Below are 117,954 nucleotides of genomic sequence, written 5' to 3' on the forward strand. Positions count from 1 at the left end.
TATAATAATTTGTTTTTTTCTGAAAAAACTGGAAAAACAGTTTTTTTTCTGATTTCTAAAAATAATGTACCTCTAGTAAAAGAGTATTTAGACTACAGACGGGCAAAGTGTGGTCCTCCAAATATTGCTGAATGACATTCCTCAATAGTAGCTATGCAAGCTAGGACTAATGCATGTTACAGTCCAGTGATTTTTAATGGGCTGCAGTTATTCCTATCTATTTATTTGATTATATCCTGCTTTTCTTCTGAGTGGGACTCAAAGTGGCTTACAATATCTGAACTATTCGTAAAGATTTGGTGATCCTCCAGATTTTTCCACCACTGACCTATGTGTTAACTTTCTCCTAGTATAGTCTACCTTATGAAAAAATCCTCAAAATTGTTCTGTAAATACATTCTAAAATATTCAAAATTGTATTGAGTTCTTTTTTTAGCATGTTGTTATGTATTGGACTTATTCAGAAATTAGTAGGCTTGGTCCATATATCAAGGAGTGTGTACCCTTTGCAATCTTAGGAATATGGAGAAGGACATATTTTCATATTGCCAATTCTTCTTATTCTATGCTGAATGCACCAGTTCTTCTTGAATTCTGGAAGCTAAGCAGAATCAGGTCTATTTAATACAGGTTGGGTCTCCCTAGAAATCTGAAACACTCCAAAACCCTTTTTGTGACCAGCCACGCACTCACTTTGACCTTTGGGGAAAGGGAGCTAGTCACACATTCAGTACTTGCAGAATTTTCTGTTAAGGAGACTAACTTTTTCACTGTCAGACATGAGATGGGGAAAAGAGAAGAGGATTCTGTTTACCCATGGTCTTTGTAAAAACCAGATGTCCTAGATGATCTTATGCTCATTTTTCTCCTGGCCAAAGGCAAAGTGTAGTAGGATGGGCACCTTGGAAATGGGGGGCCAACATGGAACAACCCTATGTATGCTTTCCTCTCCCTTCATAACTACTTTGCTAAAAGGGCAGAAAGTGTGCTGACATCTGGGAGAAAAACTTCTCTTTGTGAGAAAACCCAGTAACTGCTGGACTTTTGACTATCCCCCTTTCTCCCACCATTCACTCACTATATGCAAATACAGATCCAAAATTTGGGGGGGGGGAGAAATGGCAAAACACGTGATCCCAAGGATTTCAGAGAGGGCAGACTCGACCTGTACTTAGATGATAGACCATGAGAAATACCAGGGAATTCCAGACAGAGTAAGGAAAGGACTCTACCTGAAACTCTGGTGAGCAGCTGCCAGTTAAAGTTGACAGCACGGGACCAGATGGGCCAAGGGTTGGATACAATATACACAGCTTACTATGTTCTTAAATACTGTAGTTTGTGTAGTATTAGTTCAATAAGCACAGCAAATCGATGTTAATTGGCCATAATGGGCTCTTTATTTCTTTCTTAACTCAACTTCACAACTAGTGTGTTGTGTAACTGCTCTAAGCAGGTTTTGTCAGTGTCATACGTGAGAACTCCTTCCATTTTCACCATTTGTAGAGCTTAACTTCTCTTTTTTACAGTGGGAAAACTCTCCGGGAGAACCAAGCTTGGTACAGACAGAGCCTTAGGGAAAGATTCACCGTAGTAATTATAAGCTTTGCTGATGTTCAGGGTCTAAGTATGAGCAGTCTTCTGTTAACAACCATCTTGGGAAACTCTCTGAAGGGTTTTCGCATTTAGAAAATGGAAAAGTGTTTTTTGGGGTGTGTTTTATTTTAAAAGATATAATCTCACAGAATGTTCCTCATAGAAGGGTGGAATCATGCATGGGTTTTGCTGCCAGTGCTGTCCTCAAAGTTTAGATAAGCTGTTGTCTCTTTGTAGTTTAATTGAATGTCATTTTTAATAGCATTTTTAATGGGGTCATTGCTTATCACGCAAGGCCTGTATTGAATGATTGTAATGTTCAGAGAGCAGACAGGTAGAAATGAAAGAAATCTGGAATCATTAGAAAGTTTGGCCTGGGGATATTTTCTGCTGAGATCAACATTCATATTCTCCTTACATTCCATTACAGTACATATGTTTGCAGAAGACCGTCTCTCAAAACAGTCATGTGAATGAGGAGTAAGAAAAAAGTTTCACTACTTGTGGGGGGAAAATCTATATTCTTGCTAATCATTATGAAAAGTCATGTTGATAGTTTCACTTAAGTCATGGAAATTAATATTTCATCAACATGGCTGAAATTGAATTTCCCCTTTTGCACGTACACTCAAATACAACTATATTGGACTATGTTGGGTTGGCTCCAAGTCAAAGGAGAGGTTGCACACTACATACACACATATGCAGTTTTTGTACTCAGATTGCTACACCAGTGTACAATTATAGAACTGGTGTGTACAATTCATTTCAATTGTTCAACATGGTTTCTAGCCAATGAGAGCCACTGAAATCTCTATTTCAGTGAGATTTAATTGAATCCAGCTTATTTTAAGTGTTTGTGTGTGTGTGTGTGTGTGTGTGTGTGTGTGAGAGAGAGAGAGAGAGAGAGAGAGAGAGAGGGTGAGGGTGAGGGTGTGATGGGGTTCTTGCTTCTTCACCCATTATTTTACTTCTCAAATAATACAGTTTGTCTCATTAATGAGGACAAACCCAGGTTTGACACTCACTGTGGCTTCATGCCAAGGCATTGGTGGAAATATTTCTATTTTGTCAGGGCCCTCAGCCGCAGATACAGTATTCCCAACAATGTGTGTAAGAGGAATACAAATGTGTTCAGTGATTTGGTTACAATAACATTAGGACATCTAAAGTTGGGAAACACTGATGAGGAAATTGTATACAAACTCAGTGAATGACTTGCATTACAATGTGCATCTATTAAAGGTAAAGGCTTTCTCTGACTTTAAGTCTAGTCGTGTACGATTCTAGGGGTGGTGCTCATCTCCATTTCTAAGCCAAATAGCCAACATTGTCTGTAGACATCTCCAAGGTCATGTGGCCGGCGTGACTATATGGAGCGCAGGTACCTTCCCGCCAGAGTGGTATCTATCGATCTATTTGCATGTTTTTGAACAGCTAGGTTGGCAGAAACTGGGGCTAACAGCAGGAGCTCACCCTGCTCCCCAAATTTGAACTACCAGTCTTTCAGTCAACAAGTTCAGCAGTTTAACCCACAGTGCCATCTATAGAGAAAAGGGAACTCAAGGTGGCCACAACAGGATATATTATAGACTTTAACCATTAAGGATGCCTAGAATCATGATCCTGCATATACCCTGATTTATTAGAATCACTCAAGCTTCGGACTGAAAGTTATTGCATTCTTTTTTTAAAAAGAGCACTGTTAATCAATCCAATCTACTTCAGCCCTTTCATTTCATGTATGTATCTGCTATCAGGAATGTCTAGGGTCTGGCCTTCTGTGGTACCATTTTTATGACCTAATGAAGAGGCCCTTATTAAGACACCCCTTGACTTACAGAGTTCTGCATGTTGAAAATATATTTTCTTATGTCTTGTGATGGGACCATATTCTGGAACCATCTATGATGTTGTGATTGGTCTCTATTCTCTCTGCAATCGGAAAGAAGATGATGATGCATCTTCTGAACTTGGCTTCTACAATTGTTTGGAGAACATTTTGTGTTTTGTTGGCAATTGTAATAAATAATATAGTAATTATTTTTGTGGTTTTCAGAATGCAGGTATAGAAATAGTTTAAAAGAATGATATAAATGTCACTTTTTCAATAATGTGGAAAATAGTTTCTGACCCTAAAATCTGCAGCTATTTTTTTCTATTTCCTTGAATGAACCTACTGATCAAGACTCTCATGGAAATAATCTTAACTAGAATTAGCTGTGCAGAGCCACAACTATGAGAAAACAAACCCACTTCTGAGTAACGGCAGTGTTTCTTAGATGTATTATAGGCGCAGTTTGAACTCATGAAGAGTAACATACCATCACTCAGAACGTTAATGAAGGCAAATGAAGATTATTCTGAGAGAAGGTACTGCTTCTTAAATTGGCAAACACTTCTCATCTGTATCAAAGAAATTGCCAGAATACTGCCAACATAAGACTTTCTGAATTGAGATAAAATGTTTGTGAACTTCTTTCTGACTCAGATCTACTCTTAATTGGGAAAATGTATTTTTAAAATAGAAAATGCTGAAATAAGAGTATGGCATAATATCAGTCTTAGAAGTCCTAGGTAAACAATAACAGGCTCTGTGCTATTAGACTGATGGAAACAATATTTCCTTTAAAACATACTTTGCTATTTATTTCTCGAACCCATTATGAATTCAGAAAAATATTAGTAATCTCCAAATTCCAAGCTATAAATATGATCAACGTTAAATAAAGATCAACGTTATCTTGGGCAGGGTGGACAACAAGCAATCCCACCGCTGCCACCAGTGTAATAAAGATCAACGTTATCTTGGGCAGGGTGGACAACAAGCAATCCCACCGCTGCCACCAATATAAAGGAGATCAACGATATCTTGGGCAGGGGGGACACACAAATCCCACCACTGCCCACCAGTGTGAAGATGTTAACATTCAGCTGGACACTACTTTAATGACGATAAACAACTATGACAAGGGGGAAAGACTCTCTTATCCCACCTCAGTAATATTATTCAGTGACCAACTACGTTAACGATGTTAATTGCCGATGTAATTGATAGATTCGCCGCCACCACCTCAATTAATGTCTGAGGAAAACATAAGTGTGAATGTGAAATAGGTAAAGTATATTCAAGCCCTTAGTTCTTCTTTGATAACTGCTTCTTTCGCTGACTGGACTGGAACTAAGTTGTCTTTAGGCTAGCTGAGATCTAATTAGTGTGACAGACCGAGGCAGACACCAGTTTAAAGATGAAATAAGCAACAGGTTTATTGAAACTTGGTGAACAAATCAACTCTTAACAAGAGTGGTACAAAAGCGTATTGCTGTTACTTGAGGCTTAGCTGGTTAGACAGGCAGTCTTCTCTTAAGACTTTAACTTTTGTTCCCTGTGAGTTCCTTGTTTCACACTGTTCACTAACTCTGACACAGTGTGTCTCTGAGAACAGCCCACTGACTGCCTCACAGAGCAAACCAGGCTTTGCTTCACTGACGCTACTCTGTACAGTGTTTCAGGAACCTCTGCCTATCCTATGCTCTAATCCTAAGGCTCACTTCAAAAGTTTTCCCTGTATAAATTCCTCTCAGCTCCCTCTTCCTAAAGTACTACTACACTCTTCGATGTTTAAAGCTCAACTTTCCAGCCTGTCAAAAAGACACAGCCTTTTCCCCTCTAAAACCTAACTCCTCCTCTGACTGCTCTAGCCAATCAGGAGTCGGCTGGCTCCTCCCTCTTGCCTCTTAGCTCTCCTGCCTATCTCTCAACATGTCAGCTACTGGCTTCGGCCTTCCTGGCAAAATGTTAGATTCATGACACAAGCCTAGTGCTCTGGACATTCATTCACTTTTAATATAGAAGCTTCCAGGTTAAGGAAGGCTAAGCTGGAATACTTGGTACCATATTTTGTACACATCTTTAGTGATGAAACATAGAAGAAAACCTATTGCTTTGGTACCTAGCAGCTGAGGCTGAATCACTTGTAGAAATACCTTCTGCAAGAGATTTTAAAAATTGCTTCATCACAAGTTGCCTGAATGAATCCAACATCTAGCTGCTCTAAACTTTTTTTCTCAGTAAATCCCCACCTCTACTTCCTATAAACATTGTTTTTGTGGTAAAAGATGGTTGTTTTTTGCCCCATTGTTTAGCATTGCAAAAAATATAGAAGATGGATAATATAGCACTTTCTTCATTTCTCCATCTTTAATTAATAGATTTCCCATCTGTTCTCTTTTTGTTGTTGTTCATTCGTTCAGTCATCTCCGACTCTTTGTGACCTCATGGACCAGCCCGCGCCAGAGCTCCCTGTCGTCCGTCACCACCCCCAGCTCCTTCAAGGTCAGTCCAGTCACTTCAAGGATGCCATCCATCCATCTTGCCCTTGGTTGGCCCCTCATCCTTTTGCCTTCCACTTTCCCCAGCATAATTGTCTTCTCTAGGCTTTCCTGTCTCCTCATTCTGTTCTCTTTAATATATATATATATATTAATTGCACTGGTTGGCAATATGTTTATGGTTTGAATTCAGTGTATTGGTAGGGTAAAGGTTTCCCCTTGATATTAAGTCTAGTTGCGGCCAACTCTGGGGGGTGGTGCTCATCTCCATTTTTAAGCCAAAGAGCTGGCATTGTCCATCAAGGCCTCCTAGGTAATGTGGCCAGCATGAGTGCTTGGAGCACCATTATCTTCCCACCAAAGCAGTACTTATTGCTCTACTTACATGTACATGTTTTTGAACCACTAGGTTGGCAGAAGCTGGCTGGGCCTAACCACGGGAGTTCATCCTACCCACAAATTTGAACAGCTGACCTTTCGGTCAGCAAGTTCTGCAGCTCAGCGGTTTAAACTTCTGCACCACTGTGGCCCCCTCATGTCTTGGTAATGCCATTTAAATCCTTAGATGACTTGCGATCTCGATACTTGAAGGAGTTCCTCTCCCTAAATACATTGAGATTTGAAGTCCGCTGGAGGAGCCTTCCTTTGTGTCCCATCTGCTAGGTCAATATAGGAGAGGACCTTTTCTGTTGTGGCATCCCAGTTAGGGAATGCCCTCTTTTTTCAAGAACTGATTGGTACATACATTGCTTGCTTTTTTATGCTTGATGTTGTTTTAAATATATAATTTTTAAAAATGTTGCTATGAGATTTTTGGGTAGAAATGTTTTAATAAATTTTCTTGACTATGAGCTTTGCAGCCTGCTGTGCCTTTGCAGTCATGAAGGGGTGATGACAGTGGGGCCCATAGATCCCTGTAATTTGTTTTTGTGGGCACTCGATCTTCCCCAAATATCCACACACCCTAATTTGTTTTTCTGCTAGAGTGGGTTCAACCTTTAAACTAACTCAGACACTCAAAACTGGCAAGTAATAAAATATTTTAACACCACCACAGTGGTTTTCCTCCCATTGCTCTCAACTTTGACCATTTCAACCAGACTCCCCCCTCCCCCTGCCAGAAATGAAACCAGAAGTAACAACATGTCACTTCCTGTTTCAATTTGGTTTAGCGATTCAGCTCACTGGGCAGTTGAGATAAGTGAAAAATGTGTCCTGTTGCCAGATGTCTACCCATAGAAAATGTATGCTTGCCTCCTTGCTTTGCATAGGCAGAATCTAATAGTTTGAAAAATAGACTGGTTTCATTGTTTCATTTAATGTATTATTGTAACATAGCACCAAATTTCATTTCATGGTTTATATGTGTTTGTAGGAAATTTTTATCAAACACTTGGTTCAAAAGCAGGGGTTTGTCTGGTTCTATGAAGAAAAAAACCAAAATTAAAAAGCCTACTGCTTAGTAGGCATGTGCAAAATAAAAATAAAAATTGAAGAGTCAGAATTCGCAAGAAAATTGGAAGTTTGTAAGTTGAAAGCCATATCCAAAGCATTTGCATGGCCCACACCAAATATTTTAAAATTGAAACTGACCTCATACTTTTTCATTTTAGTTTTGTAAATCTTGGAAGCCTCCCAAAGTCAGTTTCATATTCAGTGCAAGGAAGCAAAGCCATTAAGCCAAAAAGGCTGGCTGCCTGGCCTGCCTTGTCATTCGTTTCTCTGGAATTAATAGCATCTCGGCATTATGAGCAGTGAAAAGAAGGAGCAGTGTATTTTGGGAACAGCACAGAACTCTGGGAAATGTAGTTTGGGAAGTGGAGGGAGCCTTTTCATCCTATAGCACATTTTGCTTTGTTGAGGCTTTACCAATTTAGTGAAGTTTCTGCCACAAAAGCAACGTTTCTGCAGTAGAACCTTCAAAGTAAGGACTACACAATTAAAGAGGAAATAACACTTTGAAACTAGTAACAATTTTCTATATTATTAAAAAAACATTGTTTATTAAAACTTTGAAAATTCACCAAAAATCTGTAGATAAGTTCTGAATTTTGGTGGGCTAACAGTGGTAAATGTGTTGTACCATTGTAGTAAGTTTCACCTCAGTAGCTTTGAAAATGCAGATAATAGGAGCCCCTGAAATCTCCTCAATTATAATAATTATGTGCATGCACAATAACTAACTAAATAGTAACAGAATTATGTTGGTCTTGTTATAGTAACATTTTTTTTACTAACTCTACTTTAGAAACACTTTAGAAATGAAGGACCAGTGCCCCCTAGTTTTGTAATGACTTTTGAAACATTTTAATGGATTGCACATCCCTACTGCTTAGCACTACATTAGAATCTCAATTTAGCCATGCTGGATAGCACATTCTGTGCATTGTAGTCCTAAAGACGGTTTCCCCCAGCTCTGGTTAAGACATATTTATCTGAAGATACCCCTCCTCAAAAAAGCAACTGTTCTAAATGTTAAAAACACAAACAAACATTAACTCCTGACATTTATCCAGAACAACTTTGCTGTAAACTCTTTTTGCCTCTCTCCCCACCTCTCTAAATCTCTCTTCTAGTAATTGCCATCCTGTGTAAAATAACCTTTCTCTTCTTTCTTTTTTCTAGGCCAAGCAACCTTCAATAAAGTATCGTGTTCACACTACAGAAGTCTGACAAGGATTCCCTTTATTCAGAGCTGGAGTGGAGGCAAGATGTTGGCATAGCTGATGAGTTAAGAACCTGCTATGCCAACATATTGCCCTCTTTCCTGTCTGCTGGCTGCAAAAACTCCCATGTCTCTCGGTCCTTTCCAATAACCTTCTTCTTAAACGCAATAACTTGGAAAACATCAAATGATGAATTTAGTAAGGAAACAGAGATTTGTTTTATTCTTGTTCTATCTTCAATCCAAGCATCTGGGTTTTTCAAATAAATGCACGTGACAAGATGATATTCTGCAGATGTATGTGTCCACAACAGTGAACCTTGTGTATGAACTTTGAAATATTTTCCTAATACTTTGGAGTTACCTGATCAGCTTGTGACCCCAAAATTTGCTCACTGAACTTTTGGGATGATAAAAAATGGAAGTGAAGTTGATAGTAGGTGAGGCCAGGGTCAAAGCAGGCTAGAGTTATCCTATTCGTCTATCTCCCATCTTGTGATGTGAAATCTAGGTGGAGCTCAAGGAATCATGGGAAAGGGAGGTGGAGCTCAAGGAATCATGGGAAAGGGAGGACTATGATGGGTGGTATATGATCTTATCCATTTAAGGGGTGGATGAGGTTATCAGAAAAAGAGAGGGCTAGCTAGAAATGGAATGAGGGCCAATGATGGAATGATAACATGGTTTGGGGATCTGAAAAGTGTTCTGAAACAAAGGTATTCTCTCCACTTTGTCTATAACCAGCATAAGGCTACATGTTTGTTTCAGTGTACATGTAATAAATATATTGTGTTTCCATTTTCTTTCTCTCTGCCTGGGTGTTTCAATTTAATAAACAAACAAATAAATAGGAGGATAACTCATACTTTACCACACTGAATCCATTGATCAATATAGTCTTTTGGCCATTGATACCTTGTGAATGAAATTTCACATCCAAGGAAGGAGCTTATGGGTAAAATGGCAGTGTGTGAGTCATAGGAACCCAAGGATTACAACTGTGGAATCATCCTGTATAAGGGGTCCCATCACATGCTCCTATTCTTGTTTCTTTGTTGACATTTTTCTTTACCTTTGCCACCTAGTAGGCTTTCAAGGAAAGACCAGATCACCTGAGCTAATCACTTGCAAATGCTATTTGAAATTAAGCCAAGATGGCAGTTACTTTTAACTATAGATGGTCTGCATTTTAAAATTGCATTATTTTATTTTATGTGTTGATACCAATTGTTTTATAACTTTATGTGATCTTGTTTTACACTCATGTGCCATTTATGCTATAGTGCACTTGGAGTGCCTTGTAAGCCACCTTGAGTCCCTTTTGGAGATGGTGGCGGGATAGATGATGATGATGGTGATTATTATTATTATTATTATTATTATTATTATTATTATTATTATTATTACAGTATTAATATTTCCCAGCCCTGGTTTAAAATAACAGAATTCTGAAATCTTGACCTTGAGCCTTCTTGACTGCTGCTTTTAAAGTGTATAACTCCCTAATATGAGGGGCTAGAAACTACATCAGTCTGTTTCACATCAATTGAAATATTTAAGCAAATGGAAATGATTGCTTTAGCACCTTTTCTCCAATACCCCTAAGCGGCCATTTTGCTTATGTGCATTTCTTCAATCATTCTTTCTTACTGTCTCACTTGATCCTACTTTCCTATGTCTGCCTACATAGTGTATCCATGCTGATGGTTTTTTCCTTCTTTTTATGCCACAGTTGCACAGTTTCAATGCATTCTGCAAATGGTTAGAGCTACCATAATAATTTTTAATAAAAATAATAACTCTTTATTTGTCTTCCACCCTATCTCCCTGAGGGGACTCAGGGTGGATTCCAGCATATACAAATATATACAGACACAAGGCAAACATTCAATGCCTCGAAACAAATAAACACAGATACACAGATAAAGGTAAAGGCATCCAATTTCATCTCTGGCTCTGGAAATGGTGCTCATATCTGACTCAGGGTGGTGCTCATTACCATTTCAAAGTCAAAGAGCCTGTGTTGTCCATACACACCTCCTAGGTCATGTGGCCAGCATGACTGCATGGAGCACCGTTTACCTGCCTGCCGAGGCGGTACCTATTAATTTACTCACATTTGCATGTTTTCAAACTGCTAGGTTAGCAGGAGCTGGGCCTAACAGCAGGAGCTTACCCCGTCCGAGAATTCAAATAACCAATCTTCTGGTCAGCAAGTTCAGCAGCTCAACTGTTTATCCCATTGCACCACAATAGCCCCTGTTACATAATTGCAATATGCTGGTGGTTCCCCATGGTGCAATTATGCCAAAACGATTTTGTAAAAATAAAAAAAAAACCTGGGGAAGAGAGTAAAAGCAATGTGACTTCACTATTTTTGGGAATAGGAGAACCATGCATATGACTGCTGGAATATTGGAACTGTAGCTGAATGGAATCTCAGCAGAAACAAGAATTGAACAGCAGCACTATTGGAGCCACCTGTGGGTTTCTCCCATCAGTGAAAAAAAGCCATTTAAATGGGAATGTAGTACAACAATGGGAGAGTCACAATATGTGATAAGGAAAGATCAAACAGTGGGATTGTGGAACAAAAGTTTCATGTAACAAAATCCTTTTACATGTACAATTCTGTCTCAAAAATAAATTAAACGTCATTTTATTAATTGGTTGAAAGCTAGAATATTATGTTTCATCATCTGAGAATTGTGTAATAACGGATACTTTAGATTGTTCACTTTATGTAAAAAAAATAGTTTGAACTGCTAAAAAAACATACTTGCATGAAAGTTTGGTAATTACATGTTGGATTTATAGCATTTAATGTATGGACGGATTAGACCACAAACTGTAGGTGTTTATCTCAGTCTGAATATTTTCTATGATTAGGTTTTATAGTTGGAGGTGGAAGGTAGGAAGAGAATTTTACAATTCTACCCTGAGCATTTCAAAAAATCTTGCAAGTTCATTCCAAATTGCTGCAGAATTTTCCAAAGAAAGTCTTGGTAATTCAAATTGGATTCCAATTTGTTTGAGTTCATTTGAAACAGTACCAATCCTTCTTAGCAGAATGAAGGCACCACCACTAAAATAATTCTGAAGCAATGAAAATTGCTGTCCTTTCTTGTTATCACTCTAGCAGACTTTAGTCAAAGCCAGTGGCTTTTTGTCATATTGCCACTAAGCCCATTATTTTCTGGCTTCAGCTGGACTCCTAGCAGTGCTATTTGTGCATTGTTAGATAATCAGCTAATATTAATTATGTTCGCTTGTGAATTTCTGCCAGGAGAGATTATTTTAAAAACAAAATAATCAGCACTCTTGCTGATTTAGTATGTAATAGTTCAGACTGCCACAAATAAATTAAGGGTGGTTATGAAAAGTTCCAAGAATGACTATCATTTCACTGCCTTCTTATCTGAGCAGTTGCATGCATCTGCCTAAAATGGTGATTATGATTTAACAATGCTGCCAATTCTATTTCCATGGTATTTCCAGATAGTTCACCTGTTTCAGAGTGCTTGTGACAATTATTCTCACTTTCACAAACTACCATAAATTGACTGAATTTATGAACAATTATGTTTTTATTTTTAAGTATTTAGACTCTGCTTTTCAGCCAGAAAACACTCTTGAGTACTTTACAAATGATTGCAAATTCAAAAACATTGCTTGTTAACATACATATGTGCAGTTAGATTCTATTGAAAAATCTAGGAATTCAAGAGGTATTCTTAGATTGGGCTGCAGGTTTTTCGGGCTGTATGGTCATGTTCTAGAAGCATTCCCTCCTGACATTTTACCTGCATCTATGGCAGGCATCCTCAGGTCTCACAACCTCTGAGGATGCTTGCCATAGATGCAGGTGAAACACCAGGAGAGAATGCTTCTAGAACATGGCCATATAGCCCAAAAAACCTGCAACAACTCAGTTATATAGTTGTGCTGGAGGACCTAGAAAATTCCAAGAAAGGACTTTTTTTTCATATGCAGGTATATGAAACATGGACATCGGATCTGCAAGAAGGATGGCCATACTGTTATATGATTTCAGCTATGCAAGAACCATGAGTTCAGGGTTTCAGCGTGCCTAGCCCCCAAAGGATCAAATCAGATATGAATGGGTGGAAGGCAAGGATCAGAGGCTTTATTCACTCTGGTTGAAAGGAGGATGTCAGAGAGAATGCACTCCCAAATCAGACATTAGGCTATGGATACATACTAGAGATGTATCCATAGCCCTGTTTGTATTTCATTTTTCATTTATAATTCATTAGATTCGTATAGATGAAGCAATATTTGGAAACACAATGCAAAAAACTAAAGATTCAAATCACTGACCTATGACTTTCAGATGAGTTATGTAAGTCTCGTAAATAATAATAATAATAATAATCATCATCATCATATCATATTTATTTATTTACTGCTCTGTCTCCCCTGGGGGACTCAGGGTGGTTTCCATGTAGGCAAAATACACAAAAAATATACAGAGTAAGTAAAACATAAGCATAGCATTATCGAGACAACACATACATTAAAAAAAAAACCAATCCCCACTATTCTTTCATGCAAAATAAACTGTTAGGGCCAGAGTTTCGGAATGGACCTAGGCAATTATGAGGGCTGGGCTGAGGCTAGTGCAAGGCAAGACATGGGGGGCCAGGGTAATGGGTAAAGTGCAATAACTGGTCTCAACAATAATAATAGTGGGGCCTGGGGCTGCTCTAGGGCACTTCTTCTCCCCCAAAAGGGCTGGGTTTGATTCCCTCAAAGAGCCCTGAGGAGGATGGTGACGCCAGAGTGGAGGGAGAAGCCTCCCTCTTTTCCTCAAATGGGGCAGTGAAGGTGGAGGGGGGGGGGGGAGGGAGGAATGCCTGGCTGGATTGCCAGGCAAGGAAGAAGCCCCACCACACATGGCTGGCCCAGAAAGAGAGGCAGAGACCACATACACATTGAGGCTTTAACATGGGAAGCAAGCAGAATTCTGGGAAATGTAGTTTAGGGCAGGGCCTCTTGAATTCTCTGACACTGCTGATCTGGAGGCAATGCAAAACCTCTATTTTAAAAGTAACTTCTCCAACTTGGAAAGGGAAAATCCAATGCAGGAAGTGAGCAGAAATCTGGGAAATATAGTTTAGGATAGGGCCTTTTGAGTTCTCTGCAACAGGAGGCATTGCCTTCCCAGGCTTCATTCTCCAGAATTCAGCTTACTACCTTGTGCCTCCTCCTCCTCCGTGGTCATTCTTTAAAGGGATTTTGATATAAAAGAAGGGGATTTTGGGGAGTTGAATCAACCCCATGAGGCAGGGAAAGCTGAGAGGCAGTAACCCCAAAGTTTATCTAGTAGGCCTCCTGTTGGTGTTCTTGTTGTTGTTGTTGTTATTTCAAAGGCTAGATGGGCATCTGTTGGGGGTGCTTTGATTGCTTTTCCTGCCTGGCAGAATAAAGGGGGTTGGACTCCCCCACCTTGCACAATTACTTAATGAAAAGTAATGAATAATTTATTACTTCATTATAGTTATGATACAAACCCCTAACGATATTTTAGAAACACTTTAGAAATGTGTGCCCCTTATTTAGTAATGAGTATTTAAACATTATTTTTTTATTGATCATGCAGGCCTAATACATTCAGAGGCATTTATAGAGACTTGCCAGCTATTTAAAGAATTGATTTTTGCTGCTCCAGACACTGATTGGTGCAATTTACTGGTTTGCATGCTGATTGTTGGAGGTGTGCCATTCACTGCTGCAACAAATTGGTTTCCTTGTTTGGTGAGAAATTTAATAAGCTATTATTGCTCAGTTTGAAACTTGTCGTAGTTTCTGCATCCACCCTCTTTGGATGCATGAGGGGCAGGATGTGTTTCCAGGTTGATTGTTTTCAATGGGTTTGATCCTCTCAGCTTGGATTTCACAATGGTTGAGGAGACAATGGGTACCAAAACACCTTGATGGGTTCCCAAAGAGAAACAATGTCAGGGAGTTGGGTGACTTAGTGACCTTTTAAGCTGACCGGGAATTAATTTATAGTTGGGCCAAAGGGGTTTATTGTTGCAGGTTTCATCTACCTGCTGATTAAAAAGAATGATCACTAGGTGATTATGCCAACTGCCCAGAGGAAGAATGAGAGTAGTCCTGTGTTCACACCAAGGAGAGCTATTGCAACTGTGCAACTGTGTTTCTGAAGGGAAGTTGTTTCTGGATGTCAGCCATTGTGTTTCTGTGGGAAGGGTCATCCTTTGGTGTCAGTCAGTGGGGACCCTTAGTAGCACCATTCCTAACCACAGGCTTAATAGCACCATTCCTGACCGCAGGCTTCCTGGGTTTCAATAACAATACTCTGTGTATGCATATACCTGTGTAGATTTATAACTCAATATTCATCCTTGACACTCTTGAATTTATAGCAAACTTTGCTTAAGCCATGACCCTTTATAGTGTACTTTGGTAAATGGTTATAAAATTCACAGAAAAGGTAAACACAGACAGGGATAAAATTAGATAAGATCTAACAAGATTAAAAAGATTAAAGAACTCTTAAAGAAAGTCAGTATCAAATGGCTCTGCAAACATTCTTAAGTCAGAGGAAATGTATGGAGCTCTCTGATCAATAAAAAATGAGACATTAACAGAGGATAACAAAGGAAGTCAATTTTTGACCTGCCTGCTATAGCTGAGTTTCCTCAAAGGAGTTAAATAGTGTCCTAGCGATTAGCAGAATAAACATGCACCAGGAGAGAAATGCAACACTCATCCTAGGAGAAAGACTACTTCTATTCTGAAGCTACCACAGCCAACCGAATCAAAACACAATTGCACAACTTCCATCATCCCTCAGAAGGGACTGCGCGGTCTGAGCTGAAATGAATTATTTTCCAACCCTTCTGTGGAATGGTGACTCTACTCTGCTTTATTCTGGGCATTTGGGGGGAAAGGTTTCAACCTTTTCAGTGGCTCGTGTAAATTTCAGACAAAAACCCAAGGCATGGGATCTCAGATGATTTGTCAGTGGTCAGAAAGAGCATCAAGTTAATGGTTTTGACTGGGAGCAGTGGTGATTCAGTTCTCAAAAAGGGCCAACTGGCATTGGAAATGAGCATTAGCACCCCCTAGTCCTGCTACACATGTGCCAATTTAATCAAATATCTAATAACGAAATCTAATTGGAAGGCTCAGTGAAACAGATCACAGAGGGAAATTGTGATCAGCAGAAGTTGGTTGTGAATATGAGCTGGTTATGATCCAATATAATGGGCCCAGTATCTGCTTGGATTTGGTTCTAGGACACACTGTAGATTCCCAAATCCCATTATATAAAGTGGCAATATCAAGTTAAACAAAATTCAAGCTGTGGATAGTTAAATCTGTGGATAAAGAATCTTTGGATACAGAAGGCTGACTGTATACAGGCTGTTTCTGTGTTCATTTTCTATTAACATGTTCCTGTTGTTTCATCACATTCCTTCCTCTTATTTTAAGTCTTTTGAAAAATAACCACAGCTGTCTGTTCTGCAGCTCTGAGGGTAGTCAGTTTCTGTTTTGATCTATCACTTTCCAACAAAAAAGATGTAATGTGAAAACTACTGAAGAAAGAGCAAAACAGAAAAAGAAATTGATGAAAGTGAAATGAAGAAAAGTATGTTTTTAAAATCATGTTGATAGAAATAAAATTCAATAGTCCTAACACTCTTTCAATATATGTGTTCAATTGCTTACCTAAATAATTCTAATGTCATTTATTTGCAAGCATCCTGCATCAACTAAAAAGTACCTATATATTTGAGTATAAGCTGACCTGAATATAAGCTGAGGTACCTAATTTTACCACAAAGAAATGGTAATGACTCGAGTATAAGCGAGTATAAGCCAAGGGTGGGAAATGCAGCAGCTACTGGTAAATTTCAAAATAAAAATAGATACCAATAAAATTACATTAATGGAGGCATCAGTAGGTTAAATGTTTTTGAATATTTACATTAAACTGTATTTTAAGATAAGACTGTCCTACTCTGATTAAACCATTATTCTAACCTTCTTCAATGTAAATGTGCTTACGTATCCTTCCAATAATAATAAAGAGAGTAAAATAATGGAAATGTAGTAATAACAATAATAGAGTAAAATAATAAACGTATTATTAATAATAGAGTAAAACAATACATGTAATAATAACAATAATAAATAGAGTAAAATAATAAATATAATAGTAGTAGTAATAATAATATCAGAGTAAAATGATAAATAACTTTGATTCAAGTATAAGTTGAGGGGGGATTTTTCAGCCTAAAAAGGGGGCTGAAAAACTTGGCTTATACTTGAGTATATATGGTAAAACATATTTCCCTCAATCATGTAAAATAATTAGAGGCTCTTGAAGCCTAAAGCCAAATATCTCGAGCTTTTTTAAATGTTGAGAACTCCACATACTAAAATATAGAATTAACTAAGCCTAAACCATGCAGTCAAATTTTGAATGGCTGCAGTTTGATACTGAGCAAAGTAAGTACCTGTGAAAGAATAAGAAAATATTAGCAGCAGGAATACTCTTTTATGTTATGTCTATTGTAAACTGTTATTTACTGAGAGATGGTGCCTCATTTCAGTTTTTGCCCCAAAATCTATTACTTCTATTATAAGATTTTGAGGCAACAAGAGTTGGCCAATTCTGTAGGCAAATCCAGCCCTGAAAATATTGTGTAGTCTCCCCTCCCCATATCAGTTTCAAAACCAAGGATAACTTTAGGGGCGGAAAGATACAAGTCCCTCTACTTTCTCTCAAGTGAGAGAAAATTGGCAGAATAATCACTACAACATTAGGGTAATATCGTAACAGTTAGGGAAAGGTTTCCTTCTACTGACCAAAGAAGAAACTGCAACTTTAAGGAAAGAAGTGGAAAATGAAAATGGCCAAGTACATATTTTCATCACAAAATTTAGTGGGCATCCTGTGTTCTTGCAAGCATTATGGGACTGCAAACAACTCTCCATCATTGGATAGGGGATGGCTGGATAGGGGTGATGGGAATGGTTGATTGATTGATTGATTAAATATCCCACTTTCCTCTTGAAATGGGATCCAAGCTGGTTTAGAAGATTAAGCTAAAACACTGGTTTACAAAAGTTAACAGATAATTAAATTACCGTACTATTTAAAAACATTAAAGGTCAAAAACAGAACTGAATTCTGCCCAGAAACACAGAGGTAGCTGCTGAAGCTCTTTCAACAGAGAAGACATGGGATCCCTGTAACCAGCCCAGTTAACATCTGAACACTAGGCTTAGGCCCAAATCAGTTTGAATGAAAATGTCCATCGTTTCATATAAACTCTGAAAACAAAACGGGGAGGAGGGAGCCAAAAAGCCCGGCAAAACTGATTAAGAGAGCCAGATTTTATCAGCTATGGAGATATCAGTCTGCAATATACCTGAGGCAGGAGCTGCTGCGGGACTCCAGGAGAAAATGGGATTATTGCAGCGTCTTTTTCTCTTTCCCCTCAGCAGCAGCATTTGTGCATTACTTTTTGGAAAGTTTCCTAGGCTCCTCCTCCAGAGAGGGTCCTGCTCAGAACTCACTTTCCCAGCAGCACTTGCATGGGGCAGGCATTGAAAAGTCTCTGAGTTAATCTTGGAGCATGATGGGAGTTGAAGTTTTTCTATCTCTGTGTTTCTCAGCCAAAAAAAGGCCTGGCTGTGTCCATGCACTGATTGGCTGAGAATGGACACAACCAGCGACTGTAATTTCCAGAACCCTTTCTTGTGATTTGCCTTATTTTATAAAAAATGTTATGATAAAAACTTAAAACAACTCTAAAAAATCAGTAAATTGGTGAATTATTTTGAAACTTGGATGGCATGTAGTTGTAAATGGGGTCTAAAACTGATGTAGGTTTCATGCAGATAGGCCATAAAATGACTGATTATTGAGCCTTTAAAGTTTCCCATTGTAGCCAATGGGCTGAATCTTTGTCGAATGAAAATGGCTCCCAATTCAACTAACTTCCTGGTAAACAGAATGAGAGGTCAGCCAACAATGAACCCTGAAACAGCTTGCCTTTTGGCTGAATTGCACACCTCTACTGAACACATCATTTTGGACATGTTGAAGTTTTTGATCATTTTTCCAAAGGCAGATCCACACAGAGCATATTGCAGAAGCCCAAATGGGATGTAATCAAGATATGTGTCTCCTTAGTTGGATCTGACATCAAAAGGAACACTAGTGAGCAGCTAGCATACTAGTTTTAAGTGAGTAAAAAACTAACTCATAGATATAGCCAAACCTGAGGACCTAGGCTCAGGTCAGAGTCCTGGAGTATTCCCAAGCTATGAACCTATTTCAAGGGAGTGCAACCTCACCCAGCACAGGCCAAATCCCTATTCCCTGGTCTGCCTTCTGCCTGATCCAGGAGCATCTCTGTTTTCAGGTAGAACAGGGAAGGAAACTATATCTAGAGGCATAATTTCAGGGACTGAGTTCAGTCAAGAGTATTCTTTTCCAGTTATTATTTCATTCATTTGTTTATGTTGTATTATTTCTTGTTGTATTTCCACTTAGAATTAACAATCCTCCATTAAATAATTTGCCTTAACAAATGCAGACACATGTATGAAACCATTTCTACCACAATGTCTAAAACGACTGTCATATTTCACTGAGAATTATGGAAGAAATAAATAGAAAATCCTTTTCTCTGCATCTTTCATTTGAGGGGCTGATCAATTAAGAGAAAATATTACCTGAAATACAGCAGAAAATCTCCCCAAAAGCCATATTCTACAATTTCTCTCTCAGGGATAACTGATCATTTAGAAGTATCTTCTCAATACTAAATCAGAGTAGTTGGGGAGTACAGACACCTGTGAGGTGTGAAAATGTCATCCTCCATATATATATATATATCCTCCATATATGATGTCCAGCCAATTGCCATGTTTATTTATTTATTTATTTATTTATTTATTTATTTATTTGCTGCATTTGTTGACCGCCGCTCTCAGCCCTAGGGCGACTCGTGGCGGTGTACAACATATAAAAGACAATTTACAATAAAGCAATAACAATAATCAACATATTACTAATACACAATAATATAATTACACTAATAATAATCCGCTCTGTCTTATTATAGACTCGTAACCAATTTCATAATCCATTATTCCGTTCCAGTTGTCATTGCCAGTTAATGTAGCACTCAGTTAAATGCCTTCTCAAATAGCCATGTCTTCAGGCTCTTACGGAAGGACATGAGGGAGGGCGCCTGTCTGATGTCAATGTTGTAAAATTGCTCCCCCTGTTTATTACGGACAAGCAATAATGTGATGTCATTGCATCTTCTATAAATGTCAGGAGCATGGGTCATTTCTTTTTGTTCCTCAGAAAGTCCAATTGTCTTAGTTCTTTTTCTGGTGGCTTGGTTCAAATTTGCTTACAACACTAAAATGGGATTTCAGTGAAGAAATGCACCATTAGACAAATATGGGGTGGAACCTATTGTGGTCAAGCTCATCTTTCCTGATACACAAATCTGGAAGGGTGACTGTCATTGGAAACACTAATTTACTCTGTGAAGTATACCTTTGTCATCTTCAGTTTGAAGTATGACTAAGAATTCCCACCACTCTCCCCCCCTCCCTCTATTTAGAACTTTGGAAAGAGCTTCCAATTATTTAAATATGCAAAAAAATGAAATCTACCCATTGATTTTGTAGTTTCAATAGTTTTTTAATGAAAATATATAATAAATACATTTTATTTATTAAATACACATTGTAAATAAATAACATTAGATGTAAGAAATAAATAACCGTTAAAAAATCTACTTGAATAGCAATGTGAATACACATTTCAGTGCCCAAAATAAGAACAACATATTTAAGGTAGAGCATCATTATTACAAATGGAGAGAAAGGATACAATGTATTTGTATAATCCTCTTAATTTTGAAATAATCGGTCCTGATACAAAACATATTGTCCTCAAAGTTTAGCAAACATTTTGTTATTCTTTTCTTTAAGACTTCCACTTTTTGACCATTTTTCTTTGCAGCATTAAATCCAGACTTGGGAAAAGCATTTAGGAACAGATGAACATGGCGGAACAGCTCCCCTTTTTCTGGAATGATCTTGTTGGAAGAATCTGATGAAACCTGAATCCTTTGGACACATGCTTGAAGTTGACATTTCACTCATCTGTTTCTGTTCCATCAATGATCATAAGTTAAGCTATAAAGACAAAGAAAAGTGATTAGATTCCTGTATACATTTTAAAAACAGCTTCCTTTTAATGTTCAAAACAGTAAACCTTTTGTACCACAAAGATTGGGATTTTAAAAATAACTGCCAAGTTTGTTTCAGAACTATAAGGTATATAATGAATTGTATATGTATGGGAATCTGCCCCTCCATACCTTCAGTTCTTCATTACGATGAGTTTTTCAATCCAGAGAAAACATTGCTTCACTTGGATTTGGATGATCTCCCAGGCACACCGGCTGTACTCTTTCTGCTTCAGAAAGTCATTCAGGCTTTGGAAGTATCTTTTCACCCTCAGCCTGGTGAGCTGGATCCTCTGACTCCTTGGAGATGCACTCAGACAGCTCTTCAGGTTCTCGCTTTGCTGATCCAGTCCAGCATGGAAAGCTCTCAAGGAATCCTCATCCCACAGCATTTCAGTACAGTTCTGTCTGAAGATGTGACTTGTCTGTTGGAGGACTTCTTGGATGGCCACCTTGGCATTCTCCTCCTCAGAGACATCAAGGTTTGTGGGGAGTTTGTTCTTAAGGGAGAAGCTGACAACATCATTAATGCATTGTTCGGGAATTGTAGAATTCATCTTGCTGTTGAGAAGTTCCAGCTGGGCCTGGTTGGCTTGCTTTAGCCTGGTCAGGATCTGGCCGCAGTCTTGAGAGGAGACTCCAACAATCAGGACCATGGCCAGGGCACTATGCAAAAGCCAGCCTTTAGTGACCATGGTGAAGATGAAAGATGGTGGTCTCTTCTGGAGTGCAGAATCTGGAAGATGGGGTCTCCTGGAAGATGTTCCAGAGTGTGCTCTGTCTTCCAGCCATGACATTGTATTTAAACACTCAGGGAATTATGGTTTCTTTTGTCCCTTTCCATTTAGATTATTTTCAGATCAAAGGGGAAACCACACAAAATAGTTTCCCTTTCTCTTACATATCAGAACAAAAGTGCCATATGTAGGGTAGTGATGGTGGTTTTAAAAAACTGGTTTTGCTGAGATATAATGATGGTGGTGGTGGTGGTGATGATGATGATGATGATGATGATCATGATAAAAACACCTCCTTATCAAATGGAATCAAATTGAATTTTCACTGCTAATGCAAATCACAATTCCTTGCCAGTACAATTCTGGTCTTTTCAGTTCACCAAATGTATTTTTTTTACAAAACACTCTTGAAATGTTTTTCACTATTGGGAACTAACCAAAACAGCCATCTTTAGCTGCCCCCCCCCCCCCCGCCAATGTGGAACTAGTAAAAGAGACCACAATGAAGGAGAAATGGTTGGTTCACAGTGACACGAATTGCAGATACTCACTTGACTCTTGCTCATAGGCAGTTTAATGTATGGACTAGTTATATCAATTTTCGACATGTGGCATGTAAATTGATACTTGAATGACAGTTCATGTGCACGAAGAGTAGTTTGCCCCTTCAATAGCCTTGATTTGCTCAAGTAGGGCTAGAGTTGGTGAACCCTAGAATAGCAGGAACACTTTGCTTACAGAGAACAACTCCAGTTTTTTTCCTGTTGGAATCCTCTTTTTATTTCTAAACATCAATACCTTCCTTAGGCTGGGTGGAATCAGTCATCCCACTTTTCTTATGCAATGGATGAGCATTTTCCCATATGGTAAACCCTGGAAGTAATCTTTCAAGCAGCTGTTCCCCACTTCCAACCCATGAATTTGGATAGTTACAAAATAAAGGATTGTATCACTCTCTCCTGATACAAAAACAATTGGGTGAAAGAGTTTTGCAGCCCCTTCAAAGCCACTGTATTTATTTTAGCAGGAGCTTTCATGAATTCTAACCCACCCAGGTTATATCTGTGGCTGGAATGAGAGTGAGATACAGAGACCATCAAAGTGTATGTGGAGCGACTTCAGAAACTGCAATTCGTTTCTGGTGTGAGAGAATTGGCTGTCTGCAAGGACATTGCCCAGGGGATGCCTGGATGCTTTACCATCTTGTAGGAGGCTTCTCTCATGTTCCCTCATGGGAAGCTGGAGCTGACAAACAGGCGCTCACCCCACTGGATTCAAACCTCAGACCTTTTGGTCAGTAGTCCTGCCGGCACAAGGTTTTAACCCATTGCACCACCGGGGGCTCCTATCAAAGTACTGATTTGAAAATATATACCAGGACATTCATATTAAATCAAAGCACTGATTTAATATGAATGTCCTGGTATATATACTCAAATAGACAAGTCCACAAGTCCTTTACATTTCAAGAATTGGTGCCCAAGCTTGCCAGAAACAAAATTGTAAGAGCTAATTTATATAGGAAGAATTGGGACAACTTCTCTTCTTGTTGCCAGAGCATGCTCTGAGCTAAGAGATATCAACATGATTTTGGAGCTTAGTAGAATACCTTCCTATCTTCAGTTTGCTGGCAATTCTACTGCATGGCATACATAATAACAATGGAATAAGTCTTTTCTAATCATCCTGACACAATTTTTCTTTTTCTTCCTCAGCACAAGAATGCATACCCTATTCCTTCTTATCCATGCACCTAACACTTGATTGATCAGTGTCACACAGAGATCATATCTCCATACCTAGAGGCTGGAGAGAATAGTGATGCCACCCCTTGGGAAGAGGGTCTCTATATCTCATATGCATAGTAAGTAACCCATGAGTGTAGTCAAGCCATGTGTTGTGTATTTGACATTGGGGAAGTAAACAGGTAGAACAAGGGTTGACAAAGTGCAGCCCTTCTGATATTGCTGGATTGCGGTTCCCATGAGCCCCTGCTGACACAGCCAATGGAGAGGAATCTTGGGAATTCCAGGCCTTCTGGACTGAGACACTTTGCCCATTTTTCTCAGAAAACATTTGCCTGTTTTTGAGTTGGGCACATTTAGGTCTCACAATTTCCCCTGCTGATTCTAATTAATTAATAGACTTATGCTTGCAAAATGTATCTTAAGAAGCTAAGAACCCACAATCTTCATGTGCAACAAAGTTGGATGGCATATTTCAATATCATCTTTATGTGTAAATGATTTAGGAGCACGTGAAGAGGAACAGGAAACACCAGCTGTTTTGCTTTCTAGTAATAAAGCTGCAAAGACAATCAAGCGAAAGCTGAATAAGTGGGTGGTTCACTCTAATTCACCCGTTTCGCTCAGCTGTTTTCCTTGCATCACCAAGAGTAAGTTAAGGAAGGCAAGAAAGAAAGAAGCAAAGCAAGGGAAAGTCCCAAGGCATTGTGATTTTTTTTTTCCTTTTGAAGTCATGAGCTCACTATCTGAAGATGAAATAATGATCTCATATATTATTATTTCTTGCAGCAGGTAATGTTCCATTTTTAATAAGCTGTCCCTTTGTGTCAAAGCTACTACAGTAGAGTCTTGCTTATCCAACCTTTGCTCATCCAACGTTCGGTATTATCCAACGCAGTCTGGATCCACAGCTGTTTCAATACATTGCGACATTTTGGTGCTACATTTGTAAATACAGTAATTACTGTATTTGCAGCCCCTTCAAAGCCACTGTATTTATTTTAGCAGGAGCTTTCATGAATGAGATTGTGCAATCTCTGCAACAATAACCTCAGAGTGGACTGTATTGAATTGCTTTTTCTTTCATAAAGCATGATGTTTTTTGCTTAATTTGTAAAATCATAACGTAATTTGATGTTTTATAGGCTTTTCCTTAATCCCTCATTATTCAACATTTTCGCTTATCCAACATTCTGCTGGCCCGTTTATGTTGGATAAGCGAGAGTCTACTATACGATATAACTCTCAAATACCAAATGGCGCAATGAAGACAGAGAACCACTGTAGTGTAGTAGTTCTATTGTTGGAGAATTATTTGGGAGTTCAAGATTAGAATACTCACCTGGTTTTGGAAAGCCACTAGGTGACCTTGGACAAGATACATTTTCTTAGCATTAGAGGAAAGTAAATGCAACCACCTCCCTGCAAACAAATTTGCTAAGAAGACCTTGTGATATAGGTTTTTGCTTAGTGTTACCAAAAATTTAGCCCCCAGTGGTGCGCGGGCTTAAAGCTGCTGAACTTGCTGACTGAAAGGTTGGTAGTTTTAACCTGGGGAGCAGGGTGAGTTCCTGCTGTTAGCCCCAGCTTCTGCCAACCTAGCAGTTTGAAAACATGCAAATGTGAGTAGATCAATAGGTACTGCTTCGGTAGGAAGGTAATGGTGCTCCATGCATTCATGCCAGCCACATGACATTGGAGGCGTCTAAGGACAACACCAGCTCTTTGGCTTAGAAATGGAGATAAGCACCACCCCCCAGAGTCAGACACAACTAGTCTCAATGTCAAGTGGAAACCTTTACCTTTACCATAAATTGAAAATGACTTGAAGTCACACAGTAGCAATCACTGAATTTTTTCAAGCTGTCACTAAATACAATTTTTAAAATATAACTTTCTAAGACAACTTATAGAAATAAAAAGCATGCCAAATGAAACACACATAGTAGCTTTAGATATTTTAATGTATTTCTCATTGCTACACTGTGAAGATTTAATTAATCAAAAATATTTGCATTACTATCCATTTGAATACAAAGAGAGAGCATCGGGGAGGGATGAACGGGGGAAGATTGGAGGGAGAAAGAATTGGTAAATATATTTTCTACTTGATGCCAATGAGAGAAAAGCTTCTTTTGAAAATGGTTATCCCAAGTCATGTGAATACTTTGTTCAAAGCAATTTATATGGGAGTGTAGAAGGGGCCCATGGCTGAGTGGGGAATTAAACTTGGTTTCCACATTGTAGTCCAGTGCTCAGACCAATCTATGATACTGATGCTTAGATTATGTACCCATCACAAAAACTGTGTTATGTACCCAAGTCAAAAACAGGAAAATATTATACAAAACAATCAGCACAAATGGACTGAAATTCCCAACTATGCTTTTTTTTTTAGTTCAATACCTGTTAGGATTACTTAAAATATGAGATTGTGCAATCTCTGCAACAATAACCTCAGAGTGGACTTAAAAATAGAGAACATTAAAGATCCAGCAATACACAGTCTCCTTCCCCAATTCACACAGACTAGCAGTAAAAACACCAAACAAAAAGTTAAAATAAAATATTTTAAAATATATTGTGCATAACAATACACAGGTCAACTCCTTGAGGTAAAGTGAAAGAAAGTAAAGTTATACATATATCCTGAAAAAATAGGAGCTACTTCATGGTCTTAAAACCTCGTGGGTGAGAATTCCAGAAAAAGAAAGAACAAAGGCCATCACTGGGAGTGAAACTTTCAGCATTCAACCCTCTATATGTATCATAGTGAGTGCATATGTGACCAGAGGAGAGCTATAGAAAATAACTAAGGCCATAAATGATGCCTTTTACAACTAACTCAATTGAGCATGCACACTTGTTATCCCAACACTACAACCCACTAAGATATGAAGGACTGTACTTTGTCTACTCTTGTTCTACGTGCTTACTTCCACAACAACAGAATATACAACACATCACTTGACTATGCTTCTTGGGTTAGTTGCCATTCTTATGGGATATTTACCCACTTTCTGGAGGTGGCATCATTTTTCACTATACTGTGTTGACTTATCTTTGCTTGATGGGTTAAAACTAATGTCAGTTCCTGCTAAAATAAACAAAGTGGTTTTGGAGGGGCTGGAAGACCCCCTTTCCCACTGTTCCCTGTCTGACTTAATGCCTAAGGCTATAGGGAACGTTGTTTCTGGTAGGGATGCAGTATTGAGAGAGTTCTCGGATGAAACAACTGACAAGGCATACATATAATTTTACAGGAAAAACTAATAGAACTAGTCCCCAAATGAAGCTGCCCATAAGCAGAGGTCAAGTGATAAAGTGCTATTCAAAGTGCCAGTATGAACCAGCCATTTCTCCCTCCTCTGATTGTTCCATATGGAAGCAGCTACAGACTGTTGATATTGACCAATCCCAGCAACAGAAGATATTTCAACAGCAATGAAAGAGTAAAGGAATTCTGATTTGCTTTACCAATTACAATCACATTCCTATTATTATTATTATTATTATTATTATTATTATTATTATTATTATTAAACTCTCTATAACAAAGGGGGAAAAAACCAGTTTTCAATCACCATCACTCCTCAGTATTTAGCACTTTTGTTCTGATATGTAAGAGAAAGAGGAAACCACTTTGTGTAGTTTCCCACATGATCTGAAAATAGTCTAAATGGAAAGGGACAAAACAGAGCACCAGACCCTCAGTGTTTAAATACAAAGTCATGGTTGGAGGATGCAACTCACAGAAGAGCATCTTCCAAGAGACCCCAACTTCTAGATTCTGCTCTCCAGAAGAGACCACCGTCCTGTGCCTTCACCATGGTCACTAAAGGCTGGCTTTTGCCTATTGCTCTGTCCATGGTCCTCATCTTTGAAGTCTCATCTCAGAATTGTGGCCAACTTCTCACCACGCTACGGGAAGCCAACCAGGCCAACCTGGAACTTCTCTGTAGAAAGATGGGACCCTCAATTTCCCAACAATGCATCAATGATGTAGTCAGCTTCTCTCAAAGAGAATTTCTGGGAAACATTAATGTCTCCGAGGAGGGGAGTGCCAAGGCGGCCATACAAGAAGTCCTTCAGCAAACAGGTCACATCTTCAAGCACAACGATACCGAAATGCCATGGGATGCGGATTCCCTGAGAGCTTTCCATGCTGGACTGGATCAGCAAAGTGAGAATCTGAAGAGCTGCCTGAGCGCGTCTCCAAGGATCCAGCTCACCAGGCTGAGAGTGAAAAGATATTTCCGAAGCCTGAATGACTTTCTGAAAGAGAAAGAGTCCAGCCGGTGTGCCTGGGAGATCGTCCAGATCCAAGTCAAGAAAGCTTTTCTCTGGATTGAGAAACTCATTCAAGAGATCCAAAGCAAAGGTATGGAGGGACAGATTCCCATGCATACACAATATTTCATATAACTCAGAAACAAGCATATTGGTTTTTAATTTTTTATTGAATACAAACTAGAAACAAACATATTATTTCATTCACTTTTTTAAAAAAGGGCAAAATATTAGATCAGTTTCTAGTCATTCAATGTGTTCATCTTTTACAAATTTGAAAGTAAGCTGTTTATAACTGAATAGGAAGTTTGACTTGTTTTTCTTCATCTTTGCAGCTTAACCAAGAATCACTGATGGTGAGATCATGATAGAAAAAATACTCTTCATTTGCACCTAATTTGAATCTAATACAGCACTGAATGCTTACTGAGAAGAAAACAACAGTGGCAAATTACCAAGAAAGCACCAACATTATTTTCTGATCATTGATATATTTGTATTCGGACAGAATATGTCAAAACGAATAGCAAACATACGTGTATTAGCTTTATGCCACTTTTCATAATTCTCCCCTGATGGCACTCTGAAGATTTTATTTATATTTTGAGGACTCTAATATTTGTTTGTATTGCTGTCCATTTTGAAACCATGTTGTTATTTATTCTCTTTATTTATTCCTATTTATTTATATATTTGTTAAATTATTAAAATGTATTTCTTTAAATAAAATTGCATCTCCAAAATCCATGGATACGTGGGATTATTTTTCATAATGTAATCATTGGAAATACTGTGATATCCTAGAAGAGAAACCTGTGTGTGTGTGTGTGTGTGTGTGTCCCCTAAAAACCACCCCGTTAAAGAATTAAGAGGGAATTCTTTGTTTCACTTCAAACGAAAAAAGTACTAAAGAAAACCTCATTCAGAAAGACATGTTTCAAAAGGCAAAAGTGTTGCAGGGCATCTTCCACAGGAATCAGTCTTCTTGATTTTACATTCAAGAAAGGATGGTTGCTCCTTCAATTCCTCCCTGCCTGCAAATGATTAAATACCGTATTTATCTACATTGAATCCCCTCCTCAATGTTGTAGCAAATTACCAAAAAGATCCAAACAGAGCAACCTGGTATCTCAAAGCAGCAAAGAGGAGTCAAACATTCTCTTGAGTATACAGAATACGTACTAGACTTTGCATCGAGTGAAGAAATCTTCACAAATGATGATGGGCAAAATCACACTTAGATGATGCAGAATGACAGTTCTGTCATTTTCTATAACAAGCAAATTAACAACGTAGAAATGTCCTGGAGCTCAAATACGGAGGATGACATCCCTAACCATCCTAGAAGTCAAAAATCCAACATTCTAGGCAAAGGGTTTCCTTTTGTAGCAAGCACTCGGACCCAAGTCGGGATGCTTTTTCCACCCATCAGGGGAGGTCTTTTGAATGGCTGTCAAAATAAATACAGCACTGTACTGTATGCGGTATATGTGATCTCTTTGAGCACATACTCTGTATCAGACATCCTTTCAGGCCTGAAGGGAATAAACCTCTGTTCCTGTTGCCTTTAAACCCGGGTTGTGTATTTTAATCTGGCTGGCAAAGTAGCAAAGCATGCTGGGCACTGGGCTTCAGTCTGCTCCTTGGTGTGTAGTGAAATCTTGGACTCAGCATGACTCACTGAAACATATCTCTTAACATAACTCACTATTTAAAAGATACTCACTAATATTCTACCTTAGCTATATATGTGTAACTATGTAATGTCTCCTGACCCAACTCCCAGCTCACCTTAAGAGCCAGCAGTGAGATTCAGAGAAGAAAGTCCATTTAGATCCCAATCAGAGCATCAGGGAAATTATGTTTTCACCTCTTCTGCTGTGGGAGGGAAGCTGTGGCAAGGATTTGTGAGAATGGGTTGGCTTCTAATTGTCACAGCCTCACTTGCTACCAGGCATGGAAACATCCTCCTCCTTGCTCAGGGTTTTCTTGGCAATTTTTATTCAGAGGGAATTTGACTTTGCCTTCCTCTGAGGCTAAAAGAATGTAACTTGCCAAGATCATCCAAAGGGTTTCCATAGCTGAACATAGTTGCAGTTGAACACTCACACCAACTACACCACTTTGGCTTTCCATAGTCCAGATAGTAAGCATTAGTGGTCTGCTGAATATGAGTAAAAGAGTGAAGTAGCAGCTTTAAAAGCCAATGTCATCCCAGGCTGTATCAGTAGGAGTATAGTGTCCAGGAAGTAATAGTACTATTCTATTCTGTTTTGGACAAACTTTACCTGGAATCATTTGGCCTAGCTGTTGGCACCACAATTCAAGAAGAAGATCAACAAGCTGGAGTTTGTCCAGAGGATAACAACTGAAATGGTATGTTTAGCCTGAAGAAGAGAATGTTAAGAGAGAACATGATGGACATGTTTAAATACAGGGTTAGTCAAAATGAATAGGCCAATGATGCTACTACTCCATGCCATATTGGCCTATTCATTTTGACTAACCCTGTATTTGAAAGGATGTCATATAGAAGATGAAGCCAACTTGTTTTCTACTCTTCCAGAGACTACGACACTAAGCAATGGATTCAAAATCCAGGAAAAGATATTCTACCTAAATATAGGGGAGAATTTCCTGACAGTAAATGCTGTTCAACAGTGCAACATATTGCCTCAGAGCATGAGAGTCTCCTGCTCTAGAAGTTTTAAACAGATGCTAGATTGGCATCTGTGAAGAGTGCTTTGAATGTATTCTGAGTGGCAGCTGATTAAACTGGATGGTCCCAGGGGTCTGTTCAAACTCTATGATGCTATTATTATTGAGGAAGGACACAAAAACCTACAATTAAGCTTAGTTTCTTTCTCCAAGCCATTGGCGTGTTTGCTTCTTAAATCAAGATCTCTTACTTCTTAGGATTGTTTTAAGGGATTTATGATGGGTTTAAGGTAGATGAAAGCATCAGGTCGTGTGTGGAGAACAAAGGGAGTCTTGGCAAATCCTATGCACCAAACTTGCAATTGCCAAGATAAATGTGAAAAATGATTCAAATTGGATCTGTTGTCTAAAGCTTGAATTTGCATCTTTGAGGCTAATGTTTGTTTGCAAAGAGGAAAGGCCGATAGCAGAAGGTGAAAATCCAGTGTTGGAATCTAAGGATATGAGACCTTGTGGCATCTTCACTTATGGTATATCCAAAATAAGGCAACTGCAAAATCAACACGCTTCTATCTTTTAAAAAATACCATATAGCTTTCACGTTAGCTTGGGATGACCAGATGATAAACCCAAGCTGATATGCTTTGACCCAAGGGAGCTGTAGGAAATCTCATTTTGGATCCCTAGATGGAATCCGAAATTACATCCCCAGAGCCTTCCTGAACTCCCCAGGCTCAGGCATTCTGCGGAGGTGGGATGGCAGTGCCTCTCAAGCCTCCCCATGGCACCCCATCCACAGCCAAATGTACAGAAAGTCTCCTTACTGATGCTGGAGGCTGTCAGGTCTTTGAACAGGAAGCCCTACTTCCATCTCCTAAGCTCCATTGAAAGCAATCCTGCAAAAGGAAGGCCTCCAGCAATGGTAACAAGGCTTTGTGTGAAATTGGAAAGGGGAGGGGGTCACAGGGAGGCTTGGGAGGCACAAAAAAGCTGTATAGTCACTCCCCTGCCAATGAGCCGTATAGCCACCTGAGGTTCTGAATGTTTTTAATGCTAGTTCATCCTGCATTATGTGACTGTGCAGATGTGCCTATGCCCTCACTTTAAGAAATCCTTCCAATATCGGAATGTAATTTAAAAAATGGGGCCAATCTTCTGAAATCATTGAGATAAATGAGTAAATGAGAAAGATTTGTACTAATTCCTCTAATTACTCTGAGAATTAAATATCAAGTCAAAAGGGAAAAGGCAAAGTTATGCAAAGTTATGCAAGGCAAGGCAAGGCATGTCTAGAATCTTTTTCACAGATTTTGATGAAAATGTCGAAGATTATTTTTATGAAACTGGAAAAATGAAACTGGGGCAGAAGCACAGTGATCAGTAGCTTGGTTCTGCAAAACCCTTCAGTCAGTATGAATCATCAAATCAAATCATTTATTTCGGTCATTGACCAGCACAGGAAATAGTCACATTTTCATACAAACTTGGTATGTTTGGTACATTAAAAATATAAATATAACTACTGAAGCACAATATGGGTGAGGGAACGGAAAGGAAGGGGAAACAGGGTAAAAACATACAATACCCAGATCCATCACCAAATTGTAGATTCAGAGAAGATGATTACTGAACACACAGTTAACTTTTGGGACTAGTCATTCCCTGACAGATTTTGTATGCTGCTGCACAGAACTTTGCAACATTGTAGGTTGTAGCTGAATTAATATCTGCAAGTAGCATGGAGGTATAAAATTGTCCTGAATGGCCTGGGTGCTTGTATATCAGAGGTAAGATAAGCCTGGCACGGATATCCCTGTAGAACGGTCACTGGAGGAGCACATGTTCTATTGTTTCTACATGACCCAAGTCACAGGGGCAGAGTTTCTCTGGGAAAGGGATCTTCCGGTAGCGGCCTTTGAGTACAGCTGATGGGATAGCATGGCATCGTGCCAGGGTGAAAGCCCTTCAATGAATGGGAACCTCTAAGTTTGTTAAATATGCCATAGAGGAGGCAAGATATCTGCTGTCTTCATTGATAAGGAAGGTTGGAACCGAGGCCAGATCTAGTTGTCGCTCTGTGTCTGTGATACGTTGTTTAATAAGTGCTTTGGCTTGATTGTATGAAAGAAATACCTATTATTGATGTCTTAACAGATTTGGAGGCCAATCTGATATGTACTGAAGCCCTAACAGAGAATAATTGTGAAACTCATTTTAAAGGCAATTGCTGTACTATGTTTTATGATGGCGAATGCATGATGCAAGCATCTGCAGATAAAGATTTATATGGGCCCTTCCACACAGCCCTATATCCCAAAATATCAAGGCAGAAAATCTCACCTTATCTGAGTGTGGACTCAGATAACCCAGTTCAACACAGATATTATGGGATTTTCTGCCTTGATATTCTGGGATATAGTGCTGTGTAGAAGGGCCCTCAGTTACTGATTGGAAAATAGACTTCTGCATGGATCTCTGGAAATGCTTAGGACTGAAAAGCCTCACAGAGTTAGATAATCTGAGTGACTTCCCTTTGTGTCTACCTATCCTGACCCTCTTTGAGATGTAAGCTGATACTCTTGGAGATGTTTTCTTCACTTCTTCTTTTCCCCATGAATATGCCTTCCAAGATGTAGCTAGATTAGATCAGTACCCCAAATGACTTTCCTATATTAGAGCAGAGTTCTTACAATAAAGCTCAGTTTCTTTCTCCAAGTCATTGTTGTACTTGCTCATTAAATCAAGATCTCTAACCACTGAGATACTTTAAAAGTAGTTGAAAATGGGATGAGAGAGGATTCATTGCACATGTTAGTGCCAAACCAGGGCAGCTAGAGAGTATTGACCCCTGTGGGTATGCAGATGTCATCCTCCATATATGAATTCAATCACATAGCAGTGTTACTGGATTGCTCCCCATCCATTTGGCAGAATGATTATGGGATGTGAAGTTCATTGTACTTTCTGTAAACTGGTTCATCCCTTTTTATGGCTCAGAAAGTCCAAATTGTGTCAGCTGGATTTTTCTTGTAGCCTCGTTCAAAACTGGTTACAGGACTGAAGTACAATGAGGAACAGCATCACTCGGAAAACATGAAATGTTACTTGTTGTGATGAGGAATCATCTTTTCTGAAATGCAAAATCTGGAAAGTTGATCCTCATGGAAAATACTCTGGGTTCATTTGATTATGTGAAGTATACTTTTGTCCTTTTCAATTTGAAATGATATTATAGGTAAAGATAAAAGTTTCCTCTGACATTAAGTCTAATTATGTCCAACTCTGGAGGGTAGTACTCATCTCTATTTCTAAGCCAAAGAGCTGGCGTTGTCTGTAGACACCTCCAAGGTCTTGTGGCCAGCATGACTGCATGGAGCACTGTTACCTTCCTGCAGAAGCAGTACCTATTGATGTACTCACATTTACATGCTTTCGAACAGCTAGGTTGGCAGAAGCTGGTCCTACCAGTCAGAGCTCACTCCAGTCCCCAGATTCAAACCTCCAACCTTTGGTCAGCAAGTTCAGCAGCTCAGAGTTTAAGTGGCTGTGCCACCAGAGGGCCCTGAAATGATGCTAAGTATTGAATTTATAACTGGATGTTTTTGAGCCTAAGTATGTATCTATTCTTGAGTGTTTCCCATTGTTGAAATATGCAAGAATCAAACCTACCCACTGATTTTTGAAAAACAGATTTATTTTATGAAAATGCATAATAAATATATTTCATTTCTTTAATACAAATGTTAAATAAATATTAAATATAAGTAATAAATAACAATAAATAGTCAAATGGAATAGCATGTGAATACATATTTCAGTGTCCAAATAATAAACAACGTAAGAGTATCATTATTACAAGTGGAAAAAATGACATAGTATATTTGTATAATCCAGTTCATTTTGAGAGAATCTATCCTTTGCAATATTGAATGTCCTCAAAGATGAGCATCTATTTCTTCATTCCTTTCTCTGAGACTTTTGTCTCCTCATCCCTTTGGACCACTTCTCTGAACAGCAGAAAAGCTAAATTGGGAAAAACCTTTAGAAACAGATGAAAACAGAAGAACAGGTACGTTGTTTTCTAGCATGATGAAACTAATTTTGGACACTTTGCTTGAACCTGACATTTCAGTCATCTCTTTCTCTTGCATCAGAGGTTAAGCTGTAAGGAAAAAGAAGAGTTATTAGATTCCTGTATGCATTTTAAAATCACATCCTTTGTAATTTTTCCAATCTGCTCCTCCATACCTTCATTTGGGATCATAAGGATGAGTTTTTCAATCCAGAGAAAACATTGCTTGACTTGGATCTGGACGATTACCCAGGCACAACGGCTATAGTCTTTCTGCTTCAGAAAGTCATTCAGGCTTCGGAAGTATTTTTTCACTCTCAGCCTGGTGAGCTGGATCCTCTGACTCCTTGGAGATGCACTCAGACAGCTCTTCAGGTTCTCACTTTGCTGATCCAGTCCAGCATGGAAAGCTCTCAAGGAATCCTCATCCCACAGCATTTCAGTACAGTTCTGTCTGAAGATGTGACCTGTCTGCTGGAGGGCTTCTTGGATGGCCACCTTGGCATTCTCCTCATCAAGGTTTGTGGGGAGTTTGTTCTTAAGGGAGAAGCTGACAACATCATCAATGCATTGTTGGGGAATGGTGGAATTCATCTTGCTGTTGAGAAGTTCCAGCTGGGCCTGGTTGGCTTGGCGTAGCCTGGTGAAAAGCTGGCCACAGTCCTGAGATAAGACTTCAGTAATGAGAACCATAATCAGGGCACTATGCAAAAGCCAGCCTTTGGAGATCATGGTGTAGGCACAGGACTGTGGTCTCTTCTGGAGTGCAGAAACTGGAAGATGGGGTCTCTTGGAAGATGCTCCAGAGTGTGTTGCATTTTCCAGCCATGGCTTTGTATTTAAACACTCAGGGACTGATGGCTTCTTTTGCCCGTTTTCATTTAGATTATTTTCAGATCAAGGGGGAAACCACACAGAATGGTTTCCTCTTTCCCTTTCATATCAGAACAAAAGTGCTTAGTGGTGATGACGAAACTTCAAAAACTGTTGTTTTTCTTGTTATGAAGAGCTAGGATTATTATTGTTGCTGTTGTTATTTCTTACCAAATGGAATCAAAAGGAAGGTGATAGAAATTGATAGCACAAAGCAGATTTTCTATCCACATAAATTCAGGACTTTTCATTTTAATCAATTTCAATTTTTAATGAAAAACAATCTTGGAAAAGAACTTGTATTGCTGGGCCCCCCTTGCCTACAGAGAAGATCAGGGCCCCCTTGCCTACAGAGAAGAGTTCCCATGTGGGATCCACATCAGTACCCTTCTTAGGATTGTTAGAGTCATACATCCTAATTGATTGATTTATTTTGCTGTTGACGGGCATGTCCATATAACATACACCTGAGGAGTGATCTCTTGACCACCCACTCAACCAAAATTTTAAGTAATGATATACATGTTAACACCCCTTACAAAACACTTTACATCACTGCTGGGTGTGTTTCATATAGCAAGCTTTTTATTTGTGAAAATTGTGTTGGAAAGTTCAATTTTCAAAATTGTGATTAGTGATAGCTTGACAAATTCAGGGATATCATGTATTGATTGATTGATAAATTGACTGTTGTGTAACCTGAAGCCATTTCCGATTTATGGTGACAATAAAAAAAACTATCACAGTGGTTCCTTGCCAAGATTTGTTTGTAAGGGTTTGTTTTGTTTTGTTTTGTTTTTGCTTCTGTGGTTGAGAGTGTGACTTTTCAAAGGCCATCCAGTGGGTTTCCACAACCAAGTGGGTATCCTAACTCTGGTCCTCAAAACCATTCTTCAACACTCAAACCACTACACCACACCACCTCTCTGTCTCCATTATACCATTCTGTATTTAAGAGTTACATTGTTCTTGTTTTGACACAATGGGACAACTTATTAAGAATGTTAGTACTATCTGCTGCAAGTACAAATAATTTGTGAGATCATCTTCATCATCAAATAGTGAAATCATTACATCAAAAGAAAAAAAAATCAGGTCAGAAAAGCCCAACAATGTGCCTTCTAGGTGTATTCAGAGAGGGTATTAACCAGGAAGGTAAATATGTCAATACAGCATTGTTGCAACAAGATTGGTTATAGCCAAATCATGGAAGGGAGAGAGACAACTACTCAAAAGAGATTGAAGAGGAAAAAAATTATAGATTACGTACAAGTGAACAAGCTGTCTAATGCAGGGTAAGAATAATGAAGAATTAGAAAACAAATGGTGGCTGTCCTTCGCATACCTTGGAAAGAAGACAAAAGTTGACTTTAAATATACTTCAAGGGTTATCCGGAAAGTAAGGTTACAGGGAAGTGTGAAGTTCACACTGAACAAGTGATATCCAGAAAGTAAGGTTACAAGATTTTTTAAAATGCAAAGAATAAAACTTTATATGGATTCTAGCATAGGTATTACATGATTTTTCTACATGATCACCATTCAATACATTTTGTCATCCATGAGATGAGTTTTTTGATGCCTATGTCATAGAAGTCTTCCACCACCTTTTTCAGCCATGTCATCAGCCACAATGGACGGTGTCCACTTCTGTCTTCATCATGAACTTTGCACTTGGAGGGAAATGGAATGAGGACGCTCATCTCTAACCTTCACCAAAATGGAAGTCAATGAGCTACTGATGACTGGCATTGCGCATTCGCTTCCGTTGGCTTCCCACTACACAACAGTGATACCAATTTATCCCACAAAAATTCCCTGTGAGAGCTACATCCCTTGTAACTGTGCTTTCCAGAAAAGCCTTGTATTTAAGGAACTTAAATGGGTAGGTATTATAGGGTATAGATATCATAGTGAGTAGGGATGGAAGTCCCCAATGGTGTGTTCACAGGTGCAAGCATGGAGGGACTGCCCTAGAATATGACCTAGATTATGTGATTTTAATTGTTGTTTTAATGTTATGTTTTAATTAGTTGGTTTTAATGTTTTTGGTTATTCATTGATGTGTGTGTACCTGCAGCACTGAATTGTTGCCTTCGAAAGGCCGCTTTGAGTCCCCTTCAGGGTTGAGAAAGGCTGGATACCAATATGGGAAGTAAGTAAGTAAGTAAGTAAGTACATAAATAAATAAATAAATAAATAAATAAATAAATAAATAGTGTGTTTGTTATTGTCTCCGTATGTTGCATGCTCTGTAAAAGTATATCACTGTTTTTCCTTTTTGTTTAAATAAACAAAAAAGGAAAGCTATTTTTTTTTAAAAAAAGATAAGGATCTAAAGTCAGTTGTTGATCCAACTATAAAAGACCTACTGAATATATATTAAATCTTGGATTTTAAAAAAATCACAATGCTTTGGGTCTTTCCCTTGCTTCTCTTCTTCCTTGCATTTTAACCTGCTCTTGATGATGCAAAGAAAACAGCTGAGAGAAACAGTTGCATTGGAGGGAATGGCCCTCTCGTTCAGCTTTCACTTGATCGCTTCTGTGGCTTTATTACTAGAAAGCAAAAGAGCTTGTGTTTCTGTTCCTCTTCATGTGCTCCTAAATCGTTTCCCATCCAAGAGTGATATGGAAATACACTAGCCAGGCTTGCTGTGCAGGAAGATTGGGGGTGTGTTGCTTCTAAAGCTAATGCTTGCAAGCCATAGAGGGTTATTTACAAAACTCAACACAGGGATTGGTGGGACACAAATACTACGTACCCAACTCAAAAACAGGCAAATACATTTTGCTTCCAATAATCTTGATCCCCAAATCTTGGCACTTAAAAGACCGGTAAAAGTAAAGGTAAAGGTTTCCCCTGACATTAAGTCTAGTCGTGTCTGACTCTGGGGGGTGGTGCTCACCTCCGTTTCTAAGCTGAAGAGCTGGCGTTGTCCGTAGACACCTCCAAGGTCATGTGGCAGGCATGACTGCATGGACCACTGTTACCTTCCTGCTGAAGCGATACCTATTGATCTACTCACATTTGCATGTTTTTGAAATGCTAGATTGGCAGAAGCTGGGGCTAACAGCAGGAGCTCACCCCACTCCCTGAATTTGAACTGCTGACCTTTTGGTCAGCAAGCTCAGCAGTTTAACCCACTGCACCACCAGGGGCTCCTTAAAAGACCAGTAGACCTGTCTATTTGCAGACAGAATGTGTACATTAAATCACCCCTTTGAAGATCCTTATATCCCATCTCACCTTTATCTTATCCACACAACCATCTACTTGTGCAAAGTTCCCTGGGAGTTAAATATAACATTCCTGAATGTTAAAGTCCACAAAAGTTCCAACTAAAATATATGTAACAGTTTTGAAAAGTTCACAAGACTTCTTTGCCTTGTTTGCTTTTATACAAAATAGAGCAAAATAATCATCTCTCTCAAAACTCTTTTTTTTTTTCAACTAGTCATATTCAAAAGAGGGCTGATTATGGGATCACCTTCAGGTATATGATATAGGGAAATGCCAATGCAGAGAATAAGACATGTGGGATGTTTGACCCTGCCCTGTCTATGGAAGACACTGATGTTTAGCACAAGAATAGAAAAGGGATTGCAACAGGTAAAGCAACACCTTGAGCGGTTAATAATAATAATAAACTTTATTTATATCCCGTCCCCTCTCCACAAAGACTGAGGAGGCTCACAAGAGAATCAGGACACAATACATACAGATGCAAAAACAAAAAAAATATATTACTAATATATTACTAATAAGCATAAACAGAAGTTTTAAAAACAATATTACAATAAATGGATATATAGGTTAAAATTGTACTGGGTTTAAAACATATTGCCCTGCAGAGGCAAAACCAGTTTAAAACCAATAGGTATTAACAAGGCTAAAAGACCACCATCATAATGAAGTAGTCAACCATTTTCGAAAGCCAGCTCCCACACACAGGTTTTTAGTTCTTTCCTAAAGTTAGCTAGAGAGAGTGCCTACAGTTCTTTGTAGGCAGAGCCTCCCTGCTGTTATAAGAATCCCCAACATTATGTAGAAATCCTTACCAACCATATGTGCACACTAAGACTGCTGAAACTACAAACTACTCTATGCACATATAATCTGCAATCCAAGCATCCCCTACTCCTGTCTGAATATGTGCCTAGGGCTTTGGGGAACTTTTCTTCTAATGGGGATTGTATACTGATGGAACTATGAGACATCCCAGAAGAAATCTCACTTCATGTACATGCAAAACCAATAGATCTAATCCATACATGCCTATGAACATGAGTCAAGTAATGAACTCACGACAGTGTGAACCAACCATTTCTCCTTCATTGTAATCTCTTCTGATTGTTCTACTACATCAGTAGTCCTCAACTTGTGGATACCAAGATGTTTTAGCCTCCGGAAATCCTAACAGCTGGTAAACTGGCTGGGATTTCTGGGAGTTGTAAGCCAAAACACCTGGAAACCCACAGGTTGAGAACTACTGTACTACATAGAAGCAGCTAAAGACAGTAGTTATTGCCTGCTCCTTGCAACACTAGAAGTTTCAAGAGTGTTTTTCTTGTTTTTAAATAAATTTTGAGAAATAAAGATATAAGAATTAGTGGAAGGGAATTCTGATTTGTGCTATCAATTATAATTATTTTACATTAATAATACTAATAAGAATAATTCAAGCTCACAATAACAAGCAAAAACAGTTTTCCTCCCCCATCACCCATCTGCACTGAACACTTTTGTAATGATATGGAAGAGAAAAGGGAAATCATGCTGTGTAGTTTCCCCACTGATCTGAAAATAATCTAAATGGAAAGGGGCAAAAGAAACCATCATTCTCTGAGTGTTTAAATACAAGCCATGGCTGGAGGATGTGACACAAACTGGGTCATCCTCCAAGAAAGCCCATCTTCCAGATCCTGCACTCAAGAAAAAACCCACTGTGCTCCTCCTTCACCATGGTCAACAAAGGCTGGCTTTTGTGCATTGGCCTTGCCACGGTCTTCATTGTTGAAGTCTCATCTCAGGACTGTGGCCAACTTAGCACTTGGCTCCAACAAGCCAACCAGGCCAACCTGGAAGTTCTGAAAGGCAAGATGGCATCCACCATTCCTCAACAGTGCCTTGACGATGTCGTCAGCTTCTCTCCCAAAGAGAATCTGAGAAATATTGATATCTCTGAAGAGGAGAATGTTAAGGTGGCCATCCAAGAAGTTCTCCAACAGACAGGTCACATCTTTAAGCAGAACAATACCGAAATGCCATGGGATGAGGATTCCTTGAGAGTTTTCCATGCTGGACTGGATCAGCAAAGTGAGAACCTGAAGAGCTGCTTGAGTGCATCTCCAAGAAGTCAGAGGATCCAGCTCACCAGGCTGAGAGTGAAAAGATACTTCCGAAGCCTGAGTGACCTCCTGAAAGAGAAAGAGTACAGCCGGTGTGCCTGGGAGATCATCCAGATCCAAGTCAAGGAATGTTTCCTCTGGATTGAGAAACTCATTCAAATGATCTGAAACAAAGGTATGAAGAGAAAGATTCCCACAACCATAGAATTCAGAATATGACTAAAAACAAATATAGCAATTGTATTCTTGCTGTAGGGCCCCCTTGGTGGTGCAGTGGGTTAAACCACTGAGCTGCTGAACTTGCTGACCAAAGGTTGGTGGTTTGAATCTGGGGAGCAGGGTGAGCTCCCACTGTTTGGCCCAACTTCTGCCAAACTAGCAGTTTGAAAGCATGGAAATATGAGAGGGTCAATAGGTACCGCTTCTGCAGGAATGTAACAGCGCTCCATGTAGTCATGCTGGCCACATGACCTTGGAGGCATCTATGGATGACACCAGCTCTTTGGCTTAGAAATGGAGATGAGCACCAGCCCCCAGAGTCAGACATGACTAGACTTAATGTCAGGGGAAACCTTTACCTTTACTTATTTTTGCTGTATTAAAATGGGCCAAATTGATAGCTCGGTTTCTAGTAATTAAAAACATTTTAGACATTTAAAATTGAGCTATTTTTAACTGAATAGGAAGTTTGAACTCCTTTTCTTCATCCTTGCAGCTTAACCAACAATCATTGATGCAGGAAGAGCTGATCAATAAAAGTGAACCGATTGTCCAGGAGGTTCCTCCAGTGAGATCTTCACAGAAAGCAAGAATCCTTTTCTTCCCTGTTCTTCTGTTTCTAAATGCTTTTCCACAGTTGAGGGTAATTCTGCCTTGAATGTTTACAGAGAAGGAACTAAGGAGTCCAATTACCAAGAAAATACTGGCTTTTTTATCTAATTATCGACATGTCTGTATTAGGACAGGATATCTTGAAATGAATAGCATAGTGCAAATTCACTGTAGCTATATGTCTCTTTCAATGATGCTCCTCTCATGGCATTCTGATGATGTTATTTATTTTGTGGAGTCAAATATGTATTTGTATTACTGGATTTTTGAATATATGCTGTTATTTATTACCTTTATTTAATGTTACTTATTTATATATTTATTAAATTATTAAAATGTATTTTTAAAAAATGAATCTCACTTCCAAAATGCATGGGTAGTTGGGATGATTTTTCACATTTCTTTTGGGTGTGTGTGTGTGTGTCAGGAGTGATTTGAGAAACTGCAAGTAATTTCTGGTGTGAGAGAATTAGCCATCTGTAAGGATGTTGCCCAGGAGATGCCCAGATCTTTTTGATGTTTTATCAACCTTGTGGGAGGCTTCTCTCATGTCCTTGCATGGGAAGGTGGAGCTGACGGAGTGGAGCTCATCACACTCTCCCCAAATTCGAACCTCTGACCTTCAGTCCTGCCAGCACAAGAGTTTAACCCATTATATCACCAGGGGCTCCTTCATATTTTAATAAAGACAGGTATAATTTATAACTAAAGTAAAACCCAAAGTTAAGCATGGCCTCTTGCCTTTGATCCAAACCATGGGATTAAGCCATTGGAAGTTGCTGAAACATTTTCTTGCTAGACCATATTTCTCTACTAGTAAATATTTATATTCAGAGTGGCCAATGGAATGTGAGTTGAGAATAAAAGAAAATTCAATTGAGCAGCCAACATGACTTTCCAAAAGCTTTAAACTGTGTGTGTGAATGTTCCCGTCTCAACATGTGTGCTTTTAAAAACCCTTTCTATTGAATACATGGGTTATTCAAATATCCAAACAATATAGTAAACACTGGATAGAGCATCAACATATACTGTGTTGAATGACAGCTTGGTGTTTCCATGGATACAATTGTTTACCCATAGGATTCTCCTTGCATGATCCGGAACACTACTTTTCTGTTTGTCTGAATCGCATGAACAGAGACCTGTATCTATGTAGCCGTATGAGTGTAAGTTACGTGCAGACATTTATATGAATATCTACAGTTTAGGGGATGCCTGTTGTCATAATCCCATCGTACTCATTGTACATAGTCTTAATGTTAGTGTAGCAATACTACTATTGGTATTTATGATATTTGTGCCCTATTCATGGGGGACTGATTCAACACAGGTAGAACTTCCTACCAAGAACTATCAGAGCTGGTTTCACATTCAGCAGTCAAGTGTCAAGTCACTAAGGGAAATACATGCACGTCTGATCCAACCATTTTTGCTTCATCTCTCTGGAACTGTTCAGGTCATTCCAATGGGAAAGTCAAATACTGAGGTCCCTGTTTAAATCTGAATATAACATGAGAAATTTTAGCAGTCCCACATTTTTTGGTCCCATAAAATCAATTAACTGTGGCTACAAGTGAAAAGGAAGACTGTTTTTTGCTGTCAGCAAATTCTTTGGGAATCACTCCAGATCAAACTAATATTTTGACCAACATTTTAATTATTTTATTTGAAAACAAGTTTTCAAAATTATTCACAGATCATAAAGTGGTGTGTGGGGAAAACAACTCCTGAACACTGAATTAAATAAAAAGGGTTGAAATATGCAGCAGTTTCTAAAACATCTAAGCAAACAGGTCTTCTAGACACTGTGCTGCAGTCCAGAAAAACCCCCTACACTCTTTTCATCCCAAATATGACCACAAAGGCTTGGCTCCTTGACATTTGCCTTATGGTGTTGATTGTCATTGAAACCTTGTCCCAAAACTGCAGTCATCTTCGTAAGCATCTTCTGGAAGATAACAAGGAGAACTTAGCAGTTCTAAAAAGTCAATTGGGATCGGTTTTTCCTCTACAATGCCTGAATGATGTGATCAGCTTTTCATCCCAACCTGAAGAAGAAAACATCCAAAATATTTTTGAACTCCAGAAAGAGAATGCCACAGTAGCCCTCCATGAAATCCTCCGACAGATTCTTTGCCTCTACAGTCAAAACCATACCAAATTGCCTTGGGATGAGAATTCCATTGGCATGTTAAAGGCTGGACTGAGTCAGGAAATCGCAGAATTGTCACCATGTTTGACTGAAGACAAACAAGATATCAGGGAAGCAGTGAAAACGTATTTTGATCGAATCCAGAGTTTCCTAAAAGATGGGGAGTATAATGGGTGCGCCTGGGAAGTTGCCCAAATTGAAGTTAGTCGATTTTTCATGGTGATGGAGCAGCTCATCAGAACACTTCATACCAAAGGTAGGTGCTATTCTTATGTAATGCTTTTGTTAGGAAACAGTACATTTAGGGCAGTGTGTGTCAAGACGGGGGTCGGGACCCCTGGGGGAGGTTGTGAGAGGGTGTCAGAGGGATTGCCAAGACCACCAGAAAACACAGTATTTTCTGTTGGTCATGAGGGCTCTATGTGGGATTTTTGGTCCAATTCTATCATTGGTGGGATTCAGAATACTCTTTGATTGTAGGTGAACTATAAATTCCACCTCTTTGATTGTAGGTGAACTATACATTTCAGCTCTTTGATTGTAAGTGAACTATAAATTCCAGCAATTCCCAAATGTCAAGTCTATTTTCCCCAAACTTCACCAGTGTTCACATTTGTGCATATTGAATATCCATGCCAAGTTTGGTCCAGATCCGTCATTTTTTGAGTCCACAGTGCTTTCTGGATGTAAGTGAACTGCTACTCCAAAACTCAAGGTCAATACCCACCAAACCTATCCAGTATTTTCTGTTGGCCATGGTAATTCTGTGTGCCAAGTTAGGTTCAATTCCATTGTTGGTGGAATTCAGAATGCTCTTTGACTGTAGGTGAATTATAGATCCCAGCAACTACAACTCCCAAATGACAAAATCAATCCCCCCTCCCAACCCCACCAGTATTCAAATTTGAGCATATCGGGTATTTGTGCCAAATTTGGTCCAGTGAATGATAATACAGCCTGCATATCAGATATTTACATGGCGATTCATAACAGTAGCAAAATTACAGTTATGAAGTAGCAACTAAAATAATTTTATGGTTCAGAGTCACCACAACATGAGAAACTGTATTAAGGGGTTGTTGCATTAGGAAGATTGAGAACCACTGATTTAGGGAGTTACTAGATTGGGATCTTGGAAATTACACCCATGAAATGTTCACAATTCAAAGCTATGTGTTAGAAGAGCATTTCCAACCAGGTTGTTTCTGAATGGGACCACAACGGCAAATCCTCAAGCCAAAACTGTATATAAACATGGGCTTCATACCTCCAATTTGTCGTATTTTGTAACTTCAGTATTTTTAAGAGAGAGAGATCACATCTTTTAATTTAAATTTCCTGACCTTACTTGGCCACACTTGCCAGGGGGGCAGCCTGATGTTTGCATTCAGCACAGAACCCCATCGTGCTATGCACTTATAGCACTGTGATTGCACTTAAACCACCATGGCAACCTCCTATGGAATTTTAAGATTTGCATTTTAGAAAGATAAACTTAGAATTCTTTGCCAGAGAGGTCCAGTGCCTCACCAAACTAAAATAATAATAATAATAATAATAATAATAATAATAATCAGAATTTCATAGGGTGTAGCCATGGCAGTGAAAGTGAGGCATAGTGCTATTATCATGGAGTGTGACAGAGTTGAGTTGAGTGGCAATCAATTGGATATTTGTGTCTAAAGGACTGATATTTGGATCTCACTCTCACTCTTTGACAAGGATGCAAACCCAAAATTTATTTATTTATTTATTTATTTATACCCCGCCTTTTTCAACCCCGTAGGGGACTCAAGGTGGCTTACATATATAGGCAACTATTCAATGCCATATAAACATACATATATAGTAAAATAAACATATATATTAAAACAGTCATTAAAACATATCAAACATTAAAGCACTTATTAAAATCATGTTATCCAAAATCGTAACCCATTAGTAGCTCTGTTTTTATTAATACCCTTCTCAAAATGGCGACAGCATAACTAACATTATGCTGTCACCATTTTGAGAAGCGTATTAATAAAAGCAGAAGTATGTTGGTGCATTGGGAGGGATCAGGGGATAATAGTCAACTGACTTCCATACAGTTATCTTGGAGCCCCCGGTGACGCAATGGGTTAAATTCCTGTGCTGGCAGGATTGAAGACCAACAGGTCGTAGGTTCGAATCCAGGAAGAGCATGGATGAACTCCCTCTGTCAGCTCCAGCTTCCCATGCGGGGACATGAGAGAAGCCTTTCACAAGGATGGTTTATATATCAAAACATCCAGCCATTGCCTGGGCAACATCCTTGCAGATGGCCAATTCTCTCACACCAGAAGCGACTTGCAGTTTCTCAAGTTGCTCCTAACACACATACACAAACACACACACACACACACAAATACAGTTACCTGTTCCCTGTTCTACAATGGTTTGTCTGGATTGAAATATGCCCAGGAAAATGCACGGAGTAGGTGTATATGTGCAATCTGCTGAAGTTAGAAGACGCCAACAAAGCATTTTCTACATTTAAGGGGGTTGAGAAGGGTTGTGCCAGAAAGAAGGGGGAGCAAAGAGCCCTGTTGCCCCCTTGGAGGAGGAATTAAAGCCTGCAACCCCATAAGTTTATTATCATTTTTAGTATGTCAACAGCAAAAGATGAAATGGGAATAGAATGCAGTTCCAAAAAACTATTTTTAATGGACAAAAGAGAGAGAGAAAGCTTGAAAACTAAAGCGGGAATAAAATGTTCAGCTCCATACCCAATGGCACAATATTTTTGTTTAAAAGGATAAGGGTTATTTTTTCTTGCAGATAGAGATCTAGTGTTGGATTGGGGGATTTCTCTCAGTCATTCATTTCTGTATTCCAATTTGGATATTCATAAACACAAATTGAACAACCAGCTACCTTTCTCATAATCACAAATGGGAAAATGTTGTAGTGGATTTTGCCTGGGGGCATTTTTAATACTAGGTATATGAGCTACATAGTTCCTATTAAAGGATTAGAGGACTATCCACTGCTCTGTCTGCAAGTACATGGTGGTTAGATACAATTTTAAAAAATTCAGAACTGCATAGTGGGGGGTGGGGCTTAAATTTTCCAATAAAAGGGAAAACTAAGAAAAACTCAAAGATGATAGCACTGTAGATAAATAGAAATAGCTACCAGTCATGAGGGAACAGTTATGCCATTTCTTTAGAGCAGTGGTTCATAATCTGTAGGCCTTGGACCATCAGTGGGCCACAAGAATGAAAATTTGGTCCGTGAGCCTCCTTCCTCTTTATTTATTTATTTTATTTACACTCATTTCATGGAGCCTGCCACTCCTTCCTTGTCACTGACCATGGCATATATTCTGTATCAGAAACTAGAACTGATGTGGTCTCTCCAATGCAATTTTCTGAATCAGCACCCCAAACCGAATCTAAAGCTGACCAAAAACTGATTCGTAACAATTCTGGTATTAATGTTGGAGAGTGTTCCCTAGTCATAGTGGTCCCTGATCAAGTGGTCCCTGTTCAAAATGGTCCCTGGTCAAAAAAGGTTGGGAACCACTGCTTTAGAGGATGCAAATGCAATTTTCTGAATCAGCACCCCAAATCGAATCTAAAGTTGACCAAAAACCAATTTGTAACCCTTTTGGTATTAATGTTGGAGAGTGTTCCCTAGTCAAAGTGGTCCCTGATCAAAGAGGTCCCTGTTTAAAGTAGTCCCTGATCAAAGTGGTCCCTGTTTTTGTTTTGGTTTTTTTGGTTTGTTTTTTTTTTTTAAAGGCTGGGAACCACTGCTTTAGAGAATACAAAGGACTTGGAATTGGGTGGATAATGGGTTGGATATATGATTAAAGGCACCAGATCCTGCCTGGTCTTGGAAGCTAAGCAGGGTCAGCTCTAGCTTTTACAGGGGAGGGGGGACACAAATAACAGGAAAGAAACAAAATGTATAAAAGCATAGCTTCCATGGAGGCTTATGTGTGGATTTCATTTCACAGAAACTATTTTGATACCTGAAGTAAAAGAGGTTGAAGCTGAGGCTGAGGCTGCGGCTGAGGCTGCGGCTGAGACTGAGACTGAGACTGAGACTGAGACTGAGACTGAGACTGAGTCTGAAAATAAGGCATCAGAAACATGTCTGCTCCCAGGGATATTCGGTGAGTAGATCAAGCAGGAAGGTAATGTGGGAACATAATATTTTGTAGAAAATTATGAGTTTGCCCCAATGAAGGGAACCACATTTCTTTTTTATCTAGCAAATACCAGTCATTGCTGGGGTTTTTGGAGAGTTCACTATGAACACTCAGTTAGCAAAATACTGCCCAGTGGTGATGTAGTGATTTTAGTTATGCAGATATTCCAATTGTACAGGGAACCCTGGGCATGGAATCCAGCTGCCTTTAATAGAAAGACTCGATGTAGATTCATAGATAGAGATGTATGTTCATGGTTTGCTCTCTGTTTAGGATTTGCTCAGGGCTGTAGCAGAGTTCGTGGAAAGCTACATGAAACCAACCAAGATAACCTGGAACTTCTGAGCACCAGAATGGGAGCAAACATTCCTCGAGAGTGCATCAACGATGTAATCAGCTTCTCATCCAGATCAGGTGAAGATAATCTTCCAAACATTTATGAATACCAGCCAGGAAATGCCACAGTAGCCGCAGATGAAATCCTCCAACAGATCGTTTACACCTTGAGTCAAAACCATGAGAATTTGTCTTGGGATGACAAATCCATAGCTGTTTTCAAGTTGGGATTGGCCCAGGAAATTGTGACACTGGGATCATGTTTGCACGGAGGGATGGAAGATACTAGAAATGCAGTGAGGAAATACTTCAGACAGATCAATAAACTTCTGAAGGAGAAGGAGTACAGTGAGTGCGCCTGGAAGATTGTCCAGATGGAGATTAGGCAGAGTTTAACGATGGTTGATGAACTCATCGCAATGTTCCCCAAACAAAGGTATGCTGCACTTTTCAAAACTATAGTTTTGAGATTTATGTATATATCCATGCTACTTGTCTCCTGGCCTGGGATTCACATGAGCTTTTACAAAAACTTAAAACAAAATAAACTGCAATCTCATTATATAAGTTAAAAAATATAATAAAACTAGCTATCCCCCACCACGCGTTGATGTGGCCCAGTCTGTTAATCTGGAAAATAAAGTAATGAGAACATGTTGGTTTCTAATATATGTAATTCCTTTATGCTTGTGGGTAAACAAGCATAAAGTCAGTGTTGATGTGGAGAGTGTCTGGTTTGCCCACCCTGGAACATGCAAGATATCATTGTCCTTCTTTAAGGTTCCCTTTCAAATCTATGATACTATATCTGTGTGTGTGTGAATCTTATCTCTCTATCTATCTATCTATCTATCTATCTTTCTATCTATGGCTGGGTGGCTCTTTGTCAGGAGGACTTTGATTACGTTTTCTTGCCCTGATGAAGGGAGCTGGATTGGATGGCCTTAAGTATTTTCTGTTGGTCATGGTGGTTCTGTGTGGGAAATTTGCCCCGATTCATTTGTGGGGTTCAGAATGCTCTTTGATTGTAGGTGAACTGTGAATCCCAGTGACAACAACTCCCAAATATCAAGGTCTATTTCCCCCCCAAACTCCATCTGTGTTCATATTTGGGCATATTGAGTGCTTGTGCCAAGTTTGGTCCAGATCCATCATTGTTTGAGTCCACAGTGCTCTCTGGATGTAGGTGAACTACAACTCCCAAACTGAAGGTCAATGCCCACCAAACCCTTCCAGTATTTTCTGTTGGTCATGGGAGTTCTGTGTGCCAAGTTTGGTTCAATTCCATCGTTGGTGGAGTTCAGAATGCTCTTTGATTGTAGGTGAACTATAAATCCCAGCAACTACAACTCCCAAATGACAAAATCATAATTTTGAGTGATGGTCACTCCTTGTGTTGTGAGACGTTTTGTTGCCAAATTTGGTGTGATTTCGTTCATTGGTTCTTTTGTTTTAAGGTACTCATTATGCACAGAGCATTTATATATATATAGATAACCAATCATTTCAGAAGCACAAAGCTAAACCAGTTTAAACACATTTAAACATACTTCATTAAAAGATCTTCCTACAAAATGAGTTGAGCCCAAAGAATAAAGATGTATTTGCTTTCCAGTAGTAAGAGAGGAAAGAGAAACTCAACCAAAATTCCCAAAGCTGTCACTCAGGCCTCATCTACACTGCCATATCATGCAGTTTGAAGCTAGTCTGGAACTATGTGATGCAGGGCTTTAAAGGTCATAACCAGCACATGATGGTTATGACCAAATTTCGGATGGACTTGCCCAACATTTTCCTGCTTATGTTGAAGAGCATAGGTGCAAAACTGAGTCCTGGGAGATCCCACAGGCCAATGGCCAGACCCCTGAACAGTCATCCCACAGCATGACCTCTCCCCTCAAAGAAGGACCAGACCCACTGTTAGAAATCGTATTGGCATCCCTCCCAGAAGGATACCATAGTCAATAATATCAAAAGCTACTAAGAGATCCAGCAGAATCTGCTCCCCTCATCCAACACTCAGTTTAGAGAATCTACAGAAGAAATTAAATATGTTTTGTGCCCCATTGCCAATTCTGAAGCCAGCTATCATACTTTAAGGAGGCTTAAATTGCTATTCCCAACCAGAAAATTCATATTAAGGCTGCCTCTCTGAGGGTGCATTTATACTGAAGAATGAATGCAGAGTGAAATCGCTTTAAGTGCCATGGCTCAATGCTATGGAATCCTTGAATCTGTAGTTTGGTGCAGCATGAGCACCTTTTGGCAGAGAAGCCTCAAGACCTTGTAAAATCCACATGATTTCATAGCACTGAGCCATGGCACTTAGAGTGGTGTCAGACTGCATTCGTTCTATAGTGTAGATACACCTTGATTCTGAGTGGAGTGTAAACACATTAGAAAATCAAAATAGCATGGGTACATGCCAGAGTTAGAAGCAACTAATTATTTTTGTTACATACTATTTTTTGAGATAACAAAGGCACAACAATGTTAATTTTTCAAGCTGTTAATTAGGGGTAATATTTACTCAGACCATGCTGTGTCATCCTTGCAGTAGAAAGATACATTGGGACAGTTGCTGACTGGGTTTTAGGAAGTAGAGGGGGAAAGACTTGGGAAGGGGCGTGTCACCTTCAAGTCACCTGTTGACTTATGGAACCCCATGAAATTCATAGGGTTTTCTTAGGCGAGGAATACTCTGAGGTGGTTTGGCCAGTTGCTTCCTGATATACAGTGTTCCCTCACTTATCACAGGGGTTAGGTTCCAGGACCACCTGCAATAAATGAAAAAACGTATGTAGGGACGCTATACTGTATATGTACAGTATATCTCAACCCACTCCTCTCTTCCCCTCCTCTCTCTCTCTCTCTCTCTCTCTCTCTCTTCCTCTCCTCTTTCCCCCTCCCTTCCTCCCTCCTTCCCTCCCTCCCCCTTTCTCTTGCTGGAGCCACCCTTCTCCCTCCCTCCCTGCTTCCCCACTGGAATGGACCTCTCACCCGGTCACCCGAGGAAGAAGCCCCAGTGGAAGCTGCCTTGGCAGCCCTCTCTGGTCTCTTTGCCAGCCAAACACACACCTCCCTTGCAGCCCACCACCTTCGCCAGCCAGGATGATGCTTCCGGCTTCCGAGGAAGAAGTCCCAGCAGAAGCTGCCATGGCAGCCCTCTCTGGCCCTCTCCGGGCTCTTTGCCAACCACACACACACTGGTCTGTGAGTAACTCTGTAACTCAAGTCTGTGGCCGCATCTATGCTGGAGAAACAACACACTTTGATAACGGGAATACAGTGTTCCCTCGCTACTTGTATTTTAAATTCTTTTTTTAAAAAAAAACCCGCAAAACAGCGAATTTGTGTGAAGCAAACTGCAAAACAGTGAGGGAACATTGTATAGCCTACAGTATGTGCTATTTCTTTATGCCTTTCCATCCAAGTACTAACAAAGAAGGCTAAGATATTGAATAATCTTGCAGCTGTCACCAGACCAAAGAAGGATGATGCTGAGACCTCAAGCTGATGTACTCTTTCGTAAACATCAGGTAAGCAAAAAAAAAAAAAAAAAAAAAGCAGGAGGATCAACTGGGAATAGATTGTATTGTATGGATGGGATGGGATGTATGACAGCATTTATTTGCAATTTCTGGTCACCTAGAAGTTTATGATACATTATCTTTTTAAGTCTAATTTATACAGTACAGTTATAGCATGATAATTCCTCTTCTGTGGCCATATAGAATCCTCTTGGGAGCTGTGGTTTGGCAAGTCATTAGCGAGGTCTGTAGGATTGGGATGGGGAACTTTACCAAGAAGCTGTTTACATTCAGATAATACCCAACTCTAAGCAAAACATTTAGTATTTAGAAACATACAGTTTCTTCCTTTGGAAAAGTAAGTACAACTCTTTTCTTATTGACCTCACACATCTGATTGGAGACTGCAGTCAAGAAGCCCAAAGAAGACTAAGGATGTATCTACACAAGTGGTTCCCAACCCTGTGGTCTGGAGACCACCAGTGGTCCACAAGAACTAAAATATGGTCCACAGCCTCACTATTACTACTATGGATAATAACACAGCCCAACCCCCCCAAAAAAGTTTGGTGTCTTCATTTTCAGGACTATTCCTGGGGTTATTTGGAATGCTGATTCAAAAAGTTGCATTGGATAGACAACATCAGTCTAGATTATTAAATATGGTTTTCTGTGGGTGAGCAGATGGCAACTACTGGATGGCATATGTTCTGTATCAGAAACTAGAACTGAAGTAGTCTATCCAATGCAATTTTCTGAATCAGCACCCCTAATAACGAAACCGAATCAAAAGTTGATCAAAAATTGATTCGTAACTCTTTTGGTACTAATGTTGGAGAGTGGTCCCTGATCAAAAAAGGTTGGGAACCACTGATCAACACTGTAGAATCAATGCAGCTTCACACTGTTTGAACTGCCATGGCTCAATGCTATGGAATCCTGGGAGATGTAGTGTGGTGAGGCACCAGCAGTATTTGGCAAAGAAAGCTAAAGACCTTCCAAAACTACAGCTCCCACAATGCATAACATTGAGCTATGCCACTTAAAGTAGTGTTAAACTTCATTAATTTTACAGTACAGATTTAATTTAGAACTGGAAAGGGAAGCCATGAAAGATCTAGACAAGATCCTGACATTTATTTATTTCATATCAAAAGCATTGCATAAATTAGTATAAAACTGATAAAAATACAAAGAGCACAAGCGGCTAAATTATTTTTTTATTTTTTTACCAAAAATTGGTAACAGCGAACACATTGTCTGTATACAGATGCAGAGTTGTCTGTTCTGCTCCACAGTTGCACAACGTAGAGGATTCATTTAGGTAGTGCCATTTTGCCAGGTTGTCTTTTGATCTGCCTACTCCACTTTTGAGTCTGTTCAGGGACTTCCAAGTTGTCCATTCTTGGTTTGCTCATGGAGGCAGCTCCTCATTGGGGGGGGGGGGCATCCAATTGGGATTTCCTGGTTTAGCTGCCCAGAAGGATACTCTTGCTTTTGCTAGGGGAACATTAAGAGGAGTGGTGGTTCTCATGAAGCTTTTCGTCTACTGGAGGGAGGCTGATAGCCATGCAGTGGATGGCTTTCACAGTATTCAATCTTATTTCTCTCACAGTTAGCAGCAACTTCCCATCGCACATCTGGGGGGGGGGGGGGGTGCCATGAAATTTAAAGGATTGAATAAAGATTGAGCACCCTGTAGCCAGAGTACCAAAATCTAAAATATTTCAAAATTGTTTATATGGAAGACTGAGATAGTGACACCTTTGCTTTCTGATGGTTCAATACACACAAACTTTATGTCATGCACAAAAATACGATAAATATTGTGTAGACAATTGCCTTCAGTTTATGCGCATTAGATGTATATGAAACACCAGTGTTAAACACCCTGATGGAAGTGTGGGTATAAAGTCAAACTCAACCATTTCTCAGTTCACAACAATATGATTTATTCCTTTCCATTCCTGAACACAGTTACAAGATCCTTTCAATAAAAATGTAATTCAACATTTTAATGTAATGTATTGTTGTTGTATTTGGGCATTGAATGTTTGCCTTTTAGGTTTGGAATCCGTCCTGAGTCCCTCAGGGGAGATAGAGCGGAATATAAATAAAGTTTTGTTGTTATTATTATTATTACTATAATTATTATTGTTATTAATTTTCGGAGATATCTACAATGTATGAAAAGCCTTTATGTGTTATTCAAAACGTTTCATTTTGGAAATCCTGAGAGAGAGAGTTTTAACTTTAAATACAGAGATCTCACCCTTTTTCTTTCTTTCTTTCTAGATTTACTAGCAGTCAATGACACAACGATCCAAGCAAAACAGCTGGATGAAATTGCAACATGAAGAAAGTCACCAAATCTTTCATCTTTCATTGGGTTTTCCCTCTGACACATTGCTAGAAATCAAAACTGCTGCCTTCCGCTTCATCTGTTGCGAAATTGTTTCACTGAGTTTTAAAATAGCACGACACAATTTTGAACTACACACAGGCCTATCTTGGAGATTTACATGGAAAATAAATGGGGAGGGGGAATGAAAATATAAATGTCCAGGAGAAAAACAAAACAAAAAAAGATTAAAGGCAGAAGATTCTGTGCAAGATTTTGTCCACCTTCTGTTAACCTGTTCACATTTAATTGGCAGAATGTCGCTTGCCTTCGAGGACAGAAATAACTTTGTTAGCAAGTTCTGTCTTCAACCATTAAAGCCTGATACGAAAAGGTTATTTTCATTTTAGAAGCTATATCTGCTCATATTGCTAGTCAGCTCACATGCATGAAGTCATACATTTATTCTATACATATTTATTCTGTATTTTCATGGAATGCAAGGTAATGTTTCTTTCTATAAAAACTTATTATTCTGAAAACAAGAGTAGTTTGTTTATCTACATTAGCAGGAGTCTGACAATATTTTTAACTAACAGAGTTGTATTTCATTGCAGAATCTAAACAGAATCAGTCCTACAACATAGGCGTTGTATCCTATGGTTATCTGAGTGTGAATGAATGGCTCTCTGAAAAAGCCATTCAATGCTTTTTGTGACTTGAAAATAAATAGAATAAACATAAAAGTGTGTGGGGGGTCTGTATAAATCTGATCACTTTGGTCGTATTCCAACAACCTGTACAAAACAAATACAAAGAAGGCTGTGGGGAGGAGAAGATTACTTCACACCCATACCCTTTACTCATCACCATCCCTACCTAAGGTTTACTTTCATGCAGCAGATGTTAAAGTTCACTCCTGTATCCATGGATTCATTCATTCATGTCTTGAAAATATTGGGTAAAATATCCAAAAAGAAAACCTTGATTTTGTTATTTGATATAAGGGACGTTGTTTTATGATGCCATTGTTTACAACGGGATGAGCATCCACATGGTGGGACCTGGAACCAAGACCCAGTGGATATGAAGAGCCTTTTCTTCTTTGTTAGGCAGATGTCCTAGCACCTGTCATGTTATATTTACATACATAAACACAGTCTTCCCATCCGGATAAATATTATATGCCCTCCCTCTTCCTTCCCCATGTGATTGCCTGCCCACCCAAATGAATGATTGACTTAGATGGGGAGAGGAGAAGGGTAAAGAAACATTTTATTTTTTCTTTCTTCATCCATTGTTTTTCAATGTTTATGATCACATGTGATGTTCACACTCATGGGCTGCACCTACATTACATGTGTCAAATGCAATACCTACATGCCAAATCTGGTTGGCCAAGTCATTTTAAGTGGCCCGCAAGGCTTTCATGCCAGGGAAACATAGGCTCCCTCTGCACTGCCATATAATCCAGTTTTTAAATCCAGATTATCTGCTTTGAACTGATTTATATGGCAGTATATACTCATATAATCCAGTTCAAATCTGATAATCTGGATTCAGAAACTAGATTATATGACAATATACAGATCCACCCATAGTTATGTTTATACAGTTTTACAATTAACTGGCCCTTTGAAGGCAACCATAAGGCTGATGCAGCCCTTGGTGAAAATTAGTTCAGCACCCCTGATCTACACTGTAGAATTAATGCAGTTTAACTTAGCTTTAACTGCCATGGAGCGAGACTATGGAGTCCTGCAAGCTGTAGCAAGGAAAGGGTGAAGTACTATTTGGCAGACAAGGTTACAAACTACAACTCCCATTATTCCATAGCACTTAGCCATGGCTGTTAAAGTGGAGTCGAACTGCATTAGTTCTTCAACTTAGATGCACCATGATCACTCCTTGCAGGATGAAGGGGAAAAGAGGATTGGATGGGGAGGCATTTAATGAGAGTGCAGGTGAGTGGTAAAATTGGCAAGTAAGCCATAAAGGCAATTGGTTGGTAGGTTTATGCATACTGGGAAGCAAAAAAAAAAAAGCATAGCTCTTTTGTAATGATTTAAATTTGGTCATGGAAAAAATGTGACTATCAATACATTTGGAGTAGGTGTGGCACTAATGGGGTGAGGGCAGGGAAGCATATTCCAAATTAAAGGTGAATTATTTGGCTTGCTTCGACAACCCCCAATAAGCTTGTTTTTTCAATATACATAGGGAAAAAGTGTATGTGTATACATATATTTACATGTATAATTCAACGTGTCTACAAATATCTCAATTTCTGATAGTAGCAGCAAAAATATGTTCATGTAAACTCAATGTTTAGTTATTGAGATTTTTTTAAAAAAGCTACGAACAGAAATTCTGAAAAGAAATTGTGATTCATCACGTCATAGAAGCTACAGTCAGGACCATTGGAACTTATGACATCCCTGCAGGCTGGGTGTATATATTCAACACTCCAGCTTAGGCCTGAAGAGGTTTAAAGAAAGTCTAGTGATGCTAGACTGCAGCTGAGAAATCACAAGTTATGCAAAACCCATTTCTTTAAGAACCATATTGTAACTATGTATATAAATTTTTTCAATATAACCCACTACTGTAGACCACAGATGAGGGACATGGGTGCTTGAGCATGTCCAAAGACAGAGGATAGAGGCCCTTCTTCCCAAAATGATATGGCAGAATTGGACCACCAAGACTCCCAAGTGGTATAGTTTACTCAACCATTAGTTATCAGAAGTGAGCTAAAGAGGGCTTTTTAACCTTTTTCACTTTTGGCCCCTTTTGGCGCAAGAATTAATGTTATAGGTATGAACAATAAATATGAAAAAATCAAACATTTTTTGATAGCAAATCAGCATTTGCATGGCTTACTAAACAGGCTGATTTTTCTTTTTATGAAGCATCTTCTGCAGGGTCTACTATAAACACTACATAGATTTGTGCACATGTTTAAAACAGCCAGAACCCCTTTACTGTTGTCAAATGTTTTGGGACCCCAACATTGAACTAAGGGGCCAGTACTCGTGGCCTAAGAAATAAATTATTAGTGCTGAATGATCAGGCATAAAAAAAACCCACTGAGGCAAAGACTGTCGTTGAGTCTTTCCGGGAATAATAAAGGCTGCCTGTCATGTATCTTCTGCAGACAACACCACTAAATGCATGAAGGTTAGTATGCATGAAGAGAAAATTCACAAGAATTTTCATATTTAACAATATTTCAAAGATTATAAGAAAAGTAATAAGCAGGAAAAATTAATAACACCATGCCTGCAGATTTTAAAGCTCCAATTCATAAAAAAAAAGTTCCAGGCACCCTGGACTCCTCTACACTAGATGGTTAATTTGAAGCCAGTCTTGAACATAAATGCTTCAAACTGGCTTCAGAATCCATGCAGCTGAAGTGGTGTAGAGTCCAGATGGTCAAGCCAGGCCAATACCATATTGGTCCATTGGATTGCCATCCTCGTCCCTTGTTGGACGAGGATTATTGTCTTCCAGTGTTCCTGTGGGTCCGTATGTGGCTGTGGAGCCCTATTCTAGCTCTGCATCTTCTTCCGCAGTGAGGGCATTGGTTTCCAGGTGGAAGGCAGTCTCGGTCAGGGTTGGCTTGACGCGCCTTCCTCTTGGCACATTTCTCTCTTTCGCCCTCCATTCGTGCCTCTTCAAATTCTGCAGCACTGCTGGTCACAGCTGACCTCCAGCCGGACCGCCATTGCCACCCTACCATCTGTACCATCATTGCTGGTGCCAAATGTGAGATGTCCTGCCCATTATAGGCACCCCATGTTGACATTAGAAGGAAGGTTAAAGGTAAAGATTGTCCAACTCTGGGGGTGGTGCTCATTTCCATTTTTAAGCCGAAGAGCTGGTGTTGTCTGTAGACATCTCCAAGGTCATGTGGCCAGCATGACTGCATGGAGTGCCATTACCTTCCCAACAAGGTGGTACCTGTTGATCTACATTAGCAGGGACGCCCACTACATGACACTCCATCCTGCTGTCCCCCAGCTCTGCATTTATCTCATTCCCTTTGTCCTATTGTTCACAGCTGGATTACATTTACAACAGCTTGCTGTCATTGGTTGATGAGCACAGTTTTATAGAGTCTTAAGTTGATGTTTCATATACTTATGTATTTTACTCTATTCTATTTTATATTGTGTTTTATTTTATGTTCTGTTTTTAGGCACCTTGTGCCATGTGTAAGCCACCCCAAGTCCCTTTGGGGAGATAGTGGTGGGATACAAGATGATGATGATGATGATGATGATGATGATGATGATTATTATTATTATTATGCTGAAGCAATGGGATACTCTGGGTTTTTGGCCAAGCCTCATTTAGTCCCATGATAAGAATCAGAATCGAAAGAACCTCATAATGACAATTAGGAGTAACTGCACACTGAGTGTGGGCTATTAAGCCTGGGCAGACAAGCCCTCTGTTTGGATTCTCTAAAATCTCTACTTTTTCGTGTCATACTGGTGAACACATGTTTTTGTGCCCTAAATATTAGATCTGTTTCTGGGTATAATTGACCTGCTGATTACAAAAATGGCACCAGTTTTCCCATCAGTTCTAGGTTTTGAGATGCCGTATACCAGTCTTCATCTGCTCGCTCATAAAAAAAAACCCCTCTTGATAACCTTAACTAAGAAACTAGCTTATATGGTCCATCCAATGCAAGTTTCTGAATCAGCACCCCAATTAATCCCAGGAACATGCCTAAAAACCAAGACACCAATAATTTTTTTGGTTAGGTTGTGATATTAGTTTACAAATTAACACCAGTTCAGACCTCATGTGAGGCCAAGCCAGACTCTACCAAACTGACTTTCATGCAGACTGATTTATCTTTTAAATGTTTGAACGCTTAAACAAAGAGCAGATTTTAAAATGATTGAGACCCCAAGTAGCGTAGTTTCCTTCTTCTGGTACTAACTTTCATATTCTTCTCTATTAGCAAAGACTTCTTTCTGGATTGGTTAGTTCAAGAAAATGTCACATCCATTAGGTATGAAAGGGGGGCGAATCCAGAAATCAGCAGATTGTGCCATGGTTTTCTAATAGTTCTAAATGGCACAAGTGAATGTTCCATACTCAAGTGAAATCCAGTGTTAATCCCAACTAGAGTACCATTAGAACTCTGTTAAGTACTAACAAATAAAAATTCTATTGATTCAACAGGCATACTCTAGCAGGGACTAAAAATTTGATATAGGCCTTTGTTTATCCATGTTTTTAAAAATCTTTTCACACTCTACCTATGCAGGCATTGAAATAGTAGAATAAATGACAAACACAATATCCACACGTTCAGTTAAATGTCTGTATACAGTTTCCATGGATACAATTGTCTGTTGATAGTATTCTCTCCGCAAGATCCGGAACTCTTCTTGTCTGACACTCTCAGTTGTGGAGAGAGTGCCTTGAAATGTTAGCACTACTGCTTTGGGAATGAGAAAAAAGACCAATCGCAATATTTTTATCCCCATAGGAAAAAAATACCACTGCAAATCAATAAAGTGAAAGTGAATTGTATTAATAGCCAAACCAACCATTTATGCTTCGTTGCTGGGAGCACAGAGAGGCACTTCAAGTTGTTCAACATGGACCGGGCAAAGAATATCAAGTGAGTTATTCCAATGGTTTATCATTAGAAAGAAGTCTGATTTCCACCATCTTAAGATTGGTTCACCAAATAGTTGTGTTTAATCTGAGAAAAGTGAAAGTAGAAGAAGACTATAAACTGGAGGGGAAAAAAGTTCAGTTTCTTAACAGTGAATAGGAAACATATGGCTCAACAATGCAACAGGCACCAAGGGATCTACCCCAAGAACCCATTTTCCAGGTTCTGCAATCCAGAAAATGACTACATTCCTTCCATGTCCATCATGATCATGAAGAGTTGGCTTTTGCTCTTCTGCCTCTTGATGTTCTTCAGTGAAATTTTTTCTCAGGATTGTAACAATCTTCGCCATGATCTAAAAGGAGCCAACAAAGCGAACTTGGAACTTCTGAATGTCAAAATGGGATCAACCATTCCTCTGCAATGTGTAGATGATGTAATCAATTTCTCATCCAACCCCAATGAAGAGAATCTCCCAAGCATTTATGATTTCGAAGAGGCAAACGCCACAGTGGCCATAGATGAAATCCTCCAACAGATAAGTTACCTCTTCAACCAAAACCATACCAAATTGTCCTGGGATGAGAACTCCATTGCCTCTTTCAAACTTGGAGTGGAAGATGAAATTAAGAAATTGACACCGTGCTTGGGTGAAAGGATTGATGAGTTGAGAGAGAAAGTGAAAAAATACTTCCAACGAATCAACGACCACCTGAAAGATAAGGAATATAGCCTGTGTGCCTGGGAGATTGTCCAAATGGAAGTTAGGCAGTGCTTAATAGTGATTGATCAACTCATCTCAAGGATCCCCAAAAAAGGTACTCTGCGGTCGCAAAACCCATGCTTTTATTTAAAACTGGATTAAAAGGGTATTCTGATTAGTAGGTACCGGTTAAGTCTAATTAGATTTCTAATTATACTACTTTTCAACTCAGAACTAATTGAACAACTTGCTGCCTTTCATCATGTCATGTCATTAAATGAAATCACCCAAATCTCAGTTTGCAGGTGTGATATAGATTATGTCCCTGAGTCAGAAGGTGAAATGAGAGGCATATTCGTTTGTAGAAGAGCCTGTGTTAAGGGAAAGAGTGGGACAAATTCTTCCTCTTGGTGTGTGGCATTGTCCTTGCACCATTGGCTCAGAAGCATACTTTCCCACCAATTTAAAAGATGAAAACCAGAACACATCAGAGTATGGTCAAGAGTGCAAAAGCGATGAGTATCTCTTATGTAAAATTCTGTTTTGGATTGAGCCATGGGAATTGAAGTGCTGTCAAACTGCATTGATTCCACAATGTAGATCAGTGGTTCCCAACCTTTTTTTGATCAGGGACCACTTTAATCAGGGATCACTCTCTAAAATTAGTACAAAAAGGGTTACGAATTGGTTTTTGGTCACCTTTAGATTTGGTTTCAGAAAATTCCATTGAATAGACTACATTAGCTCTAGTTTCCGATACAGAATATTTGCTACTCGGTAGTCACCATCTGTTCACCCACAGAAAACCATATTTAATAATCTAGAGCTCACGTGATGTATCCAATGCAATTTTCTGAATCAGCATGCCAAAACCCTCAGGAACAGGCCTAAAAATGAAGAAACCAAGGTGCCCCCGCTTCCAGGTGCCATATGGAATGGCTCCGCTCAGGGGGAGGAGGGGCTTGTTGTCACATCCTTTGTGAGTAGTCAGCCTCTTCCCTTCTGATATTCTTGTTGCCTCAGCACTATAAGTGTGTTTCATGATACCAGTCGCTCTTGTTGCAATAGTGTAGTAATGGTGAAGCCGTGGACCATATTTTAGTTATTGGGGTCCACTGGGGGTCCACGGACCACAGGTTGGGAACCACTGATGTAGATGCACCCCTTATATGTAGATCAGAAAATAGCAATGCCTTGAATAGTTAAAAGAGTTTAGATTGGACCAGAGGAAAAGGCAGCAAATAAGTCTGCCACTCCTTTCAGGATGAATCAAGCTCCCTTCCCCATTTAACTGAAGTTTAAAATAAAATTTTAAAAGAGAGAACAGGACAAATCTTTGTGCAAAACACCAAACGAAGGGTGGTGTTTGAAAGATGCAGAGGGCTAGTGAAAGCAAAGTGTTCAGCCACCTCCAAAGGATTGTGGATACCATAATCTATGGATTTTCAAGGGTAAAATATTGTGTCTTATATAAAATGCTGAAATCAGTGTTTGTTTGGGTTTTTTTTTTATTTTTTTAACATTTTCAAGCTATGGATACTTGACTCTGTGGCTACAGACTCTGTGGATATGGAGGGCCAGCTGTACTTTGTAGAATAACATCTTTCTTTGGTAGCAATCAATAAAATTGGAGCAGTTTTACATTATAAGGGATTTATTATGCAACCCCCCACTAGTGAGAAATGCAACTAGCCATATTAAATCAATGTTTGGTTCCTTCTAGACACGCCAAGTGTTTTTTCTCAGCAGAACACACTTCGGTATTTCACTGTTGTCTAAACCGTGATGCCTAATGGCTTAAATACTAGCTCACCAACTTCCCTTAGCACAATGAAAGAGGAGAGGAGGAGTTTTCTGATAACATTAGCAGAGGTCCTCCAGCACCCACACAAAAACATCAATGAGTGTTGGAATTTTTTTTTAAGGAGAGAGGGAAGGAACAATGGTGGGTACCTGAAATCAAAGGATCTATGAAGGCTAAAGAAACTGATTTCACCTTACAGCTCCTGTTATAATATTGGAGGTGAATGAGACAGAGACTGAGACAGAGCCACCAGCAAAACAACCCGAGTCTCCAGCACCATGTACTCCACAAGGAGGCTCAAATGCAGGGGCCAAGCAAGAGGTTCAGCTAGGTGAGTATTCAATAGCCTTATGTCTTAGGAGGATCTTTCTGTGCCACTACAGCCACCAAATGGGCTTCCATATGGAGCATGGAAGCTCAGGAGGTCCTGCTCTTTCTATATGCATTCTGTGACTAAGTATAACCTAATGGGAATCATGGCAGTCGGCGAGACATTCTGCATGGGGAATTGCAAGAAGGTCAAATTTATTGGTGTAAAATTTATATGTTAACCCCCCCCCCCAGGAATTTGAAGGTCACTTTTGTAGTGTTACCAGAAATGTTTTTGGCATTATGGATAAAGAACTGGACAGTAAAAATGGATTACCATATATACTGGAGTATAAGCCGATCCAAATATAAGCTGAGGCACCTAATTTTACTACAAAAAAACTGGGAAAGCATACTGACGTGAGTATAAGCCGAGGGTGGGAAATGTGGCAGCTACTGGTAAATTTCAAAATAAAAATAGATACTGATACAATTACATTAATTAAGGCATCAGTAGGTTAAATGTTTTTGAGTATTTACATAAAACTGTAATTTAAGATAAGACTGTCCAACTCTGATTAAATCATTATTCTAACCTTCTTCAATGTAAATGTGCTTAAGTATCCTTCCAATGATAATAAAGAGAGTAAAATAATAAATGTAACAATAATAATAAAGTAAAATAATGGAAATGTAATAATAACAGTAATAAGAGAGTAAAATAATAAATGTAATAAGAATAATACATAGATTAAAATAATAAATGTAATATAATAATAATAGAGTAAAATAATGTAAATGTGATGATAATAATAATAATAGAGTAAAATAACAACAACAACCCAGTAAAATAATAAATAACTTTGACTCGAGTATAAGTCGACTCGAGTATAAGCCACCCGAGGGGGACTTTTTCAGTCTAAAAAAGGGGCTGCAAAAACTCAGCTTATACTAGAGTATATAGGTACTTCTTTGGTATATGACAACAGCAGCAAGAATATTATTTGCTCAAATTTGGACATTGACTGAATTGATAATGGAAGAATGGGTAGTTAAGGTTGCTGAGTTAGCCCAAATGGGCAAATTAATGTGAATAAGCCAAATTTTAAAACTGTTTGCAGATTATTTGACCAATAAACTATTCAATAATGTCTTCGTATGTGGTCAATTTTAATAGGATTATTTAGTTGGATCTGTGCTGTTGCTGTTGTTATATTAAAGAAACATGTATGCTTATGATTCAGAATGTTTGAGGTCTATATTACATTTTCATAAGATGAAATGGCCAGAATCTAGGTAGGTCCTAAAACTGTGAGAAAAAATACATAGAGTTCTTTCAAGTTCTCAAGATTTGGTCTGGAGGACTAGGAGGGAAGCTCTCCAGACCAGAGTTTTCGATGTCATGGAGGACTGAAATCAAGGGAGGAAGAGAAATGAAAAAACTCAACTAGAGTGAGTTCTCCACACATATGTGTTCTGGGCATATCTGTGTGGAGAACCTCACCTCCCCTGAGATTTACTTCTTTTATCAGTTGGAGCCTGGCCAGTGAGATGTCAAATTGTGGAAAGAATCTTCACCAGTTTTCTCCTCCTTTCCAGATTTGCCTGCAGTCATAGATACAGTGATACAAGAGCAGCAGCTGAATGAACGTAGCAACATGAAGGCAGCAACCTGATCATGCAGCTTTCACCCGTGTTCTTCCCGTGGCGTAGTTCTACAGAGAAAAACAGCTGCTTTCCACTTCACCTGTTACAATTGTTTGACTAAGTTTAAAATTCTGAAAAATTCAGTGCTTCACTGAAGCCCTAGACATAAAATAGACCAAAATATAATATACTAGAGAAAGTCCAAAGATATGATCTTTCACCATTTTCTACAAGCATGCTTTAAATTTGCTCTGAATCCCAAGTTTGCATTGAACATTACCAGCATGTCCCTAAGTTGTCAGCTATGAGGCTTCATTCACTTAAGCCCAACAAATATAATATACTCAGTTCTAAAGATCTGTACCTGTCAAAAGGGCCGTAAGCTTTATTCATATTGTCAGTCAACCTAAATATGTGAAGTTGTTTAATGCCCTTATTTAAACTCGTTTATTTTCTGTCTTTCTTCAAATATTGCTTCCCCCAAGTATTAAACATACATTTCTATTAAAAACTTTCCAATATATATGTAGTTTGATGCCTTTGGTAAAGAAGGAAATGGTGACATGGGGCATTATCACACCATGCTATTGTACCATCAGAACAATGCATTAGGACCACTTTCGCCTCAGCCTTACTGCAAAACATTGTTGCTTACCAGACATTTCTGAATTGCAGTGTTACTGAAAATCTGGGTTATCTGCCTTCCTGACAAATAGCCATGGATTGATGGATGGATGGATGGATGGATGGGTGGATGGATAGGTGGATGGATGGATAGGTGGATGGATGGATAGAGGGATGTATAGAGGGATGGATAGAGGGATGGATGGATAGGTGGGTGGGTGAGTGGATGGATAGATGGATGGATGGATGGATGGATGGATGGATGGATAGATGGATGGATGGATGGATGGATGGATGGATGGATGGATAGATAGATAGATGGATAGATAGATAGATGGATCAATAGATAGATGGATCAATAGATAGATGGATGGATAGATAGATGGATGGATAGATAGATAGATAGATAGATAGATAGATGGATAGATAGACAGATGGATGGATAGATGGATGGATGGATAGATGGATATATAGATGGATCGATAGATGGATCGATAGATGGATCGATAGATGGATCGATAGATGGATCGATAGAATGATCGATAGATGGATCGATAGAATGATCGATAGAATGATCGATAGATGGATCGATAGATGGATCGATAGATGGATCGATAGATGGATCGATAGATGGATCGATAGATGGATCGATAGATGGATCGATAGATGGATCGATAGATAGATAGATAGATAGATAGATAGATAGATAGATAGGATTCACACAGATATACTATATGACAGATATAGTATGATAGGTTTGAAAGGGACCCCTAAAGAAGGACAATTATATGTTGCATGTCCCAGAGTAGGCAAAGCTGACAATTTCTGCATCATCACTGACAAAGAAACAAACCAAAAAAAAAGTCCGGTTTACCCACAAGCATTACTAGTTACACATATTAGAAACCAACACTTTTTCATTACTTTATCTTCCAGATCAACAGAGTGGCAGGAGACACTTATTATCTTATAAAACTACAAATCACGGAATGCCATAGCATTGAGCATGACAATTAATTTGGTGTCAAACTGCTATAGATGTGCAGCATAGATACATAGATACATGGGGCAATCTCAGACCACCACAGGAAGAGCATTCAATGATTTACCAGAGAGCACCATCTGTGGGTTGCATTGAGAAACTGCAAAACAAGGGCTGCCCACCCTCAGTTTTCCTGTTTACAGTTTTTTGACTTTCTATGTAACATTTGTGAATTGTTATACTATCTTTAATTTTATCAGAACATTGAATGTTCCATCTATCCACCCATCCATCTATCCATCCATCCATCCATCCATCCATCCACCTATCCACCCACCCACCTATCCAAATGGATCATGTAAATGAAAAATCAATGCAGAAATGCAATTCATTCACCATAGTCTGGGAGCCCTTCCACAGAGCTCTATATTCCAGAATATCAAAAGAAGAAATCCCACATTATCTGAGAGTGGACTCGGATAACCCAATTCAAAGCATATATTGTGATATTCTGGGATATAGGGCTGTGTGGAAGGGCCCTAGGAGAGAATGTCTCATAAGAACCCTGTAGTGGTCCGTTACATGAACTAGTACAATTCAGTAGTCAGGCAGCAATAAGCTTACAACAACCTTGTAAAGCAGTAATCATCAAACTGTTTTGTGACTGTTTTCCACTTTAGGTAGGGCTTTTGGGTCTCTCTAATAGTGTCTTGCTTGGGCAGCCTTTGTAGTGGTGGCAGTACAGTTTGTTACCCCTTCTGCTTTGTCTTCTGAAGCATAGGGTTTTCTTCCCAAATGAAAGCTGCCTTTGGGACAGTTCAGAATTCATTCACATTATTCCCCAATATTCTACATTATTCCACTCTGAGAAGCTAAAACCTGGAGTCACGGTCTTGTCTTCAGATCAATATAAGAAACTCTAACAATTTTGATAACAAGGAGCAGATGAAACAAGTTTAAAAAGACAAGAGTTTGAAATTTGTTCATTCGTTCAGTCGTCTCCGACTCTTCGTGACCTCATGGACCAGCCCACGCCAGAGCTCCCTGTCGGCCATCACCACCCCCAGCACCTTCAAGGTCAGTCCAGTCACTTCAAGGATGCCATCCATCCATCTTGCCCTTGGTCGGCCCCTCTTCCTTTTACCTTCCACTTTCCCCAGCATAATTGTCTTCTCTAGGCTTTTCTTTCTCCTCATGATGTGGCCAAAGTACTTCTACTTTGTCTCTAGTATCCTTCCCTCCAGTGAGCAGCCGGGCTTTTATTTCCTGGAGGATGAACTGGTTGGATCTTCTCGCAGTCCAAGGCACTCTCAGAACTTTCCTCCAGCACCACAACTCAAAAGCATCAATCTTCCTTCACTCAGCCTTCCCTAAGGTCCAGCTCTCACATCTGTAGGTGACTACGGGGAATACCATGGCTTTGACTATGCGGATCTTTGTTGCCAGTCTGATGTCTCTACTCTTCACTATTTTATCGAGACTGGACATTGCTCTCCTCCCAAGAAGTAAGCGTCTTCTGATTTCCTGGCCACAGTCTGCATCTGCAGTAATCTTTGCACCTAGAAATGCAAAGTCTGTCACGGCCTCCGCGATTTCTCCCTCTATTTTCCAGTTTTCAATCATTCTTGTTGCCATAATCTTGGTTTTGTTTTGTTTTGTTTTTTGATGTTTAGCTGCAACCCGGCTTTTGCGCTTTCTTCTTTCACCTTGATTAGAAGGCTCCTCAGAGTGGTGTCATCTGCATATCTGAGGTTGTTAATGTTTCTTCCAGCAATTTTCACCCCAGCTTGGTATTCATCAAGCCCTGCACATCGCATGATGTGTTCTGCATACAAGTTAAAAAGGTTGGGTGAGAGTATGCAGCCTTGCCGTACGCCTTTCCCAATCTTGAACCAGTCTGTTGTTCCGTGGTCAGTTCTGACTGTTGCTACTTGGTCCTTGTACAGATTCCTCAGGAGAGAGACAAGGTGGCTTGGGATGCCCATCCCACCAAGAACTTGCCACAATTTATTATAATCCACACAGTCAAAGGCTTTAGAATAGTCAATGAAGCAGAAGTTTGAAATAAAGGTAGTTATAACCATCCACAAAAATCACTGCGATCTTTAATCAGATTCTTTGTTGAACAAAAAATAACAAAAATGCTTTAAACAAATTCTGTATATACTCAAGTATAAGCCTAGTTTTACAGCCTTTTTTAGGCTGAAAAAATCCCCCAGGGCTTATTCTCGAGTCAAGGTTATTTATATTTTTACACTGTAATTATTATTATTATTATTATTATTATTATTATTATTATTATTATTACGATTACATTTATTTTACTCTATTTATTATTATGATGATTACATTTATTATTTTACTCTATAATAACTTCATTTATTTTATACTTTATTATTGTTATTATGATTACATTTATTATTTTATTCCAATATTGTTATTACATTTGTTATTTTACTTTATTATTACTGTTATTATATTTCCATTATTTTACACTATTATTATTATTACATGTTTTATTTTACTCTATTATTATTGGGAGGATACGTAAGCACATTTACACTGAAGAAGGTTAGAATCATGGTTTAATCAGAGTTGGGGAGTCTTATATTAAATTGCAGTTTCATGTAAAAATTCAAAAACTTCTAACCTACTGATGCCTTAATTAATGTAATTTTATTGGTATCTATTTTGATTTTGAAATTTACCAGTAGCTGCTGCATTTTCCACTCTCGGCTAATACTCGAGTCAATCCATTTTCACAGTTTTTTGTGGTAAAATTAGGTGCCTCGGCTTATATTTGGGTTGGCTTATACAGTAATCCCTCTTGTCCGGAGATTTGATTTGATTACTGTATATACAGTAATCCCTCTTGTCTGGAGATTTGATTTCAAAAAAGTTATTTTGGCCTAGGAATTTTAAAAACTGGTATGTCAAGAGAAAAGAAATGAGGAGGAAACAAAAGAGGAAAATGAAACTATTCTTGTGAGGGTAAGGGGAAATTTCAATAAACAGAAACACAAAAGCAGAAACTGGAGACCCAAGTGTTTAAATACAAAGCCATGGCTGGAGAATGCAACACACACCAGGGCATCTTCCATGAGACCCCATCTTTCAGATTCTACACTCCAGAAGAGACAACCATTCATTGCCTATATCATGATCTCGAAAGGCTGGCTTTTGCATGTTGGCCTGGCCATGGTCCTCATAACTGAAGTCTCATCTCAGAACTGTGGCCAACTTCGCAGCAGGCTACGGCAAGCCAACCAGGTCCACCTGGAACTTCTGAACAGCAAGATGAATTCCACGATTTCCACCATTCCCCAACAATGCTTCGACGATGTTTTCAATTTCTCTCCTAAAACATATCTGAAACACCTTGATGTATCTGAGGAGGAGAATGCCAAGGTGGCCATCCAAGAAGTCCTCCAACAGACAGGTGACATCTTCAAGCAGAACAACACTGAAATGCCGTGGGATGAGAATTCCTTGAGAGCTTTCCATGCTGGACTGGATCAACAAAGTGAGAACCTGAAGAGTTGCCTGAGTGCATCTCCAAGGAGTCAGAGAATCCAGCTCACCAGCCTGAAAATGAAAAAATACTTCCGAAGCCTAAGCAACCTCCTGAAAGAAAAAGGATACAGTCGGTGCGCCTGGGAGATTGTCCAAATGCAAGTCAAGCAATGTTTTCTCTGGACTGATAAACTAATCCAAATGATCCCAAATGAAGGTACTATGTATTTCTTATCATTATACTTACAAACAACGGTGACTTTTTAAACTATAGTCAATCAACAGAAATCTTTGTTTTTCATATCAAGGGGTTTTTTTATTGCTCATATATGATAGCTCTGAACACAACTGAAAACTTAGCAAGTATAAAGATTTGCCTCAATGTTTTCTTGTAACCAAAATGCAAGACATCATGCTCGGATGAGCAGCAGATGTCATGTGTATGATTTTTCTTGGCAAATCCTTTAACATTTCTGGATTCTCAGGTGAATGAAGGTGGACCAAATACTTCCCTTGGTAATATTGGAACAGCAAACAAGTTGGTCATTTTAATCAGGGCTTTATAAAGCCTTGATTTTTGGCTATATAAAATTGGACAAAACTGCATATTAACTCCAGTCCATCTTTAAAAAGGTCTTCAGAAATACAATGTATATACATTCAAACTCTCATTTAAAATTTAGGAAATGCCTTCAAACATCCATTATGAAATCTAACCAATTCTCTACAAATATTTGTTATTTATATTTAAAAGTGCCCTTATTCAAAACATACCATACTGAAAATTAATAACCATTCGAACTGATTTTCTTCACCTTTGCAGCCTGATGTCTCTGATGAAACAAGTTCAACTGTGAATGAATGAAACTTGAAGAAAATAGCCAAATCCTCTACTAATAGTTGTGTTGAATATGACAACATCTACAGAAGTTTTGAATTGTGGAAGGCAACAATAGATGGACTACAAAAGAAAAATAGAAAATGGAATGAAGGCGGACCCAAGAAATTGCCAAGCTATTGTAACGTTTTCTTCATTTCCTGTAAATTCTCTGATATTTCAATTGGTGACTGTTCTTCCATTGATGGCGATATCACCTATCAGCAAGTTCTGTCTTGGGGTGGAAACTTTTTAAAAAACTGTCAAAAAAGAAGGGGAAATAACTAAATTATGTGATCTCGCTTCAGTTAAAATATATAGCTATTTTGAAAAATATATATTTTAAAATATTTTAAAATCCAGTGAGATACCACTATGCAGATGTTATTCGTATTTTGCAAAATGTAGTATTTATATTGCAGGTCAATTCAAACTTATTTATTTATTTATTTATTGTATCATTCATATATGTTTATTTCTTTATATTTAATGTTATTACTTTATGCCTCTACTCACTTACTTTAAAAAGTTTTTATTAAAAACAGTGGTCTCAATTCGTACAGGCACTTTGGATTATTTTTGTATATTTTATATACTGCATATAATAGCACCTTTTTTTTTTTTTTTTGGTCATGTCAGGAGCAACTGCTCCTGTTGTGAGAGAATTGGCCGTCTGCAAGGACGTTGCCCAGGGGACACCTGGATGATTTTTGATGTTTTATCATCCTTGTGGGAGGCTTCTCTCATGTCCCCGCATGAGGAGCTGGAGCTAATAGAGGGAGCTCATCCGCCTCTCCCCGGATTCGAACCTGCGACCTGTCGGTCTTCAGTCCTGTCGACAAAGTGCTTTAACTCACTGCGCCACCGGGGGCTCCTTATAATAGCACCAAGATTGGGGAAAAGCTTATAGTGAGAGCCTATGGCCCCTCCTAAACTGCCATATAATCTGGATTTTTATAGCAGTGTAGAAGGGGCCTAAATCCTATTCTTAGAATGGAACCATTGGATCAATTAGATTTACCTATGTGTTGACTCACTATTCAACAAATGATTGAATCTACACTATAGCATTAATGCAGTTTGACACCAATTTAACTGCCATGGCTCACTGCTATGGAATCCAGTAAGTGAGGCACCAACATTCTTTAGCAGAGGTGGTTAAAAACTATGTAAAACTATGATCCCATGCTTCCATAGCAGGTCCTCCGTATTTGCCCTTCAACGACCAACCAAACAAGAAAAAAAATTATATGCATTGTGGGAGCCTTCTGCATCACTTAACTGAAGATTTCAGATGTGACAAAAAAGATACCAGTCACATAAACTGTATATTCCAAAATGAGGTCCACTCTAAAATGAAACCATCAGCCACATACCTCGCAGAATTGTGCCACTGTTTTGATTGCAACTGTTTTGATCCCAAGGTTATCTGCTTTGAATTAGAATATATGAGTCTTCACTGCCATATAATCTGGGATAAAGAGATAATCTGGGATCAGATTCTGGGATATAAGGACAGTGCAGAAAGGGGCCTAAGTGATGTCAACACAGGCAAAGAATTCTTCACGTAGCACTAGACCTATCTGATGCCATTGCAAGGAACACAGGAACCCCACAATTCATCTCAACAACAGCTGGAGCCCAACATCAACCAACCCTACGATATCCTTATAGTGTTTTGGCCTTTTGATTGGTCAGATGACTAAATTAGCTTTCAATAAGGCGGCCAGGTATGGACTATCCCAAGTTCAAGCCTAGGAACGATTCCTTCAGATGTGACGGGAGGAAGTCGCAAGAGTCTGGCCCCAGTGAAATCATTAAGCCTGAGATATTAAGCTTCAACCATAGTTGCACAGAGTATGTCTTTCAAATAGAAAACACCAAATCTTAAAAATGAAGAAAATGTATACATACATATCGTACATATGTGCTTTTGGTCCCATTTCTATACCACAGCATTATGCTGCTTAACATTTTGTTCTCCAGTCTCTTGCCCTTTCGGTTCTTGTAGGTAATGCAACCTTGAGTGGCTTCTCCTTACTGATAACAGTCTTTATCCAGAGTGCACAGTGAATTTTTGTTGCCTCTTTTTTAAAAATAGCAGATGATGGATGGGGTGGTAAAAAAACATTGAAAACAAAAGAAGAGTGGCTATCAGGAAGTACTCAGAAGTTACATGCACTATTATTGTTAACTGCTGTCGGGATGACTTAATCTTATGGTAATCCTATCAATTAGAAACCTCCAAGACACCCTATCATCAACAGTCTTACTCAGATCTTGCAGACTCAGCACCATACTTCCTTGATTGAGTCACTACGTCTGTTTTGCTGTCCTTCTCTTTTCATACTGTCTTCTGTCTTTTCTAGTGAATCATGTCTTTTCCACTGAATCATATATTCTCATGATATAATGAAAGTATGACAGTCTCAATTTAGTCAGCTTCGATTCTACGGTGAGCTCAAGCTTAATTTGATCTAGAACGTACTTGTCTTTTTAGCAGTCCGTATATCCATAGAACTCTTCCCCAATATCACATTCCAAATGAATTTATTGTCTTTTTATCAGCCTTCCTCATTGTCCAGTTTTCACAACCATAACTAGAAAATGGAAACATAACCACTTGGGCAATCCTAACATTAATATCCAATGACATGTTTTTACTGTTATGCATACCTATTAACATTTTACAGATAGAATCCAGGACACATCTAGCCAAGCAACATTGGAGTGTGATCAAGATGATAAAGGTTATTAATGAATAATAATAATAATAATAATAATAATACCTATTATTATTATTATTATTATTATTATTATTATTATTTACCTGCCTCTGTTTGTGGCTAGAGATGGGTTACAAAACAATTAAAAGGCAGGAAGTAGGAATGCTGATGTCGAAGCTCTTACCTTCTGGACTGTTTCTGCCACTGAGCACAGCAGGCTCTTAAAGGGTCCAATGACCCCACCCCCAACTGCAGCTGCCCTGAAGTGGAAGCCACAGCAGCTGTAGGGAGCCACTTCCAGTGTGTAGGTAAGGCTAGCTTGGCAGAAGTTCTTGTAGTTTTTGTAGGCCAGAAGGCAGCAGCAGGAATGCTGGTCTCAAAGCTCTTACCTTCTGGACTCTTAATGGTGACGCTAACAAAGGCTGCAGAGCTTTGCTTTTGCCTGAATCTGCTGGAAAAGGCAAGATTATGTCCGCTTCCTCTCTTTTCTGCTGAGTTAATTGAGGGCAAGCTACTCTTCATATTTTGAGCTTTGTTTATTCACAGTGATTGGGGAAAGCTGAAAACAGAAAATGGGAGAAGAATATGAAACTGGGATATTTTAAAGGTGGATTAATTTGGACTATCCCGGTCAAATTGGCACAGTTGGATAATAGGGTTATGCCAATTAAAGTTAATAAGACACAAGAGAGGCAGTTTTTTTTTATATAAAAAATCTATAGGCTAAAATAAAACTCAGTCAGGAACTGCTGTCTCTATGCTATGCAAATCAGTATCCCTCCCTGTCCACACTATGTACCTATTACAGCATTGATTACCTCTCAGCCAATTCTATATTTTCCAAGTCATCTTATGCTATGTTCTAACATCACTCAGGATATTATCACATGAGGTCCTAAAAAGGGGTTCTGACATTGCAAACCCATCTCATAGAGAACTGCACGATCTGGCTGAAATGCTGTCAAAAAAGCTAGTCACACTTTCAGTTTAGCACAGCATCTTGATGTAATTCCTCCCAACAAGTGGAAGAATTGTGCAAAGGTTTGAGTCATTCTCATGAAAGTCGGCCATTCAATGGCTTTGTCCCTGAGTGAATAAATTGCTTTCAGATTTTCTGTGTGCACAAGAATTGTATTTCCAAACACATTAAATATGAATAAAATAGTTTTACACTTTTCACCCTTTTCCTCAATGGATTCTGCCAGGTTGATGTGCACTTAAGCATGCCAAACTTAGTTTTGGGTTGCAGGAGCAGAAACTCATTAAAATACAGGAAATATTTATCCAACATCCATGCCAGAGATTACCTGTGAAACTGCACTGTTTCCTGGATTTTCTTTTAAAGGCAGAAAACTAGGAAAAAGTGGTAAGTTAAGGCTATGCCTTTGGAGGTTTTCTGACTGCTCACCTGAAATGAATGGTCAGTAGCTTGAGGACAGGAAAGTGAAGGAAAGCAATGGCTACAGCATACCCACAACAATATTTTATCTCCCAATCTTATTACAGCAGCATTTTTTACTTATTGCACTACTGCCACACTAGAAGAAGTGCTTTCTGCAGCCTAAAACAGGAGTCCGCCATATATAGAAAAAGCAGCCTAACAGCCCCTTGCAAACTGGTTTGAAGTGAGTTTGATAAAATTTTGTGAGGTCAGGGGCATTTCTAATCATTCGGTAGGAGCTGCTAATATACACCTCAACGCTCATGCAACAACAGTCATCCTAAAACTGCATGCCAAGAAGAGTATATCAAATGCCCAGGGCCATGAGTTATATCAACTCTGTAACAAGAAGGTTAAAAAAGTAACTAAAAAGTTACACTGTAAGAAGAGTAATCTTGTCCCTTGTTAGGTTAGAATCAAAATCATAGTTGATTAACATATTGGACAATGAAAGCTATGAATACTACAATCTAATGTGTTTCTCAATATACAGTAAGTCATCTCACAGCATGTGCTTTGCAATACAAGTAATCTCATACTAATCTTTCCTCTTTCCTTTATTTTTTTAAATGAGTTAAAAGGAAATTCTGCAGATTAGCATATCTTGGTTTCAGCAAGGCTTCTGAAAATACCCTCCCTGATATTCTTGCCGACAAGCTTATAAAAGATAACTAATTTATGATCCTATTAAACTGGTTTTTATGTGTTTCATAAACTACACCAAAAGAGTGCTCAGTAACAGTTCATCATCTTGAAAGGAACGAACTGGGGTGGGTTACAAAGTTCTTGACTGGACTAGGTTTTGTTAAATGCTCTTATTAGGACTGTGAAAAAAAGTAATTTGTGCCTTGAATGTTGAATCTATCTTGTAAAATTTGTACATACAATGCAATATTAAGAAACGTGGGGGAAAATTAAAATTCAAAACACTGACCTATGAGTTTCCGGAAAAGTTATGTAAGTCTCATAAGTGGGCCCAGGTCTTTGTTGTGGGTGCCACTTCTCCGCCAAAAGGGATGGGGTTTGGCTCCCCCAAAGGGCCCTGGGACTCTTTCCTCAAAGGGGGTGGCAAGGGAGGCCCAGGCGGGAGGGATACCTGGCTGGATGGACAGGCACAGAAGAAGCCCCTCCAGAGAGAGACAGACAGAGACCATCACACTGAGGCTTTAATGAGGGCAGCCTGGGCTTTCTGAAGTGAGTAGAATTCTGGGAAAGGTAGTTTAGGGTGGGGCTTTTTGAATTCTCTGCCACAGGGGTCCTCGGCTTCCCAAACTACATTTCCCAGAATTCTCTTTGCTTCAGAATGCCAGGGCTGTCCACATTAAAGTCACCTTGTGCTTCATCGTCCTCGTCCTCCTCCCTGAAGGTTTTGGTGGGGGAAAACCTGTTTTCATTCTCTAAAGGGGATTTGAGATAAAAGGGGATTGCTGGGAGTAGGCAAAGTTGAGAGGCAGTAACTCCAAAGTTTACCTAGTAGGTTTCTGATTATTATTATTATTGTTGTTGTTGTTGTTGTTGTTATTATTTCAAAGCATGGAAGGGCATGAGTTGGAGGTGCTTTGACTACTTTTCTTGCCTGGCAGAATGGGGTTGGACTGGATGGCCTCTGTGGTCTTCCAGTGAAATAGAACTGTTACGTTTATTTTGGTTAAAATTCCCTAAAAATCATTGGCTGTGCAAATCTTTTTGAAACTTGAGGGGGAGGATGATGCCCTGGTTATGTTATATTATTGAAAATAGAAATTCAAGGGGATAGCTTTTTAAGGAGTTTTTTTATGTTGTTCATAAAAACTGTTTAAAATTCCCCAAAATCAGTAGATATGTGAAATGTTTTGAAACTTTGGGGGGGGGGGGTAACAGTGGTAAATGTGTTCTACCACTGCAGCAAGTTTCATCCCAATTGCTCTAAAATAAGGGAGAAAGGATTCCCAGAGCCTCTTCCTCAGTGCAATTACTTAATGAAAAAGTAACAAATTTTTCATTATATCATTATAGTTATGATAAAGACCCCTAACAATATTTTAGAAACACTTTAGAAATGACCCCCCCCCCCAAATTAATAATTAGTATTGAAACTTTTTTATTGTTTACACAGGCCTAGTTCTTCTAGGCAACAGCAAATAGATAAGACTTTGCTGAGTTCTGTGCACAACAGTTTCAGAAAAATGTTGACAAGTTATATCACTTTGTGCATGCCAGAGGGTTGGACTAGACGGCCCATGTTACCTCTTCCAACTCTATAATTCTATGATTCTATAAAGGAGCTGAAAATGAAGCCCTACAGGAAACAATGGCGAGAGCTCGGTATGTTTAGTATAAAGAAGAGAAAATGTATAACAGGTATGATAGCCATCTTTTGCCCAAAGTCTGCGAACGTTGATCACTAGATTGGTTTTTATTAGTTGTACTGTATAACTGGATTGTTTTAATTGTTTTATAATTGTTGCTGCTATGTATTTTATCTTACTATGTGTATTGCTGGCATCAAATTGTGCCTTTTGTAAGCCGCCCTGAGTCCCCCTTCGGGGGTTGAGAAGGGTAGAAATGCTTGAAATAAAATAATACCAAGTTAAAGGAACATTTCACATACAGAAGCCATTCTGGAACGCATCTTTTTGATGGTGGACTAGAGGAACAATTCGCATTTCAGAGTTTGCTTTATCCTTCTATCCATTTTAGAAATGTGCTTTGATTTTGTTTTCAGTGAAAAACAAAAAGGCCCCCCAAAGTTGAATCCCCTCAAGCAGTGGAATTTCCACACTGCCGGCCCGTGATTACAATATAAAAGAGAAAACAGCTAAGCCACAAACAACTGAACAGACTGACAAAATAACAAAAACTGAAACCACGAGGAAGTAAACAGAAACTGTAGCATCTGACTTGGCTTTAAGGTTCTAAGGTTTAAGGCCTTCTACCAGATTATTGATGACTATATTCTGGAAGCCACTCTGAATGAGCTGTCTTGAAAAGAATGTCCTTTGGCTCCTATTAAGAACGCCTGAATGAATGCAGACTTCCCCCTTGTTAATTATAGTCTTTCTTTGCCAGATATCTTGCACTTTTGATTGGAATCTCCTGATCTTACAGCATTCAAGAGTTTTTTTTTTATGGCACTTAACAGAGGGCTGGGTTTAGAAGAAATACCGTTGCTATAGGCCAGAAGTAGGGATCCTCCGACACTCCAGATCATGTGGATTTCTGCTCTCAGAAGAGTCAGCTAACATAGCCATGCTAAAGAAATGTGACAGCTGTCATTCCAATCACTGTTCTAAAACAGTTTCTTCTTAGACTGCAGCATCCAAAATCCTATGACATTGCTGCAAGATTCTGGAATAATCATCATCATCATCATCATCTATATCCTGTCACCATCTCCCAAAAGAGACTCAGGGCAGCTTACAAGGCACTCCAAGTGCAGCATAAAAAAAGATACATGAGTATAAAATAATATCACATAAAAATTATGAAACAACCACTGTCAACACATTTAAAGATAAAATAACACAATTTTAAAAACGCAGACCATCTGTAGTTAAAACTAGCTGCCATCCATTCACAACTAAAGTGTCAACCTCATATCGGCCCATTTCAGCCTGCTCAAGGTCAAAATCCTGCTTTTAAAATCCATGTTTTTAGGCTGGATCAGAAGGATTCAAGGGTAGGGGCTAACCTAATCTCTTTTAGAAGGGTATTCCAGCACTAGGGAGACACCACAAAGAAGGACCTCTCTTTCATCCCCACCAACTGCTCTTGAGACGGTGGTAGGTCTGAAGGAAGGGCCTCTCCTGCTAATCTCAAAGCACATACCGGTTCATAGAAAGAAATGCAGTCTCAAAGATAGGTTGGACTCAAAGCATATGGTGCATTGTGCATCTTGAGCCCAGAAACTTGTTGGAAGCCAGTGGAGCTGTTTTTGTAGGGGCATAGTATGTTTCCTATAGTTAGCCCCAGTTAGTAATCTGACAGCCAACCTTTGCACTAACTGCCATTTCCAAACAGTCTTCAAAGGCAGCTCCATATAGAGTGCATTACAGTAGTCAATTCTGGATGTAACTAAGGCACGTATCACCGTGGCCAAGTCAGGCTTTTCGAGGTACAGTTGCAGCTGGTGCACAGGTTTTAACTGTACGAAGGCATCCCCATTCCTACCCAACAATGGATGACGAATCTGGATTATGTTTTTGTTGACGATAGTGAATGGTTATTGTAGTAATTGTTTATTAATTGTGTATTGTGTTAGGTTGTTAACTGTTTTTTACACTGTAGCATTGAATTTTTGCTGTTCTTATTTGTTGTGAACCGCCGTGAGTCGCCTTCGGGCTGAGAACAGCGTTATATAAGTAAAGTAAATAAATAAATGAAATAATAATAAACTCTGACACAGAAGCCATTGTGATTGCTTTGTATCAGAGTCAGTTGGTTACACAGCCTGGAGGCATCCTTGCTGCACTGGAGTAGTTTGCATTTCAGCTGTTCTGTGTTACTGCCAACCACAGAAGTCCATCCAAGCTCCTGGCCATCTCAAGTGCCTCTGATGACATTATAACATCACAAAACAGAAAGAACTCGGCTGGGGGGGGGGGGGGGGGCAATTCCCATCACACCTAAGTTTTGCCATTTTAAACTATCTCTATTCAGATTCTCTAGCGGCTTTAAAATCCTTGTGTTTCCACAGGCTCAAATGGGGAACCCAAGGAATGATCTTGTGTTATCTGATGGTCTCCCTATTTTAAGTGTATAGAGACACTTTCCAAGGTACCGTGGGATGAAGTCCTCTATCACATAGGCTCCCTGTTCTGCTATCAGGAGAGGTGTTGCTAGACCAGCTGATATCTCCTTTTTCCAAGTCACAAAGGCACCTCTGCCAATGCAAAAATGGGGAGCCTGCACAACTGAGAAGGAGGAGGGGAGATCGCCCCCCTCCTTCTTGCTTGTCACATGGGGATCCTATTCTGATGTCAGCAGAGGGCTTCATGACAGCCAGGAGTTCAGTTGGACCTCCATTGCCAACTAGAAGCAGCAGCAATGACATGGACAAAACCCATTCCCTTCCCCTGAGCCAACGATACTCTGTGATGATGCAAGTATCCAGTCTAGGAAGTGAATTGGTCAGGACCAGATCAGGTCCTGGCCATCACAAAGCTGCAAGATACTCAGGAGTTTCTATCAAATGCCAATGTCCCCCCTGACTTTGCACAAAGCAGGGTAAATCAGTTTAAAACACCCACACACACACAAAATGCAATACCCGCTGGAAGTCACTGTGCATTATGCCAGCCTTCCATTTGGTGTGATGAGTCTGCCATTTTTCTGAAAGTGTGGACAAGCCCCAGCTGCGTTATCTAGCAATAGTATTTTCCCCAGTTCATCTGTATATATGCTTATTCACTTATTTCTCAAAAGACAAAATCAAATCTCAATTCAGAAATATTTCCAAATGTATAGACTGGTGTGGGATACACCATGCCTAAATCAAAGTGGAAAGGCTTTTCTGTTTTATTCATTTTTTTTCTGGCTCCATTACAGACTCAGTAAAATATTTCTTCTTTTCAGATTTCTTTTTTTAATCCACTCCCTTAAAATTCACGTGAATCACCCAGGAGACAAGGCTGTATGAGGACAGGAAAGTGAAACTGACAAGAGAAAACAGAGCACACAAAACTGGATGAACCACTTACCTCTCCAAAATTAAGACAAAAGAATTCCAAAAGTACATGATACAATTCACAAAGAAATATTGTGCATATAAAGAATATGTATAATATATATGTTAAAGAATATGTACAATAACTTTCCTACTTTTCACACCCATGGTAATACAACAGACTCATGTATAGAATTAATTCAGTCTCAAAACTCTGTGACCAACATATCATATTTTGTACTATCTCCTATTTTTCCTTTTCTTTGTTCCTATACCTTTATGTCATAAAATTGTGAAAACAAAATAAATTATCATTTTTTTTAACAAATAGTGTGCAAAACCCCCCACAACTACAATAGCTGATAACTGAATTTCAGGGATTTGGAATGATATGTCTTATTAATGTATTTATACAGCATGGAGTGTGGTCAAGATGCAAAGGTTATGAATAAGGGAAAGCACACAACTGCAGCGGTTTGCTTTTGCCTGAGCCTACCAGGAAGGACAAGATTTCAGCCCTGCTCTTTTCCTCCCAATGAACTCAAACTACTTTTGCACTTGTAGAAACTGAATTTAACTGAGGAAAAAGAGGGAAAATGGGAGGAGGAGAGAGAAATTTAACATGCATTTGGGGGAAAAATGGATGCCAAATTATTAACTAGGACTATTCCTAATAGAGCAGGGGTCCTCAAACTAAGGCCCGGGGGCCGAATACAGCCCTCCAAAGTCATTTACCTGGCCCTCGCTCAGGGTCAACCTAAGTCTGAAATGACTTGAAAGCACACAACAACAACAATCCTATCTCATTAGTCAAAAGCAGGCCCACACTTCCCAATGAAATACTAATAAGTTTAGATTTGTTAAAATTGTTCTTCATTTTAATTTTGCACTACAAATAAGATATGTGCACTGTGCATAGGAATTCATTCTTTTTTTTTTTCAAATTATAATCCGGCCCTCCAACAGTTTGAGGCACTATGACCTGGCCCTCTGTTTAAAAAGTTTGTGGACCCCTGTAATAGAGGGGGAGGAGAGAGTGGAATCATGCCCTTCCCTGTAGGCTCACGTGAAATCAAACTGCTATGGTCTCTCCCAGCTTGTTGTTGATAACTTTTGTCATACGAACCACACTCCCAGGGTGCATTCAGATAGCCCCTTTATTGCAGTAACTCTTGCAATAAAGAAGGGGCTGTCCAGATGATGTCCTGGACAATCCAAATTAATTTGCCACAAACCAGGAAAACCCTGATTTGTAGCAAATTAATTAGATAGTGGGTTTATTCCATGCCTTTCCGAATCTGGACTGCAGAATACTGCAGTCCAGATACCATTCCTACAGTTTTCTGGACAAAATTAGTCCAGAAAACTATGGGAATCCCTACCCCCAGCCCCCAAACCCCTTTGTAAAGTAAGGAAAATTTACCCCCTCCTGGTGCATCCCCCTCCAGGAGAGCTCTGGCTACAGTCTACTGGGGGCCAGGTAAGTTTTCCTTACTTTTCAAAGGGGTTTGGAGGCTGTGGGAGAGGGGAGTGAGCCTCCAGATGTTCTCACAGGACAGTCCCATGAGAGCATCTGGACACCAGCTCAGAAAGCGTGTACTTTCTGGGGTGGGTGTAGACAGTCCTCCCAGGACCCTGGGATAAAGGGCTGTCTGGAACCACCCCCAGTTTTCACCTGTGAAATGTTTAAAGGTATGGGAGGGGAATGGCTGTTCCTTTCTCCTCACTCCCCAACTGCAGTGAGACAGTGCCAAAGTACACCATGATTAGCTGTGAGATGATACTCCAATGTCATACAGCTGTACTGTACTCCCCTCGAAAGCAGACATGGAGCCACTGGTGATCTTTATCTTCTGCTAGTGGTGATATGCCCTCCATCTATAGTATGGTTAATTTAATTAAATGTGCAAGCCTCAAAGCTGCAAGATACTCAGAAAAACAGAACTATTCCAGAAGTGACAAGGAAAGCATCCTACTCCTGCCCCCTCCCTTTCAGCAATAGATTTCTAGCCACTGCAAGGCAATTGCACCAATTGAACCCATTTGTGTTAGTAAGCAAGATGATTCATGATGGTGAAGTCCCGTTTTTTAAAATAGAATTACAGTGCAATGTCCTCCATGAATGTAAATAGTATAGTGGGCCTTTAGTATCTGCTGGGATTTAGATTCCGGATCCCCATGGATATCAAAATCTGTGGATGCTCAAGTCCCATTATATACAATGGCACAATAATATGGTGTCCCTTATGTAAAATGGCAAGTTGAAAATTTGCTCTTTGGATTGTGGAGCTGGGATATTTTCAAGTTGTGAATTATTGAATCCATTGATATAGAATCAGTAGGAAAGAAAGTCTGTCTGTATTCCAATAACTTGGACTTTGAGCAATACGGATTCTAATGGCACAATAATCTCTGGTTATGGTAACTAGTAATTCTTGGAGGAGCCAATTAGTTGGATTTCTAATGGTAAAATTATATATGTTTTTTCTGTTGATTGCAGTTTGGATGGGGTGACAGTGTCAGTGTTTTAGTTTAATGTGTTTTACTATTAGTTTATTAGTTTTAGCATTGTGTTTTCATATATATATAGCACCTTTTATTTATTTTTTTCTTTGTGTCAAATCTCTTTCTGCTGACAATCCTATTTAGCCAAGTTTTTGGCTTATATAGTCAATGTTCCCTTTTCATGAAGGTTGGGGCACATTCCCCCTTTGCAAAAATGGAAAACCCACAGATATCTCTGGAGGGGGAGATAAGATGCCACTGCTGCAGTCTCTGGGGAGGGGAGCTACATGTCCAGGGAAAGAGCAGTTCCCACATGCTGCCATCACCACTTACCTGTGGATCCTGGCAACCCCACAAACTTGCAGATTCCAGCTCCCCTTCTTCATGTATGCCTCTTGTGTCACCCAGTGCCTGACCTTCTTTGCCCAGGAGAGACAGACACAAATGGCACACAGAATGAGGAGAAGGTGGGACCTACAGCGCAATGGCATGGGACTCAAGGCTTGCTCCTCTTCTTCTTCTTGTGTGTCATATGGGTCTGTTTCAAGCAGGCAGAGAAAGGAAGGTGCTGCGTCAAACAGACACATGTGGCATGCCCAGTTCCTGAGGATGGGACTGCTCTCTGTACATTCACATAGCCACCCCAACTTGAGGAGGCAGGCACAGTGGTACAAGCATGTAAATGATCAAAACCATGATTATGAAAGCTGCAAACATGGAGGTTCAATTGTAGTTTATAAGGCAGAAGGAATATTTAATGGGCCCTGCCTTTATTGTTTTAAATATGCTTTAAACCAGGGGTTCTCAAACTAAGGCCCGCAGGCTGGATGTGGCCCTCCAAGGTCATTTACTCGTCCCCTGGTTTAAACTTTAGATTTAGAGTTACCCTAAGTCTGAAACAACTTCAAGTCACACACAATCTGAATTAACTTGACTATCTGATCAGCCAAGAGCAGGCCCACCATTCCTATTGAAATACTGGTAAGCTTATGTTGATTAAAATTGTTCATCATTTTAAATACTGTATTGTTCTTTCATGTTTTTTGCAGTACAAATAATATATCTGCAGTGTGCATAGGAATTTGTCAATGTTTTTCTCAAAATGTAGTCCAGCCCGCCAACAGTCTGAGGGATAGTGAACTGGCCCTCTGCTTTAAAAGTTTGAGGAGCCCTGCTTTAAACCATTTTAGTAGAATTTTTGGTTAACTGTTTTCTTAATTTTCACACACACACACACACACACACAAGGCAGGGAGGGAGGGAGGGAGAGAGAGAGAGAGAGAGAGAGAGAGAGAGAGAGAGAGAGAGAGCTGTGTCATGTTTTAACTGAATGTAACCTCCTTTGGTTCCTTTGCAAGGAAAAAAGTGGGATGTAAACAACATCAGTAAATAAATATATACTACTGCCACAATCCTTAATGCTGCCCTGCTTAGGGTGTATGTGTGTGCACACGCTAAGGGCCTTTCCACACGGCCATATAGCCCAGAATATCAAGGCAGAATAATCCACAGTATCTGCTTTGAACTGGTTTATCTGAGTCCACAGTGCAATATATCCCAGTTCAAAGCAGATTGTGTGAGATTTTATTCAGCTGTGTGAAAGGAGCCTTAGTGTTCAGAAAGGGAATAGGATGAGATACATGCTTTGATGTGAGGCTTAACACTCTCATTAAAAAAAGTACTTTCCATAGTACATTACCCTCCCACCCCCAGGTGCCTTTCTAGTCTGGAAGTATGGAAATCTTTGGATGGCAAGGGAAGCAGGGAGGAATGAAGGACACACAGGAAAATAATTGACTTCTTCCGTTTGACTTTATTCCTGATGGTAATCAACAGGTTGGGGTAGCCTTCAAATGACTCAAACTAGTAAAACAAAGTTCCTGTCCACAGTGAGAAAACAGTAACAACATTTTCTCAGCAGGAAATATTGAAAAACAAGGCATTCTCAACAAGGTGCACTTTGGATAGAAATGTCATATAATACAGATCTAGTCTTTTGAGGGCTCTCGTCTTTTGGAGGGAGAGGAAAAGTAACCCCAATTAGACAAAAGTACCTGATGCTTTAAAACTGAAACTTAAAAAAATGAAAACCACAGTAAAGAGATGCTGACTGATGTAAGGAAAGTTCCCTGGTAGCTCTCAATAAATGGACTCAGAGAAATGGTTCCAGAGCATATCTGGAGGGGACTCCAAAGAAGCTGGAGGCTTTGAACCTGTCTATACAGGCCAGCAGAGGAGAAGCAAATGGCTCTCAGGGTTCTGCATATGATTGGCCTCTGGCTTTTGCTTGCATCTGAAATTGCAACATTGGATTGTGGTCAAATTGTGAAATACCAGAAAAAGGAGATTGGGGAAACCTTGGGGCTTCTGAAGTCAATGGCAGGGCAGCAGTCACCCCAGGAGTGCCCTGAGGACCCAGACTTTGGCTTCCCCAGGGCCAAAATCTTCAAATGCAACCAAGAGGATGCAAAGATGGCCATAGGAATTATCCTTCAACAAATGCAGATAGTATTTGAGCTTAACTTCACCCAAGCACAATGGAATGGGAAGGCCATGGATCTTCTCCCAAGGGCCCTTGACCAACAACACATGCAGTGGCAAAGATGTTCTACTGTCCAGATGGGAAAGCAGGCAGCTTTTAAAGATGTCCGTGTGAAGCTATCACTGAAGATATACTTCAGGAAACTCCATACGTTCCTCAGTGGCAGGCAGTACAGTTTTTGTGCCTGGAAGACAGTGGGATATGAGCTTTTGGTGATCTACCCCATTGTTCTTAATAAACTCATGAAAATACTTGAAACATAAGGTAGGTGATTTGTATCCAAAGAAAATTTGTTTTTGATTGTTTTATAAAGTCTGATATTATTTTCAGTAATTATCTAACTTGCTTTTTAAAAAGTAATTATATGATGAAAATTATTGTTCAACTGACTGTGCAAAAGTCAAATCCAATATTAAAGCATAGCAATAGGATTCCATTTCCAGCTTACCTGTCTGAACATATATCCCTCTATGAACCTCCAAGGGCCTTAAGATTGTCTGGGGAGGCCCTGCTCTTCTGGAAGAAGCTCAAATCCTGGTTGTGGGATCAAGCATTTGCAGAATGTTTATTGGGTAGATTATGTTTTTAGTGGACGGCAATTGATTGATTGGATGATGACTTGGAACGGCGAACTGTTTTTAATGTATATTTATAATAGTTTTAATGTATGCTATGTGTATTTTACATTATGTTATTTATTGTGCGGCATTGAATAGTGCCTGTTGGTAGCCGTCCTAATTCCCTCTTCGGAGGTGGAGAAGGACGGAAATCTGAGTGCTTTGAAATATTGTAGCTAACAGATTTTAGCAAATACTGTAGCTCTTGCAGTTTCTCTGATCTTTGAAGCTTGGACAGCTGGAGGGTATATGATTTTAGCAGAGCCTGGAAAAGTTACTTTTTATGATGGACCATGGAACTCACCAGCTAGCAAGCCAGAAGCCATGTTGAACAAGAGACTGTGTAGTCCAGAAGCTTGGGGTTTTTTTTCAAGGTCTCAGTCCAGCCAATATAAAGTGCACAGCAAAATTCAGGCTGAAGGTATAACTACTACGATTGTAATATCTATCTGTCTATCTATAAAGTAATGATTACTTTTTTTTCTATTTCAGCTGGTATTCAAGAAGACCTTGGACCACATGAAAAACAACAGATTGTGTCTTAGACTGCTATAATCATCTGCTTTCTCTGGCGTAACCAAATCAAAGAAATTGGAGTTGAAATTTGCACTTTTAAACTTGTCAGTGACATTCTTCTTATCTGCCTGCATTTCCATGTGGAGATATTTCAAAATCAAATGCTTGCTCATTGGAAGATTTAGGATTATTGTACATGTATGCTACTCATATAGAAAACATTAAAAAAAAGGAAAATCCATCAGTTTTGGCAAGACTGACTTCATTGCAGGCCTCTCACTGTTTCCTGAGAGGAAGGAACATCTCACACAAGCTCACGAGATATTGATTCAAAGGTGGATTTCGCAAACTCTCTGAAATCAGCATTTCACTACAGACATAAAGGAAGGGCCATCGTTAGATACAAAGTATCTGAAGGCCAGTGGACAAAAGTAGAATGCACTATGTTTAAACACCTGTTTTAAGGTGTAAAGGTAAATTGCATGTGCGAGAGAGAATGGCAGATGGCAAATAGAAACAGAAATTGCGGGTGTTTCTGAAACAACTACATTGGAAAATAGGTTACAGCTAAGTCGTGCTTACATTTGGCAAATGTTTACCAGAAGACTAACTGTTACTTTCTAAAATGTTATTTATTTTAATAATAAAATATTTATATATATATTTAATATATTATTTTATATTAAGAAAAATTACATATTATTTATCAGATTGTTGACTTGCTTATATTCTTCTGTCTGCATAAATAAAGGCATCTGAAATAAAGTCCTGATTTCAATTGTTTGGGTGTAGTTTTGGGGTACTTTTTAAATGAAAAGAAAAAGGGGAAACAGAGATTATGATGATAGTGTTAATAGAAACAGCAAAAGTGAGACCGGGTCTAATGTTCACACATGGGCATCCCATCAATAAGAATGCAGAAAGTGGTGCTTGAAAAGTCCAAACCGAAAGATATCACCAATTTATAAAGGGCCCCCTACGTGATCACTAATTGCTTATACTACACCATCTCTCTCATCTCATATATACATATATCTCTATCTGTCTATCCTATCTAATCTAATCTAATTATCTATCTATACACACATATACACCTACTACCTTGTCACACTGATGTTTTTCATCGCTTCTCGGCACTGCCAACATGCTGCTGGCATGTAGTCCACTGGAGGCCATCAGATGATGCAGGACTCTGTGCTTGCAGTGCTGAGAAGCGGAGCCCAGAGGAGTCGGGGTACATCCAACTCTTCATACAAGAAACCAGGGAGGAAGTGGGAGGAAGTCGGGGACAACACGGAAATGTTGTGGGATGGGATCCCATGACCACTGACTGTAAGGGGATGAAGACTTATGCTGCCCCATAGTTTCCACAATGTCCCCCGGCTTCTTGGCCTCCATGTGATAAGGTCCCTAGTGGGCTCCCACAACTTAGCCAAAATTTAAATCTTGATTAACCAGAAGCCTAGTTCAACACTTCAACCATATGAGACAGACAGAATTGGACTAGGCTTTCAGGAGTCCCATGGAAAGTTAGGCAAGTCAGCTAATCTTAGCCTCAGGCACTGGCAAGCTTCTCTTGAATACATTTTGGCACCCCCCTTCATATTTTTGAATGTTCATGGGTTAAAAATGCTGCCACCACCTTCAAAATTTAAGACTGCTGTGAGAACAGTCACATGGTAGATCCATCCTTAGGAGGTGAGCAAAGGGGCCGGCAGTTTAGTGTAGCTGGTAAATCATTAGCAATTATAAGATCTATCAACCAAAAGGTTGCAAGTTTGAAGCCCTGAGTTCATGTGAACTGCCAACTGTCAGCCTAGCTCATTGTTTACTTAAGCAATTCGAAAACAGCTTTAGCTATGATTAGAAAAATTAGGTACCGCTAAAAGTGGGGGAGGTGTTTTATGACGCCATAAAGAAAGAAGACCAGAAAATGCTGGGCAACCAAAAGGAAAGAGGAACTCCTGAGGCCTCTTCGTCATAGAGGATAGAGCAACAGCACCCCCCAACCTTCAATGGCACCTCCTTCTGTTCTGTCTGTCTGTGTATTGTCTATATAAGGCAGCATTTAATGTTTGTCGTGTATGTGTACTGTGATCCACCCTGAGTCCCCTTCGGGGTGAGAAGGTCGGAATATAAATAAGTGTTGTTGTTGTTGTTGTTGTTATTATTATTATTTGGGATATGAGCATGCTGTGTTTCTGTTCTATATGGTATATCTCTTCCTTTGCCCAGGAGAAACAGACATATGCAGAGGATGAACCAGCCCTACATACCACCACATTTATCCAATGGATCTGACCAATCTTCTTCTTCCTGTGTGCCATGAATGTCTATTTCACCCAAGAAAGAAAGGGAGATAGTGTAGAGACTGAAAGTGGAAAAAGCATTCTGATTTTTTTCTCTTCCTTGGAGGAGAATGCTCTGAGCTTTTCTTTCCCTTAGAAGACAGTGCTGCATGTGCCACATACCTCCTAAATGGACCCCTGCTTTTAGTGAAGCGCACAGTGGATTCATTTATGCTATAGGACTATGCGTATGTGTGCATTAAACATATAGTTCATTTGTCAGTTTATGGTGAGCTCATGAATTTTACAGCACTTTCTTAGGCAAGGAATACTGAGGTGGTTTTGCAAGTTCCTTCCTCGGAAATATAATCTACAGCACCTAATATCCATTGGCAGGCTCCCACCCAACTTCTGACCCTGATTAGTTTCCAGAGGGGAATCTGGTGACTTCAAGGTAGTGCAGACCTATTGTGCTATGATTTCACTTGCATTGCCATAGTTCCATCCTATGGGATCCTGGGATTTGAAACAAAGGGAGAGGCATTTAGAATTCTCAGCCAGGGAACTCCTCTGATGCCTCACCAACTGCAAACACCAGGATTTCATAGGATGGAATCACAGCAGCTACAGGTGAATAATATTGACATAACTGGCTAGTGTGCATGGGCTCCTAATCCCATTGAATTAATACTTGGCTGCCAAATAGATCAGGTCCTGGATGTGAGATAATGAAGAGAGCTTCTTGCCCCTTGCCTCAAGCAGAAAATTTTCTTAGGTGTCACTGCTCAAGATGTGGTCTCTCTATTCTGTTTGTGTCCTTCCATGCTTTCCTTATACTGTGCTACAATCATCCAGTTTTCCTCTCAAATTCAGTGGCATATCATAAATTGCTTTACAACAATTGGGTAATATTTTATTGATTTTGTAATCAGACTCAAAACCACTTCTGGACCAAGACATACGACACCCTCCAACTACCTTAAGATGAACCATGGTGTCTTCAGAACTCATCATTAATTTCAAGAAACTAATTGGCTGAAATCTCATACCAAAAATGATTGGGTATCCAAATAACTAAAACCGCTAGTCAAAGGCTTCTAATACACTGGTGTATTACAAATGCCACAGGGAAATATCAGTACATGGCTCTAATGTGTCCATGTACTGTAAACTTCTGCTCTCGGTCCTGCCATCATCACAAGCATGGCTGGCGGGGATGAGAGACAGGGCCTTCTCAGTGGTGGCCCTTTGGCTATGGAATGCCCTTCCTATGAAGATTAGATTGGCTTCTTTGCTTTTAGCATTTTGGAAAAAACTCAAGACATGGCTATTCGAGCATGCATTTGTGAATACTGAGTAACGGACATAAGAACGGAATCAACTACAAGATGGATTGGACATTGTTTTAATGAGTATTTATTGAATTATGTTTTATTACAGCTGTTATGATTTTATTGATGTTAATGTTTTTATATTGTAACTGTGTTTTTGGTGGTATTGAATTTTGCCTTGTAAACCACCTGGAAATCCACCTGGAAATCCACTCAGAAATATTGAGTTTCAGCAAGAACCACTCCATAAGTGTGAGAGATAATTTCAGAATGCTTCCAAGTGAAAAGAAAATGTCCTCATAATTCTCTGAACCAGAGGGAAAAAGGATGTCCAAGGTAGACTTCAAAAGCTGTTTAGAGACTTCATTTTGCCTGTATGTTTTTTTTAAATGAACCATAGTGAAGAGTAGAGACATGACACTGGCAACGAAGATCCACATAGTTAAAGCAATAGTATTCCCCATAGTAACTTATGGATGCGAGAGCTGGACCATAAGGAAGGCTGAGTGAAGGAAAACAGATGCTTTTGAACTGTGGTGCTGGAGGCACTCTCAGAAAGTTCTGAGAGTGCCTTGGACTGCAAGAAGATCCAACCAGTCCATACTTCAGGAAATAAAGCCTGACTGCTCACTGGAGGGAAGGATATTAGATGAAGTGCTTTGGCCACATAATGAGAAGACAGGAAAGCTTGGAGAAGACAATGTTGCTGGGGAAAATGGAAGGAAAAAGGAAGAGGGGCTGACCAAGGGCAAGATGGATGGATGGTATCCTTGAAGTGACTGGCTTGACTTTGAAGGAGCTGGGGGTGGTGACAGCCAACAGGGACTTCTGACATGGGCTGGTCCATGAGGTCACAAAGAGTCGGAAGCAACTGAATGAATAAACAACTACAAAAATAGATAGAGAGATGGATATATTTGTGTCACCAGATTCATTTTAAAGATAATTTTTATATCTTCACAGGTGATTATGTGCTATCCAGCAAATCCCAACACTCCCTAGGAAATCGCCATGGCAATTAAAGCGGAATCATAGTGCTATAATTGCACCATGTATAAGACCTTTAAATAGGCAACTCTGTGAAGGAAATACTCAACAAGAAAGGGCTTGTCTCTTCTTGTACTTATTTTCTTACATTATTTTTACACAGTGTTGTTCGATGCAAGCCAATTCTTGCAAACATGCTGTAATCCATAATCTTTTCTTTTAAAAAAACCTTTTTTCAAGGTGTTGTGTTGTGATTTTAACTTTTGGATCTCTGTTCTTAATTATATTCTTCGGTTGGACACTAGAGGGCAAAATAAGAATACAACTACAAGCCATACAATATCATTGATTCTGTGAAAATAGTCCCGCTTGCAAAACTTGGACATGTTGCTTTTTGGATTACAAATTTGAGATTCAAGAGGCTTTGAAAAGGCAAACAGTGCCCCCAAAAACATGCAATATTTAGAATTGCTCTTCAGTGTTCCAGCTGGCGAACTAAGCCTACTTTCATGACATGCTGTTTCATTCTTACTTTCCCTTCCATGCTGGGATAACAGTACTTCCCCTAACATTTGCTCAGAACTCTGTGGTCTTTTGAGCATCATGGCTTGTCAGTGGGCTGATGAGGAAAGGAATCCTCCCTCCAGACAGGCATGTAGCTGGGGGGGGGGGGGGGGGGGCTTTGGGAGCTTCACACTCCTCCTCGAAATTCTCATGGTGGTCCGCAAGAATGCCTTACTGGTACATTATTTAAACTGTTATGTTTATTAATATCATGATCTGATCGCCATGCTCAATATATCTCATATGGATAGGGTTATTGGGGTAATGATACAAAAGGTTTGCTAGGGTAGACCCTCTTTCACTCAGACTCTGCCCCCCCCCCCGAATCAAACTCACCCCCCCCCCCAATCAAAATCCTGGCTACGGGCCTGCCTCCAGATGTTCCTATTCACCAACAGGGATTCCCCTGTTTTGGCTATGGCCCAATCAGAGCAAGTTTACCTGCAGAGAGAATGGTAAGGAAGCTATTTCGCATTCTGCGATTTCTATGGGTGAAATTCTTGAACATCTGAACAGTCTGCCAAATGGACTCTGTGCCTTCTCTTTTTTAGTGGCCATTGCATGACAACTGGAAGCTTAGTGGGTGGGAAATTACAAACAACATGCTTGACATCATAAGATCATCGCTAGACTTAGATGTCTGCCTGCTACTGAACTCTAAAAAGGCATTTATGGCTGGTATCCAGGCCTGTAGCGAGGGGGGGGGGGGTTAGGGGTTCAACCCCCCCCCCCCGAAATGTTTTAGATTTTTTTTAAAAACCCAGTTTACTCATGAATTTTAACTGGTTACCCAAATCCCCATGCTAAGTCTATAAGATGCAAAAAATTAAGAGTCCCTCCAGAACTGCAAACACTATCTCAAGCAAATATTTATTTATTTGTTTGTTTGTTTGTTTGTTATTCGAACTTATATGCTGCCACTCCCCTGGGGCTCAGAGCGGCTTACAAGAACAGGCTAAAATCGAACACAATTTGAAAACAATTGAAAACAATTTAAAACAATTTAAAAACAACAATATCAGAGAACAATATCCCGTTGAAACAGATATGTCTTACATGCCCTGTGGAAAGCTGATAAGTCCCGCAAGGCACGGACTTCAGGTGGCAGAGTATTCCAGAGTGATGGTGCCACTGCTGTAAAGGCTCTGCGTCTGGTTGCTGTTAGACGCACGGTCTTGACACTGGGAATTTCCAATAGATCTTGGTCCTCAGAACGGAGGGATCTCTGGGGTTGGTAGGGGGTGAGGCGGTCCCTCAGGTACATCGGCCCCAGACCATGCAAGGCCTTAAATATTGACAATTTATTCACACTGTCATTACTTGCAGCAATAACCGATGTAGTGAAGCAACCAAGTTGGGTGTGTGTGTGTGTTGAATGCTCTCATTAAGGAGGTCAGACTTGGTGGAGGTGGTTGACAGGGGCGGAGCTGCAGGCTATTGAAGGCTGCTCGGCCCCCTGCTGTGCTCTTTGCTTCAGCGTGAGCTAGAAGGCAGGTTTCAACCCCACCCACCCACCCACCCCCCGCAAAATTTTCAACCTCCCCCCCCCCCCGCAAAATTTCAACCCCTCCTGAAATTTTTTTCTGGCTACAGCCCTGCTGGTATCCTTGATTCAGTTAGGCCATTTTTTAGCTTTATTCCATAATTTATTGGTGAAAATAAACATTGGAATATATTTCTTGTAAGTATTCCCTAGGTCAAGTAATCAGAGAAATGCTATAGGTTTGGTAGATGTGTGTCTAGGCAGGGGTTCTCAACCTGTGGGTTCACCAGATGTTTTGGCCTTCAGCTCCCAAAAATCCCAATAGCTGGTAAACTGGCTGGAATTTCTGGGAGTTGTAGGCCAAAATACCCAGAGACCCACAGGTTGAGAACCACTGGTCTAGAGGATGGGGGACAAGGTAGAATATGTGAGACCTACCCTTTTGCAGGCCCATAGAGGGAACTTTAGACTGGAGTTTGGAAAAGTTATTTGCCAGAGATCTAACAGCCTGAATCTCACTCTCCAGGATTGGGAGGGAGATTCTGACTGTTACTGCTCCCAAAGGGAAGCTCCCAAATGTCTGAAGGCTCTCCTTCAGACATTCAGTGTAGGGATACAACATTGGTTTCTAAGGCCCCTTCTACACTGCCATATAAAATCCAGTTTGTCTCCCTGAACTGGATTACATGGCAATGTAGAAGGGGTCCAAGGCCCCTTCCACACAACTGTATAATATTCACAACTGGATTATATGGCAGTGTGGGATGAGATAATCCAGTTCAACACAGATATTGTGGATTATCTGCCTTGATATTCCGGGTTATATGGCTGTGTGGAAGGGCCCTAAGAGTCATTGACAATTAAAAAAAGAAGAAGAACCGAAATTCCCTCAAGTAGTGGTATCTATTTGTCATAGCTTATTATAATCTCCACCTGCATTATATTTAAGCATGCTTTATTTTGTGTTTAATCACTGGAAATTAAATGTGGACTTAATTTGAAAGTCTGATTGCTTAGGTGCACATCACTGAGGAAATCCCATTATAAGGAAGCAAATGAATTTGTGGCAGAGAATATATATTCTCTCTTCAGCTAAGCACTTTTACAAACAGAATTGTAATTCATTATTAGAACACCTGCTTTCTCTATGATGAAAGGTATCAGATGATGATGATGATGATGATGAATATCCTCCTTTATCTCCCCTGCAGGAGACATAATTCCTGGCACACTAAGGGAAAGCTGGGAAGGATCCCAAGAGCCAATGCCAGTCAATGACTATAAACATGAAGCTTGACTTGCCAAACAGCAGAAGTTAAGGCACAGGGTGGAGGAGGCACCATTGCATGTACCATTCCTGAAGAGATGAAATGTCTTCTTCTCAAAGGTTCCTGTGTCCTAGGAACACTGCTACTTGATACTCATTAGGTGATGGGTTCTGCTACCTTGGCTGGAGTGACCCAGATGGGAAGTCTTCACACTGGTCAGATGGTGGAGTACTTGGATGATGAATGTCTATCAGGCATTGGAATGAGATGATGGTCCTCCCTTGTGAATTTAGCAGTGTAGCATGGAGCTGGTTTTAATGCTTGGATCTAAACACACATGCCAATCCTTTCTACTGCTGTAACAAAATAAAGTGATGGCCTATTTCTTTCCACTTATCTATGTCAGTCTTGTGGTTTACTATGCAGAGTGGACTTTGCTCATGAACACACAACATAACTCAACGACCTTTCTTCATAGCAGTTTTCTATATTCTCAAAAGCCTCTCTGGAATTGGAAATATGGATAATTCAGCACAGAGATTTCTATACACCCCAAGCCCTTGCTCATGCTGGCTGAAGGGAGTACCAGATCAAAGATTAAGGGCAGATCTGTGTTCTTAACATATAAACTGAGAATTTGAAAAGGACAAGAGTTCTCCATAGACTAAACATTCAGAGGTGGGTGAGCCAAATGAACAGATGAGGAGCTGCAGGGTGGGAGCACCTATATTGAAGAATACCAAGCAAAGACTGGTTGACTTCTCTGCTGAAATATACAAACTATTCATTTTCTCTCTTAAAATGATGTCATCAAATTGGCACCATTAATAATAATAATATATTTATTTATTTATTTATTATTTACAGTATTTATATACCGTTTTTCTCACCCCTGGGGGGACTTAAATTGGCTTACACAGAGATAATGGCAAAATTCAATGCCTTACATACGTAAACCAAATCACAAATCAACACCATATAACTAAGCATAAAATCAATAGGACAATTCACTATAAGTTAAGAAAAAAGACATTTAAAACATGGAATATAAAAATTAAAACACCTAATAAAAACATTAAAATCACATGATTCAAGCGCGTAGACCGGGCCATACCAATGTTGATTACACATATTCTGTGTTTGCTTCTTGTACTGTGTTACTTTACTAGTCAAAAGCTTGGTTCCATAACCACATGTTTGTTCTCTTTCTAAAGGCCAGGAGGGAGGGTGCTGAACTGATCTTACTGAGAAGAGAGTTTGAGAGTTGAGGAACCACCACTGAGAAGGTCCTGTCGCTCGTCCCTGCCAACTGCACTTGTGAAGCAGTGGGACCGAGAGCAGGGCCTCCCCAGTGGATCTTGACTTCTTTGATAGTTCATAGAGGGAGATACGTTTGGACAGGTAAGCTGGGCTGGAACTTTAGGGCTTCATAGGCTAAAGCCAGCATTTCGAATTGTGCTCAGTAGCAAACCAGCAGCCAGAAAGATGCGTTCCAGAATGGCTTCTGTATAGGAAATGTTCCTCCCGTTTCTCCCTGTGGAGACCCCCCCCCCCCAATTACAGTCAGCCCTCCATGTTTGCAAGTTTGACTTTTGAGGATTTCCGTATTTGCAGATTTGACCAAAATATGGAATATCTAGGTCCTCCAGTGTGATTCGATGGACAAACTTTCTCCAGAAGTTGATTATAGTCACAGTGCATGACCCAGGGCCCTTCCACAGAGCCATATAACTCAGAATATCAGGGTAGAAAATCCCACAATATCTGCTTTGAACTCGGTTATCTGAGTCCACACAGACATATACTGTATTCCAGTTTGAAGCAGAAAATGTAGGATTTAATTCAGCTGTGTGGAAGGGGCCTCAGAGATTCAGGAGTAATATCTCAGGTTTTAAAACTCTGGTTTGATTATTCAGTTTTCTACTTTCATGAGGACTCTGCATCCTTACTCTAGCAAATGGAGAAGGCTGACTGTAATGTTATTTCATTTTTCTTTCTCTTTTTTTAAAAGCAACAGTTGTACACACACACACACAGGACAGAAGAAATGGCACAGTAGAAATAGCATCTTGTATATTCTGTAATAAAATGATATTACACCCACGGTTGGTGTTCAAAAACTAGTCTTGAATTACCTCATTTTATATGAATTTTATAAAGCATGCACAAACACAACATGAATTGTGTTGTGGCCACTGCCTGCACTCAGATGGAGATAAGAAGCTGGGGCTCAGTTCTCTGTGAGTGAAGAAAGCTGAGCATAGTTTTTGCAATGCTGGCCTGGCGTGGGAGAGAGGAAAGGAAGGGAAGGGAAGGAGGAGGGGAACTTTCTCAGCATTCAGCCCAACTATTGCTGCTGTGAGGAAGAGAAACGCCTGCAAAGAGCTGTGCTCCCTTCAGCAGTTAGAGCAGAAACGCCTGAGCCAAGGTAAGGGCAGTCAAGTGGAGTCACTGAAATGTCAAGAGCAAATTGGCAGGAATCTCCACATTTTACAAATTTTTGGAAGCGGGGAAGGTGCAAACTGACCAATGTAGCAGATGGAGGCTTTCATTTTAACAAACCCATCTCATTGCAGAATGGAAACATCCTCTTTTCTAGTTTCGATGAACAATTGCTTAATCAGTACTTTTGACCTGAGCTAAGAAAAACATTCACTGACATGGTGAATTCCAGACTATCTGGTGGCACCGTGATCACCCTTTTGGGGCTGCTGGGATCTTCCTTTTCGGTCCTATCTGCTTGGATGAAGGGTTAAACTGAAAGGGAGTCATGCGTAACCAAATTGTCCCAAAAATGGATCTGCCATGCTGAGTGGAAACATATTGTGTTTATGTGAATGCATGTGTAAACACAAAGAAACAAGAATTAGTGTCCAAATGATGCAGCAAGGTTGTTGTTTTTATGTGTTGACCCTAACTGGCAAGGGGAGATGTCCCTTTAGGTAGCAAAAAGTCTTGAACAAGAAGCATGCTCCATAAGATCTCAATGTGTGATAGCCTCTTGATTTAACCTTGAGAGAAAGACAGACCTAAAGTTTGGAAATGTTCCTTTTTATAATGAAATCTCAAAACCCTTTAACTAACATAGACAGTAGTAATAATGACAAGGAATATAAGAATTTTAGTCAACAAATTAGTACTGTATTTCTACGTTCTCAGCACCCGATCATTTGGACACATGATGCTTTGCTGTGGCTATAACGATTTACAGAGAACTTGTGAGCCCATTATCTCTGCTGAAGTTGTAATATGCCAAAAGTTTTGTAAACTCTTTGGCTGTATATATACAAAGGCTTGCCTGGCTCAGAAGCAAATGAAGGCATTTTAAACATCACAACTAAAATCAGTACACAGGACTATGGATAGCTCTCTGCAGAAACTGTGTCATGTCAAGAAAATCTCTTTGTGTAAGAATGAGGCTGGAACATCTGTCTCATTCTGTAGGAACATCTTCATGCAAGCAGGAGAAAAGTTTGGGCATTGCAACATGCTTCTATAAAAAATCATAGGTAATGACAAAAAAAACCCATCTAATTCATACATTTTAATGAGGCAATATGTTGTGAAGCTTCCAAAAAAGCATATCAATTTAAAATATTTTCCAGAAAAAAAGAGTTGTGTACATTCTCTATGATTACGTATAAAGAAATTTTAGTCAAAACGTGACCCCAAAAACCTGGGTCATCATATCCATGGATCAATCAAAGTACTCTACCATCTTTTCAGAAAAGGAACCATCCTCTTCTATGAGTAGAGAGGCAAAAAGGCAAATGCTTAGTCTATTTTGGGACAACCTAAAAGAAGCACCAGTCCATCTATTCTCTCCACTGCCACACCACTTCTGGCCTTTCCGAATGCCTGGATAAGGAAATGGCAGTGGCAACTTTTTCGCACTTCCCTTCAAAGGACCACCAAGAAAGTAATAATAATAATGGCAATAATAATAATAATAATAATAATAATAATCTTTATTTATAACCTGCCCTCTCTCCCCAGAGGGACTCAGGGTGGTTTATAGGAATAACAAAATGGCAAACATTCAATGCCAAAATTAAATAGACAATCAAAGCAAAGTATAAAATGAATTCAATATAACTTAAAACCATCAAACAAGGATTGACTCAATAAACATGAAAAATCATAAAAATTAATACACTATACCTTAAAGTGAAGGAGCCACTGGTGGTGCAGCTGTTAAACTGCTGAGCTGCTGAACTTGCTGACCGAAAGGTTGGTGGTTCGAATCTGGGGAGTGGGTTCAGCTTCTGCTGTTAGCCCCAGCTTCTGCCAACCTAGCAGTTTGAAAACATGCAAATGTGAGTAGATCAATAGGTACCATTCCACCATGCAGTCATGCCAGCCACCTGACCTTGGAAGTGTCTATGGACAACGCTGGCTCTTTGGCTTAGAAATGGAGATGAGCACTACACTCCAGAGTCAGACTTAATGTCAAGGGGAAACCTTCACCTTTACCTCACCTTAAGGAAAGCCGATGCTTGTTTTAGGTATAGACCAAGCTCATGGTTTAAACCACTCTACAAAGAAACGGATAGTTCATTTTAAAATAAAAGTTAACACTGTGCCTTAACTATTTCTTCTTTGAATGCCTGGGTGGGAAAATGGAGGTGGTAGTCATCAGGAGTAGTTGACTTCCTGAAGCAGCTCTGGCACTTTCCCTTTTCTGTTTTCATGGGTCATATCAAAATCCATAATTTTTACTCCCAAACCTGCCCTCAACTTTTAATAATAATAATAAATAATAATAAAAACTTTATTTATACCCTGCCACCATTTCCCATAGGGACTTGGGTTGGCTTAAAAATGGAGTAGAGTCTCCAGATGTTCTCACAGGCTAATCCTGGAAGGACATCTGGACACCTACCCCAGAAAGTGTGCGCTTTCTGGGGTGGGTGTGGATAGGCCCCCAGGAACATCTGTGTTTTTTAAACGCAGATGCTCCTGGGCCTGTCGGGAAAGGCCCATAGGCAGTTGTGGCTTTGCAAATGCAGTCATATTTGGCCCCTTGTCTTGTCTATTAATTCTCTACATATGGATCAGTGTCAAATAGTTCTTCTAACTATAGCTTTTGTCATTCTTGTCTTTTCAGCTGCAAAATGAACACCTATATCTTCAGCTATTATTTAATCCAGTTCTGTGGCCATTCTTGGATATTTACCAATATGATCATCAGGTTTCTGTCTTTTGGGGAAGGTAGGCCTATGTCATGTCCTGTTTTTATACAGCTCTGCAAACAATCCACACTTTAAACTTCAGGAATACTCTACTGGCCAGTTTGTAATGCTGTAAATTTGGTAGATAGAACAGTGACATTTCCATGGCGATGGTCTGGGTAGGCTAAAAACATGCTTATCACACAGAAACACTTTTCCTGAGTCATAGGAATTCCAGTGTTATGTTTACTGTGTAATTTTCCTTAAAATGGTGCTTAGATTGAGCCATGTATTTTGAGTATATAGTTTAAGTTGATGTTATAAAAAAAGATGCAGAGCAATTCAGATCTCAAATAAAAAAACAAATAGATGCTACTTTTAAAAATAAAATCTGCTTGCCAAACTGTCACAACTTTCAGGAAAAGGTGCATTCTGTTTTTGTGAAATGTTCATTAATAGAATACTGCATTAATTCTACAGTGTAAGGATATCTTTAGTCTCCAACAGCTATCAATGACAAATTCTAGAGTAAAACCACGTGACTACAATACCAAAATTACTCAATGTTTGTGTTACAATGTAATAACAACAACAATAATAACAATAATAGCTTTATTTTTATACCCCGCCTCCATCTCCCCGAAGGGACTTGGGGCAGCTTACAATGGGACATGCCCAACAAAACTGTATCGAAATAAGCATCGAAAAACAGCAATATCAAACATCAATAAACATAAAATCAGACAGCTTTATAAAAACAAAAGCAATATCATTTCTGAGCAAATAAAGTGCTGGGTTTGGTTCATAATTATTAAGTGCAATGAATCCTAAGTAGAGCCAGGGAAAGTGCGACAATCAGAGGGCTGGGCTAGGAGGCAAATGCCCTTAGGCTATTAAAGTGTTAGAAGTCCCAGAAAGGGACCATGTTAAAGTGCAGGAGATGGATAGGTCGGGAAAGTCTGTGGTGAACTGCCTAATCAAAGGCACAACGGAACAGCCAAGTTTTTAATTCCCTGCAGAAAATCGAGAGAGCGAGAACCTGTCTGATCTCCTTGGGGATGGAGTTCCAGAGCCGAGGGGCCACCTCAGAGAAGGCCCTTTCCCTCATCCCCACCAACCAAGCTTGTGATCTTGTGTAATATCCACAAATGCTACCTGCAGAAAGATGTTGCAGTACTGGGCTCTATTTAAAATTTTGCCATCTTCTGACCACGTTTATCATTTTATCTTCTGGCCAAATGTACAGCAATGCAGGAGTGTCAAAATCCTGTTCTCTTAATGGCCTGTGAAAAGTGAGAAAATCTGTAATTTTATTTATTTATTTATTTACTATATTTACATCCCGCTGTTCTCCACCCCAAGGGGCACTCAAAGCGGCTTACAGATAGGCAACAATTCAGTGCCTTAACAACAACATACAATTAAAATAATACAATTTCACATTATTCCAATCTGTCTATTGCACTTTAGGTTTTCTCTGAAGGCTTGATCCAAGAGCCACATTTCACTCTCTTTCTGAAAGTCAGGAGGGGGGGGGGTGCTAATCTAACATCACTGGGGAGAGAATTCCACAGCTGAGGGGCCACCACTGAGAAGGCTCTGTCTCTTGTTCCCACTAGCCCAGCCTGCAAAGGAGGTGGGAATGAGAACAAGGCCTCCCTGGATGATCTTAATCTCCGATATAGTTCATAGGAAAAGATACTTTTGGACAGATAAGCTGGGCCAGAACCGTTTAGGGCTAAAGTCAGCACTTAGAATTGTGCTCAGTAGCCATATAATTCTAATTCTAAAACAATTTCCCTTCTTTCTTTTTGGCTGAAGATTCCATGGCGGATACTTTCTACTCTATTGGACTTGTCATGCGTATTTGTCAGTTAGTATCTATACTGGAGCTCTTACATATTGGTCTTAACCTTGAGGAAGACCATATCCTTCCACGGCTTTTGCAGGTATGCTGTACTTAAAAATGATATTAAAAGAGAACTGGGGCTTGATACTTGGTTATTCAGCAGTTTGGGGCATTTTGTTTGTTTCTTTAAATCTCTCCAGCCCACATGGTCATTCACGTCAGATTTTGAGAATGGTACTAACCATGTCGTTGTCGTTGTTGTTGTTGTTGTTGTTGTTGTTGTATGCTTTTAAGTCATTTCTGACTTATGGAAACCCTAAAGTGAATCTATCATAGGGTTTACTGGGACTGAGAATGTGTGACTCAGCCAAGGTCACCATTGGTTTTCCATTGCCAAACTTGGAATCGAACCCTGGTCATAATACAATGTTCAAACCACCATACTTTGCTGCTTCACAGTAACCACTACACAATGTTAAAAGTGTCATTACAAATATTCAGTAGAGGTTTTTTTGTGTAAAATAAGGGTGCTATTTATTGGGAAATAAGTTTATACATTTTAAATAAATTCATGGGTTGTCCCCACTTAGTAAACCTTTTTACATACCAGTGGAAATCTGCATATACTACTAGGGACTTCATCAAATGATGGAAATTCTGTGTCCTTCGACACTTCTGCCTCAGTTGACCAACAGAGCACCACGTCGCCCATAACACAACGTAGCCTCAGTTCTGGCGGGTCTTCTGGGATGGTGCTGTCATAGGATGTTGACGTTTAAGATTATTTTTAGGATTATATCATGTTTTCTTAAGCTACATCATAGAAGAGTTTGGATGATTTTTGGGTTATGGTTTTCCTGTATTTAAAATACAGATGGCTGTTTGGGTTTAATTCATCCAAACCAAACCATCTTAAATGATGTACTTCGAGGCAAATTACATTGATATCCATGGGGTTCATTCCCAAGTTATTTCTGGGAAATCATTTGCTTCTGTCTGCAACCAAGAAAGTAGCTTTGTCAGATGAAGTTTTCGAGATTTTTGTACAGATATGATAAATGAATCAAAATATGGTAATTCTCAATAGGTTAATAAATGAATGGGTCTTGTCATAATGTTTAAAGCTTGTAATCCAGCATTATCACTATTTTTGCTATTGTGTTTTCTACTACTAATGGCTTGGACTGGGTGACTCCATAATACTACAGCTATTGCTACTAGTAGTACTGTAGCTACTAACACTAATACAATATTCTTTCCACTTTCACAAGGTTAGTTAAGGAGAACTGGGCCCCTGTAAAAATGGAGAAAAAATGAGTTAAAAAATACTATATTTATTTTTTTTACCAAAGGTGACATCTCTCTAGACACCTATTGGTTCTCCAGCATGACTTGAGGATCTACTTCCAATGGAGTAGGATCTGGAGCTGTCTTTCCCAAACTTTGGTCTTCCTGGTGCATCTCCCAGAAACCCCTGGGAGCTATTATTAGCTGTTATACATTTTTGAAGGAACATGCTGTATATTTGGTTCCTGTATTATGTGCCTCCAAGGCACCTTTGACTTATGGAGACCTCATCAATTTCATAGGTCTTTCTTAGTACAGGAATAGTCTGAGGTGGTTTTGCCATTTTCTCCCTCAGAAATATAGCCTACCGCACCTGGTTTCTTTCTCGTCCACTTAAAAATGTGATCCCTGTAAATTACACAGCACCTGCCTTGCATTTTTCATCTCAGGAGAGAAGGTGGAGGGACGTGGTACATCTGTGATCTAAACAAGTTGTGGTTTGAAAACACCATCATGTGATGTATTTATTATTAAACAGATTTAACGTCTGCTATTTCATTGATTGTCTAAACTACAAAGCAGTATCACAGAAACCTGAATTGCTCACTAGAGACTCAGCAGTAGCAAATGAGAAAAACAGAAAGTGGGAGGAGGAAATTCCACTTTCTTCTTTAAGAATGAAAGAACATGTATGAAAAACAAAAATCTTTTTGTCAACATTTTATAAAACGACTGCACTTAGGTTTCCCATTTTCTAATTTCTAGTTGCAAAATAGTGGGTGCATAAATCTAGCCTGGTGTGTTTAAATTTAGCTATACTCAGAAAGGTATTTTTACAGCAAATAATAAATACAAATTCAAAGAAACAGAGAGGAAATTGTATAAATCACCTTATTTTATTAACCAAAGTCTGTCTGCTTTCTTCACTGATCTGAAGATGCATCTTGAGACAAACAAAGATGAACCTTATTTCAGCTTGTGATATTTACATGCACCAAGACCTAAATCCAAACTGAAAGAGTACATGAGGGTTGAATGCATAGCTAGCTACTCAGGATTTGCTTTCCTTCATTATTGCATCACTCTGTCAAAACAGAGCACACAAAACAAGCATAAAGAGAAAGTGATCTTTTTACAAGTGGTATGGCTACACCAATTTAGCACAGTGCAGCCCTTGATTTAGCATGTTAAACATAGGACTGCTACCAAATTAGCCTGGGAGTACATCTACTTGATGTGCTACAATCCCCTCCTTGCCACCTCTATCCAAATTTGTAGCTGTTGCAGGGATCTTTTCTGATGCTAGAATGGGCACCCACATGACCAGCATGGAGGAGGGAGTTCAGATAAAGCTCCATTCACAACTAGAAGTGACAGTGGTGACATGGGCATGATCTGGCCCATTTCCCTCCACTGGTGAGCACAGGGCACTGGTTCATAGTCTGGCTGAACTGGACCTGATCCCAGTGTCCAGGTTTCTCCAAAGCCTCAGGATGCTCTGAAGTTTCCAGCAAACTCCGGAATACCTCCAACTTTTCCAGTGCAGTTTTTGTGGGCCTTGTGCAGTTTTTTTGGAACCTAACCCCCCCCCCCAAAAAAAAAAAACCTGCACAATAATCACCAGAAGCCTCCATGTATCATGGGGATCAGCCAATCATCCATTTGGGATGAGTGCTTGTAGACAGGGTCATGTAGACAGGACCAATGTGTTTTCCATAGTAAGTTCTCAAATGCACCTGGAGATGACCATGATTAAGGTGGCCTTGCATCTTTGTTTCCAGAGGTCAAACTTTAATTCAATGGTGGATGATGTGCAGGCTCCCAAAACTATTTTTGGTATTTCTAACCTCCCATCTTCTGGGAAGAAAACATTTTGGAGAGGAAATTCTATGTTTTTCAGAGTGCCCCAAAGGTAGAAAACTGCTTTTTGGGTCTTGTCCATCCCCTACTCCAGTGAAAGGCATTTCTTTATCTAATGGATTGTCAGGTGGCAGCCACTTTCTTGAAGATGCCCTCCAATCATTTAAATTCAACTTTATCGGAGATCGCAAGTGAATAACTCCTGAACTTCTAGTTCTGTAATGTTGACCAGGCTGCCAGATAACTTTTGCCTAAGTCCCTCAGAGATAAGCTATACTCGCCATCAGTTTGTAATCTGTGTCCCTCCCTCTAAACCAATATTTCTAATATTATCTCTGCCAAAACCACACAAATTTGACATGAGTATTTTGTTACTGATTGCTCATTATTTCATGCTAATTAGGTAGGTGATCAGTTATCTTTGGTCAAAACCTGAGTGACAACTTCCACTACACAGCAATTTTATAACTTCTGAACTGTTCTATATTTGTTTCAATCTAACAAAGTCATCAGGTACAGGAAATCCTGTACTCCACCAAAATGTTGAATGATAAAGGCCAGCAAGTTTTTTTCTCTTTTCATATCTTGTAAACATGTGGTTATGGCTACAGAAATTTATTGAAATTATGGTAGAACTCTTGAAGACCTGAAACAGCAAAATTAGATCTTTTTTCAAGACAGAAAATAGCAAACTCAACAGGTCTCTACGATCCATATTTTTATTTTCAAGAGAAAATAAATACTATTACAGTGTTCCCTTTCAATATCGCGGTTCGCTTATTAAGGACTTGGTATTTTATGCGTCTATAATAAGCCGGGGGAGCGGGGAGGAGGAAAAGGAGGAGGGGAGGGGAAGCAAGGCACTAGGCCTACCCTAGGGCTCGTCACTGCCCACTTGGCAGTGGCCTCATCCTCTCTGCTGAATCTGCAGCTTGCTGCCTTGGAGGCCCTTTGGGCTCTGTTGACAGCACTGCCAGGCTGGGCTGAGGCCTCAAACCAGCCTGGCAGTGCCATCAACTTGCCCAAGGGGCCTCTGAGGCAGCAAACAACACTCAGTGAAGAGGACGAGGCCACTGCTGAGTGGAGACGCGTCGCCCACTTCGGCAGCAGCCTTGTCCTCTTTGCTGAGTCTGGTGCTCACTGCCTCAGACCAGGCTTCAGCCCGGCCTGGCAGTGCCATCAATGGCACCCAAGGGGCCTCCAAGGCAGCGAGCAGCAGACTCAGCAGAGGACGAGGCTGCTGCCGAGTGGGCAGAGCGTCCTTACTTCGCGGATTTTCACTTATTGTGGGTTGTCCTGGAACGGATCACCCACAATAAGTAAGAGAATACTGTATAGCTTTCTCCAAAATGTGGGCATGGTAAATGACGATAAAAAACATGAAGAACATTTTAAATCTTCTTGTTCTTCATGTATAATGAGTAAATTCAACAATTTAACTATGATTGATATAGTTGAGATGTCAAACTGCTTTTAGTTGGCACAATAAACCATGGTTTATTATGTGAATGAGCCACCATGGGCCTTAGATTGATATGCTCTCACTCCATCCCACCCCAAGATCAGAAGATATTACTTTTGCTTAATGAATTTGGTTAATATTAACTGTGGATAATGAAACAAGCCAGTTTCGTGAATTATGGTTTGTAATTATACTATTTCAAGCCATTCATAACTAAGATTAAGTAATGATTTGCAGGCTCAGGCAAACTGAAAAACAATGGTTAATCAAAATAGAAATAAAACTTCGAATGTAAATTGGATGAGAGAGCAGATTGCATTTGAGAGGATGCTGTGTGGGAACAGTATTTTCTCTTCTGACCTGGTTTGAATGGAAATCAAAACTCAAGCTGGTAGCAGCCAATGGGAATGCTTTGCCCATGATTAATAGCAGCACGAAGCAAGTGTTTCATTGAAGCAGGGCCTGATTAAGATCTAAGCCAGTGGTTCTCAACCTGTGGGTCCCCAGATGTTTTGACCTACAACTCCCAGAAATCCCAGCCAGTTTACCACTGTTAGGATTTCTGGGCGTTGAAGGCCAAAACATCTGGGGACCCACACATTGAGAACCACTGCCCTAAACACTTAAAGGATTATTTTATCTGATTAAAAAACAACCCTTTTTGAAATGAAATAAAACTTAGATTGAGAATAATGATTATTTTTGTATACTTCCACTTTCTTTATATTTCAAAGTTTTCTTCCACTTTTTCTAATTGGAAAGTCTTTTTATTGTGGAAGTTCCTTTTTTGGAATCCAGTCCAGCTGCACCATTTACAATGTTGCACTATATGCTTCATAGTAGACCAGACAGTGGAAAACATATCTGGTGCCCCATGTTCCCTTGATATCCTAAACAGATGCTTACTTTACTTTATGGTCAATCCAGCCCTGAACTGGAAACACAGCCAGTATGGAAACCACTTTGAGTCTCTTAGCCACTTTTAGTCTCCTTTGTGGAGAAAAAATGGGATGTAAATAAACATAGCAACATCAACAATACTACTTTCACAATGCCTCATTCTGATCTTATTGCACCCCCCATGTCTGCAACTTAAGGGTTTTTTAAAACATACTAATTCATGTAATCAGAATTTGGTTGTACGTCTGTGGCACAGTGGGTTAAACTGCTGAGCTGCTGACCTTACTGACCGAAAGGTTGTAGGTTCAAATCCGGGGAGTGGTGTGAACTTCTGCTGTTAGCCCCATCATCTGCCAACCTAGCAGTTCGAAAAGATGCAAATGTGAGTAGATCAATAGGTACCACTCGGGCAGGCAGGTAATGATGCTCGATGCAGTCATGCTGGCCACATGACCTTGGAGGTGTCTATGGACAATGCTGGCTCTTCAGCTTAGAAATGTAGATGAGCACCAACCCCTAGAGTTGGACATGACTGGACTTAATGTCAGGGGAAAACCTTCACTTTTAAGGTTGCTGTGAGTTTCCCAGCCTGTATGGCCATGTTCGAGAAGTATTGTCTCTTGACGTTTCGCCTGCATCTATGGCAGGTATCCTCAGAGGTTGTGAGATTTGTTGGAAACAAGGCAAGTAGGTTTTATATATCTGTGGAATGTCCAGGGTGGGAGAAAGAACTCTTGTCTGTTTGAGGCAACTGTGAATGCTGCAATTATCACCTTGATTAGCATTGAAAGCCTTGCAGCTTCTAGGCTTGGCTGCTTCATAAGATGCGCATCATAAGATGTGCATGTATGCCATTAAGTAACATGTTGGAAAGAAAAGCAGGAATGGTGGCATCCCAAAATTCACAAAAGCATAGAATTTACTAGGGAAACATAGATATACTGCATCTTACTGCTAGCACTACTAGAAGCCTCCATAGAATATTGGACCAGGAATCTTGGATAACAGGGTCTGACTCCCCATTCAACCATGGAAAACCACTGGGTGACGTTGGACAAGTCACATTCTCTCATGATCAGAGGAAGGCAAAGGCAAAGCCCACTAAACAAATATTGGAAAAAACTGTGATAACTTCTTAGGTTGACATAAGTCCAAAATGTCTTGAAAGCACATACTAACAGCAACAACCATGTCACTGCTTCTGCTGCTGTAAACTTCTCAATAATTTAAAATATCTTCTTTAGTAATATTTTTATGACACAAGGACCATAAGCAAGCCACAGAGATAGAAACCAAATAATTTGCCTCCTTCTCCAGATCACAGAAAGAATCGTCATCTTGTTTGCTGTGATCACTAGTCAAGAAGAAGTGCAAGGGAAACACATTGTATGCATCTTATTTTTCCTTTGGAACATCACGGATATTGTCAGGTAGGAACAGAATACACTCCCTTTAAAAGCTAAACCCGGGTTCTTTCTTTTTGACTCCGCTTTCTGCATTCTCCACATGCCATTCAGTGTTATCTGGTGAGCTTTTCTTGCAAAATCTAACACAAATACCAAAGTAGAGATAAGAATGTATGTTCTCTAGGCATTCCAGAACTTTTCAATGTGAATAGCTATTGACCACATAATCATGGCTGGTTCTCACGCAACGTCAGAAACACTGGCCAATATCTAACAACCATGCAGCTGTAGGCTATCTTTATAAACTGTATTGAGTGTTAAGAGGATGCAGTAAAGGTTAGTCAAGCAAAAATGTGAGCGGACTAGTTTTTCAGAATTTCTGCTGTTTACCTGAGTCAACCTAAGGCATTGTTTGGACGCCCCCCAAGAATATTCGAAAGGGTGTGCATTTTGTGCCCTTTCTGGATGCACCCTCAGTCTCTGGAGCAACAGAAAGCAAACATGCCCCATCTTCAATATGACATCCTTTCAAATACTTAAGCATGGCTATCATGTTCCCTCTTTGTCTTCTCACCTCCAGGCTAAACATAAGCCACTTCCTGAACCGCTCCTCAAAGGGTATGGTTCTCAGACCTTTCACCAATTTGGTCACCCTTCCCTGGATACATTCTAGCCTGATAATATCCCTTTGATTTGTGTATAGATACTACCTTGTAAACTAATAAACAGCATAGATAACACTGTATGTTCAATTCTCCCATTATATCATACGTTTCCTAAAATTCCAGTCCTTAAGCATGTCTATGGGTAGTACTGATGTTAATCTGCCTATCTGGCTAATTATGTGGTTTACAATTTGTAAGACTGGATGTTCATTCAAAGTCATGTTTAGATAGATCCAAGTTAGCAGACAAATGGCAAAGTACCTGGGAAAAAACATCAATTTCATCCGTCACCAATAAATTTAAGCAGCATCAAAATCTACTGTGAAAGCATCCCTTATTTTCCAAAAATATCTGTCTTTTAAGGATATACTGGTCACCTGGTAGATTTGGGCAATGTATTTTAGCTAAAGTTACTTATTTGCTTGTTTTTTGTTTTGTTTTGTTTTGTTTTTTGTAGTGGTTGAGCAGGATAAATCAAGAAGCTTTAGAAATGTTGCTGACTTACTGGACTAGAACTCTACAAACATACAGTATATGGTTGACATAGACATAAAGTAGTAGTAGGAATCGCACTCTAAGATAATGATCTTAGGCACACAATTTGAGTTTTTATCTAACTCATATTAAAGATAAAAAGTTAACTTCCCTCAGAAGTATCTCTTACAAAAAAAATTTTTGGTTCATTAGATTTTGATTTTACCCTGCTTTCAAAATATCAGCATTTATCTCAGTGTTCTTCCATTTCCTTTTCTTTCAAGATACATTTACTGCATGTTAGCAGCAATAGGAATCTACTTTCCAGAATTGACGTGGCTCCATCATTCTCTGTGGATTCCTTTATATCCTCTGTCTGTTTTGGCTGAAGGTAAAAATTAAAAAGACTTGATGCTTTCTATAACCCTCTCAACACACTGATCCAAAAATAATGTTTACCAAATTTGGTGAGAATAAATTTTTCAACAGATCCTCAGAACAAGATTGCTCTGGGCAACTTACTCAGGAGGCTTGCTGCTTTTCTGGTTTGAGCAATGCTTCTCATGTTTTTTCCTCCAATAATTTTAATAGCCATTTAATAATGAAGAGTCACAAACTTTGAATGTCAGTGGGAAACTATAGCCAAGCCTGGACTGGGGGGGGGGGGGGGGGGGGGATGATAACTAGATCTTAAAAAGAATGTAAAATCACTTTGTACATTTTTAACATCATGACACTCACATTCTGAATAACCAGTTGAGCTCTCTAGATGAAAAACATCAACAAAATTAAAGACATATAACTTCTCTGGGGCTTCCTAGAAACCATAATTTCAGAGCCATTAAATTGGTTGTTACAATTTGTCAAATTTTCAGCAAACTGTCACATAAATACGTCTTGCATCTTACAATGCCAGTTCTTCTCAGATCTTCACCCAAACATAACTCAAAAATTTAAAAGATGACGTGTGTAACCCAAAACTTAGACATGTTTTGGATGGAGGAGAATTAAAAGTCTCCATAATCTTTTGGAAAATGGCATTCATAACCATTTGGGAAAACCAGGAAGCTCCCTGAGAAGAGTAAAAAACTTGCTTGAGTCTACCATCTCCTTAGTGGAAAATATCCAGTAGTATTCATGCAAGGCAATTAGGTTTCTCAGCTGTTAAACTGATATACCTAGATATCTATTTGAACTGTTAGGGACAAAGATATGCCAATGCACAAAAACATATATACAGTAGAGTTTCAGAAGTGTTCTTTCAGTTGCCCAAAAAACATCTACTCTTCCTTAAAACATCTTGGTTTAGATCATGCTCTCAAGAGACCAAAATAAGTAGATGTCTTTAAAAGTAACATAGTTGGTTTACTCACAAACTTAATGTATTCAACATACAGGTACTTTGCATATCAATCCAGTTACATATAGGATTTGAAGTGGTTTTTCTGTGTAGATAATACAGGACATCTTTCTTATAATCAACAGTTCAAAGTCTAACGCATCTCTCTGTTCTGAGAGTTTAATAGAGTCTCTTCTCTAAAGCATTCTGTTTATACTGACTTTTGAAAGCATACTGTTTCTACTGAATTCTAAACTGTACTGTTTCTAAAATGGAGTCTAAGTCCTGAATAGTCCCAGATCTGATCATATGGTTTGCAGTCCAATACACACATATACAGTACAGTAAGCCATCTGAATTACGTATATACATATCAAGCAACTAATATAGGAGGGTTGTAGAAGGTTGCTGTTTCAATAGAGGGGAGAGGGAAAATCCATTTCAAATATGTGCACAAGCCATCAGGCTAAGAATGCAAAGAATCAAAGGAAATAAGAAATAAAAAAATGCTCTCCAGTAGACATCTTAAACAACCACATAAACACAGCATGTGTGTACATGTGGGGGAATTTCATAAAACTATTTCTCAGTGTCTTCATGATTTTGGTCCAGCCACTGTTTTCACAAGGTTGATTTTTTTCCCAAGTAAATTTTCTTTACTGAGTGTGCCATCATTCTGAACTCTATGCAATTGTTGTGATTGGCCAAAAAAGTCACAAGCTTTTTTTAATAAATGGGGTAAAACTGTCCACAAGTGGTAGTTGGATGAGTATGTGTGGCAAAGGCAGGCATTAACCTTCCATTTGCTTTTGATGCTCTCATACCAAAATACCTACTTGCAACCTTCAATACTGCACTGTGAGTTGGAGTTTCCACACCTGTAATAACCAGAGATCAATGAATGATGTATTTGATATGCTCAGTATTTTTATTATTTTGCACTTTTCCAAAAGCAGAAGAATATTGCACAGCTTGCACAACGATTTTCTGCTTATCATTGAAAAATATGGATCCTTAACCACACACCCCCAGCTCTTTTATTTTCCTAAGTTCATACAAAATTGTTCTATTAGTAAATGGCACCCGAGACCCTCTGCTTTTAACATGCGTTTATGTAGCACTAGGTATCATATTTTAGGTTTTCATTGTAAAGAAAGGACTAAAACTGTTCATGCCAGAAGAACTCTGACAGCTGAATGAGCTGTCGGAATTTAAAAACCATGTGAAGACCTATCTCTTCCAGCAGGCCTACCCAGACAGTTTTGAAATATACATACATTTTTATTATGGTCCCAAGACCCTTATTACACTATAGCATACAAGTTATACAGGTAATAGGATTAAGAACATCCAGTTGGATAAAATCTGCAAACAGTAAAAACTGCTTAAAATACATGTTGGCTAAAAACATAGGTAAAAGACTATAAAAAGTGCTGGTGTGTTTCAGCCTGTGTCTAAAATTGGGAAATGTCTAATTCTTGCTGCCTCAGAAAGAAACTTGGCAACCGTCAAGGTCACGTGGGGAAGGTTGTCACTAAGTAGAAACTTCACATAAAATTTCACTGAACTTATTGATAAATTCCTTTGTAGGGGGGTTGATTACATCTGCTTGGGCCTGTTCATAGAAACTACATGACAGAAGAATGTGGTAGATGCACTCTACTCCCTGTTTGTTACATGGGCAGAGTCTTTCATTATATGGAGTACCTGCAAATCTCCCATGCAGCAATTCAGACAGGAGTACATTGCACCTTGCTTTGGAAAATAGGCAATGATATTTGGCTATTGTCAAGTTCTTTAGATAGTTTGCTGCATGAAAAGGCCCAACACAATGTATGGACAGGGCACTAGGAGAGCAAGATACATAAGAGCGAGAGCGCAGCTCACAAAAACCAATGTCTTTAAACATGAATTTTCAGTGTCCCTTGTTTGATCTCTGCTTTGTGTGTTTTAGTATGTATTTTGTAGATTTTTTCGGTGTGTAGCTTTCATGGAGGTATATTTTAGTATGTCTATTTGTAGTGTTTTTGCTATGCTTTTGTATTTCAGTTGTTTTGTAACCTTCCTCAAGCCATGAGGAGAGGCGGGGAAGAAATAAAATTATTATTATTATTATTATTTGTGGAATGTCATCCTTAAAATCCACTAATTCCAATTTTGTTTTTTTGTATTATTTTCCCTCAGCATTTGCCATATATGAATCATTGCCCCACTTTGAAACCTATGGCACATACTCTGTCCAGTTGCCCTTTCCATTTGATGTATCTGTCTACTTTCCCTATGTGCTAAAAGCCTACATGGTAATATTATTTGGAGGTAAGTTTTGAATTTCTTACCAAGCACCTCAATAGAGAAATCTTGCAGCTGAAATTAGTAATCCAAGAAGCGCAGTTCAATGTGCATTTATATTGTCGAATGAATGTAGTTTGACATGACTTTAACTACTATGGATCAATGTTATGGAAACTTGGTAGCTGTAGTTTTACAAGGTCTGCCAAAGAATGTTGTTTTCTCATCAAACTACAACTCCCATGATAGTACCGAGTCATGGGAGTTAAAGTGGTGTCAAACTACATTCATTATACAGTATACAGACACTCTTGGTTTCTTGCTAGGGTCACCTGTTCACACAACCTCCCCCCCCCCCCCCCTCATTTCCATTAGTTAAATACTCGTAATATACAAATTGATTCATATGAATACACTGGCTCTGGTTCATGAGATGGGAGGGGAAATTGTTCAGTTTTGCTTTGAAAAATATATCTGATATAAAGCTATCTAAATTACAAATTTTGCCATGCACATTTATGTGACGCTCAGAGTCTTTTAGTAATACACTTGCTTCATGTGCGTTGTGCAGGTTTTCTTGTTTGCCAAGCCGATTCCTTGAATCTTTGCTAATATTAGCCAAAGTCCAATATAATGTGAATGAATTGAACTTCCCTGCCAAAGAATACCGATGCTTCACCAAACTACAACCCCCTGTGGTGTTTGTTTAGCTGTCTGCGCCCCTGCCCAGAAGATTTTACCGGACTTTCTGTCCTTGTGATCACTGGATTTTGAAAGAAATTGTTTGTTGTGGAAACAAAGTTTGGTGATAAAACTTCAGTGGAGACACTTTCTCCTCATGGTAACTCTTTCAGAAGGGAATTTCCCTTCCGAGAAGTAGTTTTCTCTCACTTCTTGTTGTCTCACCCCATTCTTAACTATGAGTCATTTATAAGTCAGATACTTGTAACTCAGGGATTGCCTGTACTGAATCTTATATATAGACTGAAAGAAACAGCTTATAGAGAATGGTACATACTTCTTAGTCTTTGACTTGTTCTTAAAATGTACTGTGTTCTGGGATTACAGGTGCCTACTTCATCATCCACTACCTCTGCAAGGAAAGGAAGGTTCACTTAGGAAGCTACAGTGTCAAAACCAAAAGCAGCTAACCTACATTATCTTGGGACAAGGAGAATGACTTCTGCTGGAAAACACAATTTGCTTGATACCAATTTCCAAGGGACAGCTATTTGGAGATTTCCAGTTGAATGAAGCTTACCACATGTTTCCACTGTATCTACAGCCTTTCACAAAAGCAATGCGAATGTGTGTACATGCAACAGAATTAGGATCCTTGGGCATAATGGCATTATTGAAAGCACTGTTGAGGTCTGGCTTTGGTGTATAATGAGAAGTAAGAATATGATAGTATTCAGAGTAACTCTTTGCTAGCCCAGCAACACAGTGGCTGCTCTATTGCACCTAAGTAGAATGCACAATCTGCATTCCATGTTCAATCATGACAGTTGATGATTTTCATATTAGTTGGATTGTGAATCTACTCTGCGTTCCACTCCTGACTCCAAAGCTATCCAAGGTGCTGAACCCTATACCCAAGCAAGCTTCAGCACCCTAGATAGCTCCCTTAAAGTTAGGATTAATGCCTAGAGCAAATTCACGACTCCCACATATCAGTGCCACTGCTATTCAAGCCAATTGATATGTTCAGGCTTAAATCCAATTAATCCCAATGACCTATTGAATCAACTGAATTTACATGTGCTAATTGACCAAGTTCCTATTGATTCAGAGGGTGTATTTTGTTGAGACAAACAATTGGATTTAAGCCAAATAAATCATTATCCACACCCAAGAGCTTTTTTTATTAAGTGCTTGCCATGACTACCATGAAGCAAACTACTGAAATCTATCTTATGGCTTCAGAATATTCATGTTAATAAATATTACTGAAAAGTGAAATGACCCAGAGAGGACTGCAAAATGAACAAGTATTATAAGTGATGATCAGAAAGAAAAACAATGATCATTAGCCATAGCCAAACTGAAAAGGAATAGGTCATAATACCCCTCCCCCATTCCAATGTCTTAATTTCAGGGTAAGAAATCTTTGTCAACCTAATTGATGGGAAAATTAATAAATATGGATGTTTTAAGACGAGATGACAGCATAATGAAGAATAGTAAGTTTCTTGGTTTCAATGTGGCCTTTGGTAAACCCACTTTGATAAACCCATTATTTTACTGTGTTTCTTAGTTCAACAGCCACTATTAATCAATGGCACTGGTGTCATTTTTAAAGGGGTACATTATTGGGGTTGTTTTTTTAATATAAAAAGGGACATTTAGGACATTGTAGGCAACTGAAACTGTGCTATCTAGCATTCGTTTGTGATTAGAGTACCAGCTGCTAAGGGTGAGATTTAAAGGAGGTCTCAAGATGAGTCTGTAGTGATCTAAAATGCTATATTCTGCTGCTGGGCTGAGTTTTCAGTGAGAAGAAATACTCCAAAGGTTTCTCCAACACATTAGCTTTTTATAGACATATACATCTTTCTTCTCCCATGGACAGACATTCTATAGTGTGAGCCATGCTTCCACTATAAATATAGGATGGATGCCGTATAAGAAACACCAGAGCTACCCTGTCAACAAAGGGAAAACATGTCAATGCAAACATTTAAGACTGGAATGTGTCATGCCAAGAACTGGAATTAACATGTGTATGCTTCCCCCTGGAGAATCTTTCTTCCATACAGAAGAATTTTTATTAACCTTTATGTGCATTAATGATTTCTTAGCCACTGGAGATCTGTTTGTTCAAAAAAGAAACTTGGAAATAAAAATGAGAAAGGAGTAGAGATGCATGCTAATTTTTGATCTCGATTTTTTATTGTATGGCAACACTAGTCTTAATGATTTATCATTAGTATATTGATATAAAAATGTATTATGTAGTCATGAGGAGCTCCCAGTGGCACAGCGGGTTAAACAGTTAATGAACTTGCTGACTGAAAGGTTGGCGGATCAAATTCCAGCTTCTGCCAACCTAGCAGTTTGAAAACATGCAAATATGAGTACATCAATAGGTACTACTTCTGCAGAAAGGTAATGGCGCTCTGTGCAGTTATGCCAACCACATGACCTTTGGATCTCTATGGACAACGCCGGCTCTTCGGCTTAGAAAAAAAGATGAGCACCACCCCACAGAGTCAGACACAACTAGACTTAATGTCAAGGGGAAACCTTTACCTTTACCATGAACAAATAGAAGGTAATGTGATATCATAGTTGAAATTTTGAGATGCAGACTTTACATTACAAGGTGGTATAAAAGGTAAAACGCTAAGGTAAAGAGTGGCAATCATTCATTTTTATGATCCAAAATGCAGGTAGTGGAACTAGATAAATCTGTTTACTTTCTCCGATATGTAAAAAGGGGTCTGTTCTCACAAACACCTATCTAGACTAGCAGCTGTATAAGTGCACTATGCTAAATTATTTTGTAATGGTTAAAACTGGTGGCATGACAAGGCCAGAAAGTCGGGACAGAAATGGTACATTCCAGACACATCTCTAATGTCAGAGGAAAGAAGGGAACAGAAGAAATACTGGAAAATACGCATATCAGATTCCCAAACTACAGTTTGCAAAACAAGGCATGTTTGCAGCACATAACAGTCATGAATAATCAACACAAAATGCTGTGGACAGACATGAGATTAAGATCTTAAAATACTAGGAAGGGACTAAACAATGCAATGAGACAAACTTTTAGTCAAATACTAATGGTTAATTTATTGGGTCATTTTGATCAGATGCTTATCAGGTGCCAATTCATTAAATGTTATGGATAGGGAGAGGAAAAATCTCTGTTTTGTTCTCTCTCACATTGTTTTTTATTTATTTATTTACACTTTTGGGGATATTAAAAATGATCTGAAACAATTATATCCTCCATCTGCATTGGTAACATTTAATAGAGGCATTTCTTCTTAACACGAAGACTACTTTGTGCCATTTTCTAAACTCTCAGAAAAACAAGATTTTTTTTTTAAAAAAAGGATACTAACATATCTAAACACAAGGGATTCCAACCTCAGCATTTAAGGGGTAAGCACAGAATAACATCTTTGTCAAAATGTAGGTTCTTGTGTTATCACTTATCTTCTCCTGGTTGCCAGGAGAAGAACAAAGAGAGGGACAGTGCCATTCTGTGTCCCCAGGCCACCTGTTGCCCAGTGTCAACAGTCAGGGCCAGTTTCATTTTGGCATTGGCCCAACTGCTTACATGACTCAAAGTCATGGTTTGTTCTGGATTCTTCGGGAGAATTGGGTGTAGCTCGTAACTTTGGTTAATGCAGTTCAAGGCTATGTTATCCTGATTTGGGATAACGGGTCAGTGTGAATGTGTCTAATGGCTTCCAACCAACGGATCTAATTACACTGTGTAACACATTTTTTCTTCCTGGGTTATAAATATCATTTCCTAATTGCTTGTATCATAAAAACATGGGAAAAGTTAATTAAACTGCAAAAACTATGTTTTGTGGGATGTCCTGCAGCACATTTTGCTATAATTTTTCAGTGAATATCTTACAGTCTCAAACCAATTCATCATAATTTGTGGCAGCCACAAATACGAAGTTCCTAGAGGATAACAACTATTTTAAAGTAAGTACCACACAATTAAACAGGAAATAAAACTTTCAAACCAGGAACATAATTTTCTTTCAAATTTTGTTACATAGTGTTATCCTAATATCTTATTTCCTTTAATTATAAACCTTAAATGAACTTCTGCATATCTTTTGATCCTACTGTGCTTCAAAACCTAACTGATATTTTTCAATATTTCCTTTAGAAAACAATTCCCAATCTGTGTAAAACTCTTTAACAGATTCTTTCTAATCAAACGCATTAATGTACTTACCAGTGTTTGCACTCGTATATAATTGTATCAGCCAGCCTTCTTATTGCAGGCTGTCTCCACCCACCCCTGGCTATAAATCAGTCTTGCAAGTGTAAACATGTTATGAATTATTCCTCTATGCTTTTTCTCAAACTAGTCATTTGACAGTCCCCAAAAGAAAAAAAAAATCAGATTTCAATTGAATTTTTCATTTCAAAACATATCTAGACACAAAATTATTTTGCAAACAAGTTGTTTGGGATATACACCCATGTTTAGGAATTCTTACAGGTGTTCTTTAGGACCTAAGTATCATAAAAGTATCAGATCCTGTTTGATCTTAGAAGTTAGC

General features: G+C 39.3%; 9 protein-coding genes across 9 annotated transcripts; 7 read left to right on the plus strand and 2 right to left on the minus strand.

Moving 5' to 3' along the window:
- Window positions 1-21,008: 21,008 nt before the first annotated feature.
- Window positions 21,009-21,569, minus strand: LOC132765413 (interferon kappa-like). The gene has a single exon (XM_060759704.2). The coding sequence runs from the start codon at window positions 21,567-21,569 to the stop codon at window positions 21,009-21,011; it is 561 nt and encodes a 186-aa protein (XP_060615687.1).
- Window positions 21,570-27,184: 5,615 nt separating this feature from the next.
- LOC132765412 (interferon beta-like) lies at window positions 27,185-27,781 on the plus strand. Its single transcript, XM_060759703.2, has one exon. The coding sequence runs from the start codon at window positions 27,185-27,187 to the stop codon at window positions 27,779-27,781; it is 597 nt and encodes a 198-aa protein (XP_060615686.2).
- Window positions 27,782-34,454: 6,673 nt separating this feature from the next.
- On the minus strand, window positions 34,455-35,108 carry LOC132765411 (interferon epsilon-like). Its single transcript, XM_060759702.2, has one exon. It carries the CDS (start codon window positions 35,106-35,108, stop codon window positions 34,455-34,457), a length of 654 nt encoding a protein of 217 aa, XP_060615685.2.
- Window positions 35,109-40,213: 5,105 nt separating this feature from the next.
- LOC132765410 (interferon kappa-like) lies at window positions 40,214-40,768 on the plus strand. Its single transcript, XM_060759701.2, has one exon. It carries the CDS (start codon window positions 40,214-40,216, stop codon window positions 40,766-40,768), a length of 555 nt encoding a protein of 184 aa, XP_060615684.2.
- Window positions 40,769-42,594: 1,826 nt separating this feature from the next.
- LOC132765409 (interferon beta-like) lies at window positions 42,595-47,373 on the plus strand. The gene is made up of 3 exons (XM_067464853.1): window positions 42,595-42,600; window positions 43,221-43,842; window positions 47,354-47,373. Exons 1-3 carry the CDS (start codon window positions 42,595-42,597, stop codon window positions 47,371-47,373), a joined length of 648 nt encoding a protein of 215 aa, XP_067320954.1.
- On the plus strand, window positions 47,345-51,641 carry LOC132766469 (interferon tau-2-like). The gene is made up of 3 exons (XM_067465576.1): window positions 47,345-47,730; window positions 48,040-48,538; window positions 51,576-51,641. The coding sequence occupies exons 1-3, from the start codon at window positions 47,550-47,552 to the stop codon at window positions 51,598-51,600; spliced, it is 705 nt and encodes a 234-aa protein (XP_067321677.1). The 5' UTR covers window positions 47,345-47,549; the 3' UTR covers window positions 51,601-51,641.
- Window positions 51,642-59,783: 8,142 nt separating this feature from the next.
- Window positions 59,784-64,109, plus strand: LOC132765408 (interferon beta-like). Its single transcript, XM_060759699.2, has 3 exons — window positions 59,784-60,435; window positions 62,324-62,455; window positions 64,033-64,109. Exons 1-3 carry the CDS (start codon window positions 59,784-59,786, stop codon window positions 64,107-64,109), a joined length of 861 nt encoding a protein of 286 aa, XP_060615682.2.
- Window positions 64,110-68,845: 4,736 nt separating this feature from the next.
- LOC132765406 (interferon beta-like) lies at window positions 68,846-86,096 on the plus strand. Its single transcript, XM_060759696.2, has 2 exons — window positions 68,846-69,416; window positions 86,044-86,096. Exons 1-2 carry the CDS (start codon window positions 68,846-68,848, stop codon window positions 86,094-86,096), a joined length of 624 nt encoding a protein of 207 aa, XP_060615679.2.
- Window positions 86,097-96,280: 10,184 nt separating this feature from the next.
- Window positions 96,281-115,551, plus strand: HACD4 (3-hydroxyacyl-CoA dehydratase 4). Its single transcript, XM_060762448.2, has 7 exons — window positions 96,281-96,416; window positions 99,096-99,199; window positions 100,981-101,108; window positions 107,835-107,947; window positions 109,347-109,453; window positions 112,586-112,717; window positions 113,759-115,551. The coding sequence occupies exons 2-7, from the start codon at window positions 99,103-99,105 to the stop codon at window positions 113,839-113,841; spliced, it is 660 nt and encodes a 219-aa protein (XP_060618431.2). The 5' UTR covers window positions 96,281-96,416; window positions 99,096-99,102; the 3' UTR covers window positions 113,842-115,551.
- Window positions 115,552-117,954: the final 2,403 nt, after the last annotated feature.

The sequence above is a fragment of the Anolis sagrei genome, chromosome 2 (genome assembly GCF_037176765.1).
Source record: "Anolis sagrei isolate rAnoSag1 chromosome 2, rAnoSag1.mat, whole genome shotgun sequence".
NCBI classification, from domain to species: Eukaryota; Metazoa; Chordata; class Lepidosauria; order Squamata; family Dactyloidae; genus Anolis; species Anolis sagrei.

What these genes read in the sequence shown, in the direction of transcription:
- LOC132765413 (XM_060759704.2), bottom strand. Translation starts at nt 21,569, where the DNA reads ATGGTCACTAAAGGCTGGCTTTTGCATAGTGCCCTGGCCATGGTCCTG.
- LOC132765412 (XM_060759703.2), top strand. Translation starts at nt 27,185, where the DNA reads ATGGTCACTAAAGGCTGGCTTTTGCCTATTGCTCTGTCCATGGTCCTC.
- LOC132765411 (XM_060759702.2), bottom strand. Translation starts at nt 35,108, where the DNA reads ATGATCTCCAAAGGCTGGCTTTTGCATAGTGCCCTGATTATGGTTCTC.
- LOC132765410 (XM_060759701.2), top strand. Translation starts at nt 40,214, where the DNA reads ATGGTCAACAAAGGCTGGCTTTTGTGCATTGGCCTTGCCACGGTCTTC.
- LOC132765409 (XM_067464853.1), top strand. An exon ending in CAGAACACTTCATACCAAAG is followed by an intron (nt 43,843 to 47,353) that starts GTAGGTGCTATT and finishes TTTTTTTTAAAG; the next exon opens with GCTGGGAACCACTGCTTTAG.
- LOC132766469 (XM_067465576.1), top strand. Translation starts at nt 47,550, where the DNA reads ATGTGTGGATTTCATTTCACAGAAACTATTTTGATACCTGAAGTAAAA. An exon ending in TCTGCTCCCAGGGATATTCG is followed by an intron (nt 47,731 to 48,039) that starts GTGAGTAGATCA and finishes CTCTCTGTTTAG; the next exon opens with GATTTGCTCAGGGCTGTAGC. An exon ending in GCAATGTTCCCCAAACAAAG is followed by an intron (nt 48,539 to 51,575) that starts GTATGCTGCACT and finishes ATAATCTTGCAG; the next exon opens with CTGTCACCAGACCAAAGAAG.
- LOC132765408 (XM_060759699.2), top strand. Translation starts at nt 59,784, where the DNA reads ATGGCTCAACAATGCAACAGGCACCAAGGGATCTACCCCAAGAACCCA. An exon ending in CTCAAGGATCCCCAAAAAAG is followed by an intron (nt 60,436 to 62,323) that starts GTACTCTGCGGT and finishes TTCACCTTACAG; the next exon opens with CTCCTGTTATAATATTGGAG. An exon ending in CAAGCAAGAGGTTCAGCTAG is followed by an intron (nt 62,456 to 64,032) that starts GTGAGTATTCAA and finishes CCTCCTTTCCAG; the next exon opens with ATTTGCCTGCAGTCATAGAT.
- LOC132765406 (XM_060759696.2), top strand. Translation starts at nt 68,846, where the DNA reads ATGATCTCGAAAGGCTGGCTTTTGCATGTTGGCCTGGCCATGGTCCTC. An exon ending in CCAAATGATCCCAAATGAAG is followed by an intron (nt 69,417 to 86,043) that starts GTACTATGTATT and finishes TTTCTATTTCAG; the next exon opens with CTGGTATTCAAGAAGACCTT.
- HACD4 (XM_060762448.2), top strand. Translation starts at nt 99,103, where the DNA reads ATGAACACCTATATCTTCAGCTATTATTTAATCCAGTTCTGTGGCCAT. An exon ending in TCCTTCCACGGCTTTTGCAG is followed by an intron (nt 101,109 to 107,834) that starts GTATGCTGTACT and finishes CTCCTTCTCCAG; the next exon opens with ATCACAGAAAGAATCGTCAT. An exon ending in TCTGTCTGTTTTGGCTGAAG is followed by an intron (nt 109,454 to 112,585) that starts GTAAAAATTAAA and finishes ATTTTCCCTCAG; the next exon opens with CATTTGCCATATATGAATCA.